The following is a 132,763-nucleotide window of genomic DNA, read 5'->3' as shown; positions in this document are numbered from 1 at the left end:
ATCACCCCAGAAAGAAACCCCATGCCTTTTAGCAGTCATTCCTGTTGTCTGGCCTCGTGCTGGCAAGCACTACTTTGCTTTCTGTCTCTGTGGATCTGCCTGTTTGGACATTTCTTATGAATGGGAGAGCTCATGTTTACCTGTGAATTTTAACTGTACGAATGATGAGTTTTACAGCAAGGTAAATTCAGCCAGGAGGACAGATAATACTTTGTTTTCTATTGTTCTTTTTTTTTTTTTTAAACCTGCTAGAATTTTGTAGATTTTTATAGTTGGCTTACAAATTTGAAGAAATTCAGTGGAGTGTGGTTTTCAGACTTGATGGCACACGTCCTGCAGGGAGTCAGAAAGCTGTGTGGTCAGCTCGACTCCGCAGAGAAATGGCATTTCTGTGAAGCACTAAACTCTTGTTCCAGGTTGTGGAGAGTTCTGGTTTTCTTTCTCAGCGTTGCGATAAACCCAGTTGTTTATTGATCGTATATAAATAATTTTGTAAATGCGATAGCACAATGAATACAAGTGATTTTATTATCTCTTTAAGCACAGGACTGCTTACCTGGGTGTATTAGTTTTCTATCATGGTATAATCATAGGTTACCCCAAAACTTAGCCCCTTAAAACGACACACGCTTACCATCTCACAGTTTCCATGGGTCAGGAATCGGCGTGGCTAGGCCAGGTTGTCGGCTCAGAGTCTGTCACAAGGCTGGGTTGGCCTCCACTGGGGAGAGACCCCCCCTTGCTCCGCTCACTCCTGCGGTTGTTGGCAAAAGTCAGCTCCTTGCGAGCTGCTGGATAAGAGTCTTCGTTTCTCATGGCTGTGGGCTGAAGGCCACCCTCTCTGTTCCTTGTTACACGGAGCTGTCCTCGGGGCAGCTCACAACATGGAAACTGTCTGCATCAGAGAAAGCAAGTAAGAAAAGCCAGAGAATGGTAGCAAGACGGAAGTCACACTCTTTTGTAACTTAATCTCAAAAGGGACATCCCAATACTTGTGCTGTATTCTCTTTGTTGGATGCAAGTCGGGAGCCCCGGATGGGATAGTCTACACGAGGTGAGTACCAGGAGTCAGCGAGCCTCTGAACCGTCTTACGAGGCTGCTTACCACACCAGGCTCACACTCCTTTGCATTTAAGCTCGCACGGGCGCTGCGTTCCCACATCCCATCTCCTCCTGGGCTCTCGCTCCATGAGCTCATAGCAGATCGACAGAATGAGGCTGGCAGAGGTTAAGTAGCTTCTGGAAGTGACACAGAATACTTCCCTCCCAGAAAGCCGCAGCATCTCATCCCACTGGGAGGATTCCTGGTAACTCCTGTCAAGAAGGAACCGAAACAGGGTGTGGTACATTGTCGGGAAAACCACTTCCGGGCTGCGTCCCACTGATACGTGCAATCATACTCCCTTGGAGTTCTGTACTCACGTTGTGTTTTCGGGGCTTTTGCTTTCACTTGGTTTTTTGATGTCTGTAAATAGCGTCGATTTTGGTGGGCTCCTTAGATGATGGGTAACACTAAGCGCGTCTTTTAATTTTTTTTCATACTTGAGTTAAAAAGGAAATGTGACAATGAAATAAAGAGTTTAGTTTTTATACTTATCTCGTACACTGTCAGATAATTTTATCTTCACATCTGTGTGTAGTAAAAGTCTTAGCTTGGTTTCACATGGGGTGTGTGTGTGTGTGTGTGTGGATATGGGTGTGCTGATCTTTTATCAAAAATTTAATAAGGTGGGTGCCTGGGTGGCTCAGTGGGTTAAAGCCTCTGCCTTCGGCTCGGGTCATGATCTCAGGGTCCTGGGATCGAGTCCCACAACGGGCTCTCTGCTCCGCAGGGAGCCTGCTTCCTCCTCTCTCTCTGCCTGCCTCTCTGCCTACTTGCGATCTCTGTCTCTGATAAACAAAATCTTAAAAAAAAAATTTAATAAGGTATATGTTGAAATTTGGTCGAGACCTTGAACAGCCTTGATTGAATCACAGACGTCTTCTCCACTAGTGTGAAGAGTTCTCCATCCCCTCCCTAGAGTTCTCCCGTACAAAGGCTTGAAAACTGTTAGTGGGACTATGAAAATAATGCGTGCAGCCTCTACAGTTAGGGCGGTTCCAGAAAAATCTAGAACTAGAATTACCATATGAACACCATACGAACACCATACATACCCATTTCTGGGTATGTACCCAACACCGCTGAAAGCAGGAACTGGAACAGATACCTGTAGAACCCGTTGATAGCAGCATTATTTACAGGAGCCCAAAGGAGGCAACAACCCAGGTCTCCACGGACAGATGAACAAGTGAATGAAATTGGGCGGTCCATACCACGGAGTATCGTTCAGCCGTGCAAAGTGCTGACCCCTGCAACACGGATGAACCTTGAAAACACGACGCTGGGACATGCCTGTCACAAAAGAATAAATAAGCTACAATTCCACGTGCGTCAAATACCCAACACAGCCCCGTTCATGGAGACAGAAAGTAGAATAGTAGTCGCCAGGGCCTGGGTGGGAACACGGAAGTGTGTTTAACGGTGTTCAGAAGAAAACCACGGGCCCAAAATGGCGTCATTTTGATCAAATCACCAAATCCGGACTTAATACCTTCGCTCCTTGCACTGTAGCCTGAACCGGTCAGTGAGGAGTTTTCTGGCCAGCATCGATGAGGTAATCTGTCCCATGGGCCTTTTCCAAACCACAAAGGGAAGATGAGGGGATACACATATGGGGTCAAATCCCTTGCCCTTCCCATAGGGAAAGATGATCTTGCCACAAAGAATCTTTTCTTTTTTCCTTTTTCTAATAACTTTCTTTTCCTATGCTCCTTCCTATACAAATCTTTCTTTTTTGTTCAACTCCTCTACTTGCTAGGTGAGAAGCTGCCTGTTTCGTGCATCTCTTAATAAACCCAAGTAGGTCTTCAAATGTACTCAGATGAATTTTGTTTTTGTTTTCTAAAGATTTTACTTATCTGAGAGCGCGTGCGTGAGTGTGCACTCAAGCAGGGGAGAGGGGTGGAGGAGAAGCAGACTCCCCACTGAATGGGGAACCCCATGCGGGACTGATCCCAGGACGCTGAGATCATGACCTGAGCCAAAGGCAGACGTCTGCATAACCAACTGAGCCATCCAGGTGCCCGAATTTTATTTTTTGACCGCACATAGTGTGTCCTCTGGGGAAGGTAAGAGTCCTGTGGGGGGAGCATCGTGATAGTTGTACCTCATAAATGTGCTTAATGCCACTAAATTGTACGCTTCAAAAGGGTTGAGATACACATTTATGTTTCACTACAATTAAAAAATTAAAAAGTGGGGGGAGCATAAGTGATTGTGTTTCAAGGGATCCCAGGATCACCCCTAAGTTGGAAGATTTATTGGAAGGAATCATGGGATGTCGCTTATCAGTGTACCCATGGGTAAGGTTTATGACGGTGACCTGGGAAAGTTGGATCCCAGAGGACAAAGACCCAGGAAGAGTCTGGAGAAATCCAGAGGCACAGGCTTCCTTAAGTTCTCCTCCTGCTTGCAGCTGGGACACACGAGCACATGGTTCGGGGTTTTCCAAGCAGACCAGGGTCAGCCACTCGCTGTTCACAAAATCCAAAGGCAGAGAGACGAGTAGAGGAGAAATGAGAAGGGAGTCTATTTCGGTGAGGCCAGCAATGGGAAGACAGCGTCTCAAAGATTATCTCCAAAGTGCTGAAAAAAATTCTAGGTTTATATGAGGACAGCGTGGGACAAAGGTGGGTGGATGCGCGCAGGTGGGTGGTGAAGGTCAGGCTGGTCATTGTCTTGGGGTCAATCACGCGGGCTCTTGCTGGCTCAGGGCAGTCCTTATTGTTTGAGGAGGTATTTCCAGTTCCCCTGTGGGATACTTTGCCTTCAGGATCTTTTGCCTGAGTTAGGAGATAAGCTGGAAAGGAGAACTTAATTAGAAATTACAGACTGAAGTCAGAAAGGAGGTAGTTGATGTCCTCCTTTACCCCGGGAGATCACACAGAGAGCTCCCTCTTCCCCCAGAATGGAAAAGGCAGCACACATGTACCATGTTCCTGCCCAGGAGAGCCCATCAGGGACATAGTCCCCAGGGTTTGCACTGGGCACAGGTCCTATGGGCTCTCTGCCTGGCGCAAGTGGGGATGCCAGACCCTGGCGAGAAGCATGCATTTATGCAGCAGAAACCTTGTCATTTGCCCCAAAAGTCTAAGTTAACGCTTAGCTGTTAACTGTTGGCCAGAAATGCTCTGAGAGCCTGCGTGCCTGCCAAGGACCCAGTCTGCAAGCCCCTTCCACCAAGGGTGGTGGTCTCAGGCCCACTGTGTTAATCCCGTCTTGTGCAAGCCCAAAGCCATTTTAAGAATAGTCTTATAAAAGGTAGGGATAGTTCTTCCTCATCACCAATGATATGGAAAATCCTACAGAGGGAAAGGTCTTGAAATGAATTAGCTCTCCGTTAAATGTCAGTCATTGCCTTTAGGGCCACAATCCTTGGAATCCTTGCTCTGCCTGGAGCGCCTGGGTGGCTCAGTTGGGTCTGTCTTCAGCTCAGGTCGTGATCTCCGGGTCCTGGGATCGAGCCCTGCATTAGGCTCCCTGCTGAGCAGGGAGTCTGCTTCTCCCTCTCCCTCTGTAGCTTGTGCACTCTCAAATAAATGAAATTTAAAAAAAAAGAAAAAGAATTGTTCGTGAGAACTATATGCCTGACTTTAATAGGTAAAAGTCTCTGATTTCCCCTATTCTGAGACTTCCCAGGTATCGGGGGATTTTAGAATTGTCCTCAAGAATGATGATCTCTCCTAAACCCATTTCTAGGCATGCCTCATTTGAATAAATGTCAAAAATGGGATAGCAAGGATTTGAAGGATTCTAGAAACTGTTACTGCTGTTCTTGAATCAAGTTTTATTATAAGTTAAATCATTTAGCTAGAATATGTATATCTTTCCTTATTTCCTCAAATTGAAACACTCATTTTGGTTTTTTTTCCCACCTTTTTAAAATTTTATTTTTTAAAGATTTTATTTATTTTAGAGAAGTAGAGCACAAGCAGGGAGAGGGGCAGGAGAGGAAGCGAGAAAATCCCAAGCAGATTCTGCACTGAGTACAGAGTCCTATGTGGGCCTGGATCCCAGGACCCTGAGATCATGACCTGAGCCGAACTTGAGTCAGATGCTTAACCAGCTGAGCCACCCAGGTACCCCAACACCTTTTTTTTTTTTTTTAAAGTAAACGCTACACCCAATGTGGGGCTCAAAGACATGACTCCGAGATCAAGAGTGGCATGCTCTACCAACCAAGCCAGCCAGAAGCCCCTTGAGACACTCATTTTGTAATTGAACAAAATATTCTTTTATAATATTGTAGTTTCAGAATGTTGGCAAGGTCTGGAGCCAAGGGCCAAGAAAGAATTCTTGAGACATCTTTAGTGCAAAAAAGCGATTTTATTAAAGCACTGGGACAGGACAGGACCGGTGGGCAGAGTGAGTGGGGCACCAGGGTTGTGATGAATGGACTGATTGTATAGTTGGGAGCTGGGGGCGAGGGGCTGCTGGAGGTCACCTCACGCTTTGTCCTCAGCTTGCCTTCTGCTCCCTCATCAATATAACCTAAGTGTCCACTTGGTTACTTTTAGTCCTCCAAGAAAAAGGAAGTCTCGGGCAAAGCAGATCAGATTCCAGCCACAGAATGGGACAGATGAACTACTGAAGAGAGAACCAGGTTTGAAAAGTTAATGTCTCATCAAACTATAACTACTTCGGCTTGTTTGGTTGGGTTCTTTTGGTTTAGTTCCCAGCAAGTAAAATATAGACAACTATTCTCTACAAGTCCTATTTCTGAAGAAGGGAACTGTCTGTATTTTCTTAAGGAATACAGAAACAATTTCCAAGAAATACTCTGACTTAAAATTTGGGGTGATTCCTCTTTTGCTTGTTTCTTTAAAACCTTTTTACATTTTGAGTTTAAAAATAGACTATTATTATTAATTTTTAGATGGAAAAAAATAGACTTCAATTTCTAGTGCAATTGGGGTTCAGAAAAATACTTGAGAGGAAGGTACGGAGATTTCCCACACACCCCGCCCCTACTCATGCTTAATGTCCACCACCATTCCGCTGATCAATGACCATCATCCAAAGTCCATTGTTTACATTAGGGTTCCTCTTCAAGTACATTCTGCAGGTTTGGACAAACATACAGAGTAGTGTCACTGCCCCAAAGACCCTCTGTGCCCCTCCTATTTATTCTTCCTTCTGACAACCTCTGATCTTTTTACTGTTTCCATAGTTCTGCCTTTTCCAGAATGTCATGTAGTTAGTTGGAAACACACAGTCTGGAGCCTTTTCATTACTGGCTCCTTCCACTAAGTGCTATGCATTTAAGATTCCTCCATGTCTTTTCGTGGCTCGATAGCTCATTTCTTCTTAGCGCTGAATAATATTCCCTTGTCTGAGTTGTTAAAAAGACAAGACCAGGCCCCCAATGAGTTCCTTTCTGCTGAGTCCCAAGTCACCTTCACCATCACCATTTCAGCTCTCTCAGAAATGGAATCTTAAACCAGTCGGTCAGGAATCGCTTGATGGACCTATGCCATTCCCTAAAGGAAAATAACCTTGCAATAACCAATCTGCTTTTTTTTTTTTGGCCTGGTATAGCTCCCTTGTTCCTGCTTCCTGCTGCCCATAAAAGCCTTTCATTTTGTACAGCTCCTTGGAGCCCCTTTCTGCCTGCTAGATTGGATGCTGCTGAGTTCAAACACATTTTTGTTAACCTCTTAACATGGTTATGATGCCTCAGTCTATCTTTTAGCGCGATGGACACATCTTAGGTTTTGACATTAGGAATAAAGCTCCCGTAAACATCTCTGTGTAGCTTTTTGTGTGGACATAAGTTTTCAGCTCTTTTGATACAGACCGACAGGCACAACTGGCTGGGTTGTTTGGTACTAACACACTTGGTACAAGGATGTTAGTTTGGTAGGAAACTGGCAAGCTGCCCTCCAAAGCAGCTGTAGCGTTTTGCGTTCTCTATCAGCAATGCAGGCCGGTCCCTGTCCTGCTCCACATCCTCAGCCACGTTCAGTGGTGACAGTTGTGGGTTTTGGCCATTCTGATAGGTGTGCACCAGCATCTCATTGTTGCCTTAATTTGCATTCCCCTGAAGACACAGTGTGTGGAGCTCTTTTTATCTTTGTCTTTGCCATCTGTTATCTTCTTTGGTGAAGTGTCTGTTAGGGTCTTTGTTTCTCATGTATTTTGAATACAGCCCTCTATCAGATGCATCTTTTGCAAATATTTTCTCCCAATTGTCTATGGCTTATTTTATTATTCTCTTGAGTGTGATTTATTTTTGTTGATCCATAATGTATTGAATTTTATGGGACGCCTGGGTGACCCAGTCAGTTGAGCATCTGCCTTCAGCTCAGGTCATGGTCCCAGGATCCTGGTATCGAGCCCTGTGGCCAGCTCCCTGCTCAGCGGGGTGTCTGATTCTCCCTCTTCATCTGCCTGCTGTTCCCCCTGCTTGTGTTCTCTCTCTCTCTCTCTCTCTCTGTGTAAAACAAAATCTTTAAAAAAATTTTTTTTAATACTGAGAAGTATTTTTTTGTTGTTGTTATTGTTCATTTGGTAAGCCAAGAAACTATAATGTTATACAGTGGCTTTCAAACTTGACATTATTTTCTACTTTGTATACAAATTGTCTGATCAGTCTGTGAGCACTGGTGCGTTTGGTTGTGACTGTTGGTGTTCTGAGCTGTTGTTAAATCTGGAAGGGTTGATGTTTTTATCAGGAGTAGTTCTGCCCTAATTCCGTGAGAACCGAGACAGATAATTTAAAGAAAAAACTGATTGCCATTTTAGAGACGTCAAATCCAAAAGAGACTCATTTGGGCATTTCTTTTCGACTGCATTTCAATTCCTAGGTCCTCTTATTTTCTTTTCTTCCTTAAAATGTTGTCAGATATTCCCAATTCTTCAATCTTCTTTGTTTATATTCTAAGCTTGTTTGACTTTTTTTCTCCCCTTCTATTTTACATTTTAAAAGGGATCTTTCGGGATAATTGTCACATGAACTGAAAGCAAAGTCTTTTGATGACTCATCTTGTAGACACTGTGAGAGCATATTGAGAAAAAAGCAGATGTTTTTTTCTCTACTTCTTTTATGTTGTTACAACCACTCAAATAAAAGAGGAGGACAGCAAATGCTGTCAGCTGGCATGTTGGGTAAGTAGTCTGTCGAATTGATGGGGCTGTCAGAGGGAGCCAAGCAGGAGCATCTGGGCTCCCTTTCCTCCCGAAGGTAGCTGGACCCAAATCCACACTGTGTGCGTTCTAGTTTGCGAAAATGATTTGTTTTGCATCCAGAACTTGCTCTAGACTGAAGGTCATTGCGGGGCGTGGGGCGGGGGTCTGTGGTGCAGGTGAAAAAATTCCCCCAAGGCAGACAAAAGAGTTTATTGGATACAGGGTAAGGGCGGAGCGGGCAGGACCGCAAAGGAGAGACTGTCTCCCACGAGGCGGTGTTAAGGGACCATTGTTACAGGGAGTACGGGGACGGATGCAATTTTCCCTTTTCTGGTAACCTTAGGAACTGTGCCTGGGAAGGCTGTTGTAAACAGCAAATCCATTGGAGTACACTGGGGAATGGAAGTATGGGGGTGTCTCATTGGCTGGGCTATGAAGGTCTCTCATTGGCTGAGCTGTGACTCTCTCATTGGCTGGTCTATGACTGTCTCTCATTGGCTGGGTTGTTGCTTGGTAAGGAAGAAAACCTACCTTCCTACGGCTGGCATGGTAAAGTAGTAGCTGACCTTCCTGAGCACTTGCACTGTTGGTCTTTTCCTGTTGGGTCTGCAGTGGACAACCCAGCTCCGTTTTAGTGAGGTTTCCCTTTATTAATTTTCACACTATAATTTTTTTTTTTTTTTTAAGTTATCTCTACCCCCGGTGTGGGGCTTGAACTCCCGAGAGCAAGAGTCATGTGCTCTATTGACTGAACCAGCCAGACGCCCCCCAATTTTTTTTTTTTAATTTTATGTAGTTAATTGACACAGAGAGAGAGCACAAGCTGGAGGAGTAGCAGGCAGAGGGAGAGGGAGAAGCAGGCTCCCCCCTGAGCAAGGAGCCCGACATGGGGATGGATCCCAGGACTCTGGGATCATGACCCAAGTCAAAGGCAGTTGCTTAACCAGCTGAGCGCCCCTCTTTTTTTTTTTTTTTTCCAAGAGAGAAAATTTTTATAAATGATCAACTATGTTTTTTGGATAATCATTATGATTCTCTTTTGTTCTGTATGAGAGGCCATATGCTAGGTTTTAAGTTGTGCTGTCTTCACATGGGGCATGTTAAAGTAGTATATTATATATGGGTTTGAAATCTGTAGCAAGCTGAATGAAACCTGCTTTGTCATTGAAATTATATCAGCTCAAAATATCCAACCTCAAGTTTGAGTTATACCAACTCAAACTATCATTTCCTGTGACCAATTTTCTTTTTAGTTATCATATTTAAGATAAGATGTTATTTTATGAAATTGTGGAACTTTAAATCTGCCAGAGCCTTAGAGGTCACACCTTCTATACAGATGACTAAACTGAGGCCTTCATATGTGAAGGGACTCTTCTGAGGTTGCTTCAGTTTCACTTGAGGTTTTGAATCTCTTTCTATTCCACTGCCTTTTTAGACCTTGGCTGAGGTAAAGAAATTAAAAACGAAAAGAAAGCACAAAAGGAAAGGAGGGCTCAGTATTCTGTGGATTGGTCGATAGTGTGATGTGAAATCGATTAGTCTCGGAGTCTAGCAGTTTAGAGGTTTGGCTTCTCTTTTTGCCCTTGCTAATTTTGGTCTTGTTTTCCTCTTAAATAAAAACTGTTTCTGCAGTGAAAAAAAGAGAGAGAGAGAGAAGGAGAGAAAATTACACAGATAATAATGTGTTTGAAAAAGCCCATGAGTGATACATCATTATTTGTTTTCTGGTGGCAGAACAATGGATGCAGTGTATAGGTGTCTGTAAACTTGTCTTACAGCTACCGAGCTGATTAGGGGCAGTGAAGTAACCTGAAATGTGTTCTGTGTTCCAATGCAGAAGGTATGCATACCTTGAATTTCCTATATTTGTACCTCTATAAATACCATACCCATCTCAAGTGTATGATAGGGGCCAAGGGCAGGTCTCCCCAAGATGGACCACTTTGGCAGGAAGATTATTTTTAAATGCAATCAATCTTTTTTTTTTTTTTAAGATTATTTATTTATTTATTTGACAGAGAGAGAGACCACAAGTAGGCAGAGAGGCAGGCAGAGAGAGAGAGGAGGAAGCAGGCTCCCCGCCGAGCAGAGAGCCCGATGCGGAACTTGATCCCAGGACCCTGAGATCATGACCTGAGCCGAAGCCAGCGGCCCAACCCACTGAGCCTTGACCCAAGGTCAAGGGTCGCATGCTCCACCAAAAGAGCCAGCCAGGTGCCCCCCCCCCCATGTATTTTTTATTATACCTCAGTAATACAGCATATAAATAAAATAAAGGACAAAAACTTCATGGTCATTCACATTGCAGAAAAGGCACTTGACAAAATCCAATATCATGCTTAAACAAAAACTAAGCACCTTTCATTAAAGTAGGAAAGAGAGTTTCTTCAACCAAATAGAGTCATCGATGGAAAAATCCACAGCTAACATCCTGCTTAATGCTGAAAAATTGAATGCTCTTTTCCTAAGATTGGGTTCACAGCAAAATGTACATTTTTGCCATTTCTGCAATAAGACCAAAAAAAAAAAAAAAAAAGAAAGACATCCAGTTTGTCAAAGAAAACTGTCAATCACAGATAACATAATCTTATATGTTAATAATCCCAGGATGCACACATAGACGAATAAACCTCCTAAAACTAATGTATTTAGTAAGATTGGGATACAAAATCATTATACAGAAACCAATTGTATTTTATATACTAATATTGGACTATTTGCTGATGAAACTTTTATAATTTGATTCACAATAGTATCAAAAAGAATAAAATAGTAATAAATTCAACAAAAATGTAATTTTTATTTACTGAAAACTACTAAGCATTTCTGAAAGGAATTAAAAATATAAATAAATGGAGAAAATCTCCATGTTCATGGGTTGGGAAATTTAGTCTCATTGAAGAATCGCCACGTTGATCTATAAAGAAATTCAATGCAGTCACTCTCAAAATCCCAGCTGGACCTTTGTAATAGAAATCAACACGCTGACTTTAAGACTTGTAAGGAAATACAAAGACCCTTGAATTGGCAAAGCAATTTTGAAAAAGAACAAAGTAGGAGGTATTTTCACTTTTTTATTGCAGACTTACTCGTGAAGAAAGTGTTATCAAGACAGTATGGTGTTGGTGTTAAGGATGGAGTCATATAAAATAAATAACTGAGAGTTCAAAAATCCTTACATTTCTGGTCAACTGACAAAGATACCAATACAATTCACATCGGGGAAAGATAGTCTTTTTCACAAGTGGCGCTGGGACAGTGGGACAGCCAGGAGCAAAAGAGATGAACTCAGATACTGACACACTCTGTCTTTCAAGGTAGAATGTTCATGGGAAATGGAATTCAGGACACCAGGAGAAGATCTGTTCCCTGGAACACAGTGGGGAGCAAATGAATACGGAATTTATTGATGGAATTCACGCCGGGCCATTAAGTATTTATCTATGAATAGGGATGGGACTTGTTTTCAAGGTAGTGAAAGCCTCTCCAGCCTTTGTTCTAGCCTCAGGTTTCTTTTTTTCTTTGGCTGGTTTGAACCCGGACCCGTAAACATGCATCACTTCCTGATCCCAACCAAGAGTAACCTGGGGAAAATATGGGTGTCCACTGACTCACGTAGATATTAGTAATGAAGGGACCATAAGGCTTTCCTGCATTCGCAGTGTAAGCACCACACACCCACAGGGTAGTGTAGAAGAACTTGGGTTTTGACTGTGTTCGATGTAAGGGACATTCTTGCTAACGACATTCAGCTTTATCTTTGCTAAAACACACGTGCTTTGGCCCAACTGCAAGTGATGGAGGAAAGGCATTAGGGTTCAAAGCCTTTGACCATGAAAAAACTCTTGAGACATCTTTGGTGCAAAAAGGTGGTTTTATTAAAGCACGGGGACAGGCGCCTTGGGCAGAAAGAGCTGCCCTGGGGTCCTGAGCAGTAGCCCATGATATACTTTCAAGTTGGGAAGAGTTAGGGATTGACTATGCCTTCCAGGTATTTTGACAAGGTTTCCAGGATCCTGAGGGGGCTAGCTATTGTTTTTTGTTTTAATATTTTTTTATTTATTTGAAGGAGAGAGACCTAGTGAGAGAGGGAACACAAGCAGGGGGAGTGGGAGAGGGAGAAGCAGGCTTTCAACTGAGCAGAGAGCCCTATGTGGGGCTTGATCCCATGACCCTGAGATCGACCTGAGCCGAAAGCAGAGGCTTAACACTGGAGCCACCCGGGCTAGCTATTGCTAGGAGAAGATCCTAGAACTCAAGTCATGAGACTCTTGAGATGTCTATCAGTGGGTCATCTTCTTTGGGGATGATCAGTAACACGTATCTTGGGGGTAGAGATAAAGGAAGTTTCCAAAGGAATTTTTATATGTTAAAGTAGGCTTACAGGCTCCTGGAGGGTCAGGCTAAGATGGCCTTTTGCCCTTAGCAAAGTATTAACTTTGAGGCGGCTGCGTTCCTAGAGGAAGTTCTCTCGGCCTGTTTCAAGGACTTGTAAAGGAGCTGTAAGGAGTAAGCAAATTTAATAATTTCTCTTCTGCCTTTGTTTCCCTCATCACCAGGAGCAAAGGTTATTCCTTTATCATGTTACTCCTCTGTCATGTGAAAATGCAAAGCAGTGAGGGTAAGTTGTATACCAGGTCAAGAGCAAGTCACAGCATTGCGTTCACAACTCGCCAGCTCCCCCGTCAAGTTCAGGTTTGGGCTGTATTTTCTCCCAAGAATTCTGTGTGGGTCAGGCCCAAGGACCTTTCTGTTGCCTGTGCGCCTGTGCCTTATCCGTGGAATAAGGCTTCCCATCTACACACCCTGACTTTGCAGAATGCTTTCAAGTACATTCTGACGTGAGCCTCCCAAGAACTTAGCACAGGAGTTCAGAGAGAGGGCTGGGTATTCCTATAGCAGGGCTCAGAACTGGGCGCACTAGGAGGGCAGGTAGGTGGCCTCCACTAGGCTTGGCCCGGCTGCCTTTCGACACAGCCTTTGCCTGGGTGCCCACTCCATTGTTGGGCTAACTGGAATTCTAGAAGCTGAATCTCAAGCCTACGGCACCTGTTTTCTTCGATCCAGTCCAAGAGGATTTAGTTACTTAGCATCTCAGAGAAGCCTGCGGAAACATTGCCTTATCAGGATGTGGGGAGCACAGCCGCACACACCCCCCTCCCATGAAGCCCGGTTTTTTGGAAGGTCCCGTGGAGTTTGGGATTCGTGTTAACCATCAGATGAGGAGAGTGGGCTAGGGGGATTTCAGATGCATCGGGGAAGGAGTACGTTGTTTAAAGTTCCCAGGTACCTCTGAAAGTAAGCGTAGGGCTGAGACGCTGAGCAGGGGCAGAGGGCCCTCAGGTCCCGCATTTGCTGACTCAGTCTTGCTCAGCTTCAGCTCCCAAATTATGCTCTCCTGTGCAGATTTTTTACCACTTGTCTCTCTGCATTATTAGAAACTGCAAGCTATCCCCGGTAAACAGTAAAGCCAATTTAAACCCAGTCAAGCCTGCAAGTATTAAAACTCAGGCTTGGAAATGGGGGGGGGGTGGATATGACAGAGGATCCTGAAGGAAGAGCTCACTAGCTCTTTGCCAATGTCCCCAGGGGGAAGGGGGTGGTAAGGGTGACAAATGACCCCCCTGGGGCTCCAGGGAGGGATCTGGGGCTGCCTGCAGAGGCAGAGTGGATTTCATTTCATGCCAAGAAGAATGAGATTACAAATAAATTCAAGGGTCTTCTGCACGGGCAGGGGACATAGCGGTCCCAGGAGTGGGGAGGGAAATGAGAGGGCAGAGCAGGGTCTGTGCTGTGTGGGGTTCAGTGCTCAGGATGCTGGTGAGGTGGGAGTCACAGAGAGACGCCATGTGCCTTTCGGGTAGGGGAGTGCTGGGCGCCGGGTCTAGGCTATGCCTGACCCTGCATCTTCAGTCTGCTGGCAGATCTGAGGGCGCATCTCTTCCAGAGAGAGCCATGGCATTCCTCTTGCCCTCTCGTGGCCGAGAGCTTGGCCCCAAGCAGGGTTTCTCAGCCCTGGCCCCTTTGACACCTGGGCTATATCATTCTGTGTTCTGGAACCATCCAACCCGTGCAGTGCAGGATGGAGAGCCTCCCTGGGCTCTTCCTGCTGGGTCCCGGTAGCACCGCCAAGCAACCCACCCCAGCCAAGCTGTGACAACCAAAAATATCTCCAGACATCACCAAATGTCCCCTATGGGGCAAAATGGTCCCTGTTCTAGGAGGTGGCAAAAATGAGCCAAGCTGAAGGCTTGTGAGGCATTTTGGCATTGAGAGGGGCTGTCTTGCTCAGAATGGGTCAAACTCCTCTCTTTGAGTAAAATCACCTCCACATAATTGGTCATTTAACAGGTTGGTGGATGTGGTGCGCACTCGTCCGCGGCCCTAATGCCCAGAGCCTGGGAACGCGTCACTTTGTCCAGCTAAAGGGATTCCGTAGCTGTGGTGAAGTTCAGGATCTTGAGATGGGAAGATTGTCCCAGGTGATCCGGGGGGGGCCTCCGTAATCACACGGTCCTTGGAAGAGCGAGGCAGGAGGCTCAGAGACAGGGAAGGAGAGGGGTGTTTGAAGCAGCGGTAGGAGAGGAAGGGGCGGGGTCCTCCCTGCCGATCCTGAAGATGCAGGAAGGGACCACGAGCCAAGAAATGCCTCTAGAAGCTGGAAAAGGCAAGGGAACACACCCTCTCCTCCAAGCCTCCAGAAGGAACGCAGCGCGGCCGACACCTTGATGGGGGCCCAGGGAGACCCAGTGCAGACCTCTGACCACCGGAGCTCTGAGAGAATAAACGGGTGTTGTTAGAAGCCGCTGAGTTTGCCAGCGAAGCCACTGAATTTGTCGCAGCAGCCCTAGAAATGAACCTAGTGGGTAGTCCTTGCTCTTTCTCAGCTGGGCTGTGGCTTCTTTTTCTTTTCTTTTCTTTTTTTAAAAAAATATTTTATTTATTTATTTTTCAGAGAGAGAGAGAGTGCACAAGCAGGGGGAGCAGGAGGCAAGGGGGGAAGCAGACTTCCCGCCAAGCAGGGAGCCCAATGTGGGACTTGATCCCAGGACCCTGGGGTCACGACCTGAGCCGAAGGCAGACACCTAATGACACCTAATGACTGTGAGCCAGGCATCCCATGGGCTGTGGGTTCTGAGGGTGGGAGCGCCCTGGTTTTCTGTACCCTTCGCATTTGTTTGTTTGCGAGGGTACTTACGTCCTGAGGAGCCAGAGTCTTCCATAAACTCTTTCCTCCGAGGGGCTCACGCAAAGCTGATGGCCTGGGTTTTGATGGAACCTCTAATCCGTTGGCTGATAGGATTGTGGTACCGGAAGTCAGGCTGCAGAGTAATGCAAGCCTTGCGTGGCCCTGCGGGTCTGCCTTGGACCCGCATCCTCTCCTTGATGCCTTGGCCACAAGCGTCCATCAGCCAGCATCTTTCTTGGAGCTTCTTTGGCTTCTCCGTCCCGGAACTGGCACTACAGGGCTCTGTCCAATGCAGGCTGGACAGCATGCATTGGGGGTCCTTCTCCCAGCTACCATAGGAACCAGGCTGTGCAAAAATTCACTGATTTCATAAATTCCTTAAGTTTTACTTTAAAATGAAAAAAATGTTTTAATGGATGTAATTATTTAGAGCAGTTTGAGGTTGATAGAAAAGTTGAGCGGGAAGTACAGAGTTCTTATATAGCCCTTGCCCTGCCCCCGCCCCGCCCCACCTGTCCCACTATCACCATCCCCACCAGGGGTGCATTGGCTGCGATCAAAGAACAAGCACGGACTGGTCATCGCCGCCGCAAGCCCACAGCTAACATGAGGGTTCACTGGGTGCTGCAGGATTTGCGGGTCTGGACAAATCACGCTGGCACGTGTCCATCACTAGGGCCTGGTACGGTTCCTCTGCAATGCGGACTGCAGAATGGACATGCTGCCCGGTGGCTATCCGGTGTCATTTCCACATAGCCCCACACGACACCTGTAACTCTGGACAGTTGCCTGCTAAATGTATGTTGTTTGTTATAAGGGGGGATCAGGTGAGGGAGTGCAACCAGGTCAGCGGAAGAGCCTCTCAGCTTTATGAATATATGCTTGAGGCAAGCTCACTTATTGCGATGAATTCAGCAGGTACCAATCGGCTGCCATAGGTTAGGCAGCAAAGGTGATAGGGAAGGATCTGCCCTCCCGGAACTTCAGGGAGCTTGGCAAATGTTGGATACAAACAAGGTCTGCTCAGCGGGAATAAGAGGGCATCTGCCTAAAAGCCCGGCAGGATATAGGAGAGGACAGAGTTGGGATGCCGGTGCTACGTAGCAGGTCCTTCATCACCCAAGGCCAGGCAAAGCTCCGATGCTGGAGCACCGGCCAGGGACTCTCTTCCCAAGTCATTCTTTACTCCTGGGGCTTTTGCTGACTCTTCCAGGCAGATGAGGAACCGGGATTCTGGTCCCTGCTGGGGGGCTGGAAGCAGCTCACGGACTCCATGAAGCCGAATTTCTTCATCTGAAAATAGGGTGTGAATGAAAACAATGGTGTGGAGGATTTCTGTGAGCCAGGACCCCCTCTGATAGGTATGCAGGTGGAGGCCCCCATGGGACCAGGTCCGCCTCTGTTTGTTTCCATGTCCCTGGTCACCAAACCCCACCAGCCCTTAACTAGTAGCTCCGGATTAGATCCCAATGCGTAGGCAGAAGTTTCAGCAGAGGCCCCCCAGCCCTCAAATCCTGCAGTACTTGCAGAATTAACAAGAGCTGGCTGGGGGGTGGACCGCGTCCCTTGCCAGCCAGGGGGTGTGGAGGGATTACTGTGCCAGCTGGCGATCCTGCAGGAAAGAAATGTGCAGGTGCAGCAGTGGGGCTCCTGTCCTTTGGTGCCCTGGGTTGGATGGTCCTCTCTTGCCTTTGGCTGGCGTGCTTCTGGAGGCAGGTGTCCCCTTTGGTGTGGTGAACGCCGAGGGCCTGGAAGGAAGAGGAATAAGCTGGTGTGGGAGATGCAAACACACTTCGAGTATCCACTCGGCCCTCACAGGAAGCTTCTGCTTCACAGGAAGCTTCTGGTCGGCTCTGCACGATCTCCTCTGGGTTGGTAGGAGGCATCCCTCACTAGCCTGTGGCTTCCGGCTGTTTTCTGCTGTTCCTATTTAAGTCTCCAAGTTCACAGATTGTCCATATCTTTCATTCCCTCCTTGGAAGGCTCTGGTAACTCAATTTGTGGAAAATTGAAAACCTTTCCAGATATTACTCTTTCGAAAGTGGTTTTGCCTAAGAACATAACAATGTACAAGCTCTAGCAGGGGTGATTCATTTAGCTCTTGTTGCCCTTGACCTGAGAAGAAAACATAAACGGGAGGGCTGGAAAGTAACAGTTGAAACCAATGTATGAGCTCATTTTAAACAAAGGGTCTGTGTTTTTCCTCTAGCTCCACAGTTCCTAGAAAGTACTAGAGAACAGGAATGTGTGTATTTTGCCCCTGAATGTTTCATGCTGCTGCACGTCGCCACGAGGGGGCTGCAGGGCTAAATGCAGGCTCACGGAAGGGGTTCTGATCCACGGTCACTGCCCTTATCCTTACGGCAGAGGAGGAATTCAGTGGCTTTTCCTGGCCCTCAGTGTTCTCCGAGGCCCCCTGGTCTTTCTTTCCATGAGCACAGCACGGGAACCCACAGTCTGACTTCGGGGTCCTTCGTCCCTCCCCACATCTGCCGCGACGGCATCCTTCAACACTTGGCCACGGGAGGACTTGGCCGCCAACCAGCTTGAACTGCCCTTGTTGGGACTTAAGTGGATTTCCCTGTTATTTTTGGGATGAGCCAGTGATTCTTCTGTAGTGGGTTGAATAGTACTTCCACCCTCCCCAAGATATTCCACATCCCAGCCCCTGGAAGCTGTGAATGTGACCTTATCTGGAAATAGGGTCTTGGCCGATGAACTTGAGGATCTCAGGGTGAGGTCACTGGGGATTTAGGGCTCTGTGTCTGATGGTTGGTTTCTTCTACGAGAAAGGAGGGAAACAGCGGGAAAGGTGTGTGGAAACAGAGGCAGAGACAGAGTGATGTAGCTACAAGCCGCAGAATGCCAAGGATTGCCAGTTCATTCTAGGAACCAGGCGAGAGGCCTGGAACAGATTCTCCCTCACAGCTTTCAAAGGAACCAAGTCCTGGCGACACTTCGATCTCAGACTTCTGGCTTCCAGAACTGTGTGAGAACACATTTCTGTTGTTTTAAACTTCCTGGTTTGTGACATTTTGTTGTGGTAGACCTGGAAAAATGAATGCAGCTCTCCCTGAGCCCTACAGTGGGTCACTCCACCCGGCTTTGCCCTGGTGACTGTCCCTGGGGCCCGCGGTGCACCTTTCTTCCTGCCTTCACTGGGGTGGGCTGTTTATGCCCAGATGGCTGATGGCGTATGTCATTAGCTGCAAAGTCTCAGAGGGTCTGTGTTGTTTTCTCCCGCTTTGTCCTCAGTTCTCTGTTGATTTCCTGAGAATAGACTCTATCTTTTGATAACTTCTCAGCTTGGCATAATTGCATAACTGCTTGGTCCCAGACTGTTCGGGAGAGAGGCTGGGAGATCCTAGTTCCTCCTGTGGGAGAGGGTGACTACTGCAGCTTTATCCCAGAGGGTGCTGGCTTCTGGCGGGGGTCCTCTGGCACAGATGAGCCCCATTCTGAAGGAGAGACTTCCGTGCTTCTGTTCTAACCTGGGGCTGAGCTCTGAGCTAACAGGGATCCCTTCTGCTCTGAGTTGGCTCCTCTGGGTGGAAAATGCCAGGTCTGAATGGAAGGGATTGAAAAGCCCCAGGCAGGGGTCTTGGGAGGCTCACAACCCCCCTTGTCACCCAAGCTTCTTCTGGGAGCTCCACATGGGAAAGATGAAGGTGCCCCGAAGTCTCTCTCTTCCTCTTTTTATTTTATTTTATTTATTTATTTGAGAGAGCAAGAGAGCACAAGCAGGGGGAACAGCAGAGGGAGAGGGAGAAGCAGGCTCCTTGCTAAGCAGGGAACCCAATGTGGGGCTCGATCCCTGGATCCTGGGATCATGACCGAAGCTGAAGGCAGATATGCTTAGCCGACTGAGCCACCCAGGCGCCCCTCTCTTCCTCTCTTTGCAGTGAGAGAAAACCACTTACTTCCTGAACAAAATCCAGTGTCTGCCCTTAGGTGGGTGAGTGGGTATGACAGGGCACTGACCTTGCAGTGGTCTCTTCTTACCCAAGGTTGTAAGATTAACTCTCCCCTTGGATATGGTCTCTCTCTAACCTCTCACCTGGTAGGACTGGGATTGGTTTCATTAAGGTGGAGGGCAGGGTCCTGCTACCCAGGTAGCCGTGGGGTGCCGGAAAGGATATGAGCCCAGAACGCAAACAGCAGTAAGCTGAGCGGGTCAGCTTGCTCACCTCCGTCTGCAATCACTCCAGGCCTGCTTCTCCTGGGCGCACCAGTGGACCACCTTTCCTGGGGCATCTGCTGCTGGGAGCAGGTGTGTGGAGGGCCCCTCCTTCAGGAGCAGAGCAGGAACATACGCGCTGTGGCCTGTTGGGGCTGCCGAGGGGATGATCCTTACCCGCGCCCCTGTAACGGGGCGCACATGCAGGAGCACCTGGGTCTGGGGTTCCCGAACAGACCAGGCTTGGCCTCTCGGCACTGACAAAATCCAGAGGCAGAGAGATGAGTTGTGGGGAATGAGAAGGGAATTTATTTCAGTAAGGCCAGGGGAAGACAGCTTCTCAAAGATTGTCTCCAAAGTGCTGGAAACACTTCAAGGTTTATATGAGGACAGTGTGGGACAAGGGTGGGTGGGTATGGGCAGGTGGGCAGTGAAGGTCAGGTTGACCGTTGTCTTGGGGTCAGTTATGCAGGGTTTTGCTGGCTCAGGGCTGTCCCTGTGGCTTGAGTTTTGGTGCCCACCACTGGATACCTTGCTGGTAGGGTCTTTTGCCTGAGTTAGGAGATAAGCTAGAAAGGAGAACTTAAAAAAAAAATACAGGATCCTGGAATTGAGCCCCATCGGGGTCCCTTCAGCGGGACGTCTGCCCCTCCACTGGCTTGTGCTCGTATGCTTTCTCTCTCTCAAATAAATAAATAAATAAAATCCTTTAAAAAAAGTACGGACTGGGAGTGCCTGGGTGGCTCAGTGGGTTGAAGCCCCTGCCTTCTGCTTGGGTCATGATCCCAGGGTTCTGGGATCTCTGGGTCCTGGCTCTCTGCTCAACGGGGAGCTGCTTCCTCCTCTCTCTGCCTGCTTCTCTGCCTACTTGTGATCTCTGTCTGTCAAATAAATAAATAAAATCTTAAAAAAAAAAAAAAGTACAGGCTGAAGTCAGAATGAAGGTTGACTTCCACTTGGCTGAAGAGACTCAGGGACAAGCAAACCTGTCTTCAAATTATATTCTGGTGCTTCCTAGATGATATCCTGGGCAAATGGTTTAACTTTGGGGGGACTCAGTTTTATCCGTAACTCAATGGAACAAGGATAATGGGTTTTCCAGAGAGGAAGAGGGAAGGATCTAGGGCACCGTGCTGTCTGCATTCTGGGACTGAGCTTCTGGGGGCTCCAGGCGCTGCTGGTCAGAGTGATTTCAGGGTCTAATACTCTGCCCTTGATGCTCCTTGCATACATTGTATTTTAAAATGAGTACGTAGTAATTTCACGATGGAAAAAGACCCTCGATTAAAAATTTTATTTTATTTAAAAATAATTTATTTTATTTTATTTAAAAAGTCAAGTGATTGCACAGCATTGTAAATGTACTAAATGCTACTGGATGGAACATTGTTAGTGCCGTGTGAATCTCGTATCAACAGGAACACTTTTTTTAAACATGGGGGTGTTATTACAGACTAAAGAAAATGAAAGAGTCATCAAATGAAATTCATAAACCCGAAACAGACGCCAGTTTGAAAATAGGTAGTTAGAAGTTCTCAGGGAATTTTAAACATTCGGCTATGGACTAGATATTAGATGATTAGGTAGATCATTGGATAATCACGAAATTATTGTTGACTCTCTAATGCATGATTCCAATTTTTTGGTTATATACAAAGTTGCCTTTATAATTGATTACACATATATGAAATTGTTCTATTTTGAAGACTTAATTAAGCTGTTCTATTTAGGGGTGAAAAGTCATAATGTTTCCCGAGACTGAAATTTTACAGCAAAAATGTATGAAAAAAGTAAAGTACGTATGGCAAAGTGCCAGAAAGAAAAAGGTCAAATCATTCTTTCGGTAACTTTCCCCTAATAGGTTTGATATTCTGTACCCCGCCCTCCCTGGGTGTGCACGCACGCACGCGGATGCGGGCACGTACGTAGCCGCATGGACGCACGCACGCACGCACGCACGCATGCGCACATCTTCCTGTCTCCGGTGTTCTTAGAAGATCAAGCATGGCTGCCGCCGCTCCTGAAATGGAGCTGATTTGCTCCAGCCCTTTCTACATCTCACCCAGCTTCCCTGGCTTTCCACTGCACCGTCCCCCCATGGGTTCCTGTCGGTTCCCTGCAGCATTGCCTCCAGCCTCCTGGCACCCCCTCCAAGGGGTCCCCCTTCTCTTGTGTCCCGAGCTCAGCACCAGCCTGCCGTGCCTTTGTGGGCTCCTCTCTCTCGGTGCTGGCCAGTGGAGGCGGGCCCCTTCTCCGGCCATTGATGGCCCTCGGTCCAGCCGTTCCTGGCCTCTCGCGTGGCTGAGCCTGGGCGACGCACTGGTGTCCTCGGGCTGTAGTAACTAAGTATTCCAGACTGCGTGGCCTGAAGCAACAGCAGTTTGTTTTCTCAGCGTTCTGGAAGGCAGCCCTCAAAGTCGGCATGCCCGTGAGCCGCGTTCCACCTGAAGCCTTCAGTGGGGCATTTTCCCTGCCTCTTCCAGCCCCCGGGGGCTCCAGGCGGTCCTCGGACTGCGGCTGAGTCCCTCCAGTCTCTGCCTCCATCTTCACGTGGCTTCTTCCTCCCAAATCACCCTTGGCCTTTCTCTTCTAAGGACACCTGTCATTGGACCTAAGCCCAACGGGGTAATTTAGGATTATCTTGAGCCCCTGACTTAATGACATCTGCAAAGACTCTTTTCAAATAAGGACGGATGCACGGGTTCCAGGGAGTGAACAAATTTGTGGGAGGTCACCTTTCAGGGCGCGAGTGTGCTCCGTGAGCAACCGCTGATGTTTCTGGGCTGCCCTTCCCTCTGTTGATCTGAAACCCTCCAGGGAGCTTGCTGGGTGTAATCAGATTATCCCAGAGGCGGAGGGCAGGGAGAGCCTGAAGAAGGAGACACGCCACTCCTGCTTGGTAGGTGGCAGTTTCAGTAAGCAAAGGGAACTCCCTAAGAGGCTTGTCTTAAGCAGCAGCAAGATGGATGGGTCCCTGGACCCACCTGCCATACTTACCTGGGTTCAGTCATATATGGTGTGCAGGTGTTCTCAACACCACATCAGGATCGCAAGATTGTGTCCTTGGAGCAGCCTCTGAGAGCAAGAAAGGCAAGCAGAACCCACATTTTAAGGACAGGAGTAGGGATAAGGAGCTTTTGACTGCTTGGGTTCACTTCAAATGTGCTTGGCAGTCATGTTTTTTTTTTTTTTTTTTTTTTGATGACCTTGCCCAGCGCCTTCCCAGTGATATAGGAAGAAGAGATGTTAGGGTTCAGAGCCAATGGCCAAGAAAGAATTCTTGAGATGCCTTTGGTACAAAAAGGTGTTTTTATTAAAGCACAGGGACAGGGCCTGTAGGCGGAAAGAGCTGCCCTGGAGTCATGAGGCGTGGCCCATTATATACTTTCAAGTTGGGCAGTGGTTAGGGATAGCCTAAGTCTCTAAGGAATTTTGGAAGCAAGGTTTGCAGGACCATGAGGATGTAGCTGTTACTGGGAAAATGTCATTTATAACCATCTAACAACACTTTAGTTACGAGACTTTTCAGATGTATATCAGTGGGTCATATGGTTGGAGGACGATTGCCAACATGTATCTCGGTTGGGGGGGTGGGGAGAGAGAAAGTTTCCAAAGGAATTTTTAAATGTTCAAGTAGGTTTACAGGATCTTGGGGGTTGGAGTAAGAATCCGTTTTCCCCTTAACAGAGTATCAACATCAAGGCAGCTGAATCCCTAGAGAAAGTTCACTCTGCCTGTTTCAAGGACTTGTCAGTGAGCTGTAGGTAGTAAGGAAATATAGTTATTTCTCTTCTGCCTTTGTTTCTCCTATCACCAGGACTCCCTAAAAGGTGGCCTGTCTGAGGGCCTGGCATCCTTTCTCACATCTGCGATCATAAACAGACCTGGTGGGTCTCAGCTCTGCTCCTCGCCAGCTGCCTAACAACGCCGAGTGAGGCATGTCTTCTCTGGGCCTTGGCAGGCTCAGCTGCACCACGATCACAGACTGGGGGTGTGGAACGGGATGATGGACCGGCAGGGGCACTGTGTGTCTCTTCCGCAGGCGGGGTGTCCTCCAACGGAAGGTGAGCAGGACTTTCCTTCTCTCCCCACTCTGTTCTGAGGGAGAGACAGTGGCGGGGGGCCGGGGCAGGGGAGCAAAGAGGCCCAGTGTTTCTGAAGCCCCCACATCTGCTCAGGGCAGCCTCATCCTTCCAGTGCATTCGAGGGTTTCTTGCTGTGAAGTCTCTATTTGCAGCCCTGGCATCAGGCACTGGGTAATGAGGCGCGGCACCTGCTGTTTCCTGGCCGGGGTGGATGTGCGTGTCTGCTGATGGAATTCTGTGCGGATTAATTAAAATGGGAGAAAGCATTTCTCCTGAATTATTTACCAGCTTCCAGGGGAGCAAACAATCATTGCGGCATCTTATTATTGATGTGCCGGAGCCTCTCTTTTGGGGGTGCTGCTCCAAGCCTGGGGTTTGGGGTCGGGCGGAGGCGGGAGCTGGTCCTTTCTGTGGCTTTGAACAACTTCATTTCAGGAAGCTCAGGGCTGCTCACGGGCATGGTCACAGGCGTGCTTCATTCTTAATGCCGGAAGGGAAATGCCCTTTATGGGGACAGACTGTGGGGGAGCTCTGTAGAAAGTCCCTCCCACGGAGCGTCATCTTGTTTTCTTTTTTATTCCGAGAGGGCCCTCCCGCCCAGGCCCAGCTGTCATCCCAGCCATGCTGTGGGGCAGTGACTTACCTGGGCCTGGCTCAGGTCTGGGTACGAGTGCGGGCCCCACGGGCTGCTGGACAGTGTGTGGGTGCTCGGGGGTATTTGTGGGCTGTTCCGTTGTCTGGCTGGGGAGGGTTGGCGTGAGTTTGCGTAACTGATGCCTGTGTGCACGTTCCCAGAGTGCTGCTCTGCTGTGTAGGCCCCTCCCCAGCAATGTTGTCTACCTTCAAGAGCCAGGGGCACCGTTCTGAGTCTCTGGGATGGCCCTTTAGTACCAAAACTAGTCCCGATTCTCGAGATGAGCTGGGCTGCCCTCCCCTATGTGGGTGGCTCCTGACCAGCCCCCGCCATTCACCCCTTTGGCTTCTCCCAGTGTTTGCAGACCCTTAGGCCTGCCGCGTCCAGTTTCTCTTTCAAGGCTGCCTGTCTTCCCTTCAGCGGTCTCCTGTTTTCTTGCTCGCTTTCCCAACCCCTTGGGCCCGTTTCCAGGCTGCATCTGAGATCCACACTTAGCCAAGATGAGCCCAGGTACCTATGTGTGAACAAGAACCCCTCTGGGCTTTTCCTTGGATGGTGGAGCTCTTTTTAAGACAGACTGTAGTTATGTTAATGCTCTTCGCTCTCTCTCTCTCTCTCTCTAAGATTTAATTAATTTATTTGACAGGGAGACAGTGAGAGCGGAAGCACAAGCAGGGGGAGCGGCAGGCAGAGGGAGAAGCAGGCTCCCCACAGAGCAAGGGGAGCCCAATGTGGGACTTGATTCCAGAACCCCAGGATCATGACCTGAGCTGAAGGCAGTCGCCTAACGAACTGAGCCCCCCAGACCCCCAGTGCTCTTCTTTTCTTTAAAAGAAAAATTATTGCTTTCAGGATGATGAACACTCACACGTAACAGCAGAAGTAAGGAGTTAACCCTAAAGCTGGTGGGACCTGATGCAGGGTGATCGCTCTGGGTCTGGGCACAACAGGTGAGGCCAGCCCTCCCCAGTCCGCGTTGACGCCTGCAACTGCCAAGCCAAGGGTGACCAGGGTTGTCCAGGGTCATTGGGCTTGGATCTAAGTTAATGAGGTATTGAGGGCTGTGTTTTGTGGGCTGATTCTTCTCATGCATTTAAGATAGTCAAATTCAGATTATCCTTGAAAGCTGAAATTAGAAATAGAAATAACATGTCCTACAGTAAAGCAGGGTAGAGACCTCTTCGGCTGCCACTTAAAGTTCTCCCAGACTGGCTGCATTTTAGGGAGGAGAGGGAGAGTCATCGGAGGTGAGTCGGACAAGCCAAGCTTCCTGGTTTCAGAAACCTGCACGAGTGAAGGCTATCTGCCTTAAACTCTTCCTTTCCTCTTGCCTCAGGCCAAGTGATTCCTCTGACTTTGGACGAATTTGGAAATTTTTAACATTAACGGCAACAGCTAACCCTGCAGATTTGCTGTAGACATCCGTACTCATACGTGGGTGTTTTTGGATGTATGTTCTGCTTGTCACTCCGTACTTACCCCTGAATCATGTGCATGTGCCTGGATCTGTGTCTTAGCTGTTGCTGTGTAACAGACTACTCCAAAACGTAGCGGTCTACAGCGACAAGTGCTATCTCGCAGTTTCCGTGGGTCAGAAATCTGGGCACAGCTTTTAACTCCCGAAGCCTGCAGTCAGGGTGCTGGCTGGGGCTGGGTTCTCGGCAGACAGCTAGACCCACGGGAGGATCCACTTCCAGCCTCACTCACAGGGTTGTCTGCAAATTCCACTCCTTACTGGTCTGAAGTTGCCCTCAGTTTTCTGACATGAGGTCCTCTTCAGAGAGTGGGTCTCCACACGGCAGCTGGCTTCCCTCAGAGAGCAAGAAAGGATCAAGCAAGACAGAAGCCACAGATTTCTTGTAACCCACTTTTGGAAGTGATACCCCACCACGTCCGTAAATTCGAGATGTTAGAAGCAGGTCACCAGGGATTCCACAAGCACACAGAGGTGAAGGTTGCTGAGCCACCTTGGAGGCCTCCTACAGTCTGCACTGCCTGTGGGAATCTGCGTGTGTTGGGAGAGCTAGTAACACCCCCACATTCGTAGATCGGGAACACTCTCTCTGGCTGTCTGGAAGGGATAGGCCCCCACTGCCGTCTATTAATTTACTTGACTTTATCAAGTTTTGCCACTTTGCCAACAACTTGCTTCTGTCTACGATAGAGCACCCAGTTAAAATCCACAGAGCACAGCCATATGTAACAGCGGGTCACTGTGTGTATGAAAATGCCAGCTATCACATGTCAGCAAGAAAAGGTGTTTTGCCAAGGGTTGTAGTTTCCAGACGGGGGCTCTGGCCGAGAGGTAAGCTGCGCGAGACCACCTCCGCGGCGGCAGGGCCAGACCAGCATGAGTGCATCCTCATGATCGTGCTTACCCGACGGGGGTCAAGGTCCTTGGACGTAGCGAGCCCTCCACCAAGGGGAAGATGACGTGGCAAGCCCTGGTCAGCTCTGGTTAGAGGGGGCACCCTCACTGAGCAGAGCACGCCAGTCCCTAGGCCGCTGAGTCAGGGTGAGCAGGAATCGGGCCACTCTCTTCTCTTTCCTAAGTACCCGTTGTAAAGCAACTCAGAATCCAGGGGACTTCACAGGGCGTGCTACATCCCAGTTAGCTGAAGGGGACCTCCCAAGCATGACCAAGCATGCTGCATTGATGGAACCCCTTTCCCAGGGACAGCACTGGTCCATTTCTCTGCAGTGAGTTTTAGGGCAGAGCAGCCCCCCTGGTCTCTCGTGGGGGGAGAGCAGAGAAGGAGCCTTACAGAGTGAAATGGACAGTTTGTGTTCCCCAAATTCTCAGGGAAGTGCTAATCCCCAGTGCGGTAGCATTTGGAGATGGGGTTTTGGGAGGTAATTAGGTTAGATGAGGTCATGATGATGGAGCCCTCTGTGATGGGGTTAATGTCCTTGTAATGGAGATCCCGGAGTGCTTGCTTTCTCTCTGTATTGGCGGGGAGGTAGACAGGGAGAAGCCAGGACGAGGACTTTCATCAACCTGACCATGCTGGTGCCCTGACCCCAGACTTCAGCCTCTAGAGCTATGAGACCACACATTTCTGTTTCAGCCACGCAGTGTGCGGTATTTTGTTATGACAGCTGAGCAGACTGCCTTCCGCTCTGTCCCTCTGGAAGCTTCTGCCTTGCACGGGGGGAGCTACCATTCAGTGTAGTTATAGGATGTCCCTTTATGCTGGAGGTTGGGGCCCAGAAACCTTGGATGGAAGAGAAACACCCTTCTTTTTGTTGTTGTTTTTTAAACATTTTAAAGATTGTATTTGACAGAGAGTGCGTGAGAGAGCGCACAAGTGGGGGAGCGGCGGGCAGAGGGAGAAGCAGGCTCCCTGCTGAGCAGAGCCCAATGCGGGGATCCATCCGAGGACCCTGACCCGAAGGCAGACCCGACCGACTCAGCCACCCAGGTGCCCTGAGAAGCACCCTTCTTAAGAGGAAGTTGTGTCGTTCAGCAGAGGTTGGAGGTGGTGGTCAGTAACTGATTGGTATTTGGTGGCCTCTTATGATCGAGAGCAAGGCACGGGGTCCATTCTGAGTTAGGGCAAGTCTGAGTGTCTTTGGGCAGTGATTGGATTCTCCTCCTCCAATAGCCAGTTGCAAATTCTGTTCCTGCAGAGACCCTGAGAGACCTCTTGGAGTCTTAGTCAGGGAGGAGGAGAGTCACCCATCCTTGGCCAGAAAGGGGTCTTTTCTAGTCTGGAGGGGGCACCCACCAATCCCGGCAGCTTCAGCAAGGACATCCCTCCTCCCAGAGTGGTTGGATTCCCCTTGGTTGCCTTCAGGTCCACCCCCCCCCAAAATCTGGCCCCTGTCATCCCATGGCCTCTGTGGACTTGGCGGCCAGATGGCCCCCCAGCATGCTGGTCCCTGGGGGGAGTTGTTCCCCACCCCCAGTTGCCTGAATATCTCCTGAAAAGGTGTTCTCTTTGTTGTTCAACTTTAGTCTTGTCTTTGCTGAATTAGGCTTATTTTTTTCCCTCACTGGCCTCTGAACAGAGACAGGGAGGGGGACAAAAAAAGGGAAAGGGATTCTTTCTCATTGTGTCCGCGGAGTGCACATTTTCTTTGTGTGTGTGAGATGCCTGGGAGTCTGAGCTTCGAAAGCTTGGCTTACGTGGTCTAATTGCGCCATCTCAGTCCTGGCTTGGCGCCTCGCATTTGGGTTTTGTGGATTTGAAGGGGGAGGGGTAGTAGCGGGGGTTGGGGCAGCTGCCTAACTGATGGATATTTTTAGCCAATCAAAGGTTGCTTTTCTGGGTTTATTCTGTCCTCTCTCATCAACCTCCCGACTTGTTGTCTCTCGTCTTCTCTCTTCCCAGTATCTCTGGGACCTGGTTGAAGGCCATCCCTGTGCTCCTCACAGTGTCCCTGGGCGGCCCCCACCAGGCGCACCCACCCACCCGCCCGATTCACAGCTCCCGGTCGCGCTGGACCCTGGGTTTCAGAGCGACACATGCACTAGTGCTTCTCAGCTGGGGGCCCCGCGAGGCTCCGGGAGCTCTTCCCACGCTTAGGTCGAAACTGGCCAAATGCAGAGACACCAGAATCCAGCTGGATTCGATTAAGCCTCTCACCAACGTAGCACAATACCTTTCTTTTCCCTGAAATTGTGTGGTTTTAGAAACTAGAGTCCCCCCCCCCCCAAAAATGAGACGTATGGTAACGTGCGATAGTTTATTGCATTGCGTTTAATATTGTGAAGTGAGCTGAACAAAAATGTACAATTTCCGCATTTTATTTTCTAATACAGTAAGTATTGATCAAAACCATGGGTATCAACAAAAGCTCTTTGGGATCTTTGGTAATTTTTAAGAAGGTTAAAAGGATTCTGGGACAGACGTTTGAGAACTGCAGAGAGAAGTAATGTAGAATCATTCAGCCATTTATCTGGGAGGCAGTAATAGTCTGATTGCACAGACGGAAAACTGAAGCCCTGACAAGGTATTCACTCCTGGTTTCACAGGAAGTGGCTGAACAAGGATTTGAAAAAAATGCTCATTAAAGACAACAGTTAATACATACAAACTGTAAAAAAAAATTGGAAAAGGAAAAAATTGATCCCACTTATAAGTCTGTCATTTGGAATACTTCCTTTGTCCCCAAACTTAATTTACATTGTTTTGCTCATTATGGTGGGTGGAGGATTGAACCCAGAGCTGGGTCACAGCGACAGGCTGAGGTTGTGTCTCCTGGTGGCGGCAGAGGGCGGTTCCTTGTGAGGAAGAGGTGTCCGCCTGTGCCTCCTCCTGTCTCCAGAGTGTCCAGGAACAGGACCCGCTGACTGTGTTACAGGCTGAGCTCTGTCCCTCCAAGATTCATATGCAGAAGCCCTAGTGCCCAGGGCCTCAGACTGTGGCTGGAGATGGGGTCTTGAGGAGGCGACCCCGCTAAAACAAAGCCCTTGGGGTGGATTGGGGGAGGTTCCTGCCTTCTGACTGTTGTCCCTACAGGAGGGGAGTCTGGGAGACACCAGGGGTGCACATGCTCACAGGAAAGCCCCAGAGAGCATGGTGACAAGGTGTCACTGGGACAGAGGCCTCCAGAGAGAGCCACCCTGCCCTCGCCAGGACCTTGGACTTGGGGCTTCCAGGAGTGTGAGAGAATAAATGTCTGGTTGGGCCCCGGGTCCACCGTACCTTGTGCGGCAGCCCCGGCAAACGGACACCCTGCGTCTGATCCCCTCTGTGGGAACAGGGGTCTGAGTGGGGCGGGACCCTGGGCTGACCTGGGCTGACCTGGGCTGTTTCCCTGTGGGGGATCTGTGGGTTGATGGCTATGACGTCACAAGACGCAGCAGGGGCAGGCCTTAGACCCCTTGCCAGTGCCTGCTCCTGGGCTCTGCTCCACCTGCTTGGGGCTGGGGCTGCTGCCTTCGCCCTGAGCTCAAGGTGCCAGGAAGGAGCTCAGCCTTCCAGGCATGGGGCCTGGGAGCGGGTCCTCCGCAGCGAGAAAGCTCTGACCCTGTGGAAATGGCCCTGCTGGCCCAGACCCCTGAGACCAGTTCTGTTCCCACTGAAGAGTTCAGCTGGCCTTGGCAGTGGGCCAGCGCCGGTAAGACCTGGATCTGGAATCCGTGGAGAGCAGAGTGTGGCTCTCACTCTGTCCAGGCAGCCGGCTGGGGCAGGGAGAGACAGGGTACCCCCTCCCCTTGCTGACTCGAAGCCTCTCAAGGACGCTGGGGAAAAGGCGCAGGCAGGCAGCCCGCTAAGTGGCTGCCGGGCATTGTCCCTGGCTCCTGGTCCTGCCTCCTTAATGACCACATTGACCTGAGTGTCCTTCCTGCCTTCTGGTTATTGCTTTGAGCTACTGCCTGTTTCTCCCCTCTTCCGGTCTACACTTCCATGCCTCCCGTTCTCTCGTCCTGCTCCTGCGGGCTTCAGCTTCAGCGGCTGGTCCTCGCACCGCGTCTCGCGCTTGGACTCTAGAGCACCATGTTTTCGGGGTTTCCTTGCTGGCCACGCCCTCCTTCTGTGGTCCCCGGTGCTGGTTGCCCCAGACTCTTGGCCCCTGGCTGTCCCCCCTGCCCCCCAGCACTGCCCCATAGAACTTTCTGTGATGGGCTTCGGGGGGAGATGTCTTCCCTTTCCACTGTGTATGTGGGAGCCACGAGCCGTGTGTAGGCACGCGAGTGGCCGCAGCTGAGGTTTCCTCCCCAGTTCATTTGCGCTGATGTAACGTAACCAGCCGCAGTGGCTGTGGCTCCCCTCGGTATGGACAGCGCTACCCTAGGGGTCTTTTACCGTCTGCTGCTGTCTTGCAGATCTCGACTCCCTGCACTGACGCCTGCCCTGGGCTCCAGAACCATCTCAGGCTGCCCGGCAGGCACACTGGTTTTACCCTGCCAGAACCCTTGACCTCATCACCCCCCCTTCTCAGATAAGCCGCCCCGAGGCCCACACTGCTTACCCCCACGCTCAGGAGGCCTATTCGCCTCCTTCTTTCTCTTGCTCTTAACATCTCAGCCCTGAGATGGGCTCTTCCCTCCAGACATATCCCCGACCAACACTTCTCTACACCCCAGCTGGCCTCCCTGTCTCCCCACCTCTGATGGGTCCCTCTCTGCCCAGCAGCCCGAGCCATCTGTCTAGGGCAGGAACCCTAGCACCCGGCTCCCACAACTACAAAGGCCCCAGAAAAGTCCACACCTTCGGACCATGGCTTACAAGCCCCCCTGGAGTCTGGCCTGCCTGCTTCTCAGTCCACCCCCACCTCCTTTTACTACCCCTGTGGGTGCTGTGGCCTTTCTTTGTGCCGGGACTCCTGGTGCTCAGGACCCTCTCCCCACCTGTGTGTGGTCTCCCCCCGCACGTCAGTCTGAGGTCCCGTGCTCAGGGAGGTCTTCTCTCCCAAAGGCAGCCCGCGGCCTCCTTTAGAGAGCACACAGACTTCGAGCTGGGACGCGTGCCTGGCTGCCCTCGGGGAAACAGCCTGCTCTATTATGGCTCATCTTTGGGATCCCAGTAAGCATACTTGAGTGGCCCTGGGTCCAGTTCCCACTCTGTCTCCCTCTCTGCCCCCCTGCTGGCTGGGCCCCCGCTCTCACCGCCCTGGCACCCTGCCCCCATTTCTCTCTGGTTTCCCTCCTTCGGGCAGGGGGTGGAAGGAAGCAGGGAGGCTGAGATTCCTGAGCGTGAGAAGTCCGTATCACGTCATCGGTCCCAAGCTGAAGTTGGGACTTGCTGCTCATGCTGGGTCCTGCAAGGGGGTCCCCCTCAGCTCCATTACTTGGCCCCACCCCTGCTGGGCGCATGACTGGGAGGATTTCCTCTTAGATCCAGTGGGTCCAGGGTGCCTGGATCAGTCCTTGGTCCCTCTGGGTTTCAGACACCCCTGTAGCTCGGGCAGCAAATCCAGCTGTTCTTGGGGGGCAGGGCTGACTTGCCCTCGCCAGGCTGGGGCTGGCAGCCAGATCTCCTCTGTTAGACGGCCGAGCGGGTGTGGCCTGGTCAGGGGTCATCCGGGCCTTCAACCCAGGTCTGTCCTGAGCCAGATCTGAGCACTCTGGCTGGAGTCTGCCTACTTCCACTGCCCCCTACCCTCATTATGGAGCCCCTTAGCGGCAAACCCAAACTTCTCTGCGAGCACGGCCCCACCCTAATTATAAGGCAGGAGAGCGCTGCTCTTGTCAGCTCTGACTTTAATTTTCTCTAATTATAGCTGAGCCTCTGAGCACTATTACCCCTCTAATCTGCTTAATGCAGGCACACACTCCCCTCTCCCCTGCCCCCATCCTGGGCTTCTAACGTCAGCCCCTTTGCAGCTGGGGGGCAGTTTCCCGAGTGGGCACCTGTCGTGGGCTGAAGGGTGCCCCCGTCCCTGGACTCACACATCGAAGCCCTAACCCGCAGCATCTCGCGGTGTGACTGTGTTTGGAGATGGGTTACTAAAGAGGAGGTTAAGTTCCGATGAGGTGGTCAGGATGGGCCCTACTGCGTTATGACTGATAGCCTAGTAAGCAGAGAAATTGGGCCAAAGACGGACGCGGACCCTGCGAAGATCCCACAGACCTGAGGACTGAGGCCTCAGGAGAAACCAACCCCACCCACACCTTGATTCCAGACTTCTGGCCTCCAGAACTGTGAGAAAATAGACTTCCGTTTTTTAAGCCGCCCCGTCTGCTGTCCTTTTTACGGCAGCCCTGGGGGACCTATTCGGCAACTGAGCCCACGGCCTGAGAAGTTTCCTCCTCCTGGGAGAGGTCGCCCAGGACGGGCCGGGCTTCAGGACCCACCTGTGGCCAGTTGGTCAGAGGGAGCCCGGCCTTCTCCTCTGGCCTGGCCTCGAAGTGCCATTTGGGGGGGAGATTCAGCTAGGGGTGAGGCATGCCCCTAGCGTGTTGGCGTGTTAACAAATGGGAAGGACCGGGCAAGCTTAGCCTTACGACCACATTCCCTGCTTCCACACCACAGACCACGCAGGGTGCCCTTGCTTGCTTCCTTAAAAACAAATAAACACCTTTATTGAATTATAGCTTTCAAAATGGAAATGCTCAGGGGCACCTGTGTGGCTCAGTGGGTGGCTCTGCCTTCGGCTCAGGTCATGATCTCAGGGTCCTGGGATCGAGCCCCACATCCGGCTCTCTGCTCTCTGCTTCCCCCTCTCTGCCTGCTGCTCTGTCTACTTGTGATCTCTCTCTCTCTGTGTCAAATTTTTTTAAAAATCTTAAAAAAAAGAAAGAAAGAAAAGAAAATGCTCAGACTTGGGGCCTCCAGGAGTACGAGAGAATAAATGTCTGGTTAGGCCCCCAGGCCCCTGTACCTTGTATGGCAGCCCCAGCAAACGAACACCCTGGGTCTGATCCCCTCTGTGGGAACAGGGGTGTGAGTGGGGTGGGCCCTGGGCTGACCTGGGCGTGTCAACCAATGTATTCACCTTGTCACCAGCAGCATAATCGAGATAGATTTTTTTTTCCAGCCTCATTGAGGTAAAGTTGGCAAATAAAATTATATTTTTAAAGTGTGTGGTATAGTGATTTGATATATGTGTACATCGTGAAAGACTTCCCAGTTTGTTAATTCACAAATTCATCCCCTTGCATGTTTACCATTTTTTTAAAAGATTTTATTCGGAAATTAAATAACAGCAAATTTAACAAAATTGGTTGTGTTTTATTCTAGGCATGTAAAAATAATAAAATCACAAACTCTCTTAGTGCCGTTCAGGTTAAAAAAGAACAACTCTCGGGCACCTGGGTGGCTCAGTGGGTTAAGCCTCTGCCTTTGGTTCAGGTCATGATCCCAGGGTCCTGGGATCGAGCCCTGCATCGGGCTCTCTGCTCAGCAGGGAGCCTGCTTGACCCTCTCTCTCTGCCTGCCTCTCTGCCTACTTGTGATCTCTCTCTCTCTCTGTCAAATAAATAAATAAAATATTAAAAAAAACCACTCTAGCCATCTTAATGGTCCCAGAAAAAAAACACCCAGTAGAAATCACAGTCTCTCTCTCTCTCTCTCTTTTTTTTTTTTTTTTAAAGATTTTATTTATTTGACAGACACAGCGAGAGAGGGAACACAAGCAGGAAGAGTGGGAGAGGCAGAAGCAGGCCCCGGGATCATGGCCTGAGCCGAAGGCAGACACTTAATGACTGAGCCGCCCCGGCGCCCCACGTGTGTCCCATTTCTGCGCAAGAACACTTAGTTCTTACACTCTCGTAGCCAATTTCAACTACAGGCGACCGCATCATCGACTGGAGTCGCCACGTTATCCTCAGACCTTACGACTTACTCACCTGCTAACTGCAGGTTTGTACCTTTGGCCAACTTCTCCCGATCTCCCCCAGCCCCAGGCTCCGGTACCCACCTGTCTGCTCTCCGCGTCTACGCATTCGACTTCTTCCGTCTTCTCTTCCAGACGCTTCATGTAAACGAGCCCATGCAGTGCGTGTCTTTCTCTGCTTATGTCACGTCGCGTCGCGTCCTGCAGGTGCCTCGGTACGTTGCGAATGGCTGGCTTTCCTCCTTTTTTAAAGCCCGGACAATACTCCACTGTATGTGTGTTTGTAGATACGCCGTTATCTTCCCGTTGGTCCGTCGAGCTAACTTGGCTGTTGTGATTACCGCTGCAACATGGGAGTTTAGCTCCAGGGAGCCGTTCCCTGTGGATATACACCCGGAAGTGGAATTGCTGGATCGCAGGATAGAAATGTTTAATTTCTTGGGGACTTCCCGTGCCGCTTTCCACCATTTGCATTCCCGCCAGCAAGGTACGAGGGATCCTTTTCTCCACAATCCAGCCAGTGTTTGTGGTCTCTTGTCTCCTTGATGATGGCCATCCTGATAGGCCTGAGGTGATGTCTCCTTGTGGTTTTGATTTTCATTTCCCTGACGGTGAGGGATGCGAAGCCCTTTTTCATGTGTCTGTTGGCCATTTGTGCCTTCTTTGGAAAAATGTCTATTTGGGTCCTTGGCCCCTTTTAGAATTGTGTTATTTTAAAATTGAATGGAAACATTTTCTCATTTGCTATCGAGGTGTAGGAGTTCCTCGTGTGTCTTGGATATGAACCCCTTATCGGATATGTGGTTTGCAAACACTCTCTTCCATTTTGTAGGTTGTGTTTCCCCAGTGCTGGCAGTTTCCTTGGCCGAGCAGAAGCTGTTTCGATTGCTCTGGTCACCCCTGCTTATTTTTGCTTCTGCTGCCTTCGCTCTCACAGCACGCCTTTCAGCAAGGATGTCAGAAAATCAATCGGTGTCTGGTCAGGCAGGAGCAGCCGAGCTTGGCTGGTGTTCCCTGCGTTTCCTTGAATGTGACTGTCCCAGACGATCTGTCCTGTGATGAGAAAATGAGGAGTAGAGATTGCGTGGAGCTGGGGGACGAGTCCCAGCACTGGGGAGACCAGGTGCCCTCTGGGACTTGGAGTCATATTGTTGTCACCGTTCCCCACAGTTACAGTCATGCCTGCTGGGTACTGTCTTTCTTGGAGACCTTCTGGAGGTCACTGCCAAACTGTGACGCTCCCGTGTGCATTGTGGTTCAAGAGGAGAGGGAGGGAGTCTCGCCCTCGACAGTGGACTCCCTGGCGCAGTCACCCTCAAGAGGAATCACAGGCAACGGAGTGTGTGACAGAGGAGGGAGGGGGTGTGGACGCGAGGACAGTTCACCAGGAAGACCCGGAAGAGGGTCTGGAAGAGGGTGATGGCGTGAACAGGGAAGGGCTACAGAGAATGGGTGTGGCCAGGCCCTGGCATTACCATGCATGAGGAGTACGATTTTTGCCCCAGTGCCCCGAATTCTGTCCTGACAATGGAAATTGGTTGGGTGGCCCCCAAAGAGTGGACCGTCTACCCCCTGACCGACTGGTCACTGGCGTGTTGAGCAGTTCTGCAAGGGCTTGATTCCCTACTAGGCCTCCCTGAGGTGCCCTTCTGCCTTCTGTCCCTGCAGCCCTCACCTGGACAGCCCCTGCCAGTCTCCCATGACTGTTCTGCTAAAGGGGGTCTTAAGTTTTCAGACCACTGGCAGCCAAGGCAGCCCATAACTACGGCACAGACCGATTCCTGGTTTGAATCTGGACAATTTGTATTGGATTCCCATTTAGTCTCTTCCTTTCTCCTGGGCTCCTCTGGGGTCGGGGTCCCTCACATTTGGCAACTCCCTGGAAGGACTCGGCGTGTAGTTGTACCCATGGCTAAGGTTTATTAGCCGATGCAGAAGCATCGGCAGAGGGAAAAACGGCCCAGGCAGAACCCGAAGAGATGTGAGCACAGGCTTCTGATGCTCCCGTGCCTCTGAGAGAGGGCACAAGGGCAGCAAAAGACACAAGAATGGATGTGACAGGTCTGCCCAGGGATTCCCACTGGAGACTCAGCTCCCAGGATTTTTAGTGGGGGCTGGTCATGTAGGCATCTCTGCTCAGCAGCTGCCCCAATTCCTGACTCCTTTAAACCAAGCAGGTGTTTATGCTAAACCACATTGTTCGTACAGTGTAGGCACAGTAAACCATCCTTACCGGTCAGGGAAGGGCAGGAATGGTTCAAGGGCTCAGTGCCCAAACACCAGCTCTATACCAGCTTTGCAAGCAGGATCTTCTAAAGATAGCAGCCGGGACCAGGTCAGGCCTCTCCGGTGGCTGATCTCCCCTGACCCAGTCTTCTTTCCCTAACAGCAGCCGACCGAACCTCAGCTTCCTCTCTTCCTCCACCAGCCATGCCCCCGGCTGCCCTGCTCTCTGCCGTGGAAACTTCCATCGTTCTTTAGACACAGCTGTTGAATGAGGATGGCAGAATCTGCCTCAAGAAGTTCCCCTTCTCCTAGTTATTCTTGTGTCTCCACTGTCCGCTGTTAATTTACAGTGGTATTCATACCATTTCTACCACACTGGACACATGTTCCTAACTAGTACCTCCGTAACAGGGTCTTTGCTTTGGAGGCTTGGAGTCTTTCTTTATTTTCTTTTTTTTTTTTTTTAAGATTTTATTTATTCATTAGAGAGAGAGAGTGAGCGAGTGCTCATAAGCAGGGGGAGGGGCAGGCAGAGGGAGAAGCAGGCTCCCTGCTAAGCAAGGGACCTGATGTGGGACTTGATCCCAGGACCCTGAGATCATGATCTGAGCCAAAAGGAGATGCTTAACTGACTGAGCCACCCAGGCGCCCCATTGGAGTCTTTCTTGAGGGAGGTTCTAGCCTGTGAGAGAATGAGTCCTTTCTGGCTTGGTACCTTTTCCAGATGTCTTCCTCAAGCCTTCATCTTCCTCAAGCCTTCAGGTGACGGGGCTGTAGGTTCCCGTAACAGTTCTCTGTTGCTGTGTGTTACAAACAGTGCGCAGAAGGAGACACAAGAAACTGGGGCTGTAAGTTGTCTCCATGGAAGGTACAGGATGGCTGGGGGGCAGGGGGGGAAAGAAGACAATGTACTGTATACCCTTTGAGATCCTTCTGAATTTTATACCATATGCAAATGCACTTTTCCAAACAAAAAGAGGACCAGGAGGCGGGAAAAGAAAAGAATGAGTAGGAGAAGGAGACAGGGAAGAGGAGGAGGAGGAGGAAGTGGAAGGTGGAGGGGAAGGAGAAAGAGGAGGAGGAGGAGGAAAGGAAGAAGATGAGGAAGAAGGAAGAGGAGGAGGAGGAGGAGGAGGAGGGGAGATGGGACACTTGGCCGGCTCAGTCAGGTAAGTGTGTCTGCCTTTGGCTCAGGTCATAATCCAAAGGTCATGGGATCGAGTCCAGCGTTGAACTCCCTGCTCAGCAAGGAGCCTGCTTCTTTCTCTGCCTGCCACTCTCCTTGCTTGTGCTCTTTCTGGCAAACAAGTAAATAAAAGTTAAAACAAGAGGAGGAGGAGGAACCACACTATTCCCACGCATGCATCAGCAAATGAGGGACGAGCGAGCGTGGTCCATCCGTACAATGGAATCTTATTTGGCCATCAAAAGGAATGGCATTTTGACACATGTTACAATATGGATGAACCTTGAAAACCTGCTAAGTGTAAGACTCCAGTCACAAAAGGCCATATATTGTAGGATTCTGCACATATAAAATATCCAGAAGAGGCAAATCCATGGAGACAGAAAGCAGGCGAGGGGGTCCCAAGGGCTGGGGGAGGAGAGCATGGAAAGTGACTGCTAGGTGGATACGGGCTGTCCTCTTGGGGTGATGCAGTGTTTAGGAACAAGACAGAGGTGGTGTCTATACCACAAAGTACATGTACCAAATGCCACTGGGTTGTATATTGGATACAGCTGTAAGTGGCTCACTTAATATTATGTGACTGTCACTTTGATTTCAAAGAGAAGAGAACTTAAGCTAGAAAGACCCAGCTCATCAGGAAGGGCTCTGTCCATATACCGTGGATTCCGGAGGTACAGGAGCCCTAGGTGCCCTGGCCAAGCGGACACTTGTCTGGTGTTTCTGCTCCTTGCCCCTTGGGCATCTGGCTCTCTTGGGTTCCACAGGCAAAGTGGGTTATGTCCACAGGACGCCTCTACAGAGCGAGTTAAATGTAGTGGTTACACCACAGTCAACCAAAGTAGCGCTGAAGGGGAAACTCTGAACAATGCCCTACAAATAACTATTTCCCAAAATGGACAAGGAAATGACAAGGTCATTAACGTCAGGCTTGCAACGTCTCAGGCTGGGTGGCTTGCAGATGCATGGTGTGTGTCGGGGGGATGCCGGCATTGCTCAGGGAGCCCACTGCAAGTCTGAGCCTACCTCAGGTCCCTCAGCTCCGTGCCTGCTTTCTCTAAGAGACAAGAGGAAAGAGTATATTCATCTCCATTGGTGAGGTTTGAGGACAACATTGAACCTGGTTGACAAACTCGGGTTAGGAGAACGGGGCATCAGGGCCAGGTGGACAGACCCTGCTGGCCACAAGCAGGCTTCCTACCATCTAGGGTTAGGTTCTAGCTGTTCAAGGGAGAGCCCTGTGTCCCACGATTGTGTTGACTCCTCCCCTGGTCAAGGACAGCGGTACCCTGAGGACACCCTGGGCCAGGGCTGCCTCTTTTGTGAAGGCTCTAGGGAGAGTCCATTTCCTTTTTTTCAGCTTCAAGAAGCCACCCGCATTCCTTGGCTCATGGTCCCTTCCTCCAGCTTCAAAACCAGCCATGGCCGGTGCAGTCTTTCTCTTGTCTCACCCCTCTGACACTGACTCCGACTTCCATATTTAGGGACCCTTTTGATCACATCAGGTCCATGCAGATGATCCAGAATGATCTCCCTATTTTATGGTCAGTTGATTAGCAATCTTTTTTTTTTTTTAAGATTTTATTTATTTGAGAGAGAGAATACTTAAACAGGGGGAGCCACAGGCAAAAGGAGAAACGGGCTCCTTGCTCCCTGCTGAGCAAGGACCCCCTGCTGATCGATGGGAGACTCGATCCCAGGACCCGGGGATCATGACCTGAGCCAGAGGCAGACGCTTAACCGACTGAGCTACCCAGGCGCCCTTAACAACCTCAATTCTGTGTGCAACTTGAATCCCCTTTTGCCATGCTGTGTGACATAACACAGATTCCAGGGATCAGGACGGGACGGTCTTTGGAAGACCCTGATTCTGTTAACCCCGCGTGTCGGTTCCGCTGCTCCGTGAAGCCAGAACAACTATCCAGAGAGAAAGGGGCCATTTTTTTTTCAAGCTGCCCTTGGAACAAATTTAAGTAAAATAGTGACATAAACATGGTAATGTATTTAAAATCCCCAAGTCATTTCTGGCACCCAGTAGGTGTTCAGTACATGAGATCTCATGATTATGTTCAGTGAAGGGCTCGCCTCTGTCCCCAGTGCTGGGATGGGGCTGATGGGGGAGGGTCCCTTCTCATCTGTCCCCAGCTTCTCTGCCTCCCAGCCCCCATGGGCATGCGCACATGTACGCGCGCGCGCACACACACAGACACACGCACACATACAAAAACACAGACGTGGACACAGACGTAGCAGCTAACTTCCCTGCAGAACAGGGAAAGTCCTCTAGCTCTGCTTCCAGCTACCACAAGCTGTGTGGCAGAATGGCCTTCTGGCATAAATAAAAATAAACCCCAGACGCTGCTTTTCAATCAGAGGATTAGCCTAAATGTTGTGAAACAGAAAGCATGAAATATGCATTGGAGAAACAGCTCTCCCCACTCCTCGGCCTCCTTGCATGGCTCCAGGCGGCTGGCGTCTGCGTGGGGTTGCTTGTTCCCACCCGGTGAGGCCGTTGATGATTTGTGCACAGTGTCAGTAAATGCTGTTATGACATTATTAATGCTCCGCACTCTGGCGAAGGACAATGGCCTGTTGTCTCTTAATGTGCTGTCTGCGGCTGCGGTCACAGAGCATTAAGTGAGGATTTTAAACACCATCAACTGTTGGTTTCCTTCTTCCCTGTTCCTGCCCAGGCCCTGTCTGTGAGCTTCAGAAGCAACCTTGAAGCCTGGAGAATGGGGCGGTGGCAATCTAGGCTTTGATCCCCAAGAGGCTTCCGGGGAATAATCGGGCGGGGGGTTGCGGGGGCATGCGGGGAGCCCTTGAGTGCACCAAGGAGTGTTGACCTCTCTTCGGGGGCAGTGAGAGGTATTTGCTGTGGGGGCTGGTCCCAGAGAAGCTAGGCCTGCTGGGCGGGCAGGGCTGGTGGGCTCCCTGCTTTGCCCTCAGCTGACACCCCAGAGGACCCGGATGCCAGACCTCTAGTGAATTTTATTGGTCTTGCATAATGTTCTAAAAATATTGAGTCCACATTTTACAATTATGCGGCTGCACGTGGGAAGTCCAGATTTCTGACTCTTGAAATAACTGGGCCCACACAAAACAACAGTGCATGTCCCCTTTGGGGACCTCTGGTCCTTGGCACTGCCTAACCGCCGTGGCCACTTCCCACTAGGTCCCTGCAGTAGGCTGAACAGTGTGCCCCCCCAGATTCAGGTTCACCTGGAACCTTGGAACATAATCTTGTTTGGAAAGAGGATCTGTGCAGAATATAATTTATTAAGATGAGGTCAGATTGGAGTAGGGTGGGCCCCAATCCAATGACTGGTGTCCTTCTAAGAAGAGGAGAGGACACGGAGAGACACAGACAGAGAGAAGCCCTTGTGGTGCTGGGGGAGAGACTGGGGAATGCACTTGGCAGCCAAGGAGTGCTGGGGGTCGCAGGCCCCGCCGGATGCCAGCAGAGAGGCCTGGGCCAGACTTTCCCTCAGGGCCTCCACAAGGGACCGCCTTGGCCAAACCCTTGATTTAGGACTTCTGGCTGCCAGAACTGTGGGAGAATCACTTGCTCTTGTTTTAAGCCCCCCAACATGCTAGTTTGTTATCATGGGCCTAGGAGACAACTTCAAGCACCTTCCCTTCTTTGCCTGGCTCACCCCCAGGGGTCTTGAGTATGGTAGTCCTGCACAGTATACATCACCCACTTCCTCCAAATCCCTTCCCCAGAGTCTTGCTTCCCTTCTCTGGACAGAGGCCCTCCAGCCTGGCCAGGGCCTCTTGCTTCTTTGGGGGGCATGGGGAGGGCAGTGGGGGAGAGCCAGGAAGTGCCATAGTCGAACTGCCCAGGCTGTAGCAGTCTATGCCCTGATGCCCACGATGGACTAGCCTGTGGTTCTGTTTGTAGCCTCAAGAGAGAAAGAGTGAAAAGGGGATGTTTTTGGAGTCTGGTGTGACCTGCTGTGTCAGTCCTTGGATGTGCCCCCAATTCCTGCTCCACTAATCTCTTCTAGCTTGCTTAGGGTGGCTCTGGCTCCTTCTCAGAAGGCCATGGCTATTTAACTAGAACCATGGTTCCCCATCTTGGCCAGTTATGTCAGCATAATCCATGGCATTAAAAAAACCAATGTGCCCAGGCCCCAACTTTGGTCCGGAATCGAGGTAGGGAGCTTCTGTTCCGTTAGGTTCCACAGGGGACTCTGCTGGATCTGGGCTGGGAACTCTGGCCTGGAGGGTAGGGGCTTGGCTTGAGTTCTCTGGAAGTAGGTTCTCAGACAAGGATGCTAGTGCCCGTAGTTTATTTCGGAGGTGACCCCGGGAGCATGAGGCAAGGAGGGGATGAAAGCGAGCTCGGGGTGTGCATTGGAGCCGGCCACCACCACGGGCAGCTGGAGCGCGTGCTCTCTGCGGGAACTCTGAGATGGGAGCCAGTGTGGAATGTGCTGGAGCATCCCGCCTGAGGAGGGGTATCTGTCCATTCCTCGACGGCTGCTTCCGGGGCTTCAGTGCCCTGGCGCTGCTGTCCTGCCCTTGCACGCTCGAGCATATTCCCACAGCCAGAAATAAAGCCTCAGGCAGTGTCGCATGTGTCATCGGTAGTCTGCCCTTTGGCCTGTGGAGGCGGACGCCCAGAGAAAGGGTAGGGGCACTGATAGCGTCCATGCAGGTAGACAGGAGCGGGAAAAATCATAATGGCCACACCGCAAGGGCTCATAGGCACTAGCTGCTGCATTTTCATGTCCCCCTGGGAGGCAGGCTCTAAAGAGCTCAATCAACGGCCAGGGAAACTGAGGCACCAAGAGAGCGTCCACAAGGTTGCATGACTAAGGGTGCACAGACTTCCTCCTGATGTCTACAGCAGACAGCACGCAGGACCATTTACACTGATCTTTACCATGGGGGGGTCGGGGGGGTGCGGCAAGAGGGGAACAGTCTGAAAAGAGGCGGCTGGGTGGTCTGGCTCGGACCATGTCTGCCCCATGCCTCCCTCCCTGGCTGCAGGAAGGCACCTTCCCTGCCTACCTCAGAGGCCACGTGCTAGAGGGCAAGGCCCAGAGGGGATGGGGAAGACCCACTCCCACCTTCTGAGCCAAACCAGACACGGCTGTGACTTTCTTCGCCTTTGGCCTGAAGTGCCAAAAGCATGAACACCCCCCTCCCACCACACCCTCCCACCCTGAGCTTACACAAGACCATTGGAAGGGCCATTTCATTCCTGAGTGTAGATGTGGAGTTCACCTTGACATCCAGGGTGTAAATCGGTGCCTGGGCGTGTGGCAGGTGTGGGCCGGGCAGAGACCCCTTCCCTTAGCTAGCGCCTGGGCGGGCCTGCCACGAGGCCCGCTTCCCGCTGCCGTTTGTCGCTCCCCTGCACAGAGGCACGGTCAGCATGTCCTTGCTCAATGCAAATTTGCTACCTAGCTGGAGTAACACGTTAATCCGCCAACACCAATTCATCATCAGTTTTCACATTAGCAGAGAGCAAGGCGAGATAATGGAATGCGGGACAGGTGAATTTTGATGAAGAAGGAGCAGGAAAAGCTGGAGCATGAGTCATCGCTGGTGAGAAATGGCTCAGACGTGGGGCTGGGAGGTGGGCTAGCAGAGGGGATAGAGGCGAGGGCCCTGCTAGATGGGCCCCAGGCTGGGTAGATGGGAAGTAAAGGTTTTCTCCTCTTCAAAGCCAGGCTTTAGAATCACTGCTGGGATGGCAAGACCCTCAGGGTCATCCACGTCCTTTAACACGTGGTCTGAGGCCTTGGGCTCTTCTTAGCAAGGTGCCTCCCTGTCTGTGCTTGGTTGAGGTCTGGTGGGGCAAAGTGCTGTTTCTGCCTGAGTGCTTTCTCGAATGTGAATGCGGGTCTGGCTTTGGCAGCTGCCCTGCTTGGTTGCTCTGGGAGAAGCCGCTGACCCCCCTCCGCTGTGGCAGACGCATCTCCAAAATCAAGAGGTGGAGGAGGTTGGGGGAGAGGGCACGCACATGCTTCCTAGAGCTGGAAAGAGCCTTAGCTGACTTCGGTCACTCTCATTTCATCGTGGAGAAACCGAGGCTTTGGAGTCTCCCTGACTTGCAGCCATCAGCCACTGGGTAGTGGAGGCTCTGAGACCAGAACCCAGGTCTGCCCCGCGCTCTGGCTGCTGGGCTCCGTGGAAGAACCCTACCAGTGCAAGAGGCGGAGTTTGAACCCAGCGCAGTGAGTAAAGGGGAGCCAAGGGCAGTGTCTTCCAGAGAGGGCCAGAGGATGGGTGAGGGCTGCGAAGTGACCTCACAGCTGCTGGGACCAGGGCAGAAGCCCCGGTGTAGGGTGTAGGGGTGGGGGTGGGGGTGGGAGTGAGGGGTGTGGAGGGGGGTTACAGAAGCAGCAGGAGGGGGGCTTCTCTCAGCACCAACCTTTTCAAAGCGGCCCTCGACCCTTGGGGCTGCTGGCATGCGGGTTGCTCTCGAAAGCGGGGCTGAGGACGGTCACAGCTGGAGGGTGGCGTAGGGACCCCCGTCCCCTCCCCCGTACAGTGGCCGGGAGGGCGCGCTGCCGGGAGGCGGCCACGAGGTGGCGCCGGCGCGCCGAGGAAGCGAGGCGGCCGCTTCTGGGCCGCCCCAGCAGCGGCTCCGCCGCCTCCTCGGAGGAAACAATGCGGCGCCTCCCCGCGTAGCGCGGCGCGGGGCCGGACGCCGGACACCCGACACCCGAGCGCGGGCCGCCGAGCGAGCGGGCGGCAGAGCGGGCGTGGGGCGCCCTCGTCGAGAGCCATGGGCGCGGCGCGGTGCCGGGCCGGGGTGCGGCGCGGCCCGGAGGCGCGGGGGCCCGGAGCGCGGGGCCGGGGCCGCCTCTAGCCGGCACCGAGGGCGCGGGCCCGGGGATGAGGGCGCCCGCGGCGGGGAGCCCGTCTGCGCGCCGCGGCGCCGTCCCGCCCAGCGAGCGAGCCCGAGCAGGCAGACGCGCGGCCGGCGGTCGGGGGGCGCGCCGCCTCCCGGCCCCAAAAATGTGAAGCGGGGAGGGCGGAGACGCAGAGACGGCCGGGCTGGGCGCCCTCGCCGCCCTCCGGCAGCCGCGCCGTTCCGCTTCCCCGCCCGCCGAGGCCGCGCCGACTCCGCGGGCCGCCGCGAAGCAGCGAAGCCGCCGAGCTCCCGCGCCCCCCACCCCCGACCCTCGCCTCCCTCGGACCCGGCTTCGGCCCGCAGCGGGTTCGCGGCCCGGACGCGGCGGGAGCAGGGCCCGGGACGGTGCGTCCGGCCTCGCCCGCGGCTCCTCGCCCAGACAAGTTTGAACAATGATCACAGTCAACCCCGATGGGAAGATAATGGTCAGAAGATGCCTGGTCACCCTGAGACCCTTTCGGTAAAGTTCTCTCCCGGATGGCGCGGGGAGGTCTTTTTCTCCGAGGGGGCGCTGGGTAGGGGTGGGCGAGGTCGTTCCCCCAGAGGGTGCCTGTCCCAGTGGCAGGGGGGGCGGTTCGTTCTTCTACCCTCGTGATGGCCAGCGGGGCTGTGACAGGGATGGAGCCGAGGTTCGGGTTCGCGTGGGGAGGGGTGGGCAATCTGAGACGTGTCTCGAGTTGGTGTAGGTTGGAGAGGACTCGGGATGCGAGGGTGGGCATGAGGGCAGAAAGCACCCAGGTTGTGGTCCTGGGCCTCGGCCCAGGATGCCTCTTTCATGCTCCTTGGGGTCCTTCCCACTTTGCAGACGGCCCCACCCGGCGGCGAAGTTAGTGCGCTGTGCAGGGCGGCAGCCCCCCCCCCAACCGCCCGCGTGCGCGTGGAGCCCTGGGTTGAGTCCTCCACCTGTGCCACTCCTCTGCCCCGGCCTTCTGCTCGCACTCCCCTTCTCGCGGCGAGGTGCGGACCTGTCTCCAACGGGAAGGTTCCCGAGATTGGAGCAAGGACCTCTCCCCGCCGTTCAGCTGGGAATTAGACCCTGGATCGGCAGCGGTGGAGAGCTGGTGGCAGGGGCGGCGCTGCGGAGCCCCAGGGCAGCGGAGCCCAGACCTTTGGGGACCTCTGGAGGCAGGAGAAGGGGAAGACCAGTGCCCCCACCCCAATCAATATTCCACGTCCAAGGCTAGGCAGGGTTGGGGCCACGTGGGGCTGGCTGGTCCCTGTTGAACCCATCCAGGGGCCCCCAGAGCCTGTCAGGGAAGGGGCAGCTCCTTCCTCTCTCTGGAGCCTGTGGAGCCCGCCTGCTGCCCAGGTCTGGGAGGAGATGCTAAATGATGGGTGCCCAGAGGGAAGGGAGAACCACCTTGCTCAGGGGGGCTGGGCAGCAGAGGGTGCCAAGGGAGGGGTGGGGGGTCGAACTCCAGAGGCCACAGGTGGGGTGTGGGTACCATCCACCCTGCAGGGGCAGGAACTGGGCAGATGGATTTGGGTAGTGGGGGGGGGGTTGAGTCCCCGCCCCTGCCAGGACCCCAGTTGGTCTCCCTCTCAGCCCCTGACGGGAAGATCATGGCTGAGGTGTCTGTGGCCTCCCCAGCTCCTCCTGGGTGGGCCGGCCCTCTTTTGTGGAGCTGAGGAGACCGCTTTGGGGATGGCAGGGATCATGATGGACCACCACTGTCTGGAGGATAGAAGGGGAGGATTGTAGAGCTGGTGATGCTGAGGGTATGGTCTTGGGCAGCAGACAGGGAGGCAGCTGGAGCTCTGACAGAAGGTTCCCATGAGAAGCAGGGCAAAGCAGGGCGGGAAGCGGGTGTCTCTGGAAAGGGCCTTACTCCTCCAGGGAAATCCTCAAATCCCTGGCTGACGCTGACTGTTTAGAGGGTCCTCTTCCCAAGTCTGCCGCCCCATGTCGACCCCGCCCTACAAGTCATGGGAGGGCCAGCCAACTGGGGTGTCAAGCTCTGGCTGGGTGATTTCTGGTGCAATTGGAGGCGGCTGCAGGAGCCAGCACCATGGACAGCGCCCGCTCCCGGGAGCTGCTTCCTTCTGGGGTCTTGGCCCTTTCCGGCTCTTATCTAAAGGCAGGATTCAGAGGTGAGATTGCATAGGTTCCCCTCCCTTCAAGTTGTGTGTCTTCGCCTAGGGTCTGTCTAGACTGCCCAGAGACTCACAGCCACCCATGGAGTCTTTGTGTCCCCTTCAGATGGGGGGGGGCTGCCTCCCACCACGTCACCCCTACTTGTTTTTAAGGACAGACTGGAGGCCCTGTCTCCTCTGTCTCCCTCTGGCAGGACTCTCATTCTGTAGTTGCTCCTGGCATGTTGCTTGAATAGATACAGGAGTGGACGAAACCATTTTAACTTGAGTCTACTGTGAATGGCCCTAGGATTGAGGTCTGGCAGAGAGAGAGGCAGATGAGGTGTGCTGGGGACTTCAGATTCTGGGCGAAAAGTTTAGACTCCTTTTTCACAGCAGGACCTGCAGCCCAGGTCCCTAGCTCTAAATACAGTCCCACAGCTGTGGAGGGGGTTTGGGGAAGGAAGGGACCATAAACTCGAGGAGTCTGTCCTTGTCCTCAGGCTGGGAGGACGAACAGCTGATTCCCTCAGGATCTTCCTGGGTGTGCAACCTCTGACCTCCTCCACTCTTTCTCTGGCTGCTGTCTTGAGAGCAGCCTGGCTTCATCTTGGGTTCGCAGCGCCCCATCCCCAAGCGTGGTGGAATTCAGTGAGGGGACCCTCAGAGGTGAGGGGGCAGCGGCCATCATGCTGTCTCACTTGTCCTCCTTGTCCTCTCCCAGGTGAAGCCCTCAACGCTTTCTCTGCCTTGGGGGTTCTGCACCCTCTCTGGTTTAACCTCTAACAGCTTCATTTAAATATGGGGTGGGAATTTTGTTGCGCTTTTATTTTCTTCTGCAATTGTGTGTTTTCTTTAATGGGCTAAGTTTTAATTAAATACCGCTCTGCCAGCTTCGAATAATGAAGATTAAAATGCATAAAGCAAGTCTTGCATGGAGATACAAACGAATGTGGGGTTGAGGCTGGCTGGTGGAGGTGACAGGGCTGGAGGCCTCTAGCATGACTTGCGGGGGCTCCCCGACATGAGCCTGGCTTCACATGAGATGGGCTTCCTCATCCTGGCCAGGGTGGGGGGGCTCCCCTTTCATCTCTATCAGCGTTACAAGTCCCTCTGATCCATTCAAGGTCCCAGAACACCTCCATCTCTGGCCTCCCCAGTGCTGGTTAGTTCAGTTCCCCCTTTGGGACCCAGCACCTGGTGTGGAAGCAGTAGGAGATGGGAGTTCCCTGCTAGCCCCCTGGGGCCACCCCAGTGCCCCACACCTGAGAAACAATCAGATGTGTGTTGAAGGAATGAACAATTGTCCTGTTTAGGGTGGCTCTCCTGACCTGTGCCCTTTGAACTTGTGCACAGGTGTCCACTCGCTCTGACCGGTCCAGTGCACACAGCTACCATGTGCCTGCCTGTTAAAGATGTGGGTTAGGGAGAATCTGGGCCCTGCCCTTGTAGATCTTCCCCTCTGGTAGGGATGGGGGCACACCATCCCCCTTGAACGCGATAAGGAGGTGTTCAAGCCAGCTCATGACTGATTGCTGTGGCAAGACCCGTGTACACAGTGCAGAGCCGGGCCCGGGTGACTGATGGGATCCAGGTGGGTTTCATCTGGACCAATGACTTGCCCTCTGGCTGGCATCAGCACCTGCTGTTTGCATCTATACCAGCGGTTCTCAAACTTGAGCAAGGATCAGGACTGCCCAGAGAGCTTGTTCGAACACATTGCTCGCACCACCCCCAGAGTGTCTGATTTGGTAAGCCCAGGAATGGAGCCCCAGATTTTGCATTTCTAACAATCCCAAGGTGATGCCAGTGCTGCTGGTCTGGGGATCACGCACCGAGGCCGCGCTAATGAGCCAGGCTCTATCTGGAGGCTGGAACTTGCCCGAACTCTACCTGTATCATTGTCCCTTGGGGTTTCAAGTGAGGTTCTCGGCCATCTCCCTGTCACGGAGCGCTCTTCATTCTGAGCTCAGCCCTGGATCTTCTGCCCCCATCCATCGTTCCATCCTCGCTCCCCCACCCACTCATTCGTACAGAGCCCTTGCTGGGTGGGGGTGCTTCCCACTGGCCTGTTTCCGACCTGCCTTCTTGCTCTCTGCAGGCTCTTTGTCCTGGGCATTGGCTTCTTCTCACTCTGCTTCCTGATGACGTCTCTGGGAGGCCAGCTCTCGGCCCGGCGCCCGGGGGACTCCCCCTTCACCATCCGCACAGAAGGTATCTTGGTGGGGAAAGGGGAGTCAGAAGTGGGTGCCTGTGTCTGTGGGTGGAGGGGAAGGAGGCCTTTGAACCAAGCAACTCAAGGGACTCTCTGGGGCTTTGTCCCAGGGATCCAGGCCACCTCATCCAGGGACGTGGGAATGGATCGGGGCCTTGGCTTAGGCTCTCTGACCCCGCACACTGCTTTGGCTTTGGTCCTGGCTGTGATCATCAGGCTTCTTCTGATCCAAACTCTCCGGCCAGGGAAGGGCCTTTGAGTCATGGCTTCCCAGGCATCAGAAGAGGCTGCTGGAGTTGCTTCCTTAGTGTGTGTGTGGAGGGGCGTGTTCTGAATATGACCCCTGTCCCTTCGAGACGCATACACTCTGTGCTTTTGACCCAGGCTGTGGCCACAGCCGAGGGGGCCAGGGCTGGGACAGGGGTGGGGGGTGGGGAGAGGCGGAGGGCAGGCCAGGCCCTGAGCTCAGGTGTCTTATCTCTGAGATTTGCCACATCGTCCAGACCTTTGTGGCTCCTTGCCCACGTGACACTTGTGAGGCAGCGGAGCAGAGGTTCAGAGCACGGGCTTTGGGGATCCAATGGACCTGGTGTGTACCCTGGCGCATTATTTCCCAGCTGTGTGCCATTGGCCAAGTCACTTAACTCGCCTATGGGATTGAATGAGCCCACGGCATGGGGGTGTGATGGGGTCCAGGGCCCTCCCCCTTTCTCTTTCTACTCAGTGAAGAATGGCGAACAGTGCAGAGTCCAGCTTCATGGGTCTCAGGGGCTCTTCTGGTCACTGCAGGAGGGAGGAACACAGGTGTTGGGGCAGCCAGGGCAAGTAGGTTTTCTGGAACTCCTCAGCGGGTTGGCTCGGTGGGCTCTGGGCATGTCTCTGTCTGAAGTCCGCTTTCTCAAAGCCCCAGGGCCCAGCTGTGTGGCTGCCCTGTTCCCAGTGGCAAGTATACCCTCCAGGAGCGTGGCTGTTGTCTCAGGGGGCGCTCTGAGGGGCACTTGTTATGCCATCTGGCGTCTCATCATTAGATTTGTTCCTTTGGTTTAACACGTACTTCTTTAAACTTGCAAAGCTCCTGGCAGGAATTCCACATCTATTAGTCATTCAAGCCTGAATGTAAATGAATGTATCCCACCTCTGACTCGCAGAGTTGCGTCAGTCTCTTCTGAGCCCCAGTTTTCTCCTCCGATAAGTGGGGACGAGCCCTGTGTGCCCAGGGTTGACGTGAGTCGTGCTGAGACAGCACGTAGCAAGGGGCTCGAGCAGCATCTGGCGAATAGTCCAAGCGCCGTCAATATTTATTGTGTTCAGTTCGAGATGGGGACACTGCAGAAAAGGCTGTTTAGGGGAACGGGTGAGGGGATGCTGGGATTTCCGCACAGGAGACGGGCGTGAAGGAGGTTGAGGCTGGAAAAGGGGGCAGGGGGCGGTTGTGAAGGCGCACTTGAGGGGCGGCTTGGAGAGAGGTACTGGAGGTCTCGGGTCGATCATGGGGGCCGTGGAGTGTGAGGAGACAGCGTCTAGGGAGAGGTGCTCAAGCCACTCCTGGAGAGGGTCACGCCTGCCTGGGGGGCTGCTACGGGGGCTTGAGGAAGCGGGACCTCCAGAAAGGTAAGGGATCCAGGAGGTGGGGATCGGGGTCTGGGGGAGGAGGGGCGTATGGTTGGGCTCCAGTCCTTCTGCTCGTTTCTCTGGCAGGGGATGGAACCAGTGGCCCAGAGTACAGAGGGCTTGTGGGAGCCCTGCCGAGCCGTGTACTGTGCAGCTTTGCCTGGTAGGGGAGGTGGGAGGCCAACCCCAACCAGATCTGCCTCTTAGGGGTGGGCAGAGCCCTGGAGGGGAGAGCACTTGCCCAAGGTCACCCAGTTAGATTAGAGGCATGTGTGTGTATATGTGCACACGCGTGTGCCCGCGTACATGCTCAGGCTTTCCATCGGAGCGTAATATCCACAAGATGAACGCATGGTGCAGCCAGCAGCCAGCAGCGACGACCAGGAAACGGCGCGTGAGCAGCCCCCGGGGTGCCCTCCCCGCTCCGCTCACCCAGGGCTTCCCTACGGGTGTCAGGACCCTGACTTCTCACAGCACAGGGCTTCGCCTGTTCTTCAGACGTCGTGAGGAAGGAATCGCATCGTGGCTGTTCTTTCATGTGCGCTGTTTCCTCTCATTACTCCACTTGAGAGGGCCGTCCCCGCTGTGTGGCCGTAGACGTTTGTCCCCACTGCTGTCGTGTGAACTCCGTTGTGTGAAGGCCCCGCGTGATGTGTACCCACTCGACTGGCAGTGGATGTTGCTTCCAGTTTGGGGCGTGTGGCTGGTGATGCTAGGCACATCCTGCTCCCTGTCTTCCGGGCGCACACGCATTTCTCTCCCGGACGCGGAAGGCTGAAGTTGCCGGGTCTCCTCTCTCGGGACATCAGTTCTCAGAACAGGTTCAGCCAACTCAAAGGCTTTTCACATTTCCTGGGTCCCTGGGCTGGAGGCTAAGCGCCTAGAATGTGGAACTAAAGGTGGGGAGCGGGAGACAGATGGGGAGGGAGGCCTCACCCTTCTGGAGACCTGACCCTGGCTCGGTCCCCTTCCCGATTATCTTTGTCCCCCCTGGTTTCTTTCATGCCATTGGATGAAGTGGATTTTTTTGGAGAGACCCAAAAGCAGGGACTTGGAAGAGCCCCAAGTTTACATTGTGGGTTTAAAATCCTGATCTTGCAAAACACGCCTCCTCCAAAGACACCCTCACGCTGTGCCTGGAGCGGCCCTGCAGGAACCCTGGGAGGTGCGAGCTTTTCTGCCTAGGAGCCACACGAGCGGAGGCCTGGGGCTGGAGGGTGGTCAGGTGGAAGGGGCGGGAGGGGGAAGGGGAGACTGGAGGTCAAGGGTGGCGGTTGGGTTGTGGCGTTGCATTGGTTCCCCTGTCTGTGCAGCCCCAGGGCAGAACTGGGAGAGGGAACCTCTGGAAGGCACTGCCGTTTAGTGGGGGGAAAATCCTTGCACAGATCAGCAAACTGTCTGAGCACAAATGGGGGAAACAATCTGTCGTGTCCTGGCCCATCAAGCCTGGGAGGGAAGTGGGCCCCCAGGACGAGGCTGGGGAGGGCTGGGAGAAGCAGGGTGTTCTCTAAAAGGAGGGGGGCCTGGCCATAGTCTCCGTGGACTGTGGTCTCCCAGCAAAGGCTCTGGATTCCCTTCTAAGCCAGGTTGTATTTTGTGATAAAGTTCTCTGGGGATAAAAATGTAAGAGGCATCTTCTATATTCTGCATATTTGTCTTAAGATTCAGGAGGGGGAGGGAGGCTAACAGGAAGCGTGACTCCAAGTCTGACCTGATTCCCTCTTGCTGTAGGTGGGCCTGCCTCAGGCCCTGGGGGCTTTCTCTCCCAGAGAAGGAGGGGGTTTTGCCTGTGCAAAACAGACCCCGGTGCCTTCTCCCTGCCTCCTGGCTGCACTTCCCCTCTCTTGTCCTAAGGAGGAACTTGCTCTCCTCTTAGGGGCAGGGGGTGGGATGTGAGCTTGTGTCTCAGGCCTCTCTCCTGATGTTGCCGTGGATTCCCCGAGCATGTGTGGCTGGCTCTTCCCGGTCTCTGTCTTGTCTGGAAGAGGTAGCGGTTAGAGGCCATCGCTGGGGAGAGGCCTGCGGGGGGGGGGGGGGGGTGTTGCTCAGCTGTATGTGGCTGCCCTGAGGTTCCCCGGGGGCATGGCCCTTCCAGACCTTCCTACCCCCAGCTGGGATTCGAATCTGGGGAATAGCAGAAAAATATTTCCTTGCTCTGTAGCTGTCTCTGGCCTTGGACCTTGTTGTTAGGGAGCTCATCCCCTCAGAGGCTGGTGATGGGCGGGTGGGCCAGGGCGCAGGGCCTGTCCTTGTCTCCTGTGCTGCCCAGAGCCCCAAGCCTCAGTGACCTCAGCTGGCATCTGTGGTGGCTGAGTGTTGAGGGACACATGTGCTCATTTCTCCAGCTGGGCAAACACCTGAGTCGCAGCCCCTATCTCAAGGGCCAGAGAGGTCTCTCTTATCTGGTGAGTGGGGGCTCCTTCAGTTTCTAGGAACCAGCAAGAAAGGGTTGGGGTGGGGACAAGACAGGAGGACAAGGCAGGGGACAAGGGAGGATTGGAGAGACAGAGGAGCTTGTCTGTGTCTGGAGGGGTGGGAAGGGGCGGGGAGGGGCGGGGAGGGGCTGGGCCTGGATGGGTCATAAAACACCTCAGTCTGTAACCAGAAGGAGCCGTCTGTATCTCTCGGTGCCGGCTTTCCTTATTTATATGGAAATATGGAGGGAGGGCATGTGAGTCCCGAGATGTGTTCCTGGGGCTTCACATTAAATACATTTCAATTTAGCTGACACCGGGAGCGGTAAGGTGACTCAGGGCCAGCCGGGGCTCAGGCTCCGCTGATAGTCGGGGATGGGCGGTGGCCTCCAGGGAGCCAGCCAGGGAGCAGATCCCACAGGAAGCTCCCCGGAAGCGGTGGGCAGCTTCCAGTCTGCGCCATCTAAGCCCCAGTGGTGGGGGAGGGTCTCGTGGTCTTGGTCCAGTCTGATGGAGGTGTCCTTACTGACCCATCTGAGAGCCGCAGTGTGTCTCCTTAGAGGCGTCCCTAAGCCCTTGTGTCTTCTGGGGTCACTCTTTCTGTTGACGTGTTTAAAGAATTGGCTTAATCTCTCCTATTTGGGGCCATGCAGAGCCCCACAGATCTCCAAGGACTCTCTGGGGGGGCTTATGTGTCCCTGCTCACCTCCTCTCTGAGCTTCTGCTTCTGTGAGTTATCCTGCTCAGTTTGTCCCCTCCTGTGTCGTCTGTGTCCCTGACATTGACCTACTGGGAAGGGCACCCTTTCCCCCAATTCCTGGCACAGAGTAGGGATGATGGCTTGGGGGCTGGGACCACTGGGACGCACAGAAGCAGATGACAGTTCCCTCCTGCGTCCCACAGCTGGAACCCCCCACCCGACCCCACATTGCCCTCTGGCCGCCCTGCCTCCCCCGCCTCTGAGTCCCTGTGCCTTGTTCTTGCTCCTCTTCGCCCAGGCTGAACCAGAAATCTCCAGTCTTCTGACTTGATATGCCATCATTTCGCTTTCTCTCTGTCTCACTGCTCTGGGCATCTAGACTCCTAGACTCTGCTCTGGCCCACCCAGGGGTTAGTAAAACAAAACTGAGCTTTCTCCCTAAGGGGATTCTGCTGGCTTTTATAGGAACAGCCTTTCCTTTCCTGTTACCCTAATCTCGAGAGGGGCGGATAGGGCAAGAGCCAAAACAGGAGTCCCGGCCCATAGAAACTCAGGGTTCTGTAGTCCAGTGCCTCATTTATAGGAGGAGAAACTGAGGCCCAGAGAAGGAAAGTGGCATGTCCATCCATCCTGCACCCATGTGCGGGTGACAGAGCAGGGGGCGTGCAGGCATTGTTACTCCCACCCCAGCCTGTCCCCCGCCGTGGTGCTGCCCCGGCTCTGCTTGGCTTCTGGGGCAGCTCTGGGCCAGATGGGGCCGCTCTTCTGCTGCCTGTGCTGTGGGGCTGGGTGCATGGGGGGTGGCAGGGGGGCAGTGTCACTGAGGTTCCAGGGAGGGGTTCAGGCAGTGAGGAGGAGCCAGGGAAGCTGGAGATGAGCTAGGACAGAGGGACAGCAGTGTGACAGGGCAGAGTGCCATGCCTGAGACATTCTGGGGAGCTTAGCACTGCTCCAGAAGCAGTGATGTGGGCTCGGCATTGTCAAGGGGCCGTACCTGCAGGAGCGAGCTGCTGCCCAGGCTCTGTGGTCCCGCTGGGCCTGCTTGCTCCGACCAGGTCATGGTCGGGGGGCCTTGGTTAACAAACTCTGACTTAGGGTGTCCCCAGCTGCAGTCTTGCTCTCGTTTTCTCATGCCATACCTTTGAGGAAAGGACCACCCCAACCTGCACTGTAGCATTGGCTCATCAGGGCTGCCCAGGGAGGGTGGGCAGGCTGTGCACTGCATAGCTCCAGGAGTGGTACCAAGCAGTGGCCAGCTCAGATCATCTGATTTTCCCTATTTTCTAGCTGAGACGATAGGAACCCCACCTTGTTTTACTCTGTGCTCCAAGCACCGGTTGAAAGCCACATACTACGTTTGGATGGATGATGGACTTGGGTCGGGGGTCCCAGGGGTGAGAATGGTTTGAAAGACTAACCATCACCCCTAGCTCTGTGTTGTTGAAGGAGAGGGGGAGCTATTTATATCTTCTTGGACTGATTGACTAACTGGCTGAGGACTGAGCGAGTGTGCTGGGACGGAGGGGTGGAGAAGCTTGCTTCACTTAGCACAGTGGTGACATTGCCCAATCCCGACCGGTTTGTTAAAAATCCACCCAGGTTTCTGAGAAGTGAAAGTAAGAAGATTGCTAGTTATTTTAGCTGCTGGTGCAGAGATGGGCTAGAGACTATGTTTCTTTCCTTTCTTCCTCTAGATATGCATTTTTTTTTATCAACACCCGAACTCACCCATTTTCATTCTTGGGCAGCTGTGTGTGTGTGTGTGTGTGGTGCTGGAGTCAGGGACCCTAGCTTTCGTAAGGAAACTGAAGCTCCCTGATGCTCCAGATTCCATGGCTTGTGAGTGATGGCTCCCGGCTCCTGGTGGCCTCCTTTCTGAACTCAGGTGGACCCAGTCCTCTGGGGAACACAGGAGGTGATTTAGTCAAGAGAGAAAGCGGCGAACACCACTGGACCAGGCCGGGCCCAGAGCTGGGGGTATGGGGGACAAGCAAAGTGGAAATGTCACAGGCAGCCTTGGTAGCTGAAGCCTGTCTTAGCCCCCTGCTCTCAGTTCAGTCCTAAGCCTGAAGCAGGGGAGACCAGCCCCTCTGGCCTCTTCTCTTTTCCCCACCTCTGCCCCTGGGTCCCTGTGGCCTGCCATGCTCTCTTCTGCCCCCTCCTGGCACTGTGACAGCAGACAGCAGATAGGACTTGGTATTACTGACTTGAGTTGGGGCCCCAGAGGCTGATAATGTTGCTATGAATGTCCCTTGGCCACAGAGCCCCACTGCGGGGGGGAGGGGGTGCGTGATGGCAGAGGCAGGCGAGAGCCTCTCTGAGCTCACCAGGCCTGGCCCCTTCTTTCTGGAGAAGCATATGCTGCGGGTGCCCCAGCCCTTGGCTCCTGCTGTTTCCGAGCACTCAGGCTGACTCATGGCAGCTGGTGAAGGCCATTCTTTGCCCAGGGCTTCTTGTAGCCACTGCCGCTGGCTGGCTACCCTCCAGCAGGTGGGGAGTAGCAGGAGTTGGCTGTCTCTGCGAGCCACCCTCAAGCAGTGACCAGCAGGAGACGGGCTGCACATGGCTCAGGTCCCTCACCGCTGGGCAGAGGACTCTGGGACAGACTCGGCATCTGCTAGTCTCCCCAGGCTGGTGACTCGCCCTCTCTGGGCTGTCTCCCCTTCCCTGTGTCACCTCTCCACTCCCTCACTGGGGTTTCCTTTACCTCCCAAATGCATGACTTGTCCTTAAATCCTTGTCTCAGGGTTTGCTTTTGGGGTACCCAACCTCAGGCCCTCCCACCCCCCCAGAAGCCCCTGGAAGCACTCAGGTCACCGTGACTTGGCTCATTTGGTGTGGGAGGTACAGAGCTGGCTCTTGGGCTTTGCAGGGAACCAAACTGGGGATTGCGGTGCCTGGACCTGAGCATCCATGGACCGCTAGGAGGGAGTTAAAACCCTCACATGAGGGCGCCTGGGTGACTCAGTCGGTTAAGCATCTGCCTTAGGGTCAGGTCATGATCCCAGGGTCCTGAGATGGAGCCCTACGTGGGCCTCCCTGCTCAGTGGAGAGTCTGCTTCTCCCCCGGCCCCCTGCCTCGTGCTCTCTCTCTCTTGCAAAAATAAATAAATAAAATCTTGAAGAGAAAACAAAAAACCTTCACATGATTTGACTGAGATGAGGTGTACCGCTCCATTCTGCAGGCCCTGAAACAGAAGCCCAGAGACGTTAAGATGATCTCAGTGCCACCCAGCTGGCAGAGAGCAGGGTTGGCCTGGGGCTCTGTTCCCCGACACAATGCAGTGGGGGAGCCCCTGACCTGCAGCGGTGAGGGGTGGGGTGGGCTCACTCTCCTGAAGCCTCCTTAGCCTGCAAAAGCGGGGGTGGGGTTGGAGTCAGAGAGCCACCAGGTGGCTTCAGGTGGCCCGCAGGCCGCAGCCGAGCCTGACCGGGTGCCCGCACTCTGTCCGCAGTGCTGGGAGGGCCGGAGTCGCGCGGCGTCCTGCGCAAGATGAGCGAGGTGCTGGAGCTCATGGCGAAGCGCATGGACGCGCTGGCCCGGCTGGAGAACGGCAGTGAGCCGCACCGGGCTGCCGGGCGCTTGGCTGCGGACAGGTAAGGGGTATGCGGAGGGGGAGGGGCCGTCAGGGTGGAGGGAGGGGCTCACCCCGGGTGCCCACTGCTGGTGGGCACCGTATCAAAATGCGCTCCCAGAGCAGGGGTGGGGGGCCCCTGCCGGGCAGCCGCCTTTCGGCCAGCCGCGTGGAAACGTTTAAGAATGCAGAAGCAACCCGGTGTTACAACCCTGGAGCACGCGCCCGCAGCCATACTTAACCCCCCCCCCAGCACAGGCCCGCAGCCGTACTTAACAGCCTACCCTTTTGTCATGTTAGTGGCCTGACGTCCTTTTTTCCTTTTTCCTAAAAATCGCAGACAAAAGCTGGAGGGCCCTTTCCCGGCTTTCCCGCAGGGACAAGGGACTTCCTGAGTTAGGCGTCCGTTCTTCGAGTCCGCGGTAACCGTTGGCATATGCCTCCTTTGTACACACACACACACACACCACAAACACGGGGTGTGGGGTGTTTGCTGGCCCCATGTGAGTGGATCCCACAGCACGTTTCCCGCACCTGCGTTTTCAACACGATAGCCTGGAGCTCTGTCCACGTTGACGGTCACGTGTGGGATGGGCGTATGGGTAACGTGGCCCGGCGGTTGTCCTCTACCAATGGGCCTGGGCCATTTTTGCCAGAAAGAATTTCTTGGTTTTTTCATTCTAAATATTCCCCTACTGAGTCTGGAACATCCAGAGGTCTCTGAGAGTTGGTGCCGTGGTCCCTTGTGCCTCAGCAGTGGCCCCAGAGCCCCTGTGTGAAACCAAATCATGTGTCTTGGGTGTGTGAGTGATCTGGGACCCCCGAGAAGGAGGACGTGTGAGGTCAGGGCCATCCTGATGGGGCGCCTTGGCCCTCAGGTTCTGCTGTGGAGGGCGGGGCTTGCCGCCCACACCGTAGGGAGATGATCTGCACTTGACCTCTTTTCAACACTGGGGTTCCTCGTGGGGTGGATTTGCTCCATGTGTTCCAACTGCTAAAAAGTAAGTTTGAAACCCACACTTTACACGATTTAGCAAAAGCTGTACCTCGGCCAGTGTGACTTGCTAAAATTGTTCTACTGCTGAAAAATATTGTTGAAATCCACACTTCCAGACAATTTGTAGGAAAGCTGTGGCCTAGCCAACGTGTGTGATGGAAAAGCCAAGGCTCCAGGCGTTTCCTGTTTGGAGTTTGGCTCAGTTGGTTAAAGTGTCGGTGGGCCGGTCCTGGTCATGGCGGGACCCTGGCTGGCCTGAGGCAGGGGGTGTGGGTGGCGGACCCCTCCTGTGGACTGGGGTTCCTCTGCCCCGTAGTCTGCCTAGGTCGGGCTCTTGGCCATGACACCATCTCACAAAGGCCCTGCCGATGGAATGTTCTGGAGGCCCAGTTGGGTCACTGGATGTCGGCGTGACTGCTTTCATATGAGGTGGCATTTACCAGAAGCTCACCCAGGGCCTGGTGTCACCCTTACTGCGTCGTACCTCAGTGGTGTCATTGGTCCCAGGCCCGCTTTACGGGTGCTTCCTTTTCTGCCACAGCGAGGGGGGAACTGAGGCCCAGAGAAGGTCAGGATCTCGCCCAAAGCTGCACAGCTGCTAAGGGGCTGGACCTGGCTCTGGGCCTGGGCCAGCAACTCCAGAGCCCGTGTTTCCCCCACTGAGCTCTTGATAGCCATTCACGAAACGTGCGGCTGTGTGTGGGTTAGTTTTTATTCCTTTGCAAGACGTTTCAGATCAACGAATTCACAGCCCAGGGACAAGATACCCTTTGTTAGCTCCTTGCATTGATTTGTTTTGGTTTGGAAAACGTTAGGCACTGCAATGACAGTCCGGGGGCCACGTGGTGATAGTGTTGGGTGCTTCTCCCAGTGCGTGCTTGGCTCCTGAGCGGGCTGCGTGACCGGGTGCCGGGCGGATGCTCTCTCAGCATCCTGGACGAGGATCTGACAGCAAACTGAACTGATCGGCTCACGAAGTATATCTTGGACCTACAAAGTGCCAGGCTTGGCCAGTGGTGTTGGGGCCCAGTGACGAGCCTTGTCCTCACTCCGTCAGAGAAGATGGACAGGAACCAAGAAACAGAAATAAGGAAGACAAGTTTAGTCACAGTGCCTGCTCTGAAGGGTTAGGGACGGGTGCCATGGAAGGAACTAGTCACATGGGGAGGTCTGGGAAGCCCTTTCTGAGCTGGTGGTACTTAAGCTTGATTCTTTGGGAATCAAGGAGCCAGCTGTGGGAAGGAGCCAGCTACAGGAGGAGCTGGGAGTAGAGAATTTGAAGTAGAGCGAGCAACAGGTACAAAGGCCCTGGGGTAGGCATAAGCTTGGTATGTTGGAGGAAAAGAGCCAACGTGAAAGCCGACGTGGCGGAGCAGTGTGAGGGACAGGAGAGGCCCACAGGGCAGGGGGCAGCGGCTTTGTCAGCTGTGGTGAGACCCTGGGACACTATTCTGAGAGGTGTGGGAATTTGCCAGACGGCTTACCACCAGGGAGTGCTGGGACCTGGCTTCTTTTTTAAAAAGAGCTCCAACCACTGTGTGGAGAAGGGAGGCCCGGGAGCTGGTGGCAGAAATGGGAGGAGGTAAAAGGATTGGGCTCCCCTGGAGCTCCCTCTGGGGCACGAGATCATTTTCTCCTCTGTGCAGAGAGTCCACTTTCCTCTCGCTGTCTGTGCCGCTCTAATCCAGCCCCTCACCCTCATGGCATCTTTTGCCCTCTCCTGCCTGCCCCCAGCTGTGCTGCCACCTCTCTGGGCTGCTGGCTCAGCCTCTGCCCACAGGGCTGCTCACCAGGCTGAGGGCAGAACACCAGGCCGCTCTGCCTCCACGAGCATCCTGCTGTGGGGGCCAGAGACGAGGGTCAGGCGGCCTGTCTTTTTGGGCGGGGGGACCTACTGTCAGCTGGTTCAGCGTCGTCTCTGGTTTCTTCCAGTCCTGGCCTCTGCCTCTCTCCCTCCTTCCCCTGCCCTGCCCTTCATCTCCTTCAGAGGGGAGTCCGCGCCACCTCCTAGCTCCGTCCCGGAAAATAGCAACCATCCATCAAGAGCAGCAGAGCCCATCAAATCCCACAGGCACAGCCATAAATTGCAGGGACATTGTTGCTTCTGGTTTCAGGGAGAGAAATGGTGGGTGTGTTCAGGGCATGGGGGGGAGGGTGCTGCTTGCTCATGCCTCGCCTGTGCACAGACACTCCAGCTCCTGCCCCGTCTAAAGCCCCTGGACTGACCTATCCGGGCTAGGCAGGAGGGAGTCCGGCAGACGCGCGCTGCTGTGTTTCCAGCAAACTGTTCACCTGCACTTGGAGTCCTCACTTCGAAATGATCCGTGGCCTGAACAACCCCCACGGTCCTCCCCCGGCCCTGCTGGAAGCTTCTGGACTGTTGCCTCCTACCCATGGTTGGTATGTCCTCAGGGAAAGCAAATCTGCTTTTTTAGCCTAGGAAAACCTAATTAGGGGTTATTTGCAGATTTGCTGCGAATGGCATCATATTATGTATCCTAAAGCCAAACAGTAATGATCTCCGAATTTCCCATAAGGCTTCTCTGCAGTAGCAGAGACGACCAGCATCTTAGGCTGTTGTTATTCGAGTCAAATAGGAGACCGTATCTGCTGGACGCTTCTGTGTGTGGAGTCTGGGCCGGGGTTTCTAGACTCTGTTCTCAGAGGGACCCTGCTGGGGAGGGGCAGCCGCACCCGGCTGTGTGCACAGCGAGAGGCTCAGCAGGGCTGTGTTGGAGAGTCCGTAGCTCAATGCGGTGAGGGGCAGACTCGGGGCTGCATCCTGGCTGCTGCCTGGCTGGGGGTGCCGGGCCGGCAGCAGGTCATGTGACCGCTCTGAGCCCTCCTTGTCTCTGTCCTCATCTGTCAGTGAGAGAGAATGCTGGGGAGTGGGGGGAGACCCTGCCTCCCCCTCCAGCCCCCTCCTCCTCCCCAGCCCTGTGGTTTCTCTCCCTTCCCCGCTGGGTGAGCAGAGAGAGAAGGGGCGAGCTGATCACATTTGGGAGGGCCTAGAATCCCCAAGGAGGAGAGGGAGCTTGGGGTGAGTCTGCTGGAAGTGGGGGCGGGCGTTTCAACAGAGTAGCAGGAGCCAGGTGCTCCAGACGGAGGCAGTGAGCAAAACCACCCGTAAGGCTCAGATGTGGGAGGAGGGGCTGGAGGACCTGGTGGGTGGGGGGGAGCGAACCCCGAGCTTGAGGGCTGCGAAAACTGTCTACAGACTCTATACTCCCCAGTTTATGTCTTTGGTCTCAAATATCCGCATGCCCGCCCAGCTGGGTGTCCGGGGAACAACTCAGATGCGGCGTGTTCTGGACACACCTGAACCCCACTTCTCCCCAGCCCTCTCCCTCCAGGCCATGCCAGGCCCAGCCTTTCCATTGTCTTGACCCCCAGCCTTGGAGTCAGCCTCGACCCTTCTCTCTCTCACGTGTGTCCCGTTCGTCCGCAAACTGTCCCCACCTTCAGAAGGTGCCCAGAACCCCACCTGTCTCCACTGCCCACCACCCTTGCTCTCCTCCCACCGATTCCCAACTCAGCAGCCAGATTATTTAAAAATACCAATTCGGTCAGGAGCCTCCTCTGTTCCCCACCTCCCCCGTAGCTCCCTGTCACACCCAGTGGCCCATGACCCCCATGCCCCCAGCCCCCTTATCTATCTGGCTCCTCCCCTGCTCTCTTCCCACTTGCTCCCTGGGCTGCAGCCCACCAGCCTCGTCACTGTGCCTGCAGCACAGCCATCCCCCTCTGGGCCTTTGCATAGGCTGTGCCCTCTGCCTGGAATGCTCTTGTCTCCGATCTGGCCGGGTGAAGAATCCATTTTCTTCCTCCTGCGGTTTTCTCTCCTGACTTCCTTCAGTTTTGGCTCACGCATCACCAGCGGGTCCTTCCCCGAGGACCTGTTTTGAATTGCGCCCCGTCTCCCTCATTCCCATCCCTTTTCGTTCGTCGCCACCTCACCCCGTGTCTTTTCATGATTTGCTTGTCCGCTGTCTCCGGAGCTGGAACAGATGCCCTGTGAGGGCAGAGTTTCTTGCCTGTGTCACTTCTGGATCCCAGAGTTCAATCAGCAGTCGTCGGAGGGAGGGAGGGAGACGGGGGGAAGGGAAGAGCGGCAGTGTGCGCGCCCTCGGGTGCCCTGGGGGGTTGCGCCTGTGCCACTGTGCGCGGCGGGACAGCAAGACAGAAGCCAGGGGCGCTGTGACCACCACCAGCCACCCCGGACGAGTTCCGTTCTGGAAGCCGAGGAGGTCGGCCCATCTGGGAGGGCCCGGTTACTGCCGCGTGGCCTGTAACGACCTGGTCATACCCCACTGGGAATCTGTCTTAGGAAGAGAATCCGAACTTAGAAACAGGCGTATGAACAGCTTGGTCCTTGATGCCTTTTTTACGGTGTCAAAAAGCGTGAGCAGTGGGAGGCCTGGCTGGCTTCGTCGGTGGCGTGTGCGACTCTTGATCTCGGGGCTGTGAGTTCAAGCCCCGTGTTGGGTGTAGAGATGACTTAAAATAAAATCTTAAATCTTAAAAAACCTCACAGAGTTGGAGCAACGGTTGGAAGGTCCCCCAGCGAGCCGGCAGCACGCGGACCCTGGCGGCTCTGCTGGACGCTGCTTGTGCCGCCATCAGATGGGATGTGACAGGGACCGGCCGGGATTCTAGGGGTAAGGGACGGCGCGAAGGGCAGGTTTTACAGTTGCGAACAGAGTTGGACTGCGCATGCGCAGAATTCAGCAAGAGCCCAAGTACCGATACTCAGTGCAGCACGTCACGATCCCTGTCCCTGGGTGAGGGGATGAGGGTTTTTGCAATTTCCTTATGAAAAAAAAAAAACCTCAAAAAATGCTTCTAGACATTCTTGGCCACCTGTGGCCCGAGCCAATAGCCTCTGGGGTCTGCGTGGGAATGTGGGGGGAGGGCAGGGCAGGGAACAAGTGACCCAGGAAGGCAACTCTGGGGGCTGCTTTCAAAGGCTTGCCTCAATGTTGTCACACCCCGTGCAGGGCCCTCCCTCCCAGAACAGCCTCCGGCTGGAGGTCGGGGCACTGGTCTGCCCCACTGCTGGAAAGAGGCCAGACTGGTGGCGAGGGACTGGGGTAGCTGGGTGACGAGGTCAGGATCAGTCAGCCCTGCAGGGTGGAAACCTAGCCACTGTGACGGGTGTGAAGGGGTTACGCGTCCTAACAAAGACAGAGATTCTCAACATCCCAAGTATTTGCCGTTCGAAAGACAGGGTGCACCTGCTCATTAGGCTCTCGGTGTGTCTTTAATAAAATACACATGGGAGATATTTTAGAAAATCCTCCAGGGGAAAGCCAGGCCCTGAGATGTGGGGGTGGCGTCCGGCTCTTGTGTCCCCCTGCCCAACCTCAGCACCCTGGCTCTGTGCCACTCTAGGGGCACTGATCCCTCCCCCAAGTGCTGAAACCACACACGGCTCAGCTCTGGCTGTGTTCCTGTCAACAGCGGGGAGACGATCCATCCTTCTGTCTGTCTATTTATCTAATATAAACATAGATGTAGGGATGTGTGTGTGCATTTCTCGGTGCAAGAGAGAGAAGTGCTCTCTGTTCTTGCTTGGGGAGGAGCTGGCAGATCCTCTGGGGCGTTCAGAGCCCCCCCACAGCATCCGGCAACCTGGATGGGGGCAGAGGGAGCTGAAGAAGCTGCGGAGGGGCACCGAGAAATTGGGGGGAAGGCTGGACGCTGGGGCTGGAGCTCCTTATGTCCCGTATGGTGTGTGTGTGAGAGGGGACAGACAGAGAGACAGTCACAGAGAACGTGTCTCCCCGTCCACGACGCTCGTGTCTGTGTTTCCCGATAAGCGTGGCTGTGGGCACCTGTGTGCAGAGTCTCCGGGTTTTAAAAGGAAAGTGACTCGTTTCATGATAAAATCACAACTCCCAGCAAGCATGCTGGCCGGCTGCCGGAAATCGATACTCTGTTAATTGAATGCAACCTTCATAAATCATGGGAGGAACACGAAATTAAACTTCCTTCCCCAGGCATCCAGGAGAGCCTGTTCAAGGGGCCTGGGAATGAGGGCCAAGTGGGTGATGGCCTCAGGGGCTGAGAGGAGGGAATGGGGCATCTGGGGGGCCTCTTGGGGGCCTGACACGAGGGGGTGACTGGAGCTGGGCCCCAGGGGAAGGAGCCACTATGCCCCAGCCCTGGGTGGCAGAAGGAGCAGAGCATCTCCGGGGGCAGTGGCTGGCTGCAGCAGGGGTGGCCGTGGGGGGCCATCTGGCTCCTGGAGGCCGCCTGTGCTAGGCAGGAGGGGTGGCGGTCTGTGGGTACGAGGTGAGGGATGCTTGGGCCAGAGAACGTGGAGTACTGTGGATACTGGAGAATTCTCCGAGAGGCTCCCCAGGGTCTACAAAGCCCTGTGGCCCCGAGAGCCGTGGCAGCCACGGGACCACCACGTTTGTCGGAGGTGGCGTGTGAAAAGGTCCCAGGATTCTTGGTGGAATATCTGCCCAGCTGCAGGGGGACGGTGGGACCCATCAGAGCCGATGCCCCAGCGGTCCTAAGAGCTTCCTGATAATGCAGAAGCCCCTTCTCTGCCCCTACCTGGCACCCACAGCTTGCAGGCTGGGGCTGAGAACCTCACTCTCCTCTTGCGGACCGTGCCGCAGGGAGCCGCCGCCTTGGGGATTATCTGCTGCTCCAGGGTGAACAGCAAAGGTGCCTCCTTCGGGGCCCTCTCTTTAACCTCCAGCCTGCCCTCTGCCCACCTCTCCCTGGCGTGGGCCTGGGTCTCCGCTACTCACGCTCAGGCCACCCTCTCAGTAGACCCCTTCAAGCTCATCTGGCTTACCCACCAAAGCATGCACCAACGATAAAACAGGGGAGGAATAAAAATAAGCATCAAGTAGGAAGGATTAAAGGGCCCCCGGTCACCCGCACCAGCAGGGGCGAGGCTGGGTGCCTCGTCCCTGCGAACTCCCTGCCTTGTAGACACAATTCCAGCTCTCTACCCTGGTAGCAGGCCCTACAGGCTTAGGAGTGGTGTTGACGGGGAGTTGCCTTCTGCTAGAGCTCTTCTAGCCTTCACCATCTGCCGGGGGTACTGAGGGCTCCACCCCACGGTGTCACTCCCTAGCTCAAGGCCTTGGTCCTGCTCTCCTGCCTCTCTGCCAACCCTTAGGCACAGACCCCTTGCAGGTGAACTGGTACCTGATTTTTCCACACTAAAGCTGTGGCCCTGAGTGAGTAACTCAGCTTGGCTATGCCTTGGTTTCTTCCTCTGCACAATGGGGCCCTTAGAAAGAACCATGACGTTATCAGGAGAACTATCTGGGGCCCCCGTCGGCTGGAGGCTGCCAGGCCCCAACTTCCCAGTTTATTCCCCTTCTTTGCGCTTCCCAGGCTGCTGCCCTGCTGTGGTCTGTGGTCTCAAGGCATCTGCTTTCGCTGTCCGTTTTATAAAAGAGCATCCCAGGGAGAGAGGACGAATCGTAGATTATTTGACAATGGGCAGCGCTGCCCAAATGCTAAGTCCGGTTGAATAACAGAGACGCCAAGTCATTCCGATTCAAACAAGCTGAGCTCGTGAAATCAGACAGATGCCACCTGCGCTATTTAGAGCCCTCACGGGTGATGCTCCCGGGAAACGCTTATCGGGTGAAAATCCTCCAAAAAGGGATGTGCTTTGTTCTGCGGGCGGACGTTTGAAAGTTCCTTTTGGGGACGGTTGACCGCTGTAGGTAGGGAACGTACGCGACCCGAGCGTTTGCTGAGCCTCTGCTCCACGCCGAGCCGGGCTCCTCAGCCTTACGTCGAATCCTGGGAGTCCCTCTGAGCTAGTCGAGATTATCCAGCTGTTATAGGAGCTGACCTGAGTCCAGAGAGGTCAGGTAACTTGCTCAAGGTCACACAGCTGCCCGTTGGAGTCCGGATTTGAAGCCCGGACCTCTGACTCTGACTCTGAGGCCCTCGATCTTCCCAGTCTCTGCGTAATGTGGAGAATCACCCGCTCGGGACTTGAGAGGTCAAGGGCGTGTCTGGCTGTTCTCAGCAGGGGACGCTTGGGCTTCAGCAGGCAGAGCCGTTAGAGGGGTTTCTGACAGCGGGGGCCCAGGAGAACCTGGACTCTCCTTTTATTTTTTTGGATATTTTTTGTTAGTTTTTTTTTTTTTTTCAAAGGATTTTATTTATTTACTTGAGAGAGAGGAAGAGAGAACAGGAGGGAGAGGGAGAAGCAGACCCCCGCTGAGCAGGGAGCCCAGCATGGGGCTCGATCCCAGGACCCCAAGATGATGGCCTGAGCCAAACAAAGGCAGACGTTCACTGACTGAGCCACCCAGGCACCCCGCAGACTCTCTTTTTGTGATGGACTAAAAACCATTTTCCCTCAGTTTTGCAGACCGTGATGCATTTGTTTCCTTGGGCTGCCATAAAAAATGACTGCAAACCGGATGGTTTAAAACAATAAAAATGATTTTCTCTCTCGGTTCTGGGGGCTGAAGTCTGAAATCCAGGTATCAGCAAGGCCTCATTCCTTCCTAAACCTCGGGGGAGGATCCTTCCCTCCCTCTCTCGGTTCCTGGTGGCCCAGGCTTCCCCTGGCTCATGGCTGTCTTCACATGGTTTTCTCCTAAGGACACCGAGGCCTCAACCTGATTCAGCATGACCTCATCTCAACTAATTACATTTGTAGAGACCCTATTCCAAATAAGGTCACATTTTTTTGTGGTTCTGGGTAGATGTGAATCTACCACAGGGAGGGGGGACGTCACTCAGCCCCACACGGGGATGGAGCTCTGGGCACACGTCCCATGCTGGGCAGTAGTGCCAGGCTCCATTCAAAAGCATGTTCCTGTCCTTGAGGGCTCAGGACTCCACGGGGACTTCTTCTTTTTTCCTTTATTCCTTTTTTTTTTAAGATTTTATTTTTGGGGTGCCTGAGTGGCTCAGTCAGTTAAGTGTCTGCCTTCAGCTCAGGTCATGATCCTGGGATCCTGAGATTGAGCCCCCCATCGGGCTTCTTGCTCAGCAGGGAATCTGCTTCTCCATCTCCCTCTGCCCCTGCTTGTGTGCTCTCTCTCTCACTCACTCTCGAATAAATATATAAAATATTTTTTAAAAAAGATTTTTTTAAGTCATCTGTACACCCAACGTAGGGCTCACACCTACAACCCCAAGATAGAGAGTGCCATGCTCCACTGACTGAACCAGCCGGGCCCCCCCGACCTCCACTGGGGGGTTTCAAGCCGGCCACTCACAACCATGTCCCAGCACATGGGGGACTCAGAGGAGTGACCTCGCTCCCAAAGCGTGGCCAGAGCAGACCCTCGAGGGAGAGACCCCTTCAGGAAGGCTTGAAGCAAGGTCCCTTCCCAAGTCTCCAGGGACCTGGCAGGACCTCCCACTTGTCCCTGACAAGGCTTGTTTGTGCTCTGGGGTCTCTGGCTAGAAGTTGGGAGGAGTACGCGGTCCTTCCCCGCCCGGGAGCTCCCCCCGTGTTCCTCGGCCGCCCGTGCTTAGCACGAACCCTGACCTGGCAGCCGCGAGCTTCGGGCCTTCCGCATGGTGGCCACCGCCTGCAGACAGCAACACCTTCCTCCAGGCAGAGGGGTGTCCGTCCTGTCCCCGCAGGTCAGCAGGGAAAGCAGCTCCAGAACGCTCTCTCGGAATGAACTGCAGAGCCCAACAGATGCCGGGGCATCCTCTGTGGAGACCTGTCACCCGCCAAGGGCGAAGTCTGCTTCTTGAGGCAGAAGTTACCTTCGACGTCACCATAGTCTGTGGCCCTCCACAGACCACAGTGTGTGAACAGAGCGGCAGCATGTCCCTGGTTTTAACTTTTCACAGAGGAGGCGGGTGGGGAGAAGTAGGTCTTCAGAGGCTCCTTCGCGGGCGGTAACGAGGAAGAGCGGAGAAGCAGCGTCGGTCTAGTGTCCTGCCACCGCAGGCCTCCGTTTTTAAAGAAGAGGACGCTGAGGCACAGAGAGCCTAAGTGACTTGCCTGGGGCTGCACAGCTCCCGAGAGGCAGATCTTCAGCTCCTCTGTTTTACCACAACCTGGAGAGACGCTGGCCGCCGTCTTCCCTGCGGCGTTCCTCGGCCACCTGAAGACCAAGGAGAATGACCCCTACTTCCTCCTGTCTGAGGATGTTTTGAGCAAAAGAGCATCATCTCTGAGCGCTCTCCTCTGTAATCTTGTAGAAGGCTGCTGCAGCTGAGCTGTGCCCTCCAAAAAGACATGTATGTCACCGTCTGAATCCCCAGTGCCCATGAACCTGATCTTCCCCGGAAGTGGGCCTTGGCAGGTGTGGTCAGATTAAAATGCGGTCACACTGGATCGGGGGCCCTCATCCAGTGACGGGGTCCCTGTAGAAAGAGGGAATGTGGATACACAGAAGGCCAAGGGATGGCAGGGGCAGAGGCTGGGGGATGTGTCCTACTGGCCACCGCTGGCCCCTCCCGAAGCTGGGGAGAGTCTTCTTCCCTTCTTCCCAGAAGGAATGCACCCTGTGACATCTTGGGTTCGGACTCCCGGCCTCCAGGACTGCGAGGGAATAAATTTGTGGTCGTGTGTTACCGTGGCCAAGGCACACCGGCTTCTGCTGGTTTTTCATTTCTTTTTGAGACGGTTGATGGGATTGTGTGCGTGTGTGTGTGTGTGTGGACACGCAAGTGTGTCTCAAGGGCTTGTATGCCCCTTCCTACCACTTCCTTCTGTTGCCACCTCACCCCATGACTGCCTCGCCCCCCCGACCTCCTGTCTCCCGCACCCTCTGTGGACGGGGCAACTGCCCGACCTCTCCACGCGGAAGGCAGCAGTGGGAGGGGAGGGCGGCCTGAGGGGACAGGCAGCCGTCACCATTGTGCCTCCTCTAGACAACAGGCCACCCAAGAGGTGTCCTCCCTTCTGTACTTCCCACTTTGTGCAACAGTGAAGTCCCCGTCCTTGTGCAGGGATAGACGGAGCTCAGACAAGGTGCGCGGAACCAGATGGTGAAGTGCGAATCAAAGGAACGGAGTTAGTGTGTCGGAAAGGGCAGGCCGCTTAGACAGCCCCGCCCCCGGGGGAGCGGGGTCCGTCTCGACACAGGCCCTCGCGATGAGATAAATCCTGCATGTGATGTCTCAGAAACTTCTCTGAGAGCTGAGTAGTAATCAGCGCCAGGAAGTAAATTCTCCAAAAATAAAGGCAACGCGCATCTTGGTGGTGGGCGGAGGGCTGTGATGTTTGTGGCGGTAAATGTGTTTAAGATCCTGGGGAGGATTCAGACTCGGGAGCGCAACAGTAATTTACTAGAGGCTTAATAGTTGGCACGTCCCCAGGCTGCTTTGGGTGGAATTTATTTTGGCACGACGGAGCCCCTCTGGGAGGAAATGGAGATGCAGGCTCAGGGCAGCTGGCCGTGCCCGGGAAAGGGCCTCTGTTGCTTGGAGGTCCCGGGCCGGTCCCCCAGGCTCTCCCAGAGGGTTGCTCCGCCCGCTTTAGCTTCAGTCGCTGCCCCTCAGCACGCGGGGCACACGCACGTGGGGGTGAGTGTGCACACACACCTGGGACACGTGCACATGCGTGTGCAGCGGGTGCTAGAGAGCCCCTCCAGCCGGGTGGGGGCGGGGGGCACACGCCTCCACCTCCAGGCCCAGCATCGGCCGTGGCTGCGCTCCGGTGGGGGCGTGGGGGCGTGGGGGTGCCAGGAGCGCTCACACCGGCTGCCCTCGCTCGTCCCCCATCCCCGGAAGGCGCCCGCGGCGGGCTGTGTGCGCTCACCCCTGGCTTCTCTCACTAGGTTTCCCCCTGGGGCTGGCCTCATGGAGCGGATCCAGGCCATCGCCCAGAACGTGTCGGACATCGCCACGAAGGTGGACCAGATCCTGCGTCACAGCCTGGTCCTGCACAGCAAGGGTGCGGCCCAGGGCACTCCTTTGGCCCCAGGAGGCCAGTGTGTTGGGCGGCCCTGACCCTTTCCCTGCCGCAGCTCTCCCGCCTCCGGCCTCAGGCTCTGAGTGGGGTGACTTGGGGTTCACCCCACTGGGACTGGTGTGAGAACAGAGGTCCTGGAGTCCCTGGGGGGCCCCCTCCATTTTTCTTGATGTGGGGAGCAGCAGGCTGGGGGCCCCCCAAGAGGGTTACATTTGGCTGGGTGCGTGAGGTCTGCCTATCCAGACACTGGGCCATTCAAGCTGGCTCCTCACTGGTTCCAAAGTCCATTTGAGAGGTAGGGGGCCTGTGGCAGAGGGGGAAACCCGGGCGTGGGCACCCCCTGACAGGTGGCCTTTCAGGTGAGGAAACCCAGGAGAGGGAGGGCAGTGTGTGCTCCTGGGCTAACCCCTTCCCCCCAGACCTGGGCTCCCCCGAGGCCTCCAGCATGCTGACCTTCTCCCCCCACAGTGTCTGAAGGCCGGCGGGACCAGTGTGAGGCACCCAGTGACCCCAAGTTCCCTGATTGCTCAGGGAAGGTGGAGGTGAGGCTTGGGCTGAGGATGGGGTAGAGGGGACCGGGGGGCCCTGCCCCCAGACCAGCTCTGAGATCCTGCTCCTGGCAACAATGTCTGCCCAGCCCCCAGCCCCTGACCCTGGCGGAGGCCAGCCTTAGGGCTTCTCTGCATGGGCTGTCTGCGGGGCCCACCCACCCGCACTGCCTACCACGATCACGTTTCAGGGTTCCCAGTATTTTGTTACAGCAAACAGTTAGTAACACCTCCAGTGGCCTGCATCCCCGCCAGTTCAGACCCAGACTGGATTTCTTGAGTGGCCCTGTCTCCCTATCCCTCCCCATCCTTGCGACCAGCTGGATTGAGAAAGGCCCCCGGCCCCTCCCCCAGGGGCTCACTTCCAGGGGCCCGTGGCTGCGTGAAGTCTGTCCATCTGGGAATGCAGTCCGTGGCATGAAATCCAGCTCCTCTCCCGTTCCGAACTCCCCAAGAGGGTGGGGCAGCGGCCCTGGGCCCCCCTTCCTCGCTGACATGTGGGGATCCCCGTGGGTGGGCTCCTGACCTTGGCCTCATCCGGATCCTACTCTCTGGAGACCAGCCAGGCCCCGAGCTGCTGCATCTCCCACTGTTCGCCCTGGAGCTTTCCCTGAGTCTGTCACCACCTGGCCCTCCTCTTTCTGGGCCTGGGGGACAGTGGTCCTGCTCAGTCTTTCTTGGGGTTCTCAGTGGCCAGGACTCAGGGCCAGGTCGTGGGGCTCTGGTCTTTCTCTCCTCTCTGCTCTGGCCTTGCTGCATTCTTAATGTGTGTCCCAGAGGCCTTGTCCTGAGGGACCGTGGGTCCCCAAGGACATACCCGCAAAGAGCCTGCCAAGGGCGTGGGAGGGGCTCTGCCAGCACCCTCGCCTAGGCTGGCCCTCTCCGCAGTGGATGCGTGCCCGCTGGACCTCTGACCCCTGCTATGCCTTCTTCGGGGTGGACGGTACCGAGTGCTCCTTCCTCATCTACCTCAGTGAGGTTGAGTGGTTCTGCCCCCCGCTGCCCTGGAGGAACCAGACGACCGCCCAGATGGCCCCCAAGCCCCTCCCCAAAGTCCAGGTAGGCCTGGGAAGTGGGTAGGCCTGTGAGGGGCTGGTGGACAGCTCAACGGGCCTGCTTGGGTGGGACATCCTTAAGGGACAACAAGAGGAGCTCTTGGACCCCGGTAAAATGAGGCCGGCCAGCCGTGCCTGGAGGGGGGGGGTGCGTCCCAGCCTGCCAGCCTTCTGGGGATGCTGCAAAGCTTGGCCAGCTTAAGGACCAAGCTGCGGCCCTGGAGGCACCCCTAAACAGGCTAGGATAATAGTAACAATAGTGTCGCTCCTGGAAGGCTTCCAGATGCTTTATCTGTACTGAAACCGCCCAGGAGTCCCTTATGCGACCACACCGAACAGGTGGCAGGTCTGAGGTCTGGGGAGTGCAGTTAGTTTGTTCAAGGCGTCCTGTTACTCCAGCTCCACTGAAAGGTGGCCCGGCCTCCCTGCTGTCCGAGGGCCAACTCTGACCACCACCCTTGCTGTCTCTATGTAGCAGCTGAGACGCCTGGGGACTGTCATCGCTGGCCACCCCCAAAGGGCTCGGGACAGAAGGATGACCAGAGCTGGACTGGGACAGACCGGCTTGGCTGGGGGGCTAGTGTTGGGGGGTGAGAGCAGGGATCCCCGACTGTGGGGGTTTGTGGGTCTTTATAAATGGCAGGAGAAGCTAGAGTAGGCCCCACCCTCCTGGGAGCGTGCCAGCCCCTGTTCCCAGAGCAGCAGGTGATGGGGGTGTTGCGGCTTTGGGGATGAGGGCTGGAGAACCCAGGTCTGGGCCCTCCTCCAGGCAGTTTTCCGGAGCAACCTGTCCCACCTCCTGGAGCTGATGGGCAGTGGGAAGGAGTCTCTAATCTTCATGAAGAAACGGACCAAGCGGCTCACGGCCCAGTGGGCGCTGGCTGCCCAGCGGCTGGCACGGAAGCTGGGAAGCGTCTGGAGGGACCAGAAGCAGGTACTGCTTCTCTGTGCGTTCAGGGAGCCGTGCTCAGAGAGCTTAGAGTGAGCTCAGGGCCCCAGGCCTGCAAGTGGGCACCAGGTCTGCCCTTGAAAAGGTTTTATTGAGTTTGAGTTTCAGCTGGGGTGAGGGAGGCAGAGTCAGGATAGATGCATGTGGTGGCCCGTGGCCCGTTTTAGGTTTGGGGTAGAATGACAAACCCTCCCCTCCCCACGTAGGAGTTCTGCATTCTGTAGGCATCTTGTTCTTTTCAGGCAGAAAAGTCATGTCATTTGCCTGAGATATTGGGAATAATAGAGCCTGTTTTGGGGAGGTTTGTAGGTCCACCCAGCCACCCACCCCTCCATCTACCCATGTATCCATCCACATTCATCCACCCAATAAATATTTACCTGACTCTCACATCACCCTGTTCATTTCGTTCAGAGTCCCTATCATTTCATGAAATTATCTCTTGTCTGTGTTTACTGTTGTCTACCTCTTCCATCTGGAACGTAAGCGCCTTGAGGGCGGGATGTGACCATCTTGTTCACTTTGACCCCCAGCGCCCAATATGGTCACTCTGCCTCTTGGTCCCCCTGCTGGTGCCAGGAAGCGCTTGCCCAGGCACTGCCTGGAGACAGTGACCGCTGCTGGCTGGGTCCCCCTGGGGGTGGCAGGGCAATGCTGCTGTTCCTTCACGCTGACCCTGTGTCCCCCCCAGATCCTTGTTCACATCGGCTTCCTGACGGAGGAGTCTGGTGATGTGTTCAGCCCAAGGGTGCTAAAGGGCGGGCCACTGGGAGAGATGGTGCAGTGGGCAGACATCTTGGCCACTCTCTACGTCCTGGGCCATGGCCTGCGGATCACAGTGTCCCTGAAGGAGCTGCAGAGGTGAGTGCCGGGGGAGGGGAGGAGAGGAAGGGGAACCTGTCCAGGAGCCCCTGTTCCACCTGCAGGTCCCTGGGAGGCTTCCTAGTGTACTGGGGATAGTGATATTCCTCTTTCCCTTCTCCTCCTCCATGTTGATGCCTGGTCGTGTTTGGGAGGCACCAAGGAAGCATGTTTGCCCAGCGCTGTTCACGGGCCCTTTTCTCCACTTGGGCCAATAGGTGCCCCAGTGTTTGCACTCAGGGGCTGACAAATACTGGTTTGTGGAATGGAGCCAAGTCATGTAGAAGGCGTCCTCGCTGTCATCTTGGTGGGCGTGGTATAGCCTCAGGGTTTTCCTTCTGGAATTGGGCTCCTTCCTGCACCAATTCTGGGAGCTGGTAAGACTTGGAGGGTGGTGAGGTGGGCTGTGCTGCCTGTCCCATCCCCGAAACTTGCCTTTCCAGAGTCCCCCTGATGTTCTTGGGGGTGGGAGATGGTGATAAGAGGGGGTAGGATTGTGTGTGTGTGTGTGTGTGTGTGTGTGTGTGTGTGTGTGTGTTTTACATACTCAGGTATCCATAAACAATATATGGTTTTGTTTCATTTTGGTTTGCTTTGAGCTTTGTATAAATGGCACCTGCTGTATGTGATGTTTGAGACGTGCTTTCTTCACCCATTCTTACATTTCAGAGTTTCATTCTTGTTGTTCATGTAACTCTGTTTTATTCATTTTCACTGCTGTTTGAGATTTCGTTATTTGGATGGTTCATCATTATTTTTCAGTTTTTCCTGACTGTGGAAATTTCCCCCCTGCTTTTTGTAAGTTATTTTGAGCGATGCTGTGGTAGACACGCCTGTACATGGGGTATCTGTGTCACGGTTTCTCTTGGGTAGAGACTGAGTTGCTCTTCAGTATAGACTAAGTTACCCAATTCCTGGGGATAATGGTGTGTGAAAATCCAGCTTTATAAGATAATGCTAATTGTTTGTCAGAGTCACGGCACCAATTTAGCCTCACCACTTGGAGGTTCCCAGTGCCTATGTTGTCCCCCACATGTAGGGTCATTACACTTCTTAACTGAAGGTGTCAAGTCGTGTCATGATCTCTTATTATGTTCTTAACTTGCATTTCCCTGACAGCTAGTGAGGCCGAGCAGTCTGCCATATGCTTGTCCTTCTTTATTCTTTTTTTTTTTTTTGGATTTTATTTATTTGACAGAGAGAGGGGGATCACAAGTAGGCAGAGAGGCAGGCAGAGAGAGAAGGGGAAACAGACTCCCTGCTGAGCCCATGTGGGGCTCAATCCCAGGACCCTGGGATCATGACCTGAGCTGAAGGCAGAGGTTTTAACCCACTGAGCCACCCAGGTGCCCCTTCTTTATTCTTGATGAAATGTCCATTCATGTCCTTTGCCCACCTTTCTGCTGGATGGTTTGTTTTTCTTGTTGAGTTGTAGGTGTTCTTTATATGCAATGGTTATAAACCCCATGCAACTTTTACCTGTTGAAAAATCTTCTCCTAATTTGTGACTTGTCTTTGTTATCCACCCCCCCTCCCACCAAGGAATAGAAGGCCTTAATTTAATGTAATCAAAGTTATTGATCTTTTTCTTTTTCTTCATGGTTAGTGGTTTGTGCTTTGTGTTTTCCCCCCTCTTTCTCATAGGGCATGACTAAGGAAGGCCCCAGAGTTGTTGCCTACAAATTGACTTTTCTTCATCAGTCCATTAACTTATTCTAAGGGTGGATTTCAAGCTAAAATGTGATTCTTGGTCAGAGCCCACCCATCATCTTGATGGTCTGTTGGTTCTAGATGTCTCTGTCTGATCAGTATTTTGTCCTATGCTACAGAGAATTAGCATTTGTGGCCAGGACAAATGTTGGAGAGAGGAGGATGTTGGTGGGGACAAAGCCATTGACAACTTGGTCTTGGGCAGCTATTCAGCCTCTGCAGTTTTCCCCTGCGAGCTGGAGTCTGCCAGTAACTTGAGCAGTGCTTCTCATGACCTCGATCAGAAGGCAGTACTAGGACCCGCTGTATTGCATAGGGGGAGGCCACTAAATGACCTAGTGGTTTGAAGATTTTTATTCCTGTGACTTGCAGTTCACACCACTGGAGTCCTTCTTTTAGGTTGACGCACTTCTCCAGTAGAACTAAGAAAGTTGCAAAGTGTCTTCAGAGAGGAACAGTGTATGTAGAGGATCCACTTTGAAGGGGGCGAAGGCGACAGGGACTAATGACAGGGCTGCACGATTGCGGCAGTGTTGGGAAGCACAGTCCCAGGTTGGGGGCAGCAGGTTCTGGGGGAAGAGGTGATACCTGGGAATAGCAACTGCCTGCCGCGGGTCCTGCAAAATCTGGCTGAATGGCCCCTGAGTGGGAAGAACTGGGCAGGGCGCTGTCCCCGTGTGCTGGTGCTGAACCTGTAGATGAGCAGCTCATGGTTGGGAGAGGAAACCTGCATGTCCCTTGCTCTGGGTCTCACCCTGGTGGCATTTTGTCCTCAGACCAAGCTTTTCACATTGTGCATGCCACATCAGAGCTGAGTGTGCCCACTCGTCACCCGCCAGCACACACTGCTGCTCACCCCCAGCTCCCTCTGAACAGAGGATGCAGATACACCAACACTGTGGAGCAGAATGCTGCCGGTGTTTGCAAATGATGAAAAGAAGCATCTTTGCCTGGCCTTGAAGCTTCCTACAGGAAAGTCAGATAGGGTGGGGGTGAGGAGGAGGAAAGAGAAGAGGGACCAGTGTCTGGGAAGTCAAAGAAGTCTTGGGCAGTTTGTGGACGGCACAGTCAGGGGCTGTGGGTAGCCATGAACCAGACCTGCTTAGGGCAGAGCAGCAAGCAAGGGTCCAGGGGCACATGTCTTCTAGGTCACCAGAGCCCCCAGGATGCAGTGGGAAGACTCCTGGGGGATGAGGGCTGTCTGGACTCCTCGTCCCAGGCTCTGCCATACACAAAGACCCCCATGAGTGTGGAGCATCTTATCGGCACTGCTGACACCTTGACCTGCCTCAAGGTTAGAGGAAATCATGCTTGTCAAACAGCGTTCAGCTTGATTGCTCCCTTCTGGCCTTGCATCTTCTGGGACCAGAGATGTGAGAACTTCCTTCCTTCACTGCTCCCTGAGGGAAGGCCTCTCCCACGCATTTGTGACAGCCCAACAACCACACAGAGAGAACCGTCCCTCTGTGAGAGCAGGTATTCGACAAGTCTCCTGAAGAGATGGGAATTAACTCAGTTTCCCAGCTTTTCAACCCATGCTGGGGTGTCTCCTGTTTCAGCCTTCACTCCAAGCCCTTCTCTGCCAAGGGCACTTCCTCCTCTGGCCACTTCCGGGGCGTGGCCCCGAGCTTGTGTTTACTGAGGCAGCCATTGCTCATAACGGGGCCAGAGCAGTGAGGATGGGGGTCACTGCACCCACGAGGTCTCAAGGGCGAGGCCCTCGTGGAAAGGACCAAGATCTGAAATCCCTCCTGCTGCTTTTCTTTCACTGCACACACGGGTACCCACATATACACACGTGCACATGCGTGCGTGCCCCAGTGTATGACCGCACGTGCACACCCATGCACGTGTGCACGGCTCATGCATGCACACACACGTGCATCCCTGTGCACACACCACCACACAAAGGCCAGGACACACTCACACACACTCATACACCCACAGAGACTCCATATCTTCCCACCAACACTTCACTTCATGCCAGGCTCACGCGGATTTGAAATGCCCAGAAGCAGGGGCTCCAGGGAGACGTTACCTCATCTCTGACTTGCAGGCTCTCATATGGGCAGGCCCCGGGCTGTGTCCAGACGGCTCCATCCTTGGTTCCCGGTGGGGTGTAAGTGCGGGCGAATTGCTATTGCTCAGACAGGGCAGGGGCATTGTAAACAGCCCACACACCTCAGGGAACAGCCTCCTGAAGGGGCTTTCTAAATCTCTTACCAGAAACAATTTCAAGACAACTGAAAAATAAAAACAAAAGAGAAACCACCTTCCCCAGGAGACATAATACAGTTGTGTCTACAAAATTAACAGCATCTGCTGTGGTTGGGATACATTTCAGGTGGGGATTCTTTCCCTTCCCCTCACCCCTCCAGCTGCAGAGCAGCCTTAGAAAACTTACTGACACTGGGGCCCACCCTTGGTGTCTCTGTTTAACTGGTCTGCAGTGGGGGGCCCAAGTATCCAGTTCTCAAAGCTCCCCACGTGATCTAATGAGCAGTGAAGTTTGACAAGTGGAAAAGTTGGGGCTGTGGCCTTTCTAAGCCTCCCCTGGGATCCCCCACCCCCAGCGTCTGGGCTGCTGTGGGGTCGGGACATCGGCCTTCTTGGCTTGTTTACAAGAGCTGTCGTCTCTGTCCCTAGTGCAGGTCCTGAGTGCAGGATTGGGGCCTGGGGTTCAGACTCATTAGAAAGCGTGTGTGGATTCCTCCCAAGCACACATTTGCATACCTGAAAGCCCCCACTTTCCCCTCGGTTGCAGGGGGTGGACTGAGGAGGCACCCCTTGGAAGTGGCCCAGATAGTGGGGCCTCTCACGCCTCACCCAGGACATCAGGTGGGAAACTGCTGACCCGGAATGCACTGTGTCCCATGCCCTTTCTCAGATGTCCTTCTCCCCTGTGACAGATGGAGGCCAGGGCTGTGAGCTCCTCAGGCTCCTTCCGCCAGGACCAGCCCAACGCTGTCTAAATGCAGCTGAGATTTCGACACAGTTGTGTATCAGTTAGCTAGGGCCGCTGCGATGAAGCACCGCACACAGGTCTGACACACTCTGGTCTCACAGTCTGGGGGCTGGAGGTTCAAGGTCAAGGTGTCAGCAGGGTTGTCCTCCCGAGGCAGTGAGGGAGGGTCTGTCACAGACTCTTCCATGGCTTCTGGTGGTTTGCTGGTGACCTTTGGCGCTCACTGGCTTGTGAAGCGTCATCCCTATCTCTGCCTTCGTCTTCACGTGGCCTTTTCTCCGTGTACGTGTGTAGCAAACTCTCCTCTTACGCGCATGTGGGTCGTAATGGATCAGGCCATTAGACCTTATTTCAATCCGATTGCGTCTTTAACAGCCCCGTCTCCAGATGAAGACACTCCTCAGACACTAGGCGTTAGGACTCTGACATGAATTCTGGGGGGACGCAAAGCACCCTACAAAAAGAGAGTGACCTTCTGAGCTTGCAAAGGGGTCACGGGCAGAAATCCCGCTGAGCACACTCATCGCGTTGCTGTGGGCTCTGCAGGAAGAAGAGAATCATCCCGGAGCCTCACCTCCCAGCCTTAGGGAGCTGTTCCCTGCGGGCAGCACCAGGTTAACTGGAAAATAGGTCAATGAGACATGAAGGCGAGCCCAGTTCCGAGTCGCAGCATGGCTTCCGTGACAAGCCTCTCCCTGGTCTGGCTAAATGACCTGTACAGGGGAAGGCAGCGGGACGGAGATGCTGCGGCTCGGACGTGTGCTGTCGTTTGTCACAGATGTTCACGGCAGATGTCTCGGCCACTGACTAAGCAACAAGACTGGACGCATGAGCCGCTTTTCTCTGTTCCTCGTGTTCTGGTGTTTTAATTAACCAGCTCACTGGAGTGATGTTTGGGGCAATGCACAGAGCCCACATCTGGCTTTGCTGCTGCAAGGTGTTTCCGGCGAGAGCAATGCGCTCAGTAACGGGACTGCAGGGGCGGGGCTGCAGGGGGCGGGGCTGCGGGGGGGCGGGCAGTCACAGCCCTGCCCCCGCCCACCGAGCTCGCCGGGGCGAGGGGAGGCTCCGCCGGAGCCCCTGTCGGCTGCTCCCCTACTGGGTCCTCTGAATGCCCCATCCACAGTGGGCATTTTAAATGAAGCCTTTCCCTTCCTGCCTGGCCAGAACCAGCGGTGCTCATTAATTTTATTTGCATAATTTCAAGCATCATTAATAGTACATGGCATGAGGAAAAAATTACTGAGCTCTTCCTCCATCCATGAGTGAAATTGGGTTTAGTACAAAATTAGTTGACTTAACTGGCAAATGATGAAAGCTTGAGAGGAGGATGTTGAAATAAGAGGACGAGGAGGGAAAACTCGTGCCTGTCGGCATGGGGACCGGGTAGAAATCCGTCTTGTGGCCTTTTGATGTGATCAGTGTTGTTGTTTGTCCGAGGGAAATACTGGGGAGGGTCCCGGGAGAATGAGGGAGGCAGGGATCGCATCCCTGGCTTCTGTGCAGCCCAGCCCTCTGAGAGCCAGGCTGGGGGCCCTCAGGGTGCCACTGGCTGGGACTGGCTCAGACCGGCCTGAACCAGGCTCCAAGCCCTCCTGACTACTCCCCAGCCTCCTTCTCCAGGACCTTTTTCTCCAGGAGGGCTTGGAGCCATGGGCACCCATGGAGACGAGGCTTCTAGAAGGAGGGTGTCGTTGTGATGTCAGTTGCTGACCAGAAGCAAGAAGGGGACTGAAAATTGCCCAACGAATTTGGCCACGTAGAAGTCACTGTTGACCCTAGAAAGACCCATCTTGGCTGAGTTGTAGGGACGCACACCAGTGATGGGTGGGTTGTGGGCTGAGGGGGAGGCCAGCGCGGTAACAGCAAGGCCTCTGAGGTAGGAGCAAAGCTGATGAGAGGCCTCGGCCTCGGGGGAACCTGGCTGTGAGGGGAGCAGAGGCCTGGAGGCAGGTGACAGCAGAAGCACAGGGCAAAGTCGCTTGATTTATCGTCTCAGGGTTGTGGACCCCAGATGCCTGCCTTGGCTTGCTGCTCTGGCGGCGGTGCGGAGAGCCTGCGGGCGCCACGCCTGTCCTAGCTTCTCCCGGAGTGTGTCTGTCTCCGTGTCTAATCCCTCCCATGTGGGGACACCCCCATGCTGGATTAGAACCCGCCCTAAATGACCTCATCCTAACCTCATCATCTGCAACGACCTTCTTTCCAAGTAAGGTCACACTCCCAGGTGCTGGGGTTAGGACTTCAGCATCCTGGGGGGAACTCAGTTCACCCCCCGAAGCAGAAGGCGTGCTTGTTTACCTTTCAAGGTGGGAGAGTGCGGGTCGTGCTTACATGCTCGTGGGAAGGAGCCCGAGAAGGGAGCTGCTGAGGTTTCAGAACCGGGGTAGCGTGATGCCTGGCGGCCGGAGCCCTGTGTGGGTGTGGCGGGTGCCCAGCATCTGCAAGGAGTGAGGTGGAGGACGCGGACAAGACAGACACAGCCCCGGGCTTCCACCCGGATTTGTAGTGTGTTACCCATTGGGCGGGGGGGGAGAATTGAACCAGGTATGGCAAAACGGTAAGACTTGACAAGGCTGGGAAGTGGACTACGAGGTATTCATTTATCATTATATTATATTCTGTAATTTTCTGGGTGCTCTTAACATTTTATAACATATGAAGTACACGGATGGGGAGAAGGGAGGATGAGCCCATCCAGCACGTTTTGGCGCTTTGCTGACTCTGCAAACAGTGGTTGGTGTCCCTGCTACACATCCCAGCCACCCATTCCAAGCAGCAGCATGAGAGGCAAATGCTTAATTTATGCTAAAAAAAATCTCTCTGCCCCCTCACCCGGCTCCATTTTTCTTCTTCTTCCTTGGACTCCAAGGAGGTGCTTTAATCTCCTGTGTAGTGGCATCAGGGTCTGCGTGGCTGAACGCCACGGAAGGTGGGGGACCTCTGTGGTGGGCCCCCCCGCACCGCGCTGGCCTCGCCCTTCCTCGCCTCTCAGAGCCCCCCCCCCCACTGACTCTCCCCCATGCTGCGCTGAGCCACAGGGAGCGGAAATCTGTTTCTGACAAGTCTGACCAAGGCTTGACATTGGCCAGCAGACGGGATTGTACTGATGCCGTGGCCCGGGCACCATGCCCAGCTCCGGCCCGGTCCACACCGGGGCCAGAGGGCTACAGAGGAAAAGATGCTTAAAGGAGACCCAGGTGGGGTGGGCAGGACCATGGGGAGTGAGGGAAGAAACGAGGCACAAGCGGCCCTCTGAGGCCCTTGAAGGTAACAAGGTGGGATTTGTCTCTGGGAGGAAGCAAGAACCTGTCTCCGAGGCCTGGGGGCTATGGGTTCCCACGAGGGGGGTGGGGTCCAGCATTCGTCAGTCTTTGCTGACAGGGGGAGATCGCGCCAGGCGGCGGCTGGTGGGTAGACAGTGGGATGGGCTTCCTGGAGCCTGAAGCCCAGCAGAATGGGCAAAGCCCGGCCGCTTGGCCCCAGATGGACTGGCCTGGGGCTTATTTATTTCAGGGAAGTTGGCAGAGGCACAGGGTGGTACCTGTGAGCCCCCAGGGCTCCTTCCATCCCTCTCTGCACTCCTAAAGGGGCTTTGGTGAAAGGGAGGTCTTTTCCTGGGAGCCAGGCCCCTCTTTCCTAAGCTTTCCCCCAGAAGCCCCCGGGCCCCCCCAAGGAGGTGTCCAGCACCCCAGTGCTGTGTCTCTCTTTCAGCCCACGTCTCCCACGGGGCGTGTTCTAGTGGCATCGAGAGCAGCGCCTTCCCCTTCTTGGGCCCTCCAGGGCCCTGCGCTTGTCAGGAAGGTTTGTGTAAAACTGGATAGAATCGGGAGAGCCGCTGGGGTGAGAATCACCTGAGGACCTGGAAATTAACATCCCCATGCCCAGGCCCCAGCGGAGTGACAAGGCAGCCCCTCCGGGCCGGCCTGGGCATCGGAAGCCATCAGCTCTCTGGATTGTAACCTGCGCCGTCCAGCTACCTTTAAGGCGTAGCTTAGATGACAGAAGCTTGCTTTGCGCTCAGGCTTCCCTTCCCTGGATATTCATTATGTAAATTGGGGCCAGTCTGCAAGGAAGGAGGGCGGGAACAGCCAAAGGGATGTGTTCCTGTTTCTCTGACCACATCCTCGCTGTGCCGGGAGCTGGAGGGAATGTGTGGTTTCATCCAGCTCTCCTGGGAGCGGAGGCCCTATTCTTAGACCTGAGTTTGCTTTGTAGGAAGGAATGCTGGGGAAGAAAGTGTCAGCTTTGGACACTGGTCCCAGTGCAGGCTGGGAGGGAGGCTGCATTTCTCTTTTAGAAACCTCCGGCCCTTGCTCCTTTGTGGCCTTTGAGTATGGAGCACATTCTGGCTGCTGGAGAGCAAGAGTGCATCGTGGGCAAGGGAAGAAAATACTGCAGGACAGCGGAATTCCTCTCTCTTTGGTGATCCCGGCTACCCTTCCGGAGCATTTCCTGAGATGCCCAGTTAACTCTCTGGGCCCCTTTCTTTCTGTGCCCTTTGCTCTTGGGCAGAGGCGGGGTCTGCTCCAGAAACAAGCCATGGGAGAGAAATGGGGGCAATTTCCGTGCTCAGGAGATGCGTGCTGGACAGGGTCGGAGGGATAACGGGCGCCCGAGGAGGCCGAAAAGTCCTGGGCTCCTGCAGCCAGTGTGCTCCCAGCAATGAGATGGGCCAAGGAAAGCAGAGGATCCCTGTATGCCCTTAGCACCTGGAGCCAAGGATCTCTGAACACTTTGTGAGAATTCTTTTTAATTAGGTCCTTCCCACACAGAGAGGAGAGGGAGGGAGAGAGAGAATAATTTGTTCCAGAATTTGAGCACTACCTGGAGAGATTATTTCCAGCCACAGACCAAAGGTACAGGGAGAAATAGAACCAGAGCATTTTTAGCCTGGAAGGGACCATGGAGATCCCTCCGAGCGTCATGTTATGGGAGTGGAGGCGGACACCAGAACAGTCTGACGTCTGGCCAAGGCCCCCTAGCAAGTTCGTGCTGGAGCCCAGGAGTGATTTCCGTTGTGCCAAAACCCAGCATTTTGATTCCCTGCTTAGGATTCTTTTTCTTTTTTCTTTGACAATTTATTATTTATGTTAGAGCCAGCGAGCAGGGGGAAGAGCAGAGGGAGAGAGAGAATCCCAAGCAGACTCCCTGCTGACCATAGAGCCCAATGCGGGGTTTGATCTCACAACCCTGAGATCATGACCTGAACCGAAATCAAGAGTCGGACATTCGTTCAACTGACTGAGGAGCCCAGGGGGCTCTGAAGAATTTTTTTTTTCTTTCAATTGATCACAGACTGTTGTTTTCCCTCCCTCCTTGTCCCATCTACCCATCCTACCTTTTGATCTTTTAGCAAAGAGTATCTGAGTTTCCCCGTCTCTGGCTGTGTGCTGGGCCCCCTACGTTCTGGCCAGCTGGGATCCAGGGGCTACTTAGGGACACGGCATGTCCTGTGGGACTGGGCACGGGCCCCTGCGTGTGAACAGTTTGGCTTTTTAAAACATATATAGTCAAATACACATAACAAAATTTACTCTCCTAACCATGTTTACGTGTACGGTTCAGTGGTATCAAGTATATTCACGAGGCTGTACAGCCATTGTGATCATCCCTCTCCTGGACTTTCTCCTCCTTCCACACTGGAACTCTGTCCCCCTTAAACACGAACTCCCCATTGCCCCTCACCCCAGGGGCATGGGTGCATTTTGGGGTTGGGTGTGGCGGCCCCATGATAACCAGGTGCGTTGTAGAAAAGCCCGGTTTCCCAAGGTCACCCCCGTCCCCCACCCCTTTCATCCTGTATTCAGGCTCCCGCGCAGGTGGCCTGGGGACATTTAGAGATACATTCCAGCCACTCAGTTTGGCAATTCCACATAGACCCCCGTCCTTCCCAAGCACGGTGTAGGGTAGTGGGCAGTGCCAGGTGGATGCGTGTGAGGTCTTTGCCTGGGGAGCCGCTGGTTCTCCCTCCCAACCACCCGGTGGCCCTGTGGTGTGCTGGGGCTGGGGAGGCCCCCCGATGTCCCCTCTGCCCCCAATCCAGCCCTGGGTGTAGAGTCCAAAGGGGAATGAGGAATTTGGCATTGGAAAGAAGGAACCGTCCAGAGGGGGCCTCTTGAGACGTCCGCACAGAAGGCGGACAGGTCCAGCCGAGCCTTCCGTGGGCACCCTTGGCTGAAGGCTGTCGGGAGACGGCGTTTTTCAGCTCATGTTGCTGCTGCAACCAACCACTCAGCATAAAATGGCCTGTAAATGCGAGCTAAAATTACCGTCGAGGAAACCACATTCCCCTCCTCCCGGCCGACCCTGTCTGCCACCCTCCCAGCAGACTCCGAGTCCCTGTGACCAGAGGGATGCGGCGGCTGTGGGTGCTTCTCCCCACTCACGTCGCCTTAAATGGAAAACCCTTGTTTTCTAGAGCTGGGTACCCCAGGCGCCCTTCACTAACTCCCCCTGGGAAGGGTGCTGTTTTCTGTCTCCTCTCCTTCCTGTGGGATGGCTTTGCAGGGCAAGCGGGGGCACTGGTGTCCCTGTCCCGAGGTGTCCCAGGAGACTGCCCCCCACTCCCGAAGAGCCAAGAGCTGAGACAGCCATCAGCCTTGAGCATCCCTTACCCGCTGTCTCTCTCCGGATATGCTGTCCTTGGCCACATCGTCCGCCTTTAACCAGTCCTTCCTAAGGGGGTTCACTTGCTTCGTTGGTTTGTTCATTCATTCCTGAACACAGCAGGTGTTTGTTGGGACAAGTCCTGTCCCAACCCTGGCCTTTCAAAGATGCCCTGGCCCTGTCCTCATGGGCCCCAGTGGTAAGGAGGTGACTCTGGACGGTGCAGGGCGGGGGCTGAAGCAAGCGGTGGGTGAGCGCAGGGGCTGCGTGTCTCTCTGCCAGGAGTCCAAGGAAGGCTTCCCAGAGGAGGAAGCAAGGTCCAGGAGGTGCGGAGTCATCTGAGCGGGATTAAAACCGCGTTTACGTTGTGGAAAGATCTCTCTAGGAAAGAGACAAAACTGGAGGGACACAGAGCAGAGAGGAAATTATCTCAAGATTCGAGGTGACAGATGACAGAACCTTACATGAGGGGGGTGTGTGCGCAGGTGGCGTGGGGGGAGGGGGGAGGGAAGGAGTGGCCAGGCCCAGAAGGTCAGGAGGCAGGACGGATGACAAGAGGAAAGGATATTTAGTGGGACTTTCACTCACCTTGCCTCAGTCGATCCTACCAGGAACCCTTTGCAGGAGCCGTTTTTATTGGTCTGTGACTGAGGAGGAAGACGAAACTCCAGGAAGCTTGTGAGCCCTCAGGGGTTAGCCACAGAACTGGGACCGCAGCCCAGGCTCTGCTGGCAGCCGGGGCTCGGATTCGGGGGATGGCACTAAGGTCCCACCACCCGCCGTCCCACTGTCTGCCGCCTGGCCAGCCCAGGGAGGCAGGAGAGCCTAGCGGGCGAGAATGTGGGCTCCGGAGCCCAGCTGCCTGGCTGCCAGGCCCCGCTCCGCGGCTTCCCGGCTGTGCCATCCTGGTAAATTACCAACTCTCTGTTTCCTCGTCTGGAAAGAGTGGAACAGGATTAGAATGGGTCTCATCTCATAGGGTGGTCGCTCAGACGAAAGGATTGAACGAGTTACTAAACTGAAAGCCTGTAGCCTGGTTCCCGAGTTCAACATTTTAGCCCCCAGGGTGGCGAAGATGATGGCAGGTACTTTAGAACATCTGGGCAGACTCTGTCCCAGGGCAGAGCTGCTCGTCTGCCCTCTCAGTGGTCCTGGGGTTTGGGGCAAAGGCCAGGGCTGTGGGCAGTAACGGAGCAGCAGGAGGAAGCCTGCACGATACTGTCGGCACCACACCAGGACACGTGGCCTGACCTGTAACGTGGGAAAGTAGGCCTGTTTCCGTGCAGGTGGCAGCAAGCGGACCCACCTAACGGCTGGTGCTTTCAGAATTGTCGGCCAGTTTTCCCAGGCCCCACTTCCCTGTGGGAGGGGCAGCCACCACCCTCCTGGTTCCTGCAAGGAAGGGACAGCAGAATCATTTGTCCTTCTGCCCATGGCTCTCCGTTGAGCGGGGAGAAGTGGGGAAGGGGATAGTGTCTGTCTATAACTGGAGCTTTTGTAGCTCAGAGCAAAAATGTGGCTTCTTTGTAGGGCATCAGCCTTACCAGAGGAGTTTGTGGGGGCGAGAGAAAGCCCAGGCTCGAATACGGATGTAGGGATGTCCTACAGAGTCGAAGGCAAAGTCTGCTCCACTTAAAAATGCCACCAAATATTTCATGAGTCTCCAGGCTGTGGGAGCGGTTTCCTGTGATGGCTCCAGGCCCCTGCGGTCTGCTCATTCTCCTTTGCTTTCTGGGTATTTCCACAGGAAAAAAAAAAAAAAATTCTCACGAAGCCTGCCCTGCCTTAGAAGTCCTGGTTTTGAGCCTCCCGTGGGGTGGTCTGGTTGGAGAGAGGGGATGCATATGGGAGCTGGATGAATTGGGAGGGCGCCCTTGGCCAGTGTTCTCTATACAGATGAGAAATGGGAGACTCTGGTTATTAGGGTTTTGCATTCTCCTCTAGGCACTTAGCAGCCAAGGTTCTAACATGGCGGGGGGAGCTGGGTTGAGTCTGGGGTACGCTGGCTGGTGGGGAACAGGCACAGGGACAGCCCCTGCCCCCTGCTACCCTTCTCTGTACGGCACAGACCCTTGGTTCCTCAGTCCCCATCACACATCACACGCAGCCTCCCCTCCGTCTTTCCATCATAGCCTTGCTATCCGGTTCCCATAAACTCCGCTGTGCTTGGGGGACGGTGTGTGCAGCGCCCCCCGCCCCAGCCCCTGGTTGTGACCTGCAGAGCGTGAGCAAACAGAGCACATAGACGTCCAGGCTAGTAGTTTTCCACCTGGCTTGAACGGGCTCCAGGAGCCCAAGATGTGACCCAGGCAGCTCACCCATTGTGGCCCTTTGCTGTTGATGAGCCCATGATTTTGTCCGAGCTCCTCACCTACCCGGCCTGAGTCTGCTCTTCACATGGATCCTGAGGGGCTCACTGAGAGGTCTCTGGGACGCCGTCCAGCGCAGGCATCCACGAATCCAAGGGAGATAAGAACTCAGGGGAGGTGGGTGGCTGCTGTGGGGTCCCCAAAGAAAGGCGGGCTTTTCTACTCCCTGCCTGGCTCAGGGGCTCAGGGAGTCTGAATGCCTCCATCCCCTCAGAAGGGTTGGTTGTGCCGAGCCTGGGTTCCTGGATGGGGGCTAGGGGGTCCCTACAAAGGAATACACACTGGCAGCTGTAGCCATGTCCTCTAGGCTCCACAAAGATGACCCAAAGGCTCTGGCACTGGGTCATCAGAGGAAAACCTTTGCGTACATGGTCTGGCCAGTGGGGTGACCCTGTGGGGCAGGGCTGGGCATCTCCCTGGGCCACAAGCCAGTCAGCAGAGCAGAATTTTGTCTTCTGATGCAGGACTTTCTGCTCCAGACACTGAAACTGCTCTAAGGACCATAGCGAGCTTTTATGGCAATTTGGGAACCCTAGATAAAGGTGCCCCCACTGGGCGGACCCAGCCCTGCAGGGAGCACGTTTGTGCAAATTTACAAAAGGTGCTCCTTCCACCTGGCAGGTAGCCCAGGCCAGGGGTACAGCTTGGGAAACTAGCCCAGGCTGGATCCCAGTCCTACTTGCTCTTATTGGAGTTTGTTGTGCAGTGAGAAACCTAGGCTACTGGACGTGGCCGCCCCATTCACTTCCTTTTCAAGTTTGCCAACACTCATGTGTCATCCTCACGTTCCTTTACAGTGCCCCCTCCCCCATGTTTATCCTGGGCTATAAGAACTGGGGTGGCTCCAGGAGCCCCAGACTCAGGGATGGTTGGGGAAGATGGGTTTCTGCTGTCCTCCTGGGGCTCAGATTCTGAAGGGCTCTTCTCTCAGTAACTTAGGGGTGCCGCCAGGCCGGGGGAACTGCCCGCTCACCATGCCCTTGCCTTTCGACCTCATCTACACCGACTACCATGGCCTCCAGCAGATGAAGCAGCACATGGGACTGTCCTTCAAGAAGTACCGGTAGGAGGGCACGGGCGGGTGGTGCCCTGCCCCATGTCCATAGGAGGCCTTCCTTCACACCCTGCTGGCTAGCCCCCCGGGGTGGGGGGAACTGCCTTATCCTAGGTTCTGCGGTGGGCGGGGCGGGAGGCTCGCCCTGCCTCTGTTCCCCCCCACCCCGCCATTAGTGTCCTTCCCCAAGTAGCTCTGCCTCCTGGCTGGCTCAGAGTGGGAGTCTCTTCAGTGCCCCTCGGCTACAGGGCAGGCTGGGGCAGGGCTCAGAGGTTACCTGGTTGGGCCGGGGTGCAGGGGAATGGCAGGGAAGAGTGGAAGGAATGGGACACTCGACTGGTGTGACCTCGGCTCATGGGGTCTCAGCACCCCTCCTCCTCCCTCTTCCCACCCTCCCTCCTCCCTGGGTCTGCAGGAAGGCCAGTGCCATCTCTCCCAGTCTCTGCAGTCAGCAGGATGTAGGGTTTAATGTAGCACAGAGAGCCCTGCTCTTTCCTACATTTGCTCCAGTCCCAGTGACTACTCTGCATGATTTTATTAGGTAAAAAAATGACAGGCAGTATTATTGGTTTTATTATTAATGCGTGTTCTTCACGCACGCGGTGCCGCCGCCTCCCACCCCCACCCCTTCTCCAGGGGAATAGTGCCGACCTCAGCAGTCTGTGGACAATTCTGGGTCACCGGGAAGGACGTGAGGCTGCTTGGGGCGGGGGGCTCTCTGAGTCTCCGCCATTCCCTTCGGGTGCCTGCACCCGGGGGTGAAATGGATGGAGGGAGCGGTTTGGGGGCAGAGACAGAGCCTCTGTCCAGCCGGCAGGTGCCTCTGAGGTGGCGGAGCTTTCATCCCAGAGGACACGTCAAAGCACTGCCTGCCCAGAGATGGCAGTGGCTGGTCCCCCAGGGCCCTGCCCTTCCGCGTCGCAGCCCAGATAGGCCAGGGGCATCCTGGAGGTGCCAAGTTCTTGGGCAGGGGGGCTGTGAACTTGAATTACTGCTGCAGCATGCTCAGGAAAGTGCAAATCCTGCAGGGGGAAGGACCCCCACTCCAGGCAGTGCCCCCTCCTAGGCGCTCTTGGGGCAGCCATAATAAGAAGTTTCTGAGTGAGGAGTCCATGGTTCAGGCATCGCCACCCAACCCCGAGACAGCTGGGCTGTTGTCGTCCTCACGTGACAGACGCTGAAGCTGACTCAGAGAGGTTAAGGCACTTGCCTGTGGTCACACAGCTAGGTAGTCTGGGCCCTGGCTCTGACCGCACACTGCAGTACCGGCCCCGTGGCTGGCAACCGCGCCCTCGCTGGAGCAACCCAGCCCAGAGACACACGAGAGGTTACTGACCCTGGTTCCTCATGCACCGCCCACCCCCGGGCGGGGAGCAGGTGCCGAATCCGGGTCATTGACACCTTCGGGACAGAGCCCGCATACAACCACGAGGAGTACGCCACGCTGCACGGCTACCGGACCAACTGGGGCTACTGGAACCTCAACCCCAAGCAGTTCATGACCATGTTCCGTGAGTCCTGGCCACAGGGCATGGGTGGGGTCAGAGGCAGACGGGGTGTCCTCGTGGTTCTCAGGTTCTCCCTCAAGCCTGGGAGGAGGCGGAGTCTCCTTGCTTTCCTTCCTGGGCTGGCCCAGGCACCTGCCCACTCCGGGAAAGCCTGGCTTGCCCTTCGGCAAGTGTGTGAGCCAGAAAGGAAGTCTCTTGCGGTGTCTGGGGAGCAGCTGGGGTGGTGGGGCTTCCGGCCTGGCTTAGGAGGAACGTGGCGACCTTTCCGCCATGGAAGGACGTGGCCTAGGCCTCCAGCATCTCATGTGCTCAGAGAGCTGCTGAGTGCACCTTCCAGGACAAAAAGGTTTCGGTGACCTTGTAGCAAGAGAGGCCAGAGGTACACTGGAGAGCTCGAGGGAGCAGCAAAGGGGCAGGACGGCCAGGCTCTTCTAAGTGGAGGGAACAGATAAGTGGAGATAGACGCAGAAAGAACTGGAAGGTTCTGGAAATGCATGAGCTCCAGCAGGCGCCAACAGTGGGGTTGCTGAGGAGTGAGGTTGGGGGCTGGGACCCCTGCGGAAACCCTCTGACCAGGGCGTCAGGCAAGGAATGCCGTTTAGAGCTGAGCTTTAGCTGTTTTTCACGAGTCTCTAAAACGCACAGGTGCGCTGACTTGACCCTCACGTGCAGTGAGCTGCAAATGGTTTAATCCTTTCTTGACAGCCAAGGGTCAGTTCTCGCTCTCTCCGTGGTGCGCAAGCCTGGCCTTTGGGGACAGCAGAGGTGTGCGGAGCCGGGTGCCCTTGCTAAGTGGCCCCTTCTCCTGTCACTGTTTGATGTGGTGGTTTTTCTCCTCGTTGGGAGGCTGTCAGCTGTCACAGTTAATTGCCGTCAGTATATCTGCCTCCAGCAGCGTCCTGCACATCTAATTTGTGGCTCTTTGAAGGCTCTGGGTCAGAAAGCCAGATAAGCACCTTTTGTTAGGATGTGTCTAAATGAAGCCAACAAAGCAGGGTCCTGAGGAACTTGCTCAGAAGTAAAGAATCTGGTCTTTATTTAGCCTGTCAAATTAATGTGCCTCTGCGGGATGCTTAGGGTCCTTCTTTGTCTTACTCCACAGGTTCTAGGACCTCTTAGAGGCAGATACCATTTCTGGACCCATAAGCAATGGCTTGATTGGATTCCAGAATTTGGGGAGGTGGGCAGGCTCTTTGGAACCCAGGGGAGGGCACTGAGTCCCAGAGGACAGAGGTCACATGGCTCTCTGGGGCAGCCGACTCTGGAGGGAAGGAGGTGCGGTCAGTTGGGGGTGGGGGGATGCTCCAGGCTGTGGAAGCAGCTTATGTGACAGCAGAGAGCAGAAGTGGGCACAGAGCTTGGCAGTTAGCTCACTTGCAAGGCGAGCATTGAGCTATGAGTCTGGCAAGAGGAACATGGAGGACCTGGGGGCAGAGGGTAGGGGTCTTCTAGCCCCAGTTCCTCAATTTATGCCAAATACCATAATTCAAGAATCACTGTAGGTCTTGAGCCGGGGAACGTCATGGAGGAAAATGGTTTTTTGGTTTGTTTTTAAGATTTTATTTATCAATTTGAGAGGCAGTGGGGAGTGGGGAGGAGCAGAGGAGCAGAGGGAGAGGGACAAGCAGACTCCATGCTGAGCGTGGAACCCGATGCAGGGCTCAATCTCATGACCCTGAGATCACAACCTGAGCTGAAATGAGAGTCGGATGCTCAACCGACTGAGCCACCCAGGTGCCCCGAGAGAAAGGTTTTTGAGGCACATTATTCTGGGAGATTACAGATGGCCAAAGGGGCAATGGTAGAGGTAGGGGAAGCAGGAAAGGGGGTAAGAGACTTCTGCAGTAATCTACACTGAGAAAATGAGCACTTACGTGGAGTAGGGCCCTCTGGATATGGAGTTCCAAACTGGAAAACTCCTATTCATCCTCCAAAACCCCAGTCCAAAGATCTCCTTCATTTCCTGCCACTTCCACGGATTCCCTCATTTGCTGTTGCTCCTTCGCCTCTATTTTTATACCTTTTAAGTCCAATTCTGTAAAAGTGTATGTTGAAGTGTGTTAGAGCTATTTGCTTATACCTTAATTCCACCCTCAGATATTATGAACCACTCAAAAGGGGGCACTGATTGATTTACCCTTATCTCCCTGGAACCTATCAGGGTGCTCAGAAAATTTTAATTGATTGAATAAAGTAAAGAAACAGAACAAAAAAGGAAGAGAGAGACTTGCCAGTTTTAACGATACACAAGTCCAGGAAGGAAGCCATGAGCAGACCCGCTTCCCCGTCTACCCAGCGTGGGCTTTCCTGTGGCCGAGACAAAAGCACAGGAGCGGAGCCACAGAGGGAGGGCACAGACCCCGTGCAGGGCATTTTCTCATCTAGGGAAAGGGAGGAGAGCCCTCCAGGCAGAGGGAACCGCAGGGGCAAAAACTTGGAGGTAGGGAAGGAAGGATGTGTCCACCCATTCATGAGCTGGCACCCAGGCTCTCCCCAGTGCTGGGGAAACAGAAGTGAGCGAGTCAGAGGCCCTGCCCTCCTGGGGCTTATATTCCGACACCAGTGAACGATCAATTAGATATGTGATACCATGTCTGGCCGGTGAATGGCAGGTGAGGGGCAGAGGGTGACAGGCCCAGGGAGGACCTCTTGGCAGGACCCTGATAGCAAGCAATCTGCAGAGGGAGTGCACCCAGCAGGGTCTCAGGAGGGAGGAAGAGAGGCTGTCAGAGGGGCGGTGGGGGCAGATCCTGCAGACTTGTGGGGACCTTAGCTTTTGGGGACCATGGCAGGGTTTTGTGCAGAAGGACCTGGTCTGACCTAAATCTGAAAGCCTTTCCCAGGAGAAAAGGCAAGGCCAAGAGAATGGCAGAAATGGGGGCAGGCAGCAGATCATGGGGGCCAGGACAGAGAGGGTGGTCCCCGGGCCAGGACATCGTGATGGAAGAAGTCCCACCTGGGTAACACAGGCTCTGCCTATGGGTGTCGGCAGTGAGAGAAGAGGGGAGAAGCCAAAGGCCTGAGCCAGTCTCAGAGGATTCTGATGGAGGCAGGGTCCTGACTGTGCCTGTCGGCTTACAAGAAAGGGGGCCTGATGACCTCCAGGCTTTCCCTCGGCTTGAGGCTTTGTGACAGTCTCTGGGAGCAGGAGATGCCCGGGCTGGGGACACTGATGATGTGAGTTTCCCCTCCTCCACCAGACCCCATACCTGCCAGCCCCCTGTCCCCATCCCTGTCAAATGGGGCCCCCTCTGACGGGGCTGGTCCAGGTAGACCCGGGGCGTGGCCTTGGCTGTGCGGCAGCCCCCTTCCTGACCCCGTGGTCTGGCTGTAGCTCACACCCCGGACAACTCCTTCATGGGTTTCGTGTCGGAGGAGCTCAACGAGACGGAGAAGCAGCTCATCAAAGGCAGCAAGGCCAGCAACATGGCCGTGGTGTACGGCAAGGAAGCGAGTATCTGGAAGGTAAGCACGGGCTCCCCGGGAGCCCCCACCTCCAAGACCTGGCTCTGTCCGCCACCCCCGGCTCCAGACTCCGAAATGTGCCCACTGACGGGTCAGAAAAGAGAGGTCCCTAAATGCCACTGAAGAGACCCAGCCAGGGGGCTGCTAACCTGCCCCACCCCCCAGCCCCCACCTTTCTGCAACAAGCCCAGATGTCTTTTAGCAAGGACTGTGACCTAACGTGTCACCCTCCCTAGGGCCGCATCTACAAACACTGTGAGCCCGGCAAGGGGGTTAGGCTAGACTTGGGGCCTCTGAGGGCTGGGAGGCAGTACAGGAGGCAGAACCCCACTTTCAGGGCGGGCTCCCTGGAGAAGGGTGCCCGTGTGGGAGGCTGTGTGCTCACTGCTCACTGACCTGTTCTCTGTCCTCTTTCCTCTGTGCCCTCCCGGGAACGAGGCAGCTCCAGGTAAGGTGCCTGCCGGCCACGCCCTCCTCCTGCTCCCCTCTGCTCTCGGTAGGCTGTCCCCTGACCCCGCGGGCTGCAGGGGGAGGGATGAGAGGTCATTCTCCCGTGATGCGAAAGGAGCGGGCTGCCACGGGAGCCCAGGGCACTGGGGAAGGTGTGGCACGGACTGTGTCTGCTTTTACTAGAAGGCTAAGGCACTGCCCTGAGAGAGCGAGAGGTTACAAAGTCTGGGAAGAGAAAGGCTTTATCTCTAGCTCAGGCGTCTCTGTGACAGCCGGGAGCAACACTGTTCTGCAAGAGACCTGAAAGAAAGTCCTTCCAAAAAAAGACATCTTTGCTCTGGTCTTGGCAACTGGAGGAAGTCGGAGGTGGCCGGATGAAAAGGATGAGGAGAGCCTCCTGGGACCGAGCACCCCAGAGTTCAGGGGACCAGGTGGCAGAGAAACAGAGGAGGCAGGATGGTGGGGGTCCTCGTGGGAGCAGCAGCTGGGATGAGGGCGAGCGTTTGGGTGAATTTTGTGCCAATGGAGGCCTGTCTTATTCTGGGTCCCCAGAAGGGAGGCCTCGAGGCTCAGGCCTGGTGCTATTTTGTGAGAGCATGTGGCCCAGGGGACAGGAGTGCAGGATGGGAGAGAGGCAGACCCACCCTTGCTGCTGGAGGAAACAGGCCAGACATCAGAAGGGCCATCTGCGGGGGGGGGGGGGGGGGGGTCATGTGGGACTTCTCAGTTGGCGTGTCACGGCCTGTGGATAAATCATGAGATGAGCTCAGAGCTCTGGGGTTTTCTTCCTAACCTTGCTGAGGTACAGTTGACAGGGAAAATGGTGTATTCTTAGGGTATGCAGAATGGTGGCCCGAGACACACATATATTGTGAAATGACTGTCGCGATCAAGCTGTCTTAACACACCGTCACCTCACGCAGTCACCCCTGCGTGTGCGGGCAAACATGCGCACGTGTGTGTGCAGAGAACCCAAAAGACCTATTATTTAAAAAAAAAAAAAAAAAAGACCTATTATTCTCTCAGCAAGCTTCAAGTATACAGTACAGTATCGCTGACCACAATCACCGTGCCATTCGTGGTATCCCTGAACTTAATCTTCATACGACTGAAAGTTTGTCCTTTTGACCAACCTCTCCCCATTTCCACACTCTGAGCCCCTGGCGACCACCGTTCTGCTGTTTTTACAAGTTCCACTCTTTCGGATCCCACCTAGAAGTGGGATCATGCCATATTTGTCTTTTTCTAACTTAGGGAGTCTCGATAAGCCTTTTAAAAGGAAGCAAAATATCAGAGGGAACATCAGAAGACCTCACATGTATTAAGAGTAAATATTGTTCTAAGATTTTATTTTTCTTAAATAATCTCTACACCCAACATGGGGCTTGAACTCACAACCCCGAGATCAAGAGTTGCGTGCTCCACAGACTGAGCCCACCAGACGCCCCAAGAGTAAATATTGTTTTGCGAAATTTGAAGTTTACATATATGCATACATGCACACACACTTTACATGCATACGTACACACATACATGTGCATACATGCATACCTACCTGCATGGATACTCGTGTGTATGGGTAAGAAAGGTTGCTGAACAGTATATCTAACATGAACCCCTTTGTGTATGTGTTTTAAGGAAAATGTAAATATGCTTTGAATGCATTCAAGTTCTGAGAAGGTATACAAGGGGATAAGGAAGCCGCTGTTGATGGCGTGTGGAGCCATTCTCCCCGCACTTCACTCTCTTGGTTTGATTTTTCTTCTGTGAGTCTGTTTAGTTTTACATGATGTAGTCCTTTTACATTTAGTGTGACTTCTAATATATTTGGCTTAGAATCTACCATTTCCACTTCACTAGCTGATCTCTATAACTTTTTCTTGCCTCGTTCCATGTTCTTTTCCCTCTCAGGCATTCTTTTATACTGATCTGTATTTTGAAATTCATCCCCCTTTTTAGCAGACTCATTATATTCTCTCCTAGTCTTGTGGTTGCTTCAATAAAGATGACAACATGCATCCTTGACTTACCAAGTCTCATGTATATAATACCTTTCCCTTTTATTGGATAATAAAAGAACCTTGAAATGCTTTAAATACATTCCCCCAGCTTGTGTACTCTCATTTTATTTTGATTTCCTGAGAACGCCCTTACTTCATCCTTATTCTTAGTGGATATGTTCGCTGTGTATGAAATTCTAGCTTGGTGGTTACTTTCTTTCAGCATTATGAAAATACTCTATTGTCTTTTGGCTTCTGTGAGCCTCGTTGTTCCTTTAAACGTAATTTGTCGTCTTTCTCTGCTTGCTTTTAGGACCTCTGTGTGTTTGGTTTTCAGTAGACTTATGGTCATGTGCTTCCATGTGGTTTTCTCTGGATTTACCCTACGTGGCATTTGTAGATCTTTTTGAACCTTGGTCTGATCTGTCATGAGTCTTAGAAAATTTTCAGTTAGTCTCTAAATATTGCTTTTGCTCCAGTCTCTCTCCTGTGCTTCTGGACTCTGTTTCTACATACATTAGACTCCAACACTTCCCATTGTCTCTTACATTCTTTTCTGTGATTTCCACCCTTCCTCTATGCTTCATTCTGGATGTTTTCTTTCATTCTTTCACTTAATGAATTCTGTCCTCAGCGGGGTCCAACCTGCTGTGGAATCTGTCTGTTCAATTCTTCATTTCAGCCACTGGGTTTCTCACTTCCAACTCTTCGATTTGGTTTCAACCCTTATCTTCTGTTTCCTTGACTACATTCAGCAGATTTTTCTTGAAACCTGTATCTGGTAACTCCAGTTTCTAGGTCTTCTATGAGTCTGTTTTTATTGTCTATCTCTTCGGGTTTTGGTTTTTTTTAAGATTTATGTATTTATTTGAGAGAGAGGGAGAGACAGAGAGTATAAACTGGGTGAAGAGCAGAGGGAGAGGAAGAGAGAGAATCCACAAGCGTAGAGCCTGATGGAGGGGTTGATCTCCTGACCCAGGATCATGACCTGAGCAGAAACCAAGAGTTGGCTGCTCAGCCAACGGAGCGACCCAGGTGCCCCTTTGTCTCTTGGGTTTTAATCACATTGTCATGTATCTGATTTGTCTAAAAATCAAGGTGTTTAAATTTTTCTTTAAAAATCTATTTTTAGGGGTGCCTGGACGGCTCAGTGGGCTAAAGCCTCTGCCTTCAGTTCAGGTCATGATCCCGGGGTCCTGGGATCGAGCCCCACATCCACTTCTCTGCTCGGTGGGGAGCCTGCTACTTCTTCTCTTTTTGCCTGCCTTGCTGCCTGCTTGTGATCTCCGTCTGTCAAATTAAAAATAAAAAAATATTTTAAAAAATCTATTTTTAATAGGCTTCCCTGAGGTATAACTGACATACAGTGTACCACACGTGATTCAAATAGATGACTTAGAAGTTCTCACCTACACGTATACCTGGGAAACCGTCGCCCGGGTCAGGAGGGTGCGTCCACTGCTCCCAGGTTCCCTCTTCCCACCTCTCCCCTCCTCCCTGCCAGGCAGCCTGCGATCTGCTTTCTGTTAACACAGTCTCCGTTTTCTACTATTTTATATAAATGGACTCATATGGTACGTACTCCTTTTTTGGTCTGGATTTTCTCAGAGTATAATTATTTCCAGATTCACCCGTGTCGTCGCGCGGATCAGTTGCTGATTCCTTTCTGCGGCTGAATAGTTGTCCTGTTGCACGGACTTCCATCGTATCCCACTGTGCCTTTTTTAATCTGTTCTCCTATTAGTGGACGCTGGGGTTGTTTCCAGTGTTTGTCCGCTACAAATAAAGCTGTTATGAACATTCATGTACAAGCGTTTGTACAGACATATGCTTTCATTTCTCCCGGGTAAACACCTAGGCGTGGAATGGCTGGAGCATATGGTAGAACTAGGCTTAACATCCCAGGAAAAGTGGTTGCACCATTTTACGATTCTGCCAGCAATGCCTGAGAGTTCCAGTTTGTTACAGAGTCATCAATACTTGGTCCATCTCTCCAGTTTGAGCCGTCCTACAGACGTGCGGTGACATCTTCGGGTTTCAACTTGTAGTTCCCTCTGACTAATGATGGCGAAGGTATTTTTGTGTGCTTATTTGTCTCCCTTATATCTTTTTTGGGGTAAGGTGTCTTTTCTGAATGTTGGCCCATTTAAAAATGGGGGTTGTTTGTTTTCTTATTATTGAGTTGTTAGAGTTTTGTACATATTCTGAGTCTATCAGTCTTTTATCAAATATATGCTTGGCATATATATTCTGTCTGTGGCTTGTCTTTCTCTCTCTCTCTTTTTTTAAAGATTTTATTCATTTATTTGGCACAGAGAGAGAGAGATCAGGGAGCCTGAAGCGGGGCTCGATCCCAGGACTCTGGGATCATGACCTGAGCTGAAGGCAGCCACTTAACTGACTGAGCCACCCAAGGCGCCCCTTGTCTTTTTCTTAATAGCTTCGTTCAAAGAGCAAAGTTCTTCATTTTAATGAAGTCCACTGTCTTAAGGTCTTAAGGATTATGCTTCTGGTGTTGCATCTAAGAAATCTTTGTGTAACCCAAGCTCACTAAGGATTTTTCCCCTGTGCTTTCTTCTGTAATTTTTATGGTTTTACATTTCACATTTAAGTCTATGGTCCATTTTGAATTAACTTTTATGTATGATATGGTAGAGATTGAAGTTCTAATTCTTTTCGCTTTTTTGCACATGGGTACGCAATGTTCTGTGACCGTCGGTTGAAAAAACTACCCTTTCTCCACTGAAATGTCTTTGCACCTTTGTCAAAAATCAATTGACCGTGCGCGTGTGGGTCTATTTCTGGACTCTGTTCTTCTGCATTGATCTCTCTGCCCGTCTTGATGCCAGTCGCATACCGGCTTGATTCCTGTAGTTTTAAAGTAAGTCTTGAAATCAGGTAATATAAATCTGCCTGCTTTCTTCTTTTTCAAAGTTGTTTCTTCTAAGCCTGCTGGGGTTTGGGATTTCATTGTTTTTTTGTTGTATTTTGGAGTTCTGGAAAATGAATATAAGAAGGTATAAAACAGGGGCACTTGAGTGGCTCAGTGGGTTAAAGCCTCTGCCTTTGGCTCAGGCCATGATTTCAGGCTCCTGGGATTGAGCCCCGCATCCGGCTCTCTGTTCAGTGGGGAGCCTGCTACCTCCCCCTACCCTCTCTGCCTGCCTCTCTGCCTACTTGTGATCTCTCTGTCAAATAAATAAAATATTTTTTTTTTTTAAAAAGTGTAAAATAGTTTGGGGCCGATGCCTTCTTCCTCTGGCGAGGATTTCACTTTCACTCTTAGCCTGTGTTTGGGGCTACAGCAGTCTTGGATCACAGAGTCAGTGATAGGGATTAAGACTATTTAAAACCGATTTAAAAGCCTATTAAAAAGCCCCTGGGGCGACTGGATGGCTCTGTCGAGCCTCTGTCTCTTAGTTTCGGCTCAAGTCCTGTTCTCAGGGTCCTGGGATCTAGCTTCGTGTCAGGCTCTGCACTCAGTGCGGAGTCTGCTTGAGTCTCTCTCCCTCTGCCCCTCCTGCTGGTGCTGTCGCTCACTTTCCAAAATAAATAGATAAAAAAAAAGACACACACACCCCCCTACACACACAGATTCGGTCTCTGTCTGGGCTCCTCTAGGTCTGGCTCACCCTTTCTCTTCCAGCGTGGGTTTCCTCAGAGTTCCAACCCACAGCGTGTGGCTTCCATCAGGGCCCCCGCTCGGCAGACCCTGAACCCCAGCTCTCCAAGGCGACCAGAAGCTCAGTGTCCTTGATGCTGACCCAGGAATCAGCAGGTGCCTCCCAGGGGGAAGCGCTGATCCCGGCACCGGCCTCCATGATCTCCTTCCCTTCTTCTCCCAGATCTCGGCCTTGTAATTCTTCCAGCTTTGTTAGATGTTCACTACCTTCACAGAAATTTTTCTGTTTCCCCATCTCTCCTGGTGGTTCTCAGAGGCAGGACCCATCTGCAGTACCCTACACCCTTACCCACAGAGGAAGGCCTCCTTGTGAAAAACATATACAGTTGGAATTTCAGAATGTGAATTGGTCCTCACTTTCATGTCCATTGATAACGTTCTTCAAAAGCTGCGATTTATAGAATGAACCTGGGCCGAAGCTCCTTGTTATCCAACCACATGGCTAGCCAGCAGAAGGGGGAGAACCTGGCTGCTTTTTTCCTGACCTGTTGGTCTGCTCCGGACTAGGCCTGAGAAAACCGCTCCCCGCCCCAGCCTCCTCTGTGATCTTGAAGTTCCTTTCTTGTCCATGTATCCCTTCTTCTCTCCTGTGAGTCTCAAAAGGCCCCAAAAAGTAGAACCCAGTGGCAGACCCCATGCTTACCCCTAATGAGGACCTACACTGCCCACAGCTCCTGGCTCAGGGCTCTGGCCATGGTGTCAGACGGGTGCCCCAGGCGGAGCTGTCTCTTTGTCTATGCTCTGCCTCCCATTGTCCCCGAGTCTGGATGTGGGACTCGAGTCTGGAGGGGCTGAGCGTTTTCTACTTTGGAGGGTTTTCGCTCACGGGTGTCCTTAAAGACAAGGGCTCCGTCTTGTCCCAGCTGTGCTCCCAGCCGTGAGCTCAGTGCCAGCACCTGGCAAGTGGTTAATAAAAATGTGCTACATGGATGGGGGGAGGGGGAGAGAAGGGGTGGTGGACGGAGGGGATGAATGGACAGGTGGGGGGATGGGCGGACGCATGGACGGAGGGACGGAGGCATGGATGAGATGATCTCGGCCCCACAGCTCCTCGGGTGGCCTTGGAGATCACCAGCGCTTCAGGGGGTCGAACAGCTGCGTTTGGAGGCATTTGCATATGGGTCCCCCTAGGGTTTCTTTGCAAAGAAGACAGTTCCATAGCTAAAAATTGTCTAGTCCGACCTCTGCAACTCGCAGATGAAGAAAATGAGGACCAGAGAGGGGAGGGGCCTTGCCTGGGGTCACGGAGCTGGCTGAAGGCCGACCTAAGGACGGCCCCACGTTTTCCGACTTCCAGACGGGGGTGTTTCCGCGGGCAGCTCTGCCTCCCACGTTTGGGGCGAGGCTCCCACTGCTCCCCGTCCTCTTGCAGGGGAAGGAGAAGTTCCTGGGCATCCTGAACAAATACATGGAGATCCACGGCACCGTGTACTATGAGAGCCAGCGGCCCCCCGAGGTCCCGGCCTTCGTGAAGAACCACGGCCTCTTGCCACAGCCCGAGTTCCAGCAGCTGCTGCGCAAGGCCAAAGTGAGCCCCGCGCCCTCACTGTCCTCCCCCCAGCCTGGCCCCAGACGCCGAGGAGGTCGCCCTACGTGCCCCACCCCCCGCCATGCCTGCCACTGAGGCTCGTGGCCCCTTCCACGGGCAAACCTGCCCCAGCACGTTCCCCTACCCTGAGCCTCACCCCCAGCCCTCCTGCGGCTGGAGCAGAGCTGGGGTTGCTCACCCAGGAGGGACCTGGGCAGGGCCAACAGAGCCAAGGCTCAGCGGGAGGGAAGAGGAAGCGGGCCGCCCGGCGGACTCCTGGGCCGGGCCCAGCTTTCGGAACCGCTGAAGGGCTGGCAGGGCCGGCTGAGGGCGTGTCCCGCCTGGAGTTCCACCGGGCTGCTAGTTCTGCTTCTGGAAGTCCTCTGCTGTGTTTCTGGAGCTGCAGCTCCGGGCACGGTGGGGCTTGACTCTGCTGCGGGGCCCCGAGGGGTCAGCTGAGGCTGGAGAGGCCTGCGGCCAGCGTTCAGGTCCGCTCCTGATCCAGCCCTAGCCCTTTCCTCTGGCTTCCTGGGTGTGTGCGTATGTGTGTTGGGGCAGGGGGAGAGGCTTTCTGCAGTGAGCGATCTGAACAACCTGACGCAGCAGCCCGGCATTCAGAGTCGTTTCCTGACTGCTTTCCAGGCGCCAGCCCTGCGAGCACTTCTGGCACGAGTTTGGTGCTGAATAACCGTTTTTAGGATGAGTAAAGTCCTCTGAGTTCAGCGGTAGGTGTGGGTCTGAAGCCTTCAGAGCTTGAGACCCTCACTCTTCTCCCTTCCCCTCCAGAATCACAGTCGGCTGGAGCAGGCAGAGGCCCCTGATATTACTTAATCAGACCTTCTCATTTCACAAAGTGGGAAACTGAGGCCCGAGAGGGGAGGGGCCCGCCATGGCACCCTGCCCTGGCCGCCTCCCGTGAATGTCCCAGGCCTGGCTTCCTGGGGCTCTGGCGCCTTCCCCGACCGTCGCGCCATTTTCCTTCCTCAGCTTTTCATAGGCTTTGGCTTCCCTTACGAGGGCCCCGCGCCCCTGGAGGCCATCGCCAACGGCTGTGTCTTCCTCCAGTCCCGCTTCAGCCCACCCCACAGCTCCCTCAACCACGAGTTCTTCCGAGGCAAACCCACCTCCAGAGAGGTGAGTGGGGAGGGTCTGAGTCCATGCAAGGGGGAGATAGGCAGGGGGGAAGGGATGGGGGGACAAGGTGGGTGGGGGCGCCTGCCCTGAGCGCGGGCCGGCCTGGCAGGCGCAGGGAGAAGCTGCTGCTCTCTCCGCCTGGCTAGGTGTTCTCCCAGCACCCGTATGCAGAGAACTTCATTGGCAAGCCCCACGTGTGGACTGTCGACTACAATAACTCCGAGGAGTTCGAAGCAGCCATCAAGGCCATCATGAGAACGCAGGTGAGGCTCAGATCCAGTTAGGACTACTATAAGCCGCTGCTGGGGAGCTTAGCTATAATTAGAAAAAGAGGCCTCTCTCGGTGAATTCAGATTCTCAGGCCTGGGTTGGCATACTTGACAGGGGGGCCCTTACCTTACCAGCTTGCGTTTGGGGGTGGGGGGAGGGAGAGGCAGGGAAATACCTTTGTGCCGTGAGCGACCTGCACAACCTTACATGGCAGCCCTGGATCCAGAATCATTTATTAAGCACCTTTGGAGGCTAAGCGCCGTGGGCACTCCTAGCACAAGTTAGATGCTGAGTAAATGTATCCAGAATTAGTGCATGGAGGTTCTTGGGACTCTGCTGCTGGTATGGGTCTGTGGCCTTTTGGCTGCGTATCTCAAACCATGTATGTGCGTACAGGTCATCCGGCGATTTTGTTAAATAAAATGAAGGTTCAGAATTCAGCAGGTCTGGGGTGAGGCTGAAATCCTGCATTTCTCTGTAGCTCTGGGATGGTGCCAGGCCTAGGACCACCCTTTGAGTAGCAAGGGGAAGAACTTCCTGGGTTTCCTTAAGCAGGTGTGTGAGCGTCGGCAGGTGCAGGTGTGTGGGTGGGGAGAGGGTGAGGAGGGGCTGGTGCAGTTCGTCTCCTCGGCAGGCCCTTCTGTGGCTTCTGACGGCCCCTCGTGCTCTTCTGGCTCCTTCATTTGGGAAAGGGGACAGACCATGCAGACGGCGCTCTGCTTGCCACGATCCCTCTGGACCTGCCTCTTGCTGTAGCTCAGACATGAGGCTGAACAAAGATAACCAGCCCTGCGGGTGCCCCCTTCCTTGCCCAAGCCCATGTTCAGGGAGTGTGTCCTCCCGGGGAGGAGGGGTATGCACCGCTCAGGGTGAACTTCTGGGTCTGGGGCAGACCTGGAGAGCCTTGGTCTCGGCTGGGCTGCCACAAGTGAGTGACCTGATAGGCTCCTTCTGCAAGGGAGAGCCACGCCCTGGGAGGCCACAGCTGGCCAGCGTGTCTGCTGCCCCAGGGGAGCTGGGGGCACTGACAGGCTCACAGGCAGAGACTAGCAGGGATAGACACCCTGGAGGGGGACTTACGGGCTTCGCTTTGAGCCCAGAGCCCCTGCCTGGTTGTCCTGACCCTGAGGCAGGCTTGCTTTTTTTTTTTTTTTTTTTTAAAAGCCCCCTGCATTCTCTATCACTCACTACCACTCAGAACCCCCAGCCTGGGCCCCCACCCCTGCAGATGTCCCCAGAAAATCCCGACCTACCTCACCTTCCTCCTCTGACTACACCCTCACCCTTCTGTCCTGTCTGGGGCTGAGTGTTTTTCTAGCTAAGTGCCCAGAAGAACATTGCTGTGTCAGAGCTTCCGCCCATCTTTAGCTGTGACGGACAGGGACATGGCCAGGTTGGCCTGCGGAGTGGCTGAGCCCCTGGACCACCCCCCCCCGAGCGGTGGGGGGCACCCTCCACTCCTTCAGCATCAGCTTGAGCAAATCTCTACTGTGAGTTCCTCCAGGTCACCCACTGTCTTAGACTGGGTTTCTGCCGGCGGTGACCCCGAGGCACAAGCCATTTATTTGGGAAGTGATCCCAGCAAGGAGGGTCCTGGAATGACAAAGTGAGATGCTGTGTTACGGAGTAGGTCACCCTGGCCGGTGGCACCTGGCGCTCAGGCTGGCGGGGACAGATGGGGCCGGTCACATCCCAGATTGTCCTACCTGAGGATCAAGTAAACCCAGGCATTTATCCTCAGCTCCATCCATCACTGGCAGAGGGCTGCACCTGGGGACCCTTGCTGAGCTGAACAAGGGGCTCTCCGGGTGGCCTCGGTCCAGGAGAAAGAAGTCACCATCCCCAGCTTGGGGACTCTTGCTGAGCCCCAAGCACACAGCACTGAATGTCCCAGGTGGACGCTGCATCGGAAGGCCCCCAGCAAGGCAGATGGCTATCGGGAGGGACCCCCCACCCCCACCCCACATGCTGCTCTGGCTCCTTCTGCCCCCCACTGAAGAGCAAACATCCGAAGCTTCTGTCCCAGGGGACAAGGATGGGGTGGAGGGTTGGGGGGAGGATGGGAGACTAGCAAGGCTTCTGCCCACCCCCAGGGCTCAGGTCTGGCCCAACAGATCTCAGCAAGATCTGTCCCTGAGCTAAAGGAGCAAGATACCTGGTCCCATGGGGAGCATGTTCCAGCCTCAGAACACAACGGGGCTGCGGAGGGGCTGCAAGGGAGAGTGCGTGTGCCTTCGCTCATTCTTTCTGGTCTGACGCACGAGAAGTTACTGACAGTGGCTGCCCTGGGGACAGGCCTGGGTGTCTGGGTGGGAGGAAACTTACTTTTCATTGGTTTTCCTTCTGATTTTTTTTCTCCATGAACATCTGTTTAATTTTGTTCATTAGTTACTCTAAAAATGACAATAACGAAAGGGTCAAGGAACCAAGGTTTTGCAAGTCTGCCAGGCTGAGTCTTGTAGATGGGCCCCCAACCTGACCGCCCGCTGCCTTCAGCCCCTTCAGGGGTCCCACGCTTCGTCCTGGGCAGTTTACCCCGTTACCCAAGAGTCACCTAGGAGGTCATTAAAATGCGGGTCCGGGCCCGTCTTCTGATTTTTAAAGATTTTTTTCCGAAAGAGAGAGCACGAGAGGGGGAGGGGGAGAAGCATTTTCCCCGCTGAGCAAGGAGCCCCATGCGGGACTCGATTCCAGGACCCCGGGATTATAACCTGAGCCGAAGGCAGATGCTTAACCAACTGAGCCACACGAGCACTGCCCCTTCCTGTCTTCTGATTTTAAAGGACGGGTGTGGCCTTGGCATCTGCATTTTCAACAAGCAGCCTGGGCTGCTCTCATAATCCTATTTTAGAGAACTGATTGAGGGCCCCCGTCAGGGGTCACGGCTTGTTCTGCAAGTCCTGGGGCCTTTCAGTGGGGAGAGGGAGGAGAAGGACGAGGCACAGAGAGGAGCTGGGAGAGACCCGCTGTCGTCGCCCCGTTTCCCCCCCGACCCTCAGGGGTAGGTGGCTTTGCCGCTGAACGCCTCTGCTGGGGAGAGACCAGCCCCCGCCCCCCCCCCCGCCCCGACTCATGACAGCGTGGGGCCGTCACCTGCCAGCCCGGCAAGACTGATTACTGTGCACACCTGTAACTGGGCCTAATGAGGCTAATTTCCAGGCAGGCTGGCTCCTCCGGAGGGGACTCATGGCAGGTGGGATGCGGCTGGCTGATGGGCTTCAAAGCCCGGAGGGGGGCATGGGTGCAGGGGGGAGGGAGTCACTGGGGTGGGGAGGGTGCCGTGGAGCAGGCAGAGTGACATTTGGAGGGACACTCTCTCCTCTGAGGGGTTATCTATAACCAGGCCTGGAAGTCGTGTACCCCAGAGGTGTTCAAGGGTCAAGGGCACCAAGGTTGGGAGCCAGCGCTGCACAGTGCAGGGCTGGAAAGGCCACCCACTGGCTGGGCTGTGCAGTGGTGGCCGGATGCAGGACCCGGGGTTCTCTGGGAAGGGGGACTCGGCCTCGGGTTAAGAATGGCCGCTCACAGTGGGAACTGGGGACAAAGCCACAGGGCTAGGCTCTCATCCTGAATGTTCTGGTGGCCTGAACCCATTTCAAGGGGAGCCTCTCCCCAGCCTGAGGGTCAGGGATGCCCCTAGGCCGAGGGCCTAGGATGGGCCTCCAGCCCTTCAAAGTGGGGTCTGCAAGAAGCAGGACCCGCCCGGCATACCTGGCGGGGCCTCTGATGCTGCCGGGCTCTGCAGAGGGGGAGGGCGGCCACGCCCACTTGCGCACGAGTGTTAGTCACACTCCCTGGGCTGCTGGTAGGAAAAGGGCACGAATCGGAATCGGGCTGGACCAGGTGGGGGGCCACCCCCACGCATACCACGTGCACACAGATACATACACACAGCACATACGTACACACAGACGTAGATACATGGTATAAAGGCACATGCATGCACAACACGTATGCACATGTAAACACGTGCACACATGTATACACACACATACACATGCCCGTGCTCTGGGGAGAAGGGAGGGCAAAGGCCCAGTCTGAGTCTGGGGTGGGTCACCCCTGCGTCCCTGTCCAGCTGCGGGTTTCCTCCCCGGCGGCTGTGTGCCGGGCCGGGTAAATGGGGAGGGGTTGGTCTGGTAAGAAGAGTGCAGAGGAGGTGGGGTAGCCGCTCACAGGAGGTGGACGCCCCCTTTCACACGTCTCCCTGTTCCCCTTGCCCCTTGGCCCCAGCTCCTCCAGCCACCGGCTCCTCGAGGCGACCTGTGGCTCCCAGCCACCCCAGCGCCGGCGGCCGTGTAACCGTCTGTGGCCTCCGCTGGGGGCACATGTCTCGGGTCCTGCCAGGTGCCTGTCCTGGGCAGGAAGACTTACGGATTCATCTCATTCCATCCGCGGGGAGATGCCCATGGGTTCCTTCTCGTGAAGAGTCTACGTTCTGGGCAGCTCATGGGCAGAGCTGGAGATGCTGCTCCCTGAGCACCTACTGCATACCAGACTCTATGCCTGGCAGGGGGCTCAATGGTAGATGAGCCAAAGTCCAGTTCTCAAGGGACCTGTAACCTGGGAGACACGAGGGTTAAATCAGAAATGGTGACACAGGTGCTGGAGGAGTTCTCGGGCCACGAAGGAAAGTGATCCAGTAACGGGGGTGGGCTGGGGCTCAGGGATGGCTTCCTGGAGGAGGTGTCACCTAAGTGGGGGGCGGGGGGAATCCATCTGGTTGGCTGTGGGAAGAGCAGGCATCATAGCCCGGGAGGGGATGGGAGCTGAGCTTTAGGGGAAGCAGAGGGTGGCTAGGCAGGGGGCAGGAGGGAATGGGATGACCCCCAGGGCCACTAGCGGGTGTACCAGGGGTCCAAGTGGAGCGGCTGGGTAGGGGTGACGGACTCCCTAGGCACACCAGATTTCCGCCTCCAATGCTGAGCATGGCCGGCCCTCAACAGCCAGGTCGAGGGGGGCCCAGGGCGCCTCCCGCCCCATGTGTCTGCCCGTCTCTCCTACAGGTAGACCCCTACCTGCCCTACGAGTACACCTGTGAGGGGATGCTGCAGCGAATCCATGCCTACATACAGCACCAAGTAGGTGGGCCCTCTGCTCCTGCTCCAGGAACGAGGGGGGATACCCCCAACCCCATCAGACCAGAGGAGGGGCCCCTGCCAACTCCATTGTCCGAGGAAGCTCTCTCCCCCAGGGCTCTGTGCCCCATAAACTCACGCTCCCCTCCACCTGTTTCCATTCCCCTGGAGACGCCTGGCGGTGGGGCTGGAGGGGGAGGCCGTCCTGCTCTGCTTCTGTTGGAGACCAGGCCTGGGGGGCGGGGAGGGCGCAAGGTCACTAATCTAGGACCCAGCCCCATACCACAACACAGAAGCGACAAGACTTATTTTGATAAAGAAGTTGCTTAGAAGTTTGGTACGGGATTGAGTGACCAGTAGGTACGGGAAGCCCCTGTTCCTTCCACCTCCAGGGATGAGCAGTGAGACTGGGGTGGGGTGAGGGCTCCGCTGGGAACCCAGGGGAAGGGGCCGCCGGAGAAGCCCCACCTGCCCCTCCCTGCCAGGGGATCTCAGGCTCTTCCAGGCCTGGGGCTTCTGGGGCTGATGGCTGGGCTACGGGACTCAGTGTGGCTTGTTTCCTAACTACTTGATATTCAGCCTGTGGCCTGTGGCCTGTGTCTGTACCTTGTCCCCAACCTCAAGGGCTGGAGAGCGGTTCTAGACCATTGCTTTACAGACAGGAAAACTGAAGCCCCCGGCAGGGAGGTCTGGGTGGGATCAGAGCCAGAACCCAGGATCTCAGCCCCCCGCCAGCCGCAGAGATGCCATCGTGAAGCCCACGGATACACTTGCCGGGCCCCGCAGGTGCTTCCTGGAGCTGACCCCTGCAAGGAGAGCCCCTCCAGTCGGCCCCGGCGCCCCTCTGCAGCTAGGGCATGGCGGCCTCAGTGTAGAAACTCTGCGCCTAACTTAGCGGGATCCGCAGCAAGGCCGTGCAGGGCAGGTGGCTCTTGGGCTGGCCTGAGTTCAAATCCTGCCTCTGCCCTCCGGCAGTGAGGCCCTGCGCAGGTGGCTTCTCTGAGCCTCCGCTTCCCCCCGGCCCCCCGCCCCGTAAGGTAGCTGGAGACACACTAGTGCACTCCCGGGGGGCTGCTTTGAGGAACAGACGGCATCACGCGTGGCAGGCCGCCCGGCTTTCGGTCGGCTCTTAGCGCATCATGCCTGCTCTCCTGCCCCCGTCAGCCAGTGGTGTCCGGGCCCCCTTTCCCTGCTGACGTGGCTTTCCTCCTGCCAGGACTTCTGTGCGGCCTCAGGGCCTGCCCCAGCAGCAGCCCCAGCCCCACCCAGCCCCTTCGTTCTGGCCCCCAACGCCACCCATCTGGAGTGGGCCCAGAATGCCAGCTCGGCCCCCGGGGCCTGGCCCCCAACACACTCCCTCCGGGCCTGGCTGGCCGCTGCTGGGAGGGCGTGCACGGACGCGTGCCTGGACCACGGGCTGATTTGCGAGCCGTCCTTCTTCCCCTTCCTCAACAGCCAGGACGCCTTCCAGAAGTAAGTGAGACCCCCCTGCCCCCCGCCCGCCTACCTGGGCCGGCCCAGCCTCACCCACCCGCAGCATCTCACCCTGCTGCTGCCCTGCCTACAGCCCTGCCGGCGGTGGGGGCTTCATGCTCCCCCATGAGTCAGGAAGAACCCAGAAGGGACCCTCTGGTCAGGAGTCCGTGTCACGGACTCAGCCCTTGCTGGTCCCTCCCTGAGCCTCTGCCTAGCCTGTCCCAGCATCTTCTAGGCCCAGGGTTCCTCCCAGCGGGTCATCCTGCAGCCCAGCCCAGCCCCCCTCCCGGCCTCCTCCCTCACAGCTGGGAGAAGGAGCTGTGGTCCAGAGTTCGCCCTGGTGCCTCCTAGAAGCTTCTTCTCTGCTTGGGGATGGGATGGGCCAGGGAGGGCAGGGGGCGGCCCCAGGCTGTGGCCGTGACCGCTGCCCATGGCGCCCATCCAGGCTGCAGGTGCCCTGTGACAGCACCGAGTCGGAGATGAACCACCTGTACCCGGCCTTCGCCCAGCCCGGCCGCGAGTGCTTCCTGCAGAAGGAGCCCCTGCTCTTCAGCTGTGCAGGCTCCAGCACCAAGTACCACCGGCTGTGTCCCTGCCGAGACTTCCGCAAGGGCCAGGTGGCCTTGTGCCGGGACTGTCTGTGAGGCCGCCCGGCCGCCTGGCTCCCGGCCGCAGGAGGAAGCACCAGCAGATTCTGAGCTCCAGCGACGGGCCCTCCCCGCGACACCCCGGCGCTGGGCTTCGTTCCTTGGCCGAGAAGCGGGCAGAGCAGACTCGTGCATGGGGCTAGGGGCGGGCTGCGTGCCCACCCCAGGCAGGCTCCTTGACGTTGTCCCGGGACTCATGGCAGCGTCGTGGCCAGGCAGCTGTGGAATTGGTCAGAGAGCCCTGGGGCAGGAGCAGGTGGTTGGAGGCCCCTTGCTTTGTGCAAGGCCAATTCTGGACCAGACTGAGGGCCCTGGGGATGGGGACTCAGAATGTCTGTAGAGGGAGCAGGGGCAAGGTGCCCGATGGCTCACCGAAGGGTCCAGGGGGTGGGGAGTGATGCGTGGGGGTCAGTCTTGTCCCTCTGTGGTTGTTCAGGTATGGACAAAAGGGACAGGGACGGGAGGACCCTCTCAGCCCACCCCTCCTGCCTTCGCAGTCTCCCCCTCCCTTCTATACTTGGGGGGCACAGTGGGAGTGGGGGGCCACCTAGCCCCTGGGTTGAACTCTTTTCCTCCCCTGCTTGGTCCAGCTCTCTCCACTTGGGCTTCTGCCAAAACTCATCTTGGCATGACTGCGATTCCAGGATTTGTCCCCGGAACCTCCGTTCCCGCCCCAGCAGGCTCTGGACGCTGTCCCCATCCCCCCAGGCATCCCGTGTAGGCAAAGGCTTGGGATGGAGCTTCAGCCCCATGACCTGCCCAGCCCAGCTCCTGGCGTCCCAGACCCACTAGCCCCCAGGTAGCCCCCACCCCCTCGATGCTGCTCGTCCCCACCTCCAGCTTCCTCCAGCCTCAAACCGTCATCTCTGTGTGGCATGCCTGCCCCGGCCCCAGGATGCCCCCCTCCCCTGCTCCCCATGCCCAGAGCCCAGCCTGATTCAGCGGGTCAGGCCTTCAGAGACACTGCCACCCCATCCCGTCTTATAATCCCACCCGCCCTCCCCAGGCAACCCCCTCCCCCAGGCCTGCCCCTCCACCCTGCCAGGAGACAGCGCAGGCCCTGAGAGCTGGGCGAGGGGAGCCGGCCGTCGCAGGGCTGAGGCGGGGACCCTCCCACCCAAGACCCCTCTCTGGGCCTGGGTGGCCCCTTCGGCCGCAGAAACTCAGTGGTCACCAAGGACCTGACCTGTTGGGGGAAAGCAATAGAGACACTCTTTTCTCTCTCTCTTTTTTTAAAGATTTATTTCTTGAAATAATAAATATTTTATTGGGATGTGAGGTGCAGAGGACATGTGTGCTGTTTTCCATCTTTTCCTGGGCTGCCGCGGGTTGGGGGGGCGGCTATCTTGGGGACCCCGGTCCCTGCTGCATATTGTCCCTTGGCATGCACGGGATGCCTGGGTCAGGCTGCCCAAGGGCTGTGCCTGCGAGCCACCGCCCACCCCTGGCGCCATGGTTCCAGGGACCCTGCTGGACGAGCTGGGCTGTCCCCCGTTCTGTTCCCCTCGGGCTGGCCTCTGTGAGGTCAGAGAGCACAAATGCATTTTGATAAGAGCCTGAGCTAGGTCAGGATGAATCCTCGCCAACGCTTACCGGGCGCTGACTGTCCTTTGGACACCGGGCTGAGAGCTGGACACACAATGTGTCATTTTATGTGTTCGGCCGTTCTATCAGGTAGGCACTGTTATATCTCCTCTACAGTGGAGAAAACGGAGGCACAGAGAGTTTAAGCAACTTGCCTGAGATCACACAGCATATAAGCAGTGAGGTGGGGTAGGGGGGTCGTTTCGGAGTTGCCGTGAGGATCAAATGACCCGACGGGGTGACAGCCCAGCCTGGGGTCCCACCTGCAGCCTCGCTCCCAGACAGTGCTCTGGGACCCTCTGTGAGCCGGCACTTCCTTCAGTCTGGGCTCCTGCGCGCGATGCCCCTGCAGCCCGGGGTCTGGAGCACGTGGCTCCACTTCGTGTTGCATCTATTTTTAATTGATTTTTCATCTGCAGCTCCCTGACGGCATCCGACGCTGAGCATCTTGTCGCAGGCTTACTTGCCATCTGCAAGTCCCCTGTGAGGGGTCTCTGCCGGTCTTCCCCGCAGCTCTTAATCAGCTGCTGGTTTCTTATTGTTGGGTTTTCAGTGTTCTTTGCATAGGGGCCTACTTCTGAATCCTGGCGGGCTTTGAACTCAGCTGGGGTGGGGGCTGGTAGGGGGAGAAGCAGAAGCAGACCCCAGATGCCTGGGGGAGGCTGTGGGTTCTCTGTCCTGACCTCCTGAACCGGTGCCAGTCCCCGCTTCCTCAGCGTGCTGCCCCCCACCCACCGCTGAACAGCCGAGGAGAGAACAGGCCCAGGCTGGCCTCTCGCCACCTTGCAAGGTGACATCATCCTCCCTCCATCCCTCCGGGCTTACAGGGGACATAACAGGTCCCATGAAGCCCCTCACCAGCCTGCGGCTGGGGTTAGCCTCTGGACACCTGGGGAGCATCAGGCACCCCCACATCCAGGCTGCCCCAGCCCCGTGAAACCGACAGCTCAGAGCAGGGCCGGGCTGCTGAGGTTTTAAAAAGCTCTCCTCCAGGTGTTTCTACTGAGCATCCCATATGAGCCACTGGGCTGACATCCAGACGGGGTAGCTCTTCTCTGCTCCCCAACCTCCCGGCTCAGCTCTCAGAGGGTCTGATCAGGGTGAGGACCTGCTAGCATTTGAAACCCTGCCCCTCTCTCCACCTCTATGTCCTAGGACCCACCAGCCGGGAATGAGAAGGGAGGAGGCCGGGTCTAGCCTGGGACAAAGCAGGCACAGAGGCCTCGGCGGACTCCAAGACAGTCCCCAGTTCAAGGGGAGGGGACAGCGCTGGGAGGCTGTTGACCATCACCCTTCCCCGGAACTGGGGAGGCTGGAGGGTGGCAGAGGAGGCAGGTGTTAGGAGTGAGTCGGACAGTTAGGGAGTCAGGGCCAGGGTCCCAACTAGGAAATGCGGAGTCAGGACAGCTAGGATGGAGCAGCACGGAGGTCCTACTTTGCAGCTTAGTGGGGACCGCACTGACGTTCTGCTTTGCAGCCTTTGCAGAAATGATTTCTGCAAAACGTCCTAAAATAAGACCATTAAGCACAAAACCATTTTTCAATATCACGGGCAAGGAGCAGGTAAGACCTAAGCCGCCAGATGTTAGCAAAAAAAAGACCATTAGCACGTGGACACGAACCTAATATGTAGAGAAATAACGTGACCAGAGCCCTGATTGGCACAACTCAGCCAATTGCTTAAGAAAGTTCTGCAAAAGAGTTCATAAAAACCCCTAAACTTAGAAACTCGGGGGCAACCCACTCAGGTCCCGGGACCCTCCCTCTCTGGGAGCTTTGTCCTCTCCGCTCAATAAACCTTGCTTAGCCGCCCACCGCTCTTCGTCCGGTCTACCTCTTCATTCTTGGAGCAGTGTGACCCAGAACCGTGAGCACTTGGGGGGCAGAAATCCTGTAACCCCGGAGTTACAGCGGTTACCTCCTCTCTGCGGAGGCCCAGGAGGCATTGCCAATTTGGTTTCTTCTCTTGGTCACCAAGATACCCTCTTAGCTGGGTCTGTGCCGGGCGGGACTGGAGCAGAAGCACCAGAACCGGGTGGAATCGTGCTCCCTGCGTCCTGGCACCGCCGCTGCCCCCCTTCTCTTTGGCTACCAGCCGCTGCCCCCCTTCTCTTTGGCTACCAGCCCCAGCTGCTGCTGCAGGGCCGCCCGACTGCAGTTGGGGTTCTCCTGCGTGAAATGAGGGAAACGACCCTCGGACACCGTGGAGTTGAGGAAACCGGGTCAGGCAGGTCCTGGTCCGAGTACACGGAGGGAGATGAAGCGGGCGTGAGGGGCTGGGGGAGGCTGGGCTGTGAGGTTGGGGCCCCCTCCAGGTTCAAGGAGCTCCTCACCCCTTCCCGGCAGGTGAGCAACAGGCTCCCGGCCGCTGCCCAGACCCAACGCCAGATATTCTGAACCCCCCAGGCCTGGAACCAATACGGAAAGGGTCAGATTTCTGCTGCCTTTAAGGATCATCAGAAGAGGGAGGTAACCACCAGCCCAGAGGCCTGAGCTGAGCGTCCCCAGCGTGGAGAGCTGAATGCCTCCCCGGCCCCCCGCTCCCCGCCCCTGCCAGGCTGTTGGCCCCCCGGGGATGGGCCTGGAGCCCGACTTCCCAGGTGGATTCTGGGACTGTCACCCTTCCGCTGATTCAGCCTTAGATCACCTCCCTCTGACTCGGCTAAAAATAGCCCAGCAGCGACTTCTGCACATATCTGAATATTGGGCTCAAGAGGCTCGTGATGCTGGAGAAACCGTGCGGCTGGTTCTTCCCATGTTGAGGAGGAAGTGAGCAGAACAGAGGCCACGTGCTTCCCTGGTCAACTCTCTGCTGCCAGCACCGGCCCTGGCCGCCCAGGCCTGGCCACCAGCAGCTTCCTCCTTGCAGAGTCTCTGTCAGGGTCCCCAGGGCTGGTGTGGGCTTGGGCATTTATTTGGCTTTGGGAGTTTCAGGCTGGGGCAAGGTGGTGACAGCTCCCCAGGAGTACACAGGATACCCCAGGACACTCCCTACCCTTGCCTGAGGCCCCCCTCGATCCCTTAGGATCCCTTACCTGTGCCCACCCCATTCTGGGGTCCTCAGAAGGTAGGAGAGGAGGGGCAGGTAGAGGTTGTGACTTCCCAGGCTTATCTACAGCCGGATCTGGGTCTCATTTCCCATCTTGTTCTTTCTCCCCATCATTCATTCATTCATTCAGCAAACATTCCCCCAGCACAAGGGTTTGCTGTGACGCTTGACCCAGGGGGTGCAAAGTCTCCCATCCAGAGCCTCTGTTTTGAGCCCCAGGGGCCAGCCTGGGCCTGCTGGGGTTCACTGGGCCTCCTGAATCTGAGGACCCTTCTTATTTACCAATTCTGGAAACACCTCGGCCTGCACATCTGCACATCTCCGTATTTCTCCTCTTCCACCAAAACGGACCAGCCTCCTCGCCTCACTGTTCAGGAACTCAGTATGTCCTCTGCTTTCTGGTTCCACAAGGCTGTAGTCCGCAAGGGTCTTGGTTCTCTGTTCCCATCTCAAGGCCACACCCCTCATCCCCATGGAAGAATCAACATCCAAACCCCTGGTCCCAGGGCCTCCACGGCCGCGTTCACACACTCACCACCTGGCTTTCAAGTATCTGGTTTCGGTCTGGCCTCTGGGGGTGCCCCTCCTTCCTGCAAGCCCAGCTCTGCCTTCACCTGGACACTACCATTTGTGATGTTTATTTTCCGGTGTTTTGTAAAGAAGAACTTTCCGTGGGGCGCGTGGCTGGCTCGGTTGGTAGAGTATACGACTCTCGATCTCAGGGTTGTGAGTTCAAGCCCCATGTTGGGTGTAGGGATTACTTAAAAATAAAATCTTAAAAAAAAAAAAAAAAAAAAGAAAGAAAGAAAGAAAGAAAAAAGAAAGCTTTCCAGTTACCTAGGCTGAGCAGGGATTAAGCTGGCAACCTTCCACGGAGGGGGGGGCGCTTACAATTAAAAAGTGGCTTCTCTCGTGGAAAAAAGGCAAGCACATGCACACACACACACTAACTTGGGCCTTGGAATTAGCCAGCCCTGGGGTCAAACCCTGTTTTTGGCACTGGTCACTAGCTGCGACCCTGAGCAGTCAACCAGTCTGGGTTTTAGCCCATCAGGTAGGTAAGTGCAGATAATACGTATGAGTACTAATTTCCTATCGCTGTATAACAAGTGGACACAAACTCAGTGTCATAAAACAACATGAATATATTATTTTATTATGATTATATATTAATTTTCAGTCCAAGTCCAAAACAGGCCTCGGGTATAAAACAAGATGTCAGCAGCGACCCTTCTGGAAACTCTGGGGAGACTCCATGTCCTGCCTATTCTACCCGCTAGGGGCCACCTGCTTCCCTTGGCTTGTGGCCCCTTCCTCCATCTTCAAAGCTGACTGGCTGGTGGACTCTTTCTCACATCTCGTCACTCTGACGCTGACCCTCCTGCCTCCTCCTTCTACATACACGACCCCCGGGGTTACGTCATACCACCAGGTAATCCTGGATGACCTCCCTAATTTCAGGTCAGCTGATGAACAATTTAAATTCTGCAACCCTAATTCTTCCCTACCATGTGTATCAGTCTGGTTTCTCCAGAGAAACAGGTGTGTATACATATAGATGACTACACATACTTAGAAAGAGAAGATTTATTTTAAGAAATTGGCTCATGTGATTACAGAGAACGTACAAAAATCTACAGCTGGAGACCCAGGGAAGAGCTGATGTTGTAGTTCAAGTCTGAAGGCCATCCTGGCAGGATTTCTTGTCTCAGGGGAGATCAGTCTTTTGCTCCACTCAAGCCTTCAACTGATTGGACGAGGCCCACCCACACCCTGGAGGGCAATCAGCTTTACTCAAAGTCTACCTGTTGAAATGTTAATCTCATCCAAAAACAGCCTCATAGAAACATCCAGATTAAACTTTGAGACTGCCTGTCTGGACACTGTGGCCCAGTAAAATTGACCCACAAAATTAACCATTGCATAATCTAACATTACATATTCACAGGTTCCAGGAATTAGGATAGGGACATCTTTGGGCGTGGGGGGGGGCATTATTCTGATGACCATAACTACCCCTGTACTAGATTCTCTAGAGAAACAGAACTAATAAAATAGGAAAAAATATATATGTAATTTATTATACGTAGAATATATGTATTTATTTTAACTGACTCCCATGATTGAGGGGACTGCCAGGAGGGCCAATGGTATAATGCCTGTCTGAGTCCAAAGGCCTGACAACCATGTGAGTGTAAGTTCGATCCAAAACCCAACAGACTCAAGACCCAAGAAGAGGCAACATTTCAGTTCAAGTCTGAAGGCAGAAAAAAACCAGCCTCCCAGCTCAAGGCAGTCAATCAGGAGGGGTTCCCCACTAACTCACAGAAGGCTCAGCCTTTCTGTTCTTTTCGGGTCCTCAACCAATTAGATGAGGCCCCCCTGCATTGGGGAGAGCCATTTGCTTTACTCCATCTACCAATCCAAATGTCAAATGTCTCCTCCACGAAGGGGCAGGACAAAGCCCCTGGTGCCAAGTTCAGACACGTGGTCCCTGTGTGCGTGCTGAGGACAAAGGGATGTTTTCCCATCTTAGAGCCAATGCCCTGTGCTGCTTCTCTAGCCAGTGATGGTGATTCCTTCACTCATTGAGCAAATGTTTATTGAGAACCTATTAGGCGTCGAGCACTGTTCTGGGAATACGGCTGTGCACAGAACAAGGTGCCTGATGGTAGAACACAGACAATAAACTGATAGTTAAGATCTGCTACAGGGAAAATCTCTAGCAAGGAGGAGAGGGGCATGGGTATAGGGTTATGAGAAGACCTCCCACTGGGACGACATTTGGGCCAGAAGCTCAAGGAAGTGAGCCAAAAAGAAGAGCATCCCAAGTAGAAGGAACAGCCTGTGCAAAGGCCCTGAGGCAGTTAATTGCAAGATGGTGGAAAGAAACTAGCATGTTTGCAGCAGAGCCAGAGAGAGGGAGAACAGTGATCAGACCCCGTCGTCTCTACAGACCACCTGAAATCCCAGCCGCGTGCTGGCCCTGGACTAGACCCTTGAGATACAGAGATGGAGTCCCGTATGAAGAGGCATTTGAATGGCAGGGAGAAATGCTGTGATAGAACTCTTGCCAAGGCTTCTGATGACCAGTCAGTTGGGGGGCCGCACCCTACGATCTTGGGCATCTCAGGCTTGAACAAGGACAGGTGGGGCCTAGAGAACCCTTCCCTCTACATCTCCTACCTCTCCAGCAGCCCCCACGGTCAGTCTGGGAGGCAACTTCCCCTGGGGATGGCCTCCATCTCTCTCCAGCCGGGTCCTCGGCCCGCTTTCCTGGCTACATCCGTCTTATTCTTTTGCTGTCGAGGCCTCTGGGGAAAACCTGCTACAGGAGGCTATGGGTCACTCAGGATAACGTCTGCATCCCTTCCCTTCTCATGGGGGAAAGGATGGAATTCGCAGGAGACATAAGGATACCAGGGACCCTCCCAGAGATCAGCCACGAGAACATGGACATCCGCAGCTGCCCTACTCACTCGCTCGCTCTCTTTCTCGAAAGTCAGGAGATGCTTATTCCTCTGAGCCCCACATGAAGCTAATGAAAGCTTGTTGGGATGACACCGAGGACCCCCAAGTTCTGCCAGGAGCAGGAGAAGTAGTAAAAGGGATTAGAAGGGTGTCCACACCTGCTAGAGCGGTCCCTTGGCTGTCCCCAAAGGGGGCTGGGTGGAGGGCTGCAGACCCAACCTCCGTGCTTCCCCCCCTCATCAGTAAGCACACTGCTGCGCCCAGGACAGCGCTGTTGTTTTAAGAATCCTACCTCTGGGGGCACCTGGGCGGCTCAGTCAGTTAAGTGTCTTACTCTTGGTTTCTGCTCAGGTCATGGTCGGAGGGCCCTAAGATGAGCCGCACATACGGCTCCTTGCTCAGTGCAGCCTACTTGTCCCTCCCCTTCCGCTCCCCCACCCCCACCTCCCACTTCCCACTCTCTCTCTCTCTCTCTGAAAAAACGAAACCTACCTCCAGGGGAAAGCTGGCAGCAGGACAGGCGGCATCTAGTTGGGGGGTGGTGTGGCATTGGACGGGAAATAAAGGAAAAGCAAAACCTTTTTGGCTGGGTTCTCAGCCTCTTGGTGTCCTACAATTTCAATTAGCTTTTGATAAAAGAAACGAAGTTGGCTCTAGCCCAGAAAGTTGTAAGGGTCATCTCTAATTTTGGAAGCTTCCAAACAGCTGGCTTGGCCTTTGCGGTCCTTGCTTCCATCCATCCATCCATCCACCCATTCATCCTTTCATTATTTAAAAGGCAAAGCCGGAGTGCACAGCTGGAGCCGACCACTATGTGTTAAGCCCTCAAAACGTGGTTTTGTCGCCTCTGTCTCTGGAGAAGGGGAGCTCACTCGAATGTTTAAAGCTCCAGCAGAATTACAATTATGAAAAGTGCACACTGCAATTCAGGTTTAGGCTGAAAGTATTAATTTCCTGGTTTTAATTATTCAATAGAAATTAATGAAAATGTGAGCGGAATCTCCAAGGAGCCTCTAACCCGCGGGCGTGGGCCAAGGGAGAGAGACAAGTTGTACAAAGTGGAGTCTACGGAATTGGGTGAACTCAAAAGCCAAGGGCGCCATCACCTAACTGCCACCCAGCCAGGCTGTGAGCTTCCCAAGGGTGGGGACCCTCCTGCACCAACCCAAGTTGGCGTTTGCCCATTCCTTTGGGGGTGGGTGACGGGGAAATGCACTGTGCCCCCATCCGGGCCAGGTGCTATGCCAGGAGCTGGGGAGATGAGACCCAGCCCTGCCCTCAGGGAGGGACAGATGAGTGGCTTTCCCATCCCACCGGAAGAGCGACAGCCCTGGTGTGGTGACGACATAGAGCAGGGGTATTCGTTGAGTCCAGAAGACTGAATTATCGAGGGGTGCGCAGCCCAGGGCGAGGGAAAATGAGGAGAGTAGCTACCGTAGGAGGTGGCTTCCCCAGGAAGGAAGAGGATCAGAGCTTTGGGGAGGATGATTCTGAGGATGGAGAAACTGGGTGCCAGACATAGGACAGGCTCCCAGAAGGGACGGCACACAGATGTGAGGATGGAACCCCAGAGCCCTGGCCTTGGGAGCCCTGGCAAAGGAGTGCCCACACCCGAGCTTAGCTCCGGGCATCCCGCTGCCTGTCTCTGAATGGACCATGAGGATCTTGGATGATGAGCATCTCCATGGGAACCACGTGGGGATGGGGGCTTTCCCATTCTCATGTGACCTCTGAGAAGGGCGGGGGGGGGGGCACAAAAAAGAGATCAAGTCCAAACCTCACGCTCAGAAGAAGGGTTTGGAGCAAACTTGAACTTGATGTAGCAAAACGCTGTCTATATCAAAGAGTATGAGCAGCCAAGTCATAGGTTGGAAGAAAACAGTTGCAAAAGGCACGTGTGAAAAAAGACTGTGATCCAAAATATACAAAGAACTCTTAACATTCAACAATAAGAATATGAACAACCCTAGGAACTGGCTCCTACACACCTTCCTCCTTGTCCTTTGCTCTCTGCAGTGACTGTAAGTAGCAGTTCCTTGCTCACAGGATATTGGATTTCAAGATTGCCTTTTAAAGGTTTTTGTTTTGTTTTAAATCATTGTTTTTAGATGCAAATAACAAATGTCCCGCCCTGGAATTATTACCATCAAGGCCCATCAGTGGTCCTTCTTCTTCCCAGGAAAGGCATCTCTTCTCTGATTGGTGGAGCCTTCAGGGACTCTCTTCTCTGGTTGGTGGATCCTCAGAGGAGTCTCCTCTCTGATTGGTGGAAAGGCATCAGGAGCCCGAGTTCCAGCTACAAGGATGGCGGGGAAATCCACCAGGGCACCGCCCACTTCTGCCCACGGTGGGACGTTCCCAGACTAAGGATGGGGTCAGACGCTGGGCAGCCAAAAACGATGACGAATGTCTACAACACTTCACATGAAAACTTCGGAAAATCTAGACCAGTACAGACAAACAAGTGAAAACCACCTACATTCCCTCTACTGTTAATTTTAGCATATTTCCTCCCAAATAGTCTGTGCGGATGTGGATACGTTTGCGTCGCCGGTAACCTGCCGTCTCTGCGGTTTAGGTTCTGGTCCTTCTTCCCGATGCGTGGCAGAGCATGGCATTCCGAAATAGCCACTCTGGCGCAAGGGGTATTGTGAGCTGAAGGCCACCGAGAAACAGCACAGGCAAGAAAACCTCTCTGCTCCCTCCCTCTCTGCCTAAAAGCAGGACCCAAATGTGGGAAGTTGTCCCCCCACTCCCCAGAAAGGACGGAAGTTAATCATCAGAGACACTCTATATCCCAACCAGCCCAGAGAGGCATCAGAGGGTCCAGCTAATGTCGCTGAAGCCAGCCCCTGTCTTCCTCTGGTTCCCACAATTTACTGCCCTTGGAAGCCTGGACTCCTTGGTCTTGTCATTTCTCTTCGATTCCTTGTTTTGTTAAAATGCTGTATAAGCCTGAGTTCCAACCCCTTTGAGCTACTCCTCACTGGGTACTTGCACAAGTTAATAAACTCGGGTTTGTTCTCCCTGTGAATCTGCCTTCTATCAGCCTAACATACAGACCCCAGCTGGAGACGGAGGCGGTTTTTCTCCCCTGCGTTCTTCAATAGCCTATCACAAGCATTTTATTCTGTCCTTAGAAAGTCTTGGTTGATGTTATGTTCTTTTGTAAAGATTTTATTTATTTGAGAGAGAGAGAGAGCATGAGTGGGGGTGGGGGCGGGAGGGGCAGGGGGAGAGGGACAAGCAGAATCCCCACCGAGCAGGGAGCCCAACGTGGGACTGGATCCCAGGACCCCAAGTCCATGACCTGAGCCGAACTCAGATGCTTCGCCAACTGAGCCAGCCAGGCGCCCCGATGGCTGGTATTATTTTCAATAGTTATAGAATGTCCCACTCTCCAGGGAAGTCAGTTACGATAAAATTCCCCATTCTCACCCCCTCTGGGGGGTTTACAGGGAGGTGACCTCCAAGAGCTGGTCCCGGCTCGAGGAGGCCACGGACGAGGCGGGTCAAAGGGCGCAGAGGCGGAGACTCCTGAGTCCGGAGGCAGGAGAGAGCTCTTGCTGGGCAAGGGCTGTGCTGGGCAGGGCAGCTGGGACCCATGCTGTGCCCGAGGAGAGGCCCGCCCCGTTCCTTGCACACCGACGCTCGGGGCCGCGGGGGGAAGCAGCCGGGCTCTGAGGACGGGCAGACCTGAGCCGGACTCCGACCTTCCGTGCGCCTCCTTGCTCTGGCGGGAAATGTGGGCATTTCCGTGGTGTCCATGCACGGGGTTGCTGAGTGGACACCAGGTCTTCCCGGGGGCCCAGTGTCTAAGTTTTGTTTTTGTGGCAACGGCATCCCTGTTTCCCTTGGGAAGACACCCCTCTCCCTCGCTGGGCCTTCTTGGCGACCCATGACCCACAGCAGATGAGAAGTTCCTGCCCGGCCCCTCCCAGGCCCCCATCGGCTTCCCTGATTTTTGCGCCCTCTCCCAACTTAGGACCAGCCAGAGAAGGCCACATACGCACCTCTAACATGTCTCATAGGAAGCCCAGGCCTGGTTTGCCCTCCGCCAGCCTCCGCCAGGTGCGCTGGACACCTTCCTTCTGTTCCACCAGGAAGCTTTCCACCCCCCCACTCCCCACCCCAACCCCCACCCCCCAACCCCCCGCCTGCCTCACGTTTCTGCCAAAACGAAAGCGATGGGGCTCCGGCCAACGGACCCCGCAGTAGTTGCCGGCTCTCGTGTGGCTGGTCTCCATCTCGCTCCGCGTTATTTTCTACGAACACTTAGGTAACATTTACCTGATACACAGTCACTCTGTGTAGATGAACTCCTTCACGCAGAGAGAAAGGTCTTGGAATGAGCGACAAAGGCCACCCCCAAACCTGCATCCCTCCCCCTAGAACTAAGTGTCCTGTCCAGCGCGGCTGTGGGCTCATCTCGGCTTTTTGTTATCTTTGAGCTATGTCACAACTCTGTGTATTGGAGAAAACGGATAAGAATCCAAATCATCCTTGTCGGTAAGAATGCACATGACTGAGTTTGGTGGCCCGAAGTGGATTATTTCCCTGTGGCTGGTTTTGCTGCCTTGGTCCGTTCGCTGCAGCCTTCCTGACCGTCCGCGTACCTACGCTTTTTAAATTCTCTTTTGAAACGGTTGTAACATCTTGGTTCCCTTGCACACACGTTCATTTTCTAATTGATGGAGCTGTGATTTTGCTTTTCTAAGAATTGTCTTTAACCGTGTCTCACAGTTTTTGGGGTAGGTACTGTTATAATCCCTCAGGTTAAAGGGGAAGTGCCTGGGGCACAGAGAGAGGTTAAGGAGTTTGCAGAAGGGCATACAGCTGGGACCAGGATTTGGCCGTAGGAATCTGGCTTTAAATCTGTGTGCCTCTAAGAACACTGGAGCTCTGTTCTTTATTAGCCGACCCCACAAAATGGGTACAGTATTTACAGATGAGAACAGGGAAGCACAGAGTGGTTAAGCAATTCATCCCAGGCCTTGTGGTTACTAATAGCTGATTCTACAACAGAACAGCTGTCCCCAGGGATGCTGGGGTGAGGGTCCTGGGGGAAGCACTGGCCAAATATTAGTACAGAGGGGGGCTCATATTTGGGGAGTGCTTTCTAAGTGCCAGATCCTGAACCAAGAGCTATGCCCAGATCATGTCATTTACCCCTCAAACAGCCCTACAAGGCAGATAATTTTTTTAAAAATATTTTATTTATTTATTTGATAGACAGAGATCACAAGTAGGCAGAGAGGCAGGCAGATAGAGAGGTGCGGGAAGTAGGCTCCCCGCTGAGCAGAGATGCCCGATGTGGGGTTCGATCCCAGGACCCTGAGATCATGACCTGAGCCGAAGGAAGAGGCTTCAACCCACTGGCCCACCCAGGTGCCCCAAGACAGATAATTTTTTTAAAAATATTTTATTTTAGGGGCACTTGGGTGGCTCAGTCATTAAGCGTCTGCCTTCTACTCAGGTCATGATCTTGGGGTCCTGGGATCAAGCCCCACACGGGGCTCCCTGCTCAGCGGGGAGTCTGCTTCTCCTTCTCCCTCTGCTCCTCCCCCTGCTCCTGCTCTCTGGCTCTCTCAAATAAATAAAACCTTTAAAAAAATTTTTTTAATTAAATTAAATATTATTTTTTGAGTCATCTCTATACCCAACATGGGGCTTGAACCCACAACCCCAAGATCAAGAGTTGCAAAGGCAGATAATTTTATTATCCCATTTTGCAGATCAGGACACTTGGAGGGAGGGGGTAAATTGGGTCTGTCTTCATCTCTGGTTCCTTGGGGCTTAGATCTGCAGGCTGAGATGCCTCTGCCAGGGCCCTACTGGGGTCTGCCTTCAGACCTGGTGTGTGTGTCCCTGGGCTCCCTGATGCCCACCCTCCAGGCCAGGCCTCCCCACCTCCACCAGAAAGACTTGATAAAGGCTGGAGACCTCGCCCAGCCTGACCTCCCCAGCTCGGCTGAGCTTTGGGGCCCCCCCGCCCCCCCCCAGGCCTTGAAAATCAGCTAATTATCCTGAGGGGGCAGGAGTCCAGTCTCCTGGGCCCCGTGAGGGGAGGCGCAGGGTCAGGGATCCGAGGGGCTTCTGGCTTCCTCTGTTTACAGGGGACTCTGGAGCTAATTGACATGAGCCGACCAGCTGCAGAGGTGGGGGCCAGGGCGGGCTGAACAGCCAGGCTCCCCCGCAGGCGGCGGGGTTATGAGGTATTAACGAGGGAAAAACACCGGAGCGGCTTCGTTTGCAAGGGAAATGGCTTGACAGGGGCCCTTCATTTGCAATCTTTGGGCTCTGAGGTTTTGATTAGCGGCTGAGGAAAAGGTCCCTCCTGTTTTATGCATGAGGCGCTGTGCTGGGCGCCCGGGGGCGAGGCCCACTCCCACCCTCCCACCGTCCTACCCGTTTCTTCTCTCCCTCCCAGCATGGGGGGTGGGGTGGTAAGGAGCAGAGGGGTCAGGGTGGGAGGCTTCCCCAGGAGCCTCCCTTGGTGAGGATGGAAATTTCCCAGAGCAAGGCTTCCCCCTGCCTGTCTGTGAAGCTGGAACTACAAGATCTCCGTCCTGAGGCTTTTGCGGGAATTTAATGAGCTCAGCGTGGAGGTGCCTGGCTTGGAGCAGGAGATGATTTCTGGTGCTGGGCACCCGCCCAGCGACTCCATGGAAGTCCCAACCCCCCCCCCCAGACCTCCTGGCCCTTCCACGGCCCCCAACCCCTCCTTGTGCTCCCTCTGACCCAGACCACCCCCTTGGAGCACTGGGGACGCATCTCTGCTGGGAAAGCGAGGGAGATGGGGGCACTGAGCTAGGTGCTTGTCAAAAGTGACCTCTCGGGGCGCCTGGGTGGCTCAGTCGAAGCCTGCGTCTCCCTCTCCCACTCCCCCTGCTTGTGTTCCCTCTCTCACTGTCTCTCTGACAAATCAATAAATAAAACCTTAAACAAAAAACCAAAACAAAACCAAAAAAGTGATCTCTCTGACCGCTTGGAGGGACGATGTCCCTTTAAAAGTTGAAAATTACTTTTTGGTCCTTTTCTTTCACATGCCTCCCCCACCTTCCTCGCCTCCCTCCCTTCCGCGGGTTTTTTCCACCTTCTGCAGGGCTGCGCTAGACCCCCTGCTCTGCAAATGTGATAAAATGCTGCGGGGAAGCTCTGCTCTGTGCTGCCGGGGCTGGAGGCTGCTGGCCTGGCTGGGGCAGCAGCCCAGGGTGAGGCGGCCAGCAGAGGCCGGTTGGGGGAGGGAGGACTGATCCAGAAGCTTGACAGACAGCGGTGTGGCCGTGTCTCTGTGTCTCAGGACAATGGGTATGAGCAGGGTGGGGGTGGGCTGTGTGTGCCCAGGATTCACCCTCCGAAATTCCTGAGGATCACAGCATTGGCCTTGGGAACGCCCAGGCTGGGGGTCTCATGAGCTCAGCCTCTGGGGCTCAGCTGTCCCTCAGCTGGTGGAGGTGGGAATCCCGTCTCTGTGTGCAGGACACCCTGCCGTGAGCCCCTCTCAGACCTGGGTGACAGTCCAGCTCTGTCACTTACCAGCTGGTGGTCTTGGATAAGTTCCCTAACCTCTGAGACCGTTTTCTCATCAGAAGATTGGGGATGGGGACATCTAGGTGGCTCAGTCGTTGAGCGTCTGCCTTTGGCTCAGGTCATGATCTCAAGGTCCTAGGATTGAGCCCTGCATTGGGCTCCCTGCTCAGCGGGGAGTCTGCTTCTCTCTCTCTCTCTCTCTCTCTCTTCCTCTGTCCCTCCCACTGTTCATGCACTGTCTCTGTCTCTCAAATAAATTAAAATTTTTTTTCTTTAAAGATTTTATTTATTTGTTTGACAGAGAGAGAGAAAGAGAGAGACAGCGAGAACAGGAACAGAAGCGGGGGGGGGGTGTGGGAGAGGGAGAAGCAGGCTTCCCGAGGAGCAGGGAGCCCAATGCGGTGCTTGATCCCAGGATCATGACCTGAGTTGAAGACAGACGCTTAACGACGGAGCCACTCAGGCGCCCCTAAAAGAATCTTTAAAAAAAAAAAAAAAAGGGGTGGCGGTGGGGGGGATGATCCGCCTGACCTGAGAGGGTTACTGGGAAAGTAGAGTGACCACCAGGGGTCTTCCGGACACAGTAGCTACTGCTCTGACGCCAGCAGATGGGGTTTCCTGTGGACTGGGTGGGGAATGGGTTGGGGGGTGGGGGACGGCTCTGCCTTAGGCTCGGGCACCCACACCTGCGGGAGATCTCATCTCCTTCCTCCTCCAGCCCCAAGTGAGGCTTTGATGGCGGTGTATCCATGACCAGGGAAGACAGGAATGAGGCGGCTGCAGCCACAAACATTGGCGGGGATTGAGGACACGGAGCCTGGGCGCTGCATCCGCCCAGCTGCCTGGTGCGGACGTGGCTGATTTCTGAAGGCCGGGCCGCGCTGCCCAAAAATGATGGTCCTGCAGGGCCCCTGGAACGCTGCAGAGCCGTTAGCATCTGAAGCCTCGAGTCGAAAGGATGGGAAGTTGGAATTCTGATTCCACCTTTCCCTAGCCACACAAATGGGAGCAAGTCACTTAATTTTTCTAGGTCTCAGTTTTAAACTATAAGGTGGGGATATGAGAAATAACAAAAAATAAATGAGATAAGGCATACGGATAACAGGGCCTGGGGTGTTGCAAGCATCAGTAAAGGTTCAGTTTCGGGGCCCCTGGGTGGCTCAGTGGGTTAAAGCCTCTGCCTTAAGCTCAGGTCATGATCCCAGGGTCCTGGGATCAAGCCCTGCATGGGGCTCTCTGCTCTGCGGGGAGCCTGCTTCCTCCTCTCTCTCCCTGCCGGCCTCTCTGCCTACTTGTGATCTCTGTCAAATAAATAAATAAAATCTTTTAAAAAATGTTCAGTTTCATTTGTGTTATGAGAGCTCATTTCCTGCCAATCCTGGGGTGAGGTTTCCATTTTGAGGGCCGTGCCTGTGAGCATCCTCCAAGTCCTCACTGAAATGCAAATGTACCCACAGCAGCAAAGAGCCTTGGGGGCTGGAGGTCTGTGACAGAGATGATGTAGTTGGGCTATGCTGGTGGAAGGCCCCGCAGCCCGGACTACACGGTTTTGGAGCTACAGAGCGAGGGGGGAGCAGCTGGCCACAGACGGAGCCCCCCAGAGACTGTGGGCCCAGGCGGACAGATGCTGTAAAACACAAGAGAACTTCGTTGCTAAAGACAGGAGTTGCAGAAGGTCCCTTTTAAAAGAGATTCTGCACCAGTGATAGCTGACCCTCCCACCTCCTCTACCTTTCACCCAACCCAAACCTAGAAGCCTCCTCGATGAGGAAGTCGAAACATGGGGTGCCTGGGTGGCTCGGTCGTTAGGCATCTGCTTTCCACTCAGGTCATGATCCCGGGGTCCTGGAATGGAGCCCCTCACTGGGCTCCCGGTTCAGCAGGAAGCCTGCTTCCCCCTCTCCCACCACCCCCTGCTTGTGTTCCCTCTCTTGCTGTGTCTCTCTCTGTCAAAGAAATTAATAAAATCTTTAAAAAAAAAAAAAGTTGTTGAAACAACTGTTGGAGAATATAAGGCCACTGAGCTGCAAGGCCACCAGTGGCTGGTGGCACCCGGGGGGATACTGCAAAACTCTCCCATCCAATACGGGGAGGTGGTGATGGGGCTTTAATTAATAAAACTTGTCCTTACCCTGGCCTGTACAGAATTCTCACTCCAGAGGGGATAGGGAGGCCCAGTGACCCAATAGCCAAAGAAACACCAATTTGCTACCCAGTCCTCTTCTGTTACACACGATGAACCACAGAAGATCACCAGGCCATTTGAGGAAGGCCACTAGGTTGGAGGGAGACTCAGGAAAACAGCAAAGACACTGGCTGGAGGAAGCGGAGATGATTCTTGGGAGGGCAGATAGCATTCAAAACCTCTGCTGAATATATTCAGAGGGATTAGAGAAGATGTTCTATTTATATAACAAGGACTCAATTTGGTTAGGGAGAAAAAGACCAGAGAACAACTGAAGAGCTCTTGAGATTAAAATATATACATATGCTTGCTAAAATTTAAAGTCTAATAGAAGCGCTAGAAAATAAATTATTTCACGGGGCGCCTGGGTGGCTCAGTGGGTTAAGCCGCTGCCTTCGGCTCAGGTCATGATCTCAGGGTCCTGGGATCGAGTCCCGCATCAGGCTCTCTGCTCGGCAGGGAGCCTGTTTCCTCCTCTCTCTCTCTCTCTGCCTCCTTGTGATCTCTATCTGTCAAATAAATAAATAAAATCTTTAAAAAAAAAAAAGAAAAGAAAAGAAATTATTTCAAAATGCAGAACTAGCAGAAGCAGGTGGGGAACATAAAAGCAAAGAGAAACAGCCTGGAGAAAGTAAGGTGAGTCAGACTAGCACCTCACTACCTGTCAGTGGAACCAGACGCTTGGAGAAAATGGAATACTCCTTCCAAGTTATAAGGGAAAATCGTCCCCAACCTAGAATTCTATACCTAGCTAAACTGTCTGTCAATAAACCTTAGAGCAGAATAAAGACATTTCATACGTGGAAGGACACAGTCGATCTTCAACATGTCCTTTCTTCGAAAGTTGCTGGATGATATAATTCAGAGAAATCAGGAAATGAATAAAGAAGAACGGGGCGTGTGGGTGGCTCAGTCATTAAGCGTCTGCCTTTGGCTCAGGTCATGATCTCAGGGTCTTGGGATCGAGCCCCGCATTGGGCTTCCTGCTCAGCGGGAAGTCTGCTTCTCCGTCCCCCACTCCCCCTGCATGTGTTCCCTCTCTCACTATGTCTCTCTCTGTCAAAGAAATAGATAAAACCTTTTATAAATAAATAAATAGGAACATACAGGATCCAGAACACTGGATCCAATCAAGAAGAGGAGTCAAGGGAAGTTTCAAGGTTAGGGTGACCAACTCACTCCAGGTAGCTTTCTTGTTTTCAACACTTAAAGGCTTATGACTTTTAAGCCTGGAAACTAGGATGACTGGTCACCCTAGGCCCAGAGAAAGTCAGTCAAGATTGCCACTCAAGGAACAAAGATTCTGAGATCAAGGTCTCCTGGGAGAAGGGGTGTTCTGTAGAATTTATAGTATGATACAGACATGATTAAAGTCAAACTATGGATAAAGCAGACAACACTTGACTGCAGTTCAGAGACAGATTATACATGTTAAGACCTTTGTAAAAATTAAAATGTGGCTGTCAGAAGGAGTGGGAAAGATTATGGGGAGGAGGGGGGTGGTGTGCACATAGCCTTATGATAAAGTAGGGTCGAGAGATACTGTTGACAACATGAAACAGGTCTGCATGTCAGAGCTAGAAGGTGCTCAACAGAACCAAAGTAACGTCGATGATAGCAATATAATAGCAACAACGATCACTTTCAGACTCTGAGAGGCAGAGGAGGATGAGAAGGAGGTGAGCCAGATCCCTCCTGTTCATTGCAGAAATGAAGTCTTCAAAGAACTCATGAAATAGAAAATCTCCATGAAGCTCATATCTGATAAAGAACTTGTATCTAGGATATATACAAAGAGCTCTTGTAACTCATAATAATAAGAAAGCAATGAATTGGACAATAAAAAATCGCAAAAGTTTTGAACAGACACTTCACCAAAGAAGAGAGGCAGATGGTCAACAAGCACATGAAGACACTCATCACAGGCATTCAGATGAAGACAAGGACGTACACTTACACGCCTATTAGAACGGCTGAAGTGAACAGTAATGACAAGACCAGGTTTTCATGAGGACACAGCAGGGGAACTCTCATGTGGGGCTGGCAGGAGGGTGGGAAGATACCGCGGCTCTGGAAACCATCCATCCGGATGTTTCTTATGGAGCTAAGCATGTGTTTAGCAGAAACCGGGCATCCCACCCCGAGGTGTCTATTCAAGAAAAATGAAAATCTACGTTGGCTTAGATGCTTGTATGGGAATGTTTACAAGCACCTTTCATTCATAATCCCCAAAAAAGGGAACCAATGCCAAAGCCCATCACGTGGAGAACAGGCAACGCAGTGTGGTAGAGTCACGCAATGGAGTCGTACACAGCAACGGAAAGGCAGACACGCCTGTCTGCACAGTAACGTGGGTGAACCCCACACGCTCTCTGCTCTATGTCGCGGTGGTGATGGTAGCTACGTGACTGCACATCCTTGTCAGAACTCACAGAACAGGACGTGTAAACAGCGTGAATTTTACTATATTTCGTTATGCTTCAAGAACCTGTCTTGGGAAAAAAGCTGTTGTAGACTTGGCCCCACATCTAGAGAAATCCGGTCCTCGGGGACTCTGGGCTCCAGGCCCTCACCCTGTCCTAGTACATGTAGACTGTTGTGTTCTGTTCTGAGCAGCCTTCTCCCTCGCCACCCAGGTGCCTCAAAGTTTAATTTTTGAAAAGGGAAAAGCGTGATTCTTATACCAGTATAAAGTGATTATGTGTTGGCGCACCTGGGCGGCTCCGTCAGTTAAGCATCTGCCCTCCGCTCGGGTCATGATTCCCGAGTCCTGGGATTGAGTTCTCTGCCGGCCTCCTTGCTCACTGGGGAGTCTGCTTCTCTCTCCGCCCCTCACCCAACTTGTGCTCTCTCACTCTCTTTTACTCTCTAAATAAATAAAATATTTTTTTAAGTGATTATATATCTAAGACTTACTGAATTCATTAACGAAGGAACCAGCCGGCTGGTACAGTCAGTTCCAGGAGAGTTCAAGAGCCTGGATACATATAGGCCCGGAGAGAAATCTGGAATAAGACAGCTGTGTTAAGTACAAAGCTGGTTAACATCCTTTGGAGTAATGAAACGGTAACCTTTGGGATTAGCTTTTCTATGGGACAGAAATCATTTGCATCTCTTCCAGACAAAATTCATTTGAATTGTTATTAGACAAGAATCATTTGCACAGCTAAGTTTTCTACAAGCTGACATCTGCCCTTCAGAGTTGCAAAATAGCCTCATCAGTAGTGAAAAGTAGGTCAAATCAAGGTGCAAACATTCTGTGTAATTAGACGGTCCCCGCGTGGTGTGGGTGTGGCACAGAGCATCCCAGCAGGAACTGAAAGGACACTTCCCAGTGGCGGATTATTTTTCTTAATGTAGGACAGCCATGGGACACACTGCCAGGGACCTTGCTAGGGCCCAGGGCGCGGACGTTTATGATTTCCATAGATATGGCCTGGAGCTTGTACCAGACAGGCTGTCCCTGCAATCTGGATCTCGTGGCTTCCCTGGGGTGATTGCATCCAAGGGGATCCCGATGGTTAAGGGCTAGACATGGCCTGTGTTGTTTTGGGGAGGGTGGGGATGCGGAGCGGAGGGTGGGGTCCCACCGCCAGCCCTGGATCACTGAGAAGTCACCACCGCACTCTCTGGTGACTCTGATGTCCTCTTACGGGCACCTTCCTCCCACTCTGGGAAACTGTGCGTCTTCTGGGCCCTGATGTGGATTACGCTCCCCTGGTGGGTTTCTGTCCTTACTGGGTGTTATCTCCTCGAACACACCCACGTCTCTGGCCTTTTAACCTGTCCTTCCCTTGTCTGTGTGGAATTCTGGCATTTCTAGCTCGCTAGAATCTAGCTAGACATCACCTTCCCGTGTTTCCAGGGCTGTCCCAGTAGTGTCTATCTCTCCTGGACTCCTTGTTGTGGGGCTGATTTCCAAGTCCTGGAGGAGGGCTCCCGCCCCAGCTGTGCCGCCCCCCAACCCCTACCCCCAGCTTGGTCAGCCACCTGCAGCACACCGTTCCCTGTGCTCCTGCCTGGCTCCCACAGGGACAGGTATGCTGCACCCCCTACTTCCTCTGGGGTGGGATCCTTTTCTTCTGTGTCCTCAGCTGGGCAGTACCACTACTTGACCCCGCCTGCTGGTGGCCAGAAGGGGCGGTGGGGGCAGCTTCCAAAAGCAATCCATGTTGTTTCGTGGGGGAGAAGCCTCTCCATGGTCTTCAAGTCCAGAGCTGGAGGTGGACGATGGTGTTGGCCCTTAGCAGCAAAGTGTGGGCCTTTCCGTAGCCCAGAGAGTCTGGAGGAAATCTTGGATTCGAGATTTTGGGGAACATCAGTCCAGATGTGCCTTTCCTGTGTATCAGGGTCCCATTCTTCCCAACTAGGGCCCTGAGCTTGGCATGGTAGATCCTTCTGGGTTGAGAGTTGAGCTTTCTATGGAGTTCTGCTGCTCTTAGGGTTAAGTCTTGGGCTTTCTGAGGTCTTAATCCAAGAGATGAGAGCCTCTTAGGGTCTCCCCAAGAAGGCCCTCCACTGTTTACCCTTGGATTTTCTCTGCTTTTTCCCCCCAAAGCATCACCGTCTGTGTTCGACAAGCGTCTCCTCCACGTTTATCCAGTGGCAGATCTAGGACCCCAGTGGCGCATTCTCTGCCCCCCGCTATGCCGTTTACCATGGGTAAAATTTTAACAAGTGTTGTTACCTCTGCCAAGATCTGTCTGTGCTCCAGACGCTACCGCCATGGGGGTCCATGTTGCCAACCAGATGGTAGGGGACCAAGCTCCAAAATCCAATCAAGCACGGGCGTTTTTTGGACCACTCCTGGTGCCCGTTGTCACACGTTGGCTTCCCCAGGGGGCAGACTTTGAGTCAGAGATTAGCCTCGCATGGGGCATCTGGGGTGCTCTTGGGATCTCGCCAAAGGTGATGGTATTTGGAGGCAGGGTCTTTGGGAAGTCATCAGGTCATGAAGATGGCGCCTCGTGCGTGGGATTAGCAGCCTCCTAAGAGGAAGGCCAAAGAGCACCCTCTCTTTCTGCATTGTGAGGACACAAGAAAGAGGCCTTTTGCCATCTGCGAAAGGGTTCTCACCAGAGCCCCGCCCAGCTGGCGCCCTGATCTCTGACCTCCAGCCTCCAGAGCCCTGAGAATAAATTTTGTGGCTAAGCCACCCAGGCTTAGGTGTGGAAATTTGTTACAGCAGCTGGAACAGACTACAGGGGTCAACCCAGAGGAATCAGCGTGGGGACCCCTCTCACGATGGAGGACAGCGCAAGGAAACCAGGCTCTGGGGAGGAGGCGTTGGCCTTG

General features: G+C 54.2%; 1 protein-coding gene across 2 annotated transcripts; it reads left to right on the top strand.

Annotated features, from left to right (window-relative positions):
• The first annotated feature begins 45,041 nt into the window (after nucleotides 1-45,041).
• MGAT5B (alpha-1,6-mannosylglycoprotein 6-beta-N-acetylglucosaminyltransferase B) lies at nucleotides 45,042-110,932 on the top strand. Of its 2 annotated transcripts, XM_044247348.1 has the most exons (18): nucleotides 45,057-45,291; nucleotides 49,006-49,118; nucleotides 57,300-57,441; nucleotides 70,161-70,276; nucleotides 70,763-70,836; nucleotides 71,731-71,901; nucleotides 72,667-72,831; nucleotides 73,538-73,707; nucleotides 88,289-88,420; nucleotides 89,789-89,922; nucleotides 93,254-93,384; nucleotides 93,827-93,832; nucleotides 100,889-101,044; nucleotides 102,032-102,178; nucleotides 102,325-102,441; nucleotides 107,452-107,526; nucleotides 108,740-108,996; nucleotides 109,445-110,932. In XM_044247348.1, exons 1-18 carry the CDS (start codon nucleotides 45,224-45,226, stop codon nucleotides 109,641-109,643), a joined length of 2,373 nt encoding a protein of 790 aa, XP_044103283.1. In that variant the 5' UTR covers nucleotides 45,057-45,223; the 3' UTR covers nucleotides 109,644-110,932. The 2 variants fall into 2 exon arrangements, with proteins under 2 accessions (XP_044103284.1, XP_044103283.1); XM_044247349.1 differs by lacking the exon at nucleotides 57,300-57,441 and having other exon boundaries at nucleotides 45,042-45,291.
• Nucleotides 110,933-132,763: the final 21,831 nt, after the last annotated feature.

The sequence above is a fragment of the Neovison vison genome, chromosome 5 (genome assembly GCF_020171115.1).
Source record: "Neovison vison isolate M4711 chromosome 5, ASM_NN_V1, whole genome shotgun sequence".
NCBI classification, from domain to species: domain Eukaryota; kingdom Metazoa; phylum Chordata; class Mammalia; order Carnivora; family Mustelidae; genus Neogale; species Neogale vison.
Note: the sequence above shows the minus strand (reverse complement) of the source record. Positions and strands in the feature narration are given on the sequence as shown.

What these genes read in the sequence shown, in the direction of transcription:
- MGAT5B (XM_044247348.1), top strand. Translation starts at nt 45,224, where the DNA reads ATGATCACAGTCAACCCCGATGGGAAGATAATGGTCAGAAGATGCCTG. An exon ending in GCAAACCCACCTCCAGAGAG is followed by an intron (nt 102,179 to 102,324) that starts GTGAGTGGGGAG and finishes CCGCCTGGCTAG; the next exon opens with GTGTTCTCCCAGCACCCGTA. An exon ending in AGGCCATCATGAGAACGCAG is followed by an intron (nt 102,442 to 107,451) that starts GTGAGGCTCAGA and finishes TCTCTCCTACAG; the next exon opens with GTAGACCCCTACCTGCCCTA.